This window comes from Pinus tabuliformis, chromosome 5_2, assembly GCF_031772625.1.
Source record: "Pinus tabuliformis cultivar Carrire ecotype Pingquan chromosome 5_2, CPIR1, whole genome shotgun sequence".
Classification (NCBI taxonomy): Eukaryota; Viridiplantae; Streptophyta; class Pinopsida; order Pinales; family Pinaceae; genus Pinus; species Pinus tabuliformis.
In genome coordinates this window covers 771660733-771804911 of record NC_142306.1, presented here as the reverse complement: position 1 = coordinate 771804911, position 144179 = coordinate 771660733, and positions in this window count along the sequence as shown.

Sequence of the window (144179 nt, the reverse complement as noted above, 5' to 3'; positions counted from 1 at the left end):
ATAGAGATGACTTGCAGCAGGTGGTTTTCACCCACATTGGGTTTCCACCTTATATCATGGTGCTCATGTGTGCTTCTTGTGTGTGAGGATTTGTTATGTTTTACTGCACCTGCTTACTGTTCATATGGTTAATGAACTTCTGATGCACTATCTAAAGATCAACATTTAATGGATTAACTGAATCATAAGTATTCTACATATACGCTAGTTGCATTAGACACAGTTGCGTATACACGCGGGTTCCATTAACTGAGGTAGCGTATATGTATCTAAGTATGGAAATGAAAAAGTTTTATTGATTTGATAATACTGATTCACCCCCCCTCTCAGTATTATTTCCAACAATCCTATCTATGTGTTAGATTGTTGAATGTATCATTGAATAGGTTATTCAGGTTTCTTTCTATCTAGTGCCAGAGATTTGTCATCTTGTCTGTGAATTAGTAGAATAGATTTACAGGCTTCTTTACTAGTTGCAGTCGGCCATCACATGGTTTTATGCATCTGCTGGTGTGGTCAGTATTCTCCATATTGACCTTCTCTCTAAATTGTGAGTAGTTGGTGGTCTAAAGCCTTGTAGTCTGGAGGTGTTCATGCATGTCTATTGTGAAACAAAGTAGAAGTGTTTATCCAGCCTGGACAAACATCACTCCCTCCATTCATCCATTGCAACAATAAGTTGAATTTATATGTTACTAGGCATCTCTGAGCTACAACCTAGGAGAGTTTCTTGGAATCCTAACAGGTATGACTCGGCTATTTTTGAAGTTCATAAATAGTACAACTTAAGAAGCAAGAAGAACACTGATGCTCCTGATCAGAATAAAAAAGCAGTACCTAACCAGCCCAAGAAAGTAAAATCTACAAATCAGAATCCTCAAGTTACGAAAACCTTACAAATTATTTCTAGACCACATCAAAATCCTCCCAATCCCACCATTGAATATGTAATAGATAACTAGCCTTCTAATGTGCAACCATCCACTTTAGTCCCCCTCGAGGGAACAATGGAACAACCCCAAGAAATCATATTAGAAACTCCGGATAAAAGCACTCCTAATAGTGAAAAAGACAAACATACTACTCTGAACTTTGGCTCTAAAATTCTAAATATTCAAACAGATAAATCCCCTCTGCCTTTCAATTTGGGGGCAAAAGTGGCCAAACTCAAAATTCCAGTGCCTTTGTAGTTCGTTAAACATGAAACTTACAGATCTCAAATTAGTAAATCTCTAAAATTTGTCGAAAATGAAGACTTTGTGAATCTATTTGATGACCAACCTGAGTTAATTTTCAGACCAGATGTTAATGGAAAGCCAGTTGAAGGAGGGATGCCACCCTTCTACATAAGCCTTAACATCCATGATAAAATCCTACATAATCCCATGCTTGACTCTGGAGCCTCACATAATGTTATGCCTAAGTCTATAATGGAAAAGCTCAACTTGGATATCACCAGGCCTTATAAGGATCTGTTTTCCTTTCATTCAAGCCAAGTTAAATGTTTAGGTCTCATAAAAGAATTGTGCGTCTCCCTAGTTCAGTACCCTGCCAAGACAATACTTATGGACATAGTTGTTGCTGAGATACCACCCAAGTACGGTATGTTGTTGTCTAGATCTTGGAGTGCCAAACTCCAGGGATCTCTGCAACTGGACATGTCCTATGATACCATATCAGTTTTTGGACATGCCAAGAAACTATATAAAGAGACTCTAATGAAGTATGTAGTGAGTACTTCAGAAAGACCTCAGAACTTTCCTATATACTCAGTACATTCTGATATTGATTCTTTCATACTTTACAATGCTAAAACTAATCAAGAAGACTATTCAAACAGCATAATAGCAGAACCAAAAGAAATTGTAACATTAAAAGAGAATTAGAATGTCCAAATTCATGAAATGTCAAATAAAAGAGATGACCTAGATACCTTAGTCAAGAAATATTCCACTACCCCAGATGAAAATTACGAGCATGAAATCCTATGGCATCTTGAGTTTGATGGGTCCGTCAAAAAACTAGGTGCAGGAGTAGGTGTTTGTATTTATTACTTACAAAACGATCATTTAGAGGGTCATGCCTACAGGTTGAAATTTAAATGCACAAACAATGTGGATGAATATGAAGCACTTTTGTTAGGTATAAAACTGGTCAAAAGGTTAGCAGCCACTAAAGTCTTTGTCATGGGAGATTCTGAGTTAGTGATTAAACAAATTAATGTTGTTTATATAACTAGGGATCCTAGATTAGGATTTTGTAGACGAACAATCATAGAGATACTAAACACCTTTTTAGAAACCAAACTTGTTGTCATTCCAAGAAAACATAACATGCAAGCTCACAGCTTAACCATGTTTGCTAGTACTTGTAAGTTGCCCTTTCAGCCTAACCATAAGTACACTACTGAGGTTAGGCACAAACCTTCCATTCCTAACAATTTAAAGAACTGGAAAGTATTTGAGAATGATCAGCAAAATAACAATTTTTTAACTTTAGATAATGAATTTCTAAATACCAACATAGACACAAACATAGCAGTAGATTTGGATTGCTCTGATGAAGTAGAAATTATCGAACTAGAAGATGATCAGATAGATAGATTTCACCCTACAAATTTTGAAAAAACCAATATTATAAACCTAAAACAAATGGAAATTGATGAAGCCATTGATGAAGAAACTAAAGTCATAAACCTTAAAGACAATTTTTTACCCAAAGGATTAACTCCTTTGGAGGACTTATTTGACTCAAATGACATTCCTAAAAAGCCTAAAATGGAACCCTTGAAATCATTCATTAAGGAATGTAATATAGGATCTAAAGAGAATCCTAAACTAATAAAACTGTCGAACTCATTACCTCCCAATGAAAAACTAAAATATATGCAACTAATGAAAGAATTCTAGGATGCTTTTACCTAGAGTTATGAGGACCTGAAATTTTATGATACTAGCATAATACAACACACTATTCCATTAAAATAAAGTCAAAATCCCTTTAGAAAAAAGCTTAGAAGATTCAACCCTATTCTTCTACATTCTATTGAAAAGGAGATCAAAAGAATGCATGAAGTTGGGGTTATTGTGCCTATTAGGTTCTGAGACTGGGTTTCCAATTTGGTACACACTAGAAAGAAAATTGGTGAAATTAGGTTGTGTATTGACCTTAGAAATTTAAATAAAGTTTCACTTAAGGATAACCATCCTCTTCTAGAAATGGATCGCATAATATAGAGGGTAGTAGGTTCCTCCAAAATCTCACTATTAGATGGGTTCTCTTGTTATAACCAAATCTTAGTCCACCCAGATGATCAGGAAAAGATTGCATTCACAACTCCATGGGGCACTTTCATGTATGTGAAAATGCCATTTGGGTTGAGAAATGCAGGGGCCACCATCATAGCATTTTCCAAAGAAATCGATGACTTCCTGGTGATATACCTCGATGATCTCACAGTATTTCTCTAAATTAGATCACTAGCGCCTGGATCATCTTAGGTAGGTCTTCACTAAATGCAGGAAATATGGAATTTCTCTGAATCCAAAAAAATATTTGGTTGGGTTGGAAGAAGGGAAATTACTAAGTCACATTATCTCCAAACATGGTATCAGGATTGACCCAACAAGAATTGAAGCTATTTTTCAGATACCACAACCCACGAATATCAAATAACTTCACTCATTTTTAGGTAAAATAAAACTTCTTGAGGAGATTTATCTCTAACTTAGCTGAGTTAATTAGATTACTAAACAACATGGTAAAGAAAGATTTGACTATCAAATGGACTGTAGAGGCTAAAAAGTCATTTGAAGATATAAAATTGGCCTTGATAGAAACACCAGTCCTCATCAGTCTAATGTTTGATAGGGAATTCATCATATTTTCTTTTGCTTCAGAACACACCATTGCTGCAGTCCTCTTACAGAAAAATAATCAGGGTTTTGAACAACCAATAGCCTTCTTCAGTAAAGCCCTGAGAGATGCACCTTTAAAGTATAACATAACTGAGAAACAAGATTTCGCTCTAGTTAGAGCCATTAAAGATTTCAGAGTTTATATCGTGTACTCTCATATAGTAGCTTAGGTTCCCAATGTTGTAGTCAAGGACATTCTAACATAGGATGGCCTTGATGGAAAAAGGGGAAATGGATAGCTACAATATTAGAGTATGATTTAGAAATTAAACCTAAAAAATTGATCAATGGCTAAGGTTTGGCTAAGCTCATGGCTGAATCAAACTATCAAGCCCTAGACATAAACTTCATTGCAGAACCGGATAACGAAGAGGTGATGGCAACTCCACAAATCAACCAAGCGTTTACAGATTCACCATGGTATGCTAACATAGTATATATTCTCTAGAGCTATCCAGGACTAAAGGTAGGTTCTCAAAGATGAAATCTCTGAAGTTTTGCATAATTGATAATGCTTTATTTTGGAAAAATCATAAAAGCATATTTCTAAATTGTTTGTTAAAGGAGGAATCTAATCAAATTTTGCAAGAGTTTCATGCATGTGACTATGGGGGACATCTCTATTGGAAGACAAGAACTAATAAAATTTTAAGGGCCAGCTTTTACCAGCCCACTCTGTTTTCTGATGTAAAAAATTTCGTAACCTCATGTCACAAATGCCAGATTTTTGAAGGGAAAAGAAAGCTACTGCCATTACCTTTGAAACCCATATCAACTGAAACACCATTTCAAGAATGGAGTCTTGAATTCATTGGTGAAATTCATCCCCCTTCCTCTGCCCAACATAGATGGATCTTAACTACTACAGATTATTTCACAAAGTGGATAGAAGCCATACCCTCAAGACAAGCCACTGATACAGTCATAATAGGTTTTATTGAGGTCAACATTCTGTCCAGATTAGGTTGTCCCACCAAAATCATCAAAGACAATGCTACAGCCTTTAAATAAAAAAAGATGATTGATTTTTGCAATAAGTACCACATAACCCTCGGCCATTCCACAACCTACTATCCCCAGAGAAATGGACTAGCAGAACCTCCAATAAGAGCTTAATTTATATTATCAAAAAACTATTGAAAGACAATAAGAAGAGTTGGAATAAGAAACTAGTGAATGCTTTGTGGGTAGATAGACTGACCACAAAGAAATATATTGGCATGAGTCCCTATCAGTTAATCTATGGTATGGAGGTTGTCTTCCCATATTCTTTAGGAACTCCAGTGATGAAATTACTCCAAGAAGCACAGGTTGAGCCCAATGATATTCAGAGAAGGATCAACCAGACTATTCATTTGTAGAAAACAGCGAACAAGTTTACATCAGGTCCCAAGTTGTGCAGGAGAAAATCTAGAAAGCATTTGACAAAAGAACCTAGGTAGAAGATTTCTATCTGAGAGATAAAGTTTTGAAATGGGACTCAAGAAGGGAAGATAAAGGGAAACATGGGAAGTTTGACTTCCTATGGAAAGGGCCTTACATTATTTATGCTTTCAGAGGAAATAATGCCTATTTCCTTAAAGAAGTGAATGGCGCAGAAGTAGAAGGACGACGAGTCAATGGTCGAATGCTTAAGCACTATGTAGATCCCAGTCATTGATTTTACTAATCACTTGTACATACTATATCATTCAAAAAGTTTAGTTCGGATTGGATGGTAAATTTTGGAGTTGAAGCCCTAAGAGAAGGCCCTAAGATTTAAAAGTTTTACTGTCAGTAAATATCAATAAAGCAGCAAGATAAAGGAAAGTTGTAGAATAAAACCACAGAAATCCAGAAGGCCATTGATCTACTAGTTCTTGACATTTCACCAGGAAATTCCATTCCCAAGTGGAGCCACTGCTATGTTCCTATACCAATAGGTGTCATAATTTTTGAATGGCTGGGGTCAAATCTGTAATATGTACATACCTTTTCTTTATGCAAATGTGTTTCATGTTTGTAAAGAATCAAAAAAATAAAAAAATGTAAAGAGGGTATGTCCTAAAAGAAAAATGAAAGGACAGAAAGAATGAAAAAAGGTCAAAAGACATGAAAAAAGAACCCCAAGAAAAAGAAAAAGACCAAAAAAGTGTGGAGGTCCAAATGCCACTACAATTTTACCTTTTTGTACAATAATGATCCTGTACAAATTGTTGTTATGCCACAATCCATGGTAACCAAATAGTTTAATCTTGGTTATTCCATGTTTTGAATTTCATGCTTAGGGGTAGACAATAAAATCTGACCAAACTGTTTATTCTTGGCAGATAAGTAGATAGGTAGAGTAGATGAAAGGAGCTCAACAGTTCAATCTAAGCCCTTGGATGTAATAAGGATAGATTTATATAGATTTCTATTGCAAAAGAAAACGAAAAGTTCTGATAAGGGTTTGCCAGCTTAAGTGCACCCTAATAAAGAGTAGAAAAACTGGTAGGATGAGTCGGTGGGTAAGTAGTTGGTTGATTTCAAAATTATTGTGATTGATTGGATAAAGTCATATCATTTACTTTCATCATCAAGTTGCTAAGAGTGTGGATGATAATTTATCATTTACACAAAGTGAAGTGATTACTTTCCCCATTCATTTCACCCTTAATTTTACTAATTTCACACAAGAAAAGTAAAAAGTACCTAAAACCTTAAATTAAAGGGGCTCAGAGCATTTCTCTGACTTCTGGAGGGTTCGGACCCTCGGCCCAATAACTTATAACTTCTAAGTACTAAGAGCCCCTCATGAAAATTCACCCCCTTCAATTCATTCATTTTCCCATAAAAAACCCCTTTTCCTAAGGTGTGAAGTCATCATTTACGTAGGGAAAGTAATTAACCCTACACAAAACCCCTTTTGTTTACATAAAAACCCATAAAAAGCATTAAGTCTAAGTTATGATGTGTAAATATGGATGTATAAATAAATGTCAATACATGATACTTTGCACAATTTGCTTTTTTTCTTTTGTTTCATATTAACTTTAACTTTTATTATATTTAACTCCCGAAAAGTAAACCCCTTTCCCGTATATTTAATTAAAATCCCAAGTGTTAAATATCCCTCCCCGTGGTTTGAAATATAAACTATAATAGTAAATACTTAAATGGATTAATTAGTCAATTTGCGACTAATTAAGAGCCATAACCCTCTACCAAACCAAAAATGATTAATTAATCAAATAGTTATTAATTAATAACCTTCCTCCAATCATATCGCTCTTGACATCATTAAATCGCTCTAACCCGCAGTTAAAATCTTATCAGGCCCCTCCATTAACTCCCTGATCAAATCACATTTGTGATCGTTGTACAATCTGACCCCTTCAGATCTAACAGCTGTGGTTCATATCAGGTGGCCTCTGATGCTAACCATTACCTGCCTAATATGAACCATTTTACTATTCACCCCACCACTACGTGGCGCCCGATGAATGGCATCGGGCAGTCTCCCCCTAAGACCATTTTTTCCAAAAAGTGGTGCGATGGATCCCTTTTACCGCCTCCACTATTCGACAAACTGTCACATCCTACGATTGGTGCCAACTTTCATTTTCCCATTATACCCGCCAATATCATTGACTTTACACATAAAGCCAAAAACGTCATTGTTTTTTTTATCATGAAAAGGACATTTTAGCTTCCATGCAAAGCACAGAGCATGTTCAACTACAAACCTGTTATCAACCGTCAACTTTCCGTAGTCAAAGAAGTCCAAACCACATTGCAGACCCGTATGCTTCCTGCAAATAGTGCACAATCATCATTTCACCATTAAAACAACCAAAACCAGGTATTTACCCCATTTTCGACTAAGAAACCCTGATTTATTGCCAAACCTGAGCTAAATTTCTTTAAATGCTAAGTAATTTCGTCAATTAATCCACCTGGTAAACCTGAAATACTCTTAAACAGACCAATTGTTCCGAAATTCCTTGAAATCCTTCGCTTCATCCTTGAATCCACAAGAACCAAGGATATAACCCCCGATTTCCCAGAATGTCATGCCCATTATGACTCCCCACAGGGATTTCGACCACCTTCCACTTGTGGACAAATATTTCCAAATAAAAGACACCTTAGTCTCGAAATCCCCTCTGAAACTCTTTTGCAAGTATAGAGACTAGTACCTCAACCAAGCTGACTCCATTGGACTTTGGGAATCAGGTTTTCCCAAGTATCAGTTCCCTAGAGTGCATGTATTCCCAAAGGTATTACATTACTGTCATATGGAGTATGATCCCATCCAAAGGACAGTAAGAACTCTTGACCAGTCTGTTTTTTGCACTCTCACTGCTGAATGCATTAACTAGATGCTTCAATTGCAACCAAGGCAAAGCCTAACCCCTCTTTCCATTGGAGACATGCTAAATAGATACCCTACACTCACTTTAGTCAGACTAGCCCAGTTATTCCAGATTTTTATCAGAAGAACAGTATATCCCAAAGGACCCTCCTCGTTATCTATGGACCATATTCTCCAACCTTGGTCGAGATATTCTAGATATGGTATCTGGTATACTGGCCTACACAACCAGTGAATATGTCGATGAGATCATAATATCCATCATGTCAATCTACTCTCTTGACAAACCACCAACCATCATATTTGACTATGCAAAGTTTATTGCTGATAGAATGCATGATCAATTCAGGAGGTTGGAAAATGAAATAGTATTTAGATATTCCTCAGTTTTGTATCATTTGTTCTTTTACTACCAAGCTGATAGGTTTCCAATTGCCCTCCAAAAGCTTGATACTAAAGGAAACCCTAGGTCAATAATCTTCTGGTCTTCTTTAATTCATCAGTTTGATTCTCAATACTCCTACATAGACTTCATAGACCTCTTTGTTTATCCTATGACAACCATGCTGCTAGGAAGCCCTCCACCCAAAATTAGTGTAGACATTAAGAAAGTCCTACAGTTGTCAAAACAATACAAAGAAGGGGATTGGTACTTGTACCAAAACCATACTGAAATCAAAATTAGTGGATGTGAATTGCCACCTTACAAATTGCCAAAGTGTCTCCCAATGAGATTATTTTCTCTAGAGTACTGCAGATAAATGATCAATTCAAATGAGGTGCACTTTGTAAGAGTCAAGAAGAAAGCGCAACTCAGGATAAAGGATCAGATAGGCCCATTCATTTGTAATAGTAGAGAAGCAGGAAAGGAGGTAGATGAAATCCTCCAAAGATTGAAACTGAAACAGAGTTTCATGTGCACCTATAACCCCTACAATTTCATTTGTAATAGGAGACAAAAGAATAAACTATCTCCTTACATCCATCGCAGGATCCCTGAATTTGAATAATATGCTAATCAATCCAAATGGGTGCAGGGCACTGTGATAGATGGAGATCCTACAGAGGTCGTTGTTGATAATGTATTGATAGACTTAGATAGGAGACTTGATGAGTATTCCTTTGTACAAGTTCCAAGGGAGTCTCAGTCTCAGAGACAAGCGCAAGGCTACAATGCGCAAATAGAAGTAGGGCCATCAGCCGAGGCAGGACCATCAGGAAAACCAGAGTCTTTAGAGCAAGACAAACCATCGAAACAACCAAAGCTTTTATACCAACAAGAAGAATCTGAACAACCTGAAATTTCAAAGCAATTTTCTCAACCTGAACAAATCATGAGCAATCCTCGTATTTTACAAACTAATCTTAATGAGGAAAGAAACCTTAAGAGAAACTGAGAGGAGGCCACTCCTTCTAGCATGCCTATTTCTCAAACCTTTGCTATGAGGCAGAGGTTAAATCCATATGCAGAGCAAGAATATACTGAGGAAACTACAAGGACTTCAAGAGCAAAGAGGAGAGAAAACGAGCAAACCATTCCTTCAGGAGGGACACAAGAACCTTCCAATTCTAAAAATCAAATGTTGCAAAGGCAGCAGAGTGTGGAAGTATCCTCGTTCAGGGATCCCACAGGACAAAGTCAAGACATCAAAGAGAAATACAAAGAAATCAAGGCAAGGAATGCAAAGTTGGAGGTGCACAGTTATGCACATTACCTGAGAATGGCCCCAACAAATCAATTTAGTATAATGTCATCCTTTGATATAAAAGAAGGAAAGATGCGGATAAGATTTCCCAAGCCAACCATACAACAACCTAAAACAATGGCAAATTATCTTAAGATAGATTTTGAGGTCATGTCAAAGGATATCTATCCTATTGACGGAATTGAGTTGCATAAACAAATTGGAGGAATGGTCTATTCCACATTGACCAGGAAGGCCATAGTAGCTCACCAACTTCAGAATTCATTGAATAATATCTCAACCCAATTCCAGTTGAAAAAGGCCTCTTCTTAGGCCAAAGATATTAGAATAAAGTCCTTAGAGGACTTGTTCATGGAGTTGGGACATGATCCCAAGGATGTTAAAGTAGCAGGACATTTGATAAAGAAGAAAAATGATGACATAGCTGCACTTAAGAAGAAACTAAAGATTCCACCTCTTCATCATCCTCAAATAGCTGAAATTTTGGAGACATAGAGGGAGGAAGAACTAATGGACCTCATCCTTAAGTTAAATAACCAATTGAAGAAGATTGAGAAATAATTATACAAATTAGTACAATCTAAACAGACTGAGTTGGCCACCACTCCTCAGAATGTAATTCCTACAGTTTCCACAGCGGTGCCCTTCACCTTAGTAGCTGCATTGGCACCAATAATTCGACTAGAAACAACATTACCAGTAACAAGTACTACAGCAAGCACAGGTAGATCAACCAGCATAGAGACACCAACAGAGAAAACTGCATAGTTGATCAAGGCCATGGAAGAAATGAGTATCCAAGCCACTGAGCTTAAGAAGCTCAGAGAACAAGTGTCAAATTTAGAAACCAATTGTAAACTTGTACAAATATAGAACAAAGAAGAAACTCAGAGGAATTTAAGGATGGAAGAAAGGATCAAAGCCTTAGAAAAAGATTTAACACTTCATGAACCATTGGCAGACATGAGAGAAATCCTTTGGGCAAACATCATTGATTCCATCAATGATGTTTGGCCTTTTATTCAGATTATTTTTTAGCAAGAAAAATTGGTCAAGATGGCTACAGAGGAAATCCACAAGATAGTGGAATAATTGGGAAGTAAACCAGAAGAAGCCAATCGGTTGATCACCTTTTTGAATAGCAAAAATAGATATGAATTGGATGAATTGGAAATAGGGGATAGAACTACAACAATCATAGAAATCAAAAAGTTCCTCACTAAAAGGAACTTAATGCTAAACCTCGAGAAAAGATGTCAAAGAATTCAAACAGACATCAATAGCTTCATGATGAAGTTTGGCATCCTAAGAGAAAATGGACTTCCATGTGCTATGGTAATACATGATAAGTTGATGACCCAGGAACATTACACTGATAAAATAAACAAGCTGGCCACAAGCCAAGCTAGTACTTCAGGGGTGAAATCCTTTCCCACTGGAAGAGTGCTTTACGATTACCTTGAGAATCTTCTACATAGAACATGAGGTCAAGCACTTATTCACAAGCAAACCAAGTTTTGCTAAGTACACAGAAGATGATGAAGTTTACAGAAAAATGATAAGAATAAAGCTATCTGACAGTGAATGGTGGACAAGTTTGACTAATTAGCTATAAGTTACTATAGTAAATCTATCTCATAAAAGGTACTGCCAGGTAAAACAAGCAAGAAAGGATGAAACATCACAGGTAAAGAGTATCAGTAGGTCAAAGATAAAAGTGATTCCATCACATAACTACAAGGAAAACGACAAGAGCCAAATCCGAGCAACAATAGCTAGCACAGTCACAATTGAAGGGACAACAAACAAACAGTTCTCCATCTGTCTCTATCTTCGTGTTGAATATATTTTCTGTTTCCTAGAATAATTCTCATATAGTTATTGGATATTTTTTATCAAATTTTCTATAGAGACTTCACAAAACGAAGTAATCAAGGGTGGATTAAAATACATTTATGTAGACATATTATTTTTGAGCCAAGGAGCTTTTGTACTCAAGACTGGACTGTTTTTGCTGGAAATGAAATAAAGATGAGGACATTTCACTGGATTCTTGTGCATATTTGGAACAAATAAGTATCATCTTCTCATGTTTAAATATTGTATTCTCTTTATGTTATGAAATATTCATATGTTTTTCTTATAAAATCTTAAAAGCAAACAAGGAATCATATCATCAAAATTAGCTTAAGTGCTCTCCGTTTTAATCGTTTACTTTATTTATGTTTTCTTCTAAAATGCCTTGGTCTACAGATTCTTAATTTCCTCCTTACTTCCGTAGTTTACCCCCATTTCGCCCATAGTATAGGATTATTCATTGCCCTTTACTACTGGCCATCCTTCGCTTCCTCGTCTTAATCACTGTTAAGGATTCTTCATTGCCATTAGCCCTAGTTAGCACTCTCATCCATTTAAACCTACAAATTTGCTCTATTTGTGTTAGCCTGCCCTGTGGACTCTTACCTCAGTAATAAATCAAATCTAGTTAAGCCTTTCTTGATTGACTTCATATCCCAATGGCCTAAATATTGGCTCTACCCATCTGTTTTCTTAATTCCACCACCCAATCAGAAGAAAACAACCTTGAATATTAAGAACTAGCCTAAAATATTATTCAAACAAAGTTAAATCATAAATAGAGAGCCCTCTTTGGGCTTAGGTTGGCTAGAACCTAAGTCTGAAAGATTGGTTTGTGGTTACCTCGGGCCATTCCTTCTTTAATGACTTCTAAGGAAAAAGCCTGAGTGATAACACTAGTTAGTTACAATAATACTAGATTCATGCATCCTTCCTTAATCACTACATTATTCATGAATACTTGACACTAACACTTTTTTCTAATGAGGGATGCAGATAGCCCCATGGGGGCTATATAAGCTTACTAGAAGTGGAGCGATATTTATGGTACTCGGTTACCGTAGTGCATAATCATCTGATTAGTTGCTTCAAAATGGGGAATGCTAACATCTCCACCGGGGCTATAGATGGTCATTGGAAGTGAAGCAGGGACATTGGTATTAGGTCAAATCCTAGTGCATGATAGTCCCATAGCTAATTAATGAATTAAAACTAAATATTTTATAATTCATACTTATATATGAATGGAAAAGGGATGAAATTTCTTAATCAAGATAGTGTATGACTCACTCGGGGCTATGGATGCTCAGTGACAATGGAGCAATGTCCAATTTTGTAAACCCATGTGGTGGAAACAAAAGAGGGAAACAAGCTCAAATAAGTAGTATCCTTATGTCAGTTGTATTTTAACATGAAATGAAACTCATCCTTGTGATCTTAAACTAGTACCATAATTTCTACAGTCTTTCAATCAATAACTATAAGAATCTAATTATTTCTAAAAGTTAAAATAAAATTAAAAGTTTTTAACTAAAGAACCATAAATTAAATTAGCCAAATAAACATTAATAAAAAAATTATATTTCATAACAACCATATTAAAACCTAATTTCTCATCAAAATCAAGACATTACAATGGACATTAATGTTAAATCCAATTAAAATACAACTAATAATGAAATCTCCATTTTAATTAAATCCACTAAAAGTATAAACCTCATAATCTAACCCGAAATTTAAAATAACCCTAGCCGGCTAAATCATTTCATATTGATCATTTCCCTAGACTATACATACATAGAAAATTATCTCTATGATACATCATTAATATCCCCTTAAACATTTAGCATATCCCCTGAGGATGGACTCACTTGGAATTCCGAAACATTGAGTTAAATAAACTCGATAAACATATTATTCATTTACTATTAAAATTCTCCCCACCTATATGGATTCATTATTTAAAAATATTTTTATATGGTTTTGAAATGCTTCTATGCAGGTTAAAACATATATCAAAGGATGTTCATTATGCTCAGAGTCATTACCATAATTACAATAATAAAATGAAAATATGAAAAAATGTTTTATATGTGAATGGCCACTAAACTCGTTAGTCTTTACGTACAAGGACCTCATATGATTAATCTTTCTTGCATTCATGTTGTTGATTAGCTAACTTTAAGACGCAAAGGATTTTAATTTTATTTCCTAGGATAGATTAAGCTTTCTATTCTTGCAATGAAAATTTCATTTCCTCCTCCAATAAACAAATGAAGGGTCTATCCTTAATGTAAATTGACTCCATGCCCAATGTATAAGGCAACAGGTCTGCAATTCTTGTTTCCTCACAGAGAAGCATCATCCCCAAAAGAAGCCAAATGTTAGAACTGAATTTGACCCCCTTTAGATCTAGGTTATTGATGCGTGTTTTTTCTTACATAATTCCCTATTGATTATTATGCTCAGAGTCATTACCATAATTACAATAATAAAATGAAAATATGAACAATTTTTTTATATATGAATGGCCACAAAACTCATTAGTCTTTACATACAAGGACCTCATATGATTAATCGTTCTTTCATTCATGATGTTGATTAGTTAAATTTTTTTGTTGCTAAAGCAAGAAATGTGCCTTCTTGTCATTAAATCAAATAAAAAATTACAATATGAACATACTCCTTCACTCTATAGGTCACAGGCCAAAGAAAAGTGCATATCTAAAGCCTATCCCTCCGTTTCCCAAAAATTACCCTCCCAACCCTTTTTGAAACCAACCACGTTAACTCATTGGGCATCTCAGGTGCTAAGAGCCCTCCCCGTGTGTAACTACATATACAAAACACTGCCTAACTTTCAATCGCTGTCGTTCGATCTTTTCTTTGATCTAATGGCCGAGATATCTCTCGCACCAAGAAGAGGTAAGCAGAATAACCCTCGGGCCCCACCAAACTGCTCATTTGATCCAGAGCATTGATCTGCCCTACTCCATCAGACGGCTGAGCCGAAAATCGCATGCCTGAAGATGTCAACCTTTAGTGAGTGATGAGTGTGGTTTTTGGACCGGGCCCTCCTCCACGTGTCCTACTCTGAATGGCATCGCTGCCAAAAATCTGAAACCACCTTTATCATGAAAGCGGTGCGATCACTTCTAAACCACTCCAGTGGCAGTTTTGACTTCTGCCCCTTGAAAAATGGGTGATGCGGAAGCTTTAGCTGCTGCTATCTTTGGTCTGAGAAACTCTGTCACCCATCACTGAGAAACTCTGTCACCCGTCGGCTTTACTGCTAACCTTGGCTTACCTTCCATCGTATACCTTTTTGTCCAACCTTGTGAAGCCCTTTGACCTCTGTCCATTACTAGTTGGATTCTATTGTTTTGCTCCTATATCCTTATTTTTCCTCCTCCATCTGGTTATGACAGAGTGTTTTCAGGTTGTTCTGCGCCATTGTGTTCAACCCGCTTAAAATTGGGCTGTCCTTGCAGGTGATACCCTGGTTGGCTAGAATGTTTGCCAATTTTTTGGCTTTTCTCCTCACATCAATGAATCTCAGAGTACGAAGTTCCTATAGATGTACTTGAACTTTATGGAGAACCCGAGTTAACCTCTAGTGTTTTGTGACCCTTTCCGGCCCTATTCCGTTACTGATTCGCTTGGCTACGTTTATGACTAACTCTGAATCCGCTTCTATTATGACATTTTGGAAATTGTTCTGTATCAAAAATTTTAAGCATTTTTCCAATGCCATTAGTTCTACCATGTTGTTAGTGGCTTTTCCTAAGTGTCCATGGAAGAGGGAGATTATGCTACCTGTGTGATCCCTAAGAAATCCCCCAAAGCCAGCTTACCCCGGGTTGCCTTTAGAAGCTCCATCAATGTTGTACTTTAAAAAACCTTTAGGGGGAGGAAACCAGAACTCCTCCACCTTATCTCTCATTCTCGTTTTCCTACATAGACCTTGAGGAATAAGTCTCTGCATGTCTAACTATTGGAGGATTCTTAACTCTTCAACTAAGGGAGGATTTTTGGGGATATTCCTAACTATGGTACCAACTGTCTCCTTAAGTTGTTTTAAGATTAACTCCACTAGGCTAACCGAGGTAGATTTTGCCTCTTTGAATATTCTTTTGTTCCTTTCTTTCAACACATTCCATATAATGGAACTTGGTAAGAGTTCCCAGGAAGAATTGCGAACTTCATTATCCAAAAATTATTCCTCCAATTGTTTAGAGTGTTAGTAATAATTTCTTTGTCTCTATCAGTCTGATTGAAGATGTTGGTAAAAAAATCCCATATCGTGGCGGTGAAAGTACAACTGCTGAGAAGATGCTCGATAGTCTCCTCTTCGGTCTCACAGAGATGACATCTGGAGGGTCCCAGCATACCCATTTTTAAAGTTTGTCCCAGGTTAAATTTTCCTGTGGTGAACTAACCACATGCAGAGTTTGATTTTCATCCAGCCTTTGTGCCTCCAAAGCTTCTACCAAGTTTTATTTGGAGCTTGGGGTTCCAGATCAAGGAGAAAACCTTTAGCTTCCTTGATATTAAAGTTGCCCTCTTTCTTGTTACCCCATCTCAGTTGGTATTTCCCTTCAGTTACTAAAATTATTCTCTGATCCAACATTCTCTTAAGGGACTCTGCTTTACTGTGGTGGGTCCTGTCCTCTCTGCCCTCTATTTTTTTCCAAGTTCTCCAGTTTCCTATATTATGTGGATTCTCCCAAAAGTCTCTCACCTTTACTAATCCTTGTTTTTATATCTCATGCTTGGCCTAAAAATTCTTCATTTAGTAGATTAGGTTCTTGTGGCCATTTGTCCTCCCAGAAAAGTCCTAGATCTACCTCTCTGATTTCCCAGAAACCGTTTTTTTGAACCACTTCTCCGTTCTCCCAAGCCTTGTTCCATATGGGGGAGCCTTTCACTATTCCTGTCATACGTATGATATCAGAAGCCGGCCAAGCCTTGGCATATTTTTCCTTCCATATGCTTTCCCACTGAGCTTTAGGATCTTTAATCCACCTCCACCGAAGTTTGGCTCCTAGAGCCTTGCTGAGAATCTCTAGATTGTCCAAACCTAGGCCTCCTTGGTTCTTGGGTTTAAAAATATTTTCCCATGAGACTAAAGCCCATTTTTTCCTAGTTTACCCTTTTCCCCAAAGAAAGTCTCGTTGAATATTCTGAAATTGCTGCAAGACTCCTATTGGAGCTGGGAGGGCTGATAGAATAAAGATTGGGATGGCCTGGAGTACTGCTTTAGTAAGAACCAGTCTACCAGCTAAATTTAAAGATTGGTTTGTCCATTTCCTGACCTTGTCTTTCATTTTAGTTGCTAATGGATCCCATATACTTTTATGTCAGGGTTTAGCTGTAAGAGGAACTCCGAAATACTTAGATGGAAGGGATTCTCTTTGAAAGCCTAAAATTCTAGAGACATTTCTCTAGATGGCAATATGAGTGTTAAAGAAAAAGATTTTTGATTTGGAAAGGTTTACTTCCATAACTTTTGCCTTAGCGAAGTCATTCAAAATTTGTTTGTAATCAAGTGCTTCTTTAATTGTGGGAATTCTCTGTAACATGGTATCATCTACAAACTATTGATGTGTCAGAATTTACCCATTCTTCGAAAGTTGGAGTCCTTGAATTGTTCCCATTACTCCTGCATGCTTTATGGATCACCCTAGCCCTTCCATCATGAGGATGAAGAGAAAAGGAGAGAGTGGATCTCCCTATCTAAGTCCCCTGGAAGGGAGAAAAAGTTCAGAAGGAAAGCCATTCACTAGAATTGAAAAGCTGGATGAAGTCACTAGGGCCATGACCCATCTGACCCAATTATGATCAAAACCAAACACTGTGAGCACTTTTTTTATGTATATCCAATTCACTTTGTCATATGCTTTGACTATGTCCAGTTGCATGATCATACCCGCTCTCTTGTTGCTTGTTATTGTGTGAACCACCTCGTGAGCTTGAATTATGTTGTCTAGGATTTTTCTTCCTTCTATGTACCCGGTTTGTTCTGTGGAGACTAGCATGGTTAGTAGGGGTTTGAGTCTGTTAGTCACAACCTTGGAAATTATCTTGTAGACAACATTGCATAAAGCGATGGTCCCGTATCTCTCTAGCGTTTGAGGGTTATCTTGTTTTGGAAGAAGGGAAATAAAGGAGGTATTGAGAGCTTTCAGAATGGTCTTGTTCCGCTTGGAGTCTTCTACTATCTCTACAATACCCCTTTTAACAATATTCCAACAGGCATTGAAGAAATCCACATTGGAACCGTCCGGACCTGGTGCTTTACCATTTTTCATTTCCTTGAGGACCTCGCTAACCTCCCTTTCAGTTACAGGTTTGTTGAGATTACAATTATCCTCTCTCGATACTAGTTTAGGAATATGGTTAATTACGTCGTTAATGAAAGGTTCTCTTCCTGAAAATTTTTCCTTGGCAATGTCCCGAAAGTGCTTTACTAACACTGCATCTATCTCCTCATGGGATTGATGAATTTGGCCATTCTCATCCTTTATCGAAGAGATTCTGCTGTGAGTTTTGTTTGTGATGGTAGATCTGTGGAAAAATTTAGTATTACGTTCTCCTTATTTTAGCCATAGAACTCTATATTTTTGTTTCCAAAAAATTTCTTCTTGTTTACACAACATTTCCCATTCTTGGTGATATTTCTCTACTTGATCCTTTTTGTCTTTATCAAAGCCATCCTTGATCAAAGATTGATTGAGCTCTAGTATTTTGCTTTCCAAAATTTTCTTGCTTGTGAAAATATTGCCAAATTCCTTCTCGTTCCATTCCTTTAGCTTCAGCTTGATGTTTTTTAATCTTTTATGTAGCAGGAACATAGATGATCCTTGAATCTACAGGTCTTTAACCCACCATTTTCCAATGTTGCTGATGAATTTTGGGTGTGAAAGCCATATATTTTCAAAACCGAACGATTTGTTTCTTGGTTTGCTAATGCCATTGATCTCCATTTGAATCGACCAATGATCTGAGCCTCCAAAAGGAAGAATACCTGCTATTATTTCCTTGTCTAGAAGCATGAGCTCTTCAGAGATCATGAATATGTCTAGCTTGGAAGCTACCTGGGAATCCCCTTCTCTTTTGTTGTTCCATGTGCATAGACCATTGTTTGTCTCAATGTCCACCAGCTTCATGTTTTCTGAAAAACTTTGGAAAGATGAGGAATCTTTGTTTAGTGCTCTTGTACCCCCTTTTTCTTTGAGACAGATCTAATCATGTTGAAATCTCCTCCTATAACCCACGGTAGCCCTGCAAATATGTTCCGAAGGTCCACTAAGGAATCAATAAGCCTGATTTTGTCATCTAACCTTTGAGGGCCATAAAAATTTGTTACTAGATAAGTGTCCCTGTCTCCTATAGGTTGTATAACAACAGATAAATAATTCCTTGATGCCTTCGCATCAATAATACCTATTTTTTGGGAATTCCAGAGGGTGAGATACCCCCTGCTGTATTTTCTGCTTTGAGTTCTATAAACTCATATTTGCTGAGCCACTTACTATGGATTTGTCTTAAATTTTGAACGAAACATTTCTTTTATTGGACAAAAATTATATCTGGAGCTGTCTGTTTCATTCTATTATTCGACATTCTCTGTTTTCTCTTGCTGCCTAGAACTCTGATGTTCCAAGTTGTAAACTTCATAATTATAGATTGGTAAAGGATTAACTCGTTAGATCTTTCATCTTACCTGAGTCTATCATGAGCTTTCCACATTCTATTAATAGCTCGTTCTACCTTTTTCTACCCCTTTTTTTCCCTGGGTTTCTCGGAGCTAATTCCGGAGTAGTTTTTACTGTTTTCATTCCATGGTTTCCCTATCTTTCAATGTTTTTTTCCTCTGCCAAGCCCTTTTCATGTGGTTTCCATAAGAATAACTAATTTATTCGATTGCATTCTTCTTGTGGTAAAGGTTCTACCCCACCAGTTGTTCCCTTACTAAAGAACCCTTCTATATCTAGGTTTTCTCTGTCAAGAATCTCTTGTAGCTCATTGTCTTCCATTTCCATCTCGCTCTGGGTCATTTCCTGATCCATATCCATCTCTGATTCACTCATCATGATCGCTTTCTATTTTTAGTTTACTTGTTCCTGATCATGTTCTTCTTCCTTCTCCCGCTTATCATATCCATCCTTCATTACTTGATTTTGAACTATTGTATCTTCCTCCTCTTCAAGAACATGGAACTAATTTGACCTCACCTTTTGGTCTCCCCTTTGGTGTTTTTTTGGCCCTTTTTTGTCGTTTTTACCTTTGTGAGCTACTTTGTGAAAGCCATCTGTTTCTTTCATTGTGTTAGGTTTGCTTTTGTTCTTTGCCTTACTGAGAGGGCAGTCTCTTAGAAGGTGCCCGTGTTCATGAAATTTTCAACATCTAAATGGAATATGCTTGTAGTCAACCATCTGCACCCATTCCTCATCATAATCCTCCAATATGACCTCATCCAGAAGTGCTCCAGATAGATCCATCTCTACACAAATCCTAGCAAAGGAGGTATATTTTCCCCTTCTTGTGGCTTCAAACGTTTTGACGTACCTCCTTAATTTATTGCCTATGGCTGTTAGTGATTTTATTTGCCAATAATCTAGAGGTAGCGAATAGAGTCTTACCCAAACTGGGACTGAGGTAAAGGTTTCCCACTCCGGCACAAAGTTCATCATCCACAGCGGCATATAGAGCCCTGTTGTTGCACAGAAGTAGGGTCCACCTTCAAACACTTTCTCTTTGTCCCCAATATTTGCAAACACCACAATGAAAAATCCCTTGGATCCTAGATGAAGATCAATTCTCCCTTTAGGCTTCCAGTGGTATCTGATCCATGTTTGTAAAGCCTTTTCAGTGGCCCATAGACCCATGAATTTTCATATGATTGCATAAGTCTGCATGTGCTTCCTGTGGGCCTGCAGCTTTGGGTTATTTAACATTACTCTAGGAGTGATTTCAGCTTTGGGCTTGCACGATCCCTTTTGTTTCTTGTCTTTTTTTCCCTGTTTTTTGTCATTTTCCTCCTTATCTTTTGTGCCATCATTCTCCTTCTCCTTGTAACTTTCTTTATCCTCTTCCGTATTTTTTCCTACTTCCTTAGCGAGACCTCTGCCTGATTTTGGAGGTTTGTTGCCCTTGTTGGCCACTGCCTCCTTGTAGGAGGGAGTGGAGCTCCCTCCTCTACATCCATCCATGGAGAAAATCCCACATAGAATCCCTCAATCCTGGTCTTCCACTCTTCCATTCTCACTCCTTCCACCCACTCTTCATTGATTAGTTAAAATTTAAGATGCAAAGGATTTTAATTTTATTTCCTAAAATAAATTAAGCTTTATGTTCTTTCTTTGAAAGTTTCATTTCCTCCTCCAATTAACAAATTAAGTATTTATCCTTAATTTTAATTGACTCCATGCCTAATGTATAAGGCTACAGGTTTGCAGTTCTTGCTTCCTCACAGGGAAGCACCATCCCCAATTGGAGCCAAATGTCAGCACTGAATTTGATAGCCTTTAGAACTAGGTTATCAATGTGGGTTTTTTCTTCCATAATTCCCTATTCATTATACTAACATTTCCCTCATCATGAGACTTATTTTCACATTCCTGTGATTAAAATTGCATACTCAAATCTTCAGAGAAAAATATTTAAGTTCGACCAAAATTGATATTATAATAGTCATTATAATTTATAATAACTATTATATAAAATAAGAAACTATTTTTTTTTAATCATAAATAAATAATTACAAAATCCTTATAAATATAAATTATCTAAGAATAATTCTTGAAGCCATGGGAGATAAAAATGAAGGACCAACAATTATAAAACGTGACAAGCAAAGCTCCATCAAATTCGAAAAGAAACTTGTCTATAATGTAAGATTAAAAGAATATTAAAACACAAAGTCATTTTGTACAAGAAGAAATGTAAACAAAGAAAATTGATTGGATATTTTGTAATACAAATGATAATGTGGGAGACATATTTACTAAGTCTCTAGGAAAAAATATGTTTACTTTATTTAGAGAGAAATTAGGTTTAGTAAATAATTAATTTCATCATCGAGCTGGGCTCTTAGAGATATTATGGAAATAAAAGTTTTATATTGTGTGAGATTTGAGGTCATGTTCCAGAAATCATTATTTTCCAATGTGAGTGAGTTGTAGATGAATATGAGTCGTTATCCTCCAGGTTGTTTTGATTATGCATTATATCCATCTCATTACTATATAATGAGACTATGTCATGTATTTGGTGCATCGCATGATATTGTTTTAATAAGAGTATCTTATTATAGGTTTTTTTCATTTCTCCATTGTTTATATTTTTAATAAACTCTAAATAGAAACCGCGCCTATGGCTCTCATCCCAAAATAAAAAAATAAAGACAATAGAGAAATGCCATGACTCTCTAATTGGGTATTTTTATTAAATTAGGCTCACGCCACACACCATATACATGATAGGGTCCCATTATGTAGCAATGAGATCGACACACTAGATAAGCACAAAAACTTAGAGGATAAAAACTCCTACACAACTGTCATTCACTCATATTGAAAAGAAATAAGTTCTAGAACAAAATCTTGAAACTCCCACAATAGAGACCATTCATTTCTCTATTATCTCTAACAATATTCATCCAAACCCTTGGAAATTTCAACTCATATGCATAACTTATATCTAGAAATAAACAAACATCAAATATGAAGTTATAATAACATTAAACTTGATAACATAAGGCATGATCTAACTAGTACATGAAATGGATTTATTGGTCGGAATCTAAGGATACAATCTTCAACAATGAGTGTGTTTTATTATTGTTTAAGATGTTATTTTCAATGCATAAATAGATTCACCACCCTAAAAATTAATTGATGAACCTGAACTTTTTAGATTAAACAACTTAAATTTATGATTGTTAAAAATCTCCACTAAACTTTGACAATTAACTTTAAAACCCAAAATTCTCTACCAAGGTGATTTCATCTCCTTATTAAACTATGTGATAACATAATGATAGATATATACATACAATATATATATATATATATCTATATATATATATATATATGTATGTATGTATGTATGTATGTATGTATGCATGCATGTATGCATGCATGCATGCATGTATGTATGTATGTATGCATGGATGCATAGATGTATGCATGCATGTATGTATGTATGTATGGAAAACTCAAACCCAATAGTGAATAAATGACACATTAAAACATAGTGAGGGAATGAGGTAGTTTCAAAGAGGAAATTAATATTTTAACAAATTAAAGTGGTAACATTATGAATATCTAATATCCTAGAAGTGTAAAATATAAAATATATTAATGTATTTAAAATTTTAATTAAAATAAATAAATAAATAAATTTACAACTCATTTTTTTTTAAATTATGTTGTTTCTTAAATTTTTATTTTTGAATAATTCCACACATCAAAATATATATATATATATATATATATATATATATATATATATATATATATATAGTTAATATTTCATTATTTTTTCAAGTAATTAAGAATGTTTAAAGATTTATGTTTTAATATGCTTATTATTGATTGTTTAATGTGGGAATTTTGTTTATGATAATTATTTCAATAAAATTATTTATAATACTTTTATATATGACAATAACAATTTTGACGAAGTTTCTTGATATAAATTTCTCATAATCAATAATCATAACAAGATTATTAGGTCATCACCAAAATGATAAATTGAGGGGAGAAAGTTTATTATGGGCTTGAAAATAATTGTAGGTCAGTAGATCTTTGGACATGGAATGAGAACAAACTCATCTTTTATAATCATATTATTTGTCCTAGTTTATATGGATGACAATCTTAGGGATGTATTATATCTAGAGCGTCTTAGAGAAAAATAAAGTAGTTTGAAAAGAATTTTATAATTTATAATCTCCAAATTAAAGGGAATACATTGTATCCTACCATCCTTATGGAAGCAAGTATTTCCCCCATTTATAGGACAATTATGACTAGGTGCCTAATGTACAACATCAAGTAAAACAACATGGAAGACAAGAGGCAAGTCTTAAAATTTCTTCAATCTCTAGCCAAAACCACCTTCATTTCTAATGGATAAGGCACAAGGATGTGTAATAATAACCTCAAGCATTAAGGAATTCAGGCTTATTTTGATAAATTAAGATAATACTAAAAGTATTATTGTATCAAAATGTAAGGGAAATAGGGAAGTGATCTACCTTATTTAGAAAATAAAAATTATCTCTTAGTTTTGATGAATGTAAAAACAAAATGAGAATTATTGAAAAAAATATTTAGTTGTGTTTGTACTTTCTTTTTTAAAGATAAATTATGTACATATTTTTGAAATCTCTATATAATTTATCTCCCAAAACAAAAGCACAATTATAGCAATCAATTTTCATGGTTTCCATAATGAAACTTGATGTTGGTAAATTTGAAAAATACTTTCAAATAAAAAAAAATAAAAATGTCACCTATTAAAATGACCAACACATATTAAAATTACATCTCAATTTCAAACATTAAAAAAAATATTATTTAAAACAAAAATAATACATTTTTTAAAGTATAACAAACTAATTCATTCATTTAATCTCTTTAGTAATTAGTAATGATACTCATTATCAATACTTATAATTAACTTAATATTTACTTTATTTAAAATATTATATTTAGAATACTACATTAAAACTAGATACCATGAACAAATATTTTTAGTATTTTCTTATTTAATAATAAAAAATAATATTAATTATATATATATATGTTTTATTTATATAATTAAAATAAATTCCAAAATCATATTATTGGTCATATTTTAAATATAAAATTTATAATTTTCTATACACATTTAAATTCTTGTGGGTGTAGCCATCAATTACTTTAACATTATATTTATTGCCACTATTTTATTATACCTACATCACGAAGTGTATAATGCATTAGGTATTGCATTAGCTAACTAGACCATTTTTTAAATATATACTATAGTTCAAATTTGTAAATTAAATTTTATTATTATATAGTAATATTTAAAATTATTTTTCTACTCTTTAATTGGTTATTTTCTGTCATATCCCTCACGTAATTAACTCAACGTAAATCAAATTGTTCTGAAATAAGTTACGAATTAGTTACAAACTAATTCTTGATAACTGATTTGGGTGGTTGTCGTAAATTTCGCCAACGGAATGGCAGTCCGACTGATAGAGCCTTTAACGGTGGTTAAAGAGAGGGATTCGGAAAGACAGGAGCATGCATTTTCGTGGGATGGCACCGGGGCGAATTCTTTCTTACGGATCCTCAACGGGAATCGATCGCGAACCAGTCTTGGTTTCCAATGGAGTTCGAGAGACGCCTTCTTGGGGCTTGATAGCGAAGCCCAGTTCGCAGACAGGCCGGCAACGGTCTTTGTCGTCGGGTAGTTGCGATGAGACTTACGGTTTCATGCCTTGCAGTATCACTGTAGTGGGAAATTTGGTTTTGATGGCGGCTTATGGACACATGATGTTCAAGTCTGCCATGTTTATTGCGGATGGCCGTGAGCTTTTGTTAACTCAGATGGGCCCTGGAATAATTGGCGGGTTGCTTCTACCTATCCTCGGAGTCTTCTCCGACGTCGTGCTGATCGCTGGTGAACAATGGCCACGAGCTTCTGCCTTCGGCTATTGTGTGCCCTCTGGTGGAGGCTGGAGACGAAGTTCCGGTGCGCATCTGGGGATTCGAACCCTGGTCAGCACCGTGGGAGGAATGTTGCAGGCCTTATTGCAGGTTTGAGGGTGCTGCGTATATGCTAGCCTTGCCTGCTATCGTTGGGGACAACTAGTTGGAGGTTGGAGATCGGGTACAAGTATGTGTCCATTAAAGTGGAGCCTCCTGCAACTAAATTCTGCAGTATAACCATCGACATTGACGTCCGGAAATGGTTGTTGCCCAATCGATAGGAACGACCTACAGAGAAACAAGGATTCCACCTGCAATTCCAATCATCAGTGTTAGGGCTGCTGGTCATCCACAACATGCCTTGAGAGAATTGGCACTGAAACATTTGCTCGTTAATCAAATTTCTTAGAGGTTGGTTCTTGGGCGGAGGCTGGAGCTTTTTCATGCGGTCCAGTTCCCCTGTGAGCGCTTGTTTCAAGCTGCATTGCTGCAGTTGTTGTGCGCTCCATGTCTACAGCAACTTCAGCTTGATGGTGATACAACTGAAGAGATAAGTATTTATGACAATCTTGGAAAACATAAGAGTTTATGCTAGTATTGTAAAATGAGTATGTGTTATTTGTTTATAGACATAGCTATTTTGGGTAAGGAAATGAATATGTGTTATTTGTTTAATAGCTATTGCATTTTCGGAAAAGGAAAATGCATACTAAAGGAATAGAAGTTAATATTGCATCTTTGGAAAAGAGAATGCATATTAAAGGAATAGAAGTTAATGATTATGATAAGCTAATGGATGCTCAAAGAACAGTCGTTGTGTTCTTTGTATGTTAGCAAAACTATGTTAATTTCTTGAAAATAACTATGTGAAAGGAACGCATGTGCAAGGGCGTAGAATAATAGTTATTACCTGATATGTAAACATAACGATTGTGTTATATGTTTTAAAAAAGAAACATGGACTTGTAAACTAATGGTTAGATCTCTTAGAGAGAGATATGCACCAGTGTGAATAAGCGTTGTGAAAAGTAGAACAAAAAATTACTTGAATAGATGTGCTAGTTAGTTAGTATGTTATGCTTGCTCATGTAGATGAGTAGACAATAAAAGATCATTTTTAGAGGTTGTTTAATGAATTATTGATATTGTAACTAATCTTGCTGCCAAGATTTTTGTCAACAGCATTGACAGGAAAAGATGGTGGTTGGTGCCAAAGGAAAGTAATGTTTAACATTGGCAGGAAAAGGATTATTCGTCCATGCAGATGGGTTCAAGCTGCAATATTGTCCATTGCTAGAACAACTAGGCCACTAGGAATGTTGCATGTGGCGGTATGTAAATAAAAGATTACATGAAAATTGTATTAGCTTTTAGCTAGTTATATGACAGCTTAATGATAATTCATTGTAAAGATTTTAATACAACGGTTAAGGGATGGAATCCCTTATAAGCCATTGAGTGAGGGGTGAAAACCCTCACGAGCGTTTAATAATAAGATTAAACGTTTGCTGGTTTTCACCCTACGTGGTTTCCAGGGTATATCAGTGTTCGATGGTGTGATTGATGTGATTGCCTTTTGTGTCAGTTGGATGATGCTGAATCCTTGATGTTGATAGTTCTTTATTTGATGGCATGATCATAATGTCCAAATTAATATGGTTATGGAAATCGTGAAATGGATGCGAGGAATTATGAGATAATTTATGTTATTACACTACCATGGTCGGGGTTAATGGTTATGCAACTTACTGACTGTCATTGCAATTTACTTGATGTATTAATGAACACTATAACTAATGGTTAATGATGATTGTGGAGTTATGAATTTGATAAATTACTAGTGGGTAATTTGTATAAAAATTCTAACTTCCTACCTTTTACATGCGAGGTTACCGGGGTATGTGACAAGTGGTATCAGAGCTAAAGGTTGCAGTACTGGCGCCTTTGGGAATTGGTAAGTGGAAAAGCAATTGAGGTACGCCGTTAGTGGGCATTAACTCAGGTATGAGTTTAATCATTCACATATTGATTTACATAGTACACTATTTTGGCATGATATGTGTGATTCATATTTATAACTGCTTTGTGTAGTAAGTAATAAAGTTGTTGCATAACTACATTCATAACATTGGATTCCTGATGAGGGAAAAAGACAATGAAACTTTTGTCGCACTTACGAACAATATTAAACACTCATTACACGTAAGAACAATATTGAACATTCATTGAGGAAAGTGACAACGAACTACCAGCTTTTGATTTGCAAATATGGTAATAACAATGATACATTCATTAAACAAAATTGAAGTTACAATGAACGAAACTTAATGAGTCAATGCATGAATATAAATTATGGGGAACATCCTTGAATAGGATGACAAATTGTTTTAAAAGGACATTAGAAGAACCCCTTAGATAATGAAAACATGCATTGAGTCAAGCAGCGAGACTTGGTTGTCATAACTAACTTTTGATTCAGTCTTGTCATGAATGCATGAAGACGATTGGTAGTTGAGATTGGTTAGTGTTGTATGACTAACCCATAGAACTTATATGCATTAATTCAATTGGACTTAAGATTATTACAATTCGAAAATAAGTGAAGGTTGATTGATGTCACATGCATGGAATGTGTGTATGAAGATTTTTACTCTCTCTGTGCTATAGTCCAGTTGTTCATGAGAAGAGTTCTTAATTTTATTCACCATGAGAATGCATGATGAATAGTATATGCTTATGATTTAATGATGATTACCCTCTAATTAAGTGAAATCCATTAGCATGGTATGTGTTTATGTTAATCATTACTTGTTGAGAGATAAAAACCATTGGAGCCTCGATTTAACGATGGTTGAATTTATCTCTACTATGGGAATGATGGATTTCTTATGCATGTTGCATTCCAGGGTGAAGTTAATTGTAGAGGCATGTTCAGTGGGTAACATTTCTAGGACCCATTCATGGTATGATTACATGTGATAATTATTCATAAATAGACTACCTCTGTTAATACAGTTGTCAGTAAACTCTAATTACCTTCCCCAAATATAAATGATTTCAAAGGAAAAACGAAGCAAGGAGAAGGGAAAAGAATCACTAAGTCTGGGGATGACCAGATAGCACTCGATGTGCATGTGAGTATTCCTTTGACCATGCTTAAGGAGTTGGAAAATGATAACTATAGTGTGTTGATAATAATGATTTTCGTAATGTCTCCTTTAAGTCATTATTCTGGAATGGTCACATAGTAGTGTTATGATAGTTGTTGCATACAGCACCAAGTGGTAGCTCTCGTGCATGTGTGACACTCAGGAGATTATGCTTTTAATTGCATAAGTAGACTAATTGCTTCCGGTAAGGGTGGTTTAATTTGTTAGTTATGCATGTTGATCCAAGGATAAGATAAGTATCTTGCTCACTTTCTTGAAGAACACGTATGTATGTTTTATATGATTTCTTAGTGGAGAAAGTATTTGAATGCATGCAATAAAAGAATGGTTCTTTTATAGATTTTCTTGGTAAAGGAAATGTGTTAAGGCATGCAGTTAAAGATTGATTATTTTGTATGTTTTCTTGGTAAAGGAAATAGGTAGTTCCTCCTAGAAAGACTACATGTGAGTCTTGTGTGAGAAATGTTTGTCTCTTTTCATTTTTCTTGGAATAAAATCCTTGCTAAATATAGCCAAAGTATCTTCTTGAGAAAAGAAGATGAGGCAAATAAATGTCCTGAGGACATAGCATGGAAGGTGGCCAAGTTTTCTTGAATTAAAGTATGTATTTTTATTTGAAAAAAAGTTTCTTGGAAAATATATATATGCTAATTGCATTATGATTCTAGTTAGTTTCTAAGTTTTAGTGAAATGATTATGCATTACATGCATGATAAAAGATAGCTAAGGATGTGCTTCTAGGCACATAGATATTCATTTCTAACTTCTTGAAGAAAGAGTATATTACATATATACATAAATATAGTCTCATCCTAAGAGTATGCATACTTCATGTATGAAGATGAAGGATTTTATGAGAATTTTTCTTGAAAATAAAAATAGAGGTTCTTTCCTTTAAAGACACATTAGAATAGTGTTCATACAAGAAACAAAATCCTTACTTGTTTCATGAAAAGAACTATGTGCATTGAAGTAAAGTAATTGTGTTAGGAGAACACATGTTGCATATTTGTAGCAATTGTGACTTTGGAATTATGACTCTGTGTGTACATAGAGAAAGTGATCATGTTAACTTTCTTGAAGACAATAATCTTTTGAAGAGATTGTCTTGCTAGATAAGTTATGTTGATTTCTTGATTTTGGATGGATGAGTAAATCTTGTTCTGTATCTTGATTTTTATGCATAAAGATGGATATCTTTAATAATTCCCTGAAAGGGAAGATAGAAGAATAAGGTTAAAATGACTTCCTTTAAGAAAGAGGTATGTGGTTTGTTGTATGAAATGATGGTAGCCTTCTAGTGAAGGGAATGGGTGTTGCATACATTAAAGAAGGGCTTATACGATAAGCAATGGTATGCACAAAGAGTAGTCATTGTGATATGGAGTTATGTTCTTTGTATTATGCATGACCAAAGCTATCCATAGTAAACGTAAGATAATACTCCATTAATGACGAATTGAATTAGGACAACAGACTATGGCAAAATTGGAAATGTTTAGATTATTAACTCAATTGTTGTTGACATTTATACATTGATGAATATTTGCATATGCTTTTATACATGACAATATTGTATGCATGAACATTCTTGGAAATGGAATACGTGTTAACTGATGCATATTTATAACTAACGTTGCTAATGGGATTAAGTAGTGGTAGCTTAATGGCAACAAGAAAACTCATCACGTAAATTGCTGCAATGTGAAATGCAATCATAAATGAGAAAGAATGATGTTATATGATATGCATGAATTATGTTATTTGGGAAATTTGCATGCATACAACGTGTATGATAGATATGGTTCCCATCAATCTAGATGTTGTGGACCCATGTTGAGGGTTAAGTGTAAATGCATGGTGTACATGCATGTTTGTTGTGCTAATAATAATGTTCATATGGTTCATTGTGTAAATTACTTTGAGAAAGAGTAATAAAAGAGAAATTTAACATGCCAGACAGTTGCGGATAGTTGGGTTGATGACAGTTACCTGCCTGGAGGGGTTGATGGTACCTGTCTGCCCAGATTGAGAAAGGCCTAAATGCCTTGGGTTGATAAGAGTTACCTGCCTGGAGGGGTTGATGGTACTTGTCTGCCCGGATTGTGAAGGCTTGTATGCCTTGGGTTGATGGAAAATACCTGCCCGGAGGGGTTGATGGTACTTGTCTGCCCGGAGTTGGGTTGATGGCAGCTACCTGCCCGGAGGGGTTGATGGTACTTGTCTGCCCAGATTTACTCTCCCTGGAATTCTTGAGCTGGTTGGCCAGTGGAATTCCATGTTAGACCTGGTAAGGTCTCTATCAAAGAAACTGTCTGGATGTGAAAATGACTCGATTTGGTTGTGGAAACCAGTTCCCATGGGTTGGGAATTCTTAGCCTGTTATGGTTCTCATAGCTAAAGAAATGAACGAATCAGCTATATGATATGTTGAAGATGAATTTTACATATAGTTGTGTAAAATATGTTATGCACATTTAACAAGAAATGAGCTTAGTGTTCAATAAGGAGTTATTGGAAAATTTAATTCCTTTATTGTATTATTAATTTTGTGAACATCTTAGTGGGAGCTAAGACAGTTTTTGCTTGATGCAGTGATTGACTGTTTTGATGATTAGAGAGCTAGGTGCTCTTTTGGTACTTTTAGTAGTACTCAGTGGATTCCTTTAGTGAGAATTCGTTCAGTGTGCACGTGAGCAGTGATTTATAATTTGATGATTAGTGTTAGTGCTCTTTAAGTACTTGTAAAAGTACCGTGATTTAGAAATCATCTAGCATTGCACAATTGATTGTTAGTCAAACGTATTTCATTTGACTCAAAATATAGTGACTAATGCGATTGAATCTGTTAGTCATATATTCCAGGAATTACTTACCATGGAGGGTTGAAGAGTTGTCCAACCACTATTAAAATGCTTACGTGAAGGCATTCATGATTTTCAAGAATAGATGGTAAGTAATGGTAAGTTGACACAGGGAATTGTTTATTATGAATGAATAAGGGCCAAGTGGTGGCGATTAGAAGTTGCATATTTTTGCAATTACGAATGCTTATGACTATTGATGCTTATAACTAATGATATTTCTTATGACTATATCATTACTATTTTGTTTGTTGTCATTTCTTAGAATGAAAACTTTGATTTTAAAGAGGAAGGATCACATTTTGTGTGGTTTAGATGGTATATCACGAGTAAAATATCAAGTTCCGATGAAAGATGAACACTGAGGATGGTGTTCTTGTTAAGAGGGGGAGTATGTCATATCCCTCACGTAATTAACTCAACGTAAATCAAATTGTTCTAGAATAAGTTACGAATTAGTTACAAGCTAATTCTTGATAACTGATTTGGGTGGTTGTCGTAAATTTCGCCAACGGAATGGCAGTCCGACTGATACAGCCTTTAACGGTGGTTAAAGAGAGGGATTCGGAAAGACAGGAGCATGCATTTTCGTGGGATGGCACCGGGGCGAATTCTTTCTTACGAATTCTCAACGGGAATCGATCGGGAACCAGTCTTGGTTTCCAATGGAGTTCGATAGACGCCTTCTTGGGGCTTGATAGCGAAGCCCAGTTCGCAGACAGGCCGGCAACGGTCTTTTTCGTCGGGTAGTTGCGATGAGACTTACGATTTCATGCCTTGCAGTATCACTGTAGTGGGAAATTTGGTTTTGATGGCGGCTTATGGACACATGATGTTCAAGTCTGCCATGTTTATTGCGGATGGCCGTGAGCTTTTGTTAACTCAGATGGGCCCTGGAATAATTGGCGGGTTGCTTCTACCTATCCTCGGAGTCTTCTCCGACGTCGTGCTGATCGCTGGTGAACAATGGCCACGAGCTTCTGCCTTCGGCTATTGTGTGCCCTCTGGTGGCGGCTGGAGACGAAGTTCTGGTGCGCATCCGGGGATTCGAACCCTTGTCAGCACCGTGGGAGGAATGTTTCAGGTCTTATTGCAGGTTTGAGGGTGCTGCGTATATGCTAGCCTTGCCTGCTATCGTTGGGGACAACTAGTTGGAGGTTGGAGATCGGGTACAAGTATGTGTCCATTAAAGTGGAGCCTCCTGCAACTAAATTCTGCAGTATAACCATTGACATCGACGTCCGGAAATGGTTGTTGCCCAATCGATAGGAACGACCTACAGAGAAACAAGGATTCCACCTGCAATTCCAATCATCAGTGTCAGGGCTGCTGGTCATCCACAACATGCCTCGAGAGAATTGGCACTGAAACATTTGCTGGTTAATCAAATTTCTTAGAGGTTGGTTCTTGGGCGGAGGCTGGAGCTTTTTCATGCGGTCCAGTTCCCCTGTCAGCGCTTGTTTCAAGCTGCATTGCTGCAGCTGTTGTGCGCTCCATGTCTACAGCAGCTTCAGCTTGATGGTGATACAACTGAAGAGATAAGTATTTATGACAATCTTGGAAAACATAAGAGTTTATGCTAGTATTGTAAAATGAGTATGTGTTATTTGTTTATAGACATAGCTATTTTGGGTAAGGAAATGAATATGTGTTATTTTGTTTAATAGCTATTGCATTTTTGGAAAAGGAAAATGCATACTAAAGGAATATAAGTTAATATTGCATCTTTGGAAAAGAGAATGCATATTAAAGGAATAGAAGTTAATGATTAGGATAAGCTAATGGATGCTCGAAGAATAGTCGTTGTGTTCTTTGTATGTTAGCAAAACTATGTTAATTTCTTGAAAGTAACTATGTGAAAGGAACGCATGTGCAAGGGCGTAGAATAATAGTTATTACCTGGTATGTAAACATAACCATTGTGTTATATGTTTTAAAAAAGAAACATGGACTTGTAAACTAATGGTTAGATCTCTTAGAGAGAGATGTCCACCAGTGTGAATAAGCGTTGTGAAAAGTAGAACAAAAATTTACTTGAATAGATGTACTAGTTAGTTAGTATGTTATGCTTGCTCATGCAGATGAGTAGACGATAAAAGATCATTTTTAGAGGTTGTTTAATGAATTATTGATATTGTAACCAAGGAAAATTTTAAGGATAGAATTTTTTTTTGAAGTTTAGAAACATTGGCGAATCTCACTAATCCCTAATATGCAAACTATAAAATGTTTATTGATATAAATGTAAAATTATTCAAATTTATAATGATTTTATATATAACCTCTATATAATGTTGGCGATTTTTAAGGTAAAATAATTTTATATTCTAAAATTTGGGCGAATCATCTTTTATAAAATTGGAAATTAGCGAATCTTTTTTGTGGAAAAATCATGGAAAATTAGCCCACTGGGCGAACATTAGCCCCTAAAATTTTCCATGATTGTAACTAATCTTGTTGCCAAGATTGTTGTCAACAACATTGACAGGAAAAGATGGCGGTTGGTGCCAAAGGAAAGTAATGTTTAACATTGGCAGGAAAAGGATTATTCGTCCATGCAGATGGGTTCAAGCTGCAGTATTGTCCATTGCTAGAACAACTAGGCCACTAGGAATGTTGCATGTGGCGGTATGTAAATAAAAGATTACATGAAAATTGTATTAGCTTTTAGCTAGTTATGTGACAGCTTAATGATAATTCATTGTAAAGATTTTAATACAATGGTTAAGGGATGGAATCCCTTATAACCCATTGAGTGAGGGGTGAAAACCCTCACAAGCATTTAATAATAAGATTAAAAGTTTGCTGGTTTTCACCCTACGGGGTTTCCAGGGTATATAAGTGTTCGATGGTGTGATTGATGTGATTGCCTTTTGTGTCAGTTGGATGATGCTGAATCCTTGATGTTGATAGTTCTTTATTTGATGGCATGATCATAATGTCCAAATTAATATGGTTATGGAAATCGTGAAATGGATGCGAGGAATTATGAGATAATTTATGTTATTACACTACCATGGTCGGGGTTAATGGTTATGCAACTTACTGACTGTCATTGCAATTTACTTGATGTATTAATGAACACTATAACTAATGGTTAATGATGATTGTGGAGTTATGAATTTGATAAATTACTAGTGGGTAATTTGTATAAAAATTCTAACTTCCTACCTTTTACATGCGAGGTTGCCGGGGTATGTGACATTTTCATTCCAATTTTATTATTATTTAATAGAATATAAATTTTATTTTTCTATCATTTGATTTGATGGGTTACTTTTATTCAAAATGGCGATTCCTAGCTTCTACATATGTATGGTATTGTTATTATTTAATTTATAATTAATATGTTTATTTTTTATGATTTATCTTTGACTAATTATTTTTAAATACATACTATAATTTAAATTTATAAATTAAATATTCGTATTATATAATAGTATTTAAATATATTTTTCTGTCATGGTTACCTTCGTTCACATCTTATTTCCTCAGGCTGGCTTCGCCTGGCTGATGCATACGTCGGATGGTACTGTCGTTATTTGTTATTTAATTTCTGACTAATATATTTATTTTTTATGGTCGTGTGCAGCCATCTGCATACGACAAAGTCGCCTCCGTAACTTCACGTCGACCATTGCACCGGACAAGTCTAGTTTTGTGTAATCCTCATTCCGCGGAACCCTCCTCATATTGTGTAACCTTTGTTTCACTACCCTAACCCTAGGGTTGGAATTTCAAAAAAAAATTACCAGTTAAATTCGATATTTTTCACAGTTCTGATTTATTTTCATAAATTCAAGACAGAATTTGGACGATTTTATAAATTTTTTATTTATTTTCATAATTTCAAACCCGAACTTTCACGATTTAGTAAATTTTTAAATTATATTTGAGTGATTAATTACCCAATTACTAACAATTTGCCTGCCTTGTGTAACTCTAATCTCGTGGATGTTACAAGGATCGTAGCTCATCATGTGCCATGCAACCTAATGATGCATATGCCATGTAACGTGTAACCAATCTGTTCTTCTTCTTCTCTATATCACACTATCACAAATAAAAGATAAGAGTTTTCGAGGTAGAGTCATTGCCAAGGTGGGAATTTGGGCCAAAAAAATTCAAAAAATCTTGTACAGGCTGTGTTTGAATCTTGTTTTTGATGGTGGAAATGGATTCAACACCATGAAAGACCTCTAAAACACCTAAATTTTTGAACTTTAACAACTATAACTTGGATTTACAAAAGTCTTTTGTGAATTTTCTCTAAATATAACCAGAATTTCCATAACTTTACTAGTAATTCCTCTTACTACTAAAAACTATATAAAAACTAATACGAAAGCCATTACTCCCCAACCTCTGCGCAAAACTGGATAAAGATTTTACTAAATTCATCGCACCTTACCTTTCATAATAGTCTTGTAAATTCAAACCGTACTACATTTTCGTCTTATAAATTCAATACCCAGCCCATTTATTTTCACCAAACTCTCACAACTTGCTTCCGAATCAAAAAAATTTCGACTTTTTTTTTGAGGAGGCCGTAAGGTAATATTTTTAAATGATTAAATACGATAATCACTTAAAATATGGGGTTGAAGTTTATGTTTTTAAATATGATGTTATGAAATAAAATGCAAATTCAAATAACATGGAACAAAATCTAAATTTATAGGTTGAAATAAACACTAAAATTATATTAGGACAGCGTTGTAAGCACCCATTATTATTTTTATAATGGAAGAGAATATCATGATGCACCCGCTTCTAAGTATAGCAAAACCCATGTGTACTTTGAAAGCCATTTCGCATTCAGTCACATTGAGGGTTCATGAATACAAATTTTCAAACTATATTATAATTATAATGGAAGAGAATATCATGATGCACCCGCTTCTAAGTATAGCAAAACCCATGTGTACTTTGAAAGCCATTTCGGATTCAGTCACATTGAGGGTTCATGAATACAAATTTTCAAACTAGATTTATCAATAATAATTGATTATTTAATTATTCATAATCGTTTATAATATTCTAATTATTTTGTATTAATAATAAATAAATAAAAATAGGTTTAAATTTTAAATAACTTTAATAGAAATATTTTAATATTATTATTTTTAATTAAATTATTAATGAGTTGTATAATATAAAAGGTGTTTTTATTTATCAAATATTTAAAATACTTATATGCTGAAGTGTGATAAAATAATTTTTCCTTATATAAATTTTTAAAAATAGAATATATTTTTTAAATTACATTTCATATGTTAAAAATAGAATATATTTTTTTAATTACATTTTATATGTTTTTGGGGAAGGGTCTTTCATGAATACAAATTATGAAAATGTCAACATACATAATAGGGAGGGAAAGTTTATTGATGTTAGAGGATTAAGTCATGATGTTTGGTACTTCAAATTAAAAATATATTAAATTAAAGATATATACTACATACAAGGATAAGGGAAAAAGTCATATGTCAAATGGTGAGGTGCTAGGTTTACATCTAAAAATAAACAAATGAGATTCTCATATGATGAAGTTTTACTTAGTTCTAAGGTGTTGAGTTCCATGTATTTAATTTAGATTAAATAATACATATGAGGAGAAGGAATTCTCATATCCCAACTCGAATTTAGCTAAATAATTATTTAATCATATAAATATGTGACTCCCTCTAGAGAAGACTAGATATTAAGTAGTTTAATAATAAATAAAAAAATTTCCAAATTTTTTTTCATAATTTAATAATATTTTGTCACACATTTATTATTTTACTTGATTAATAAGAATTTTAATTCAATGAGATTTTGTGGAAAATTATTGTTTATTTTATTTATTTAGTTTCATTCTTAGAAAAATTCAATCATAAGTTTTTTAATCTAATAAGTTCTAACTTATTGCAAAATTATTCAAATCATTAAATTAAAAATAAAATAAAATTGACATTTCAACTAAATGATAAAGAAAATAAGATTCATTTCAAACAACTTAACTAATAAAAAATATTAAGAAAGAGTATATCATTTGATCAACTCTAATTTAATTAAACAATCCCTAATCATGTAAAAGAGTCACTACCTATAAGGCATAACTACATAGTTTAATCATAAATAATATTTTTGTTCATCAATTTAATAAAAAAATGTTAGACAACTACAATTAACAAAATACTTCAATTTACCAATCAATAAAACCTAAATTGATTAGATTCTAAACCTTAATACTAAAATGAATTTAGTATTTTTAATTTAATTTATCTATATTTAAACTAAGTTTCACAACTACTCTGTAGGACTTTTTAATTTCGCTTTGGTTACATTTCCTAGGATGACTTTGTTAAATTTAAATTGTCAATATTAATCGTCATTCACAAATTCAATATTTAAAATCACAATGATTTTCAAACATTTATACATTCAGTAAATTAAATATGTAAAATCATTTTAGACTGTTTTTTTTTTTTTATATATTTATTGTTTTATTTTTTAATATAATTATATATTTATAGTGACAATTTAAATTTTAAAATTATAGTTAACTTGTATGTGAAACTTATAATATACCCCATAAATTTAATAATTACAAATTAAAAAAAAAAATATTTTATATAATTTAATAATTAAAATAATATTTTAAAGTTAAACATCATAATAATATTATTATATAAATAAATTGTTTTAAAGTTAAACATGTAGACCTTTTAAATAACTAATGTGTAATTTTCTAAAATTATTTATTTTTAATTTAATAAATAAAATTTTAATATGTACTTAAAAAGTTAAATTGTTTTAAATAAATAAATATTTATAAATTAATTTATAATATAAATTATTTTTAAAATGTGAATAGTGATGTAAAATTAATAATGTATTTAATTATATTAAAATAAAAATAATTTATGATTTTGATAATAAATCTTGGTATTGAAGAAAATTGATTTAAATTCAAAAAGGTTAATAATCTATTGTGGTGAGTCTACTTATTTAAATTTACCATATGTTGTTTACTATGTAACTTGACTTTTCTAAAGAAGTAATAATCATCATACATTGTTTATTAAGAGGATAACTATAATACCATGTGTGGGAGAGGGTAGAAGCAGATAAACTACAATTATTAGTTAACTTAAGCTTTCACAACAAATTTTATCGAAGGTCAAAAATAATGATTTTATTTTGTGTCCTTAAATCAAGAGTACATTTAACTCTATTTAAAGGTAAGTAGTTTTATTATTTTATTGAATGTTATTTAAAGGTAATTAGTCTTATTTTTTTTTTTTTATTGAATGTAGTTATTAGGCATATTTATTTCATAAAATGTGATCAATGATTTGAAGTTATCTCATGTTTGTGAATTGTTAATATTGTTGCAACTTTTACCTATTTTTGTAAATAAGTAAACATCAAGACATATGCATTTTATGGAGTTCATCTAAAATTATATATTGACATATACTACATTTGAGAGTTATTAAGGTTGTAGAATTATATATTATATTTACAGGGTGTTGAGGTCACTTTGTAACACAAGGTTTGTAGGCTATTAAGGTTGTTGATATTTATTTAACATAGATTTTGAGGTAATGTATTAAATTTGTGGGTTATCAAGGTTATTGAATTGCATCACATTCATGGGTTGTGAAGGTTATGATACTTTCATCTAGGTTAAAGGCAAGGAATCACATTTTTGGGTGATAAAGTCAATGAGGATCATATTTAGTTCTCAGTGGTCTACAATAAAGCATTGAGGAGTATATATCAAAATAGTACTTAATGCCATGGAGGGTTATCCACTAAATCTTCAAAGTGAGGTTAATGCTAAGAAGTGTCTCTTCATTTAAATTTACATGGATGATCATCCACCATGTATAATGGGTTTAGGTTGAAGGATTGAATAGTATTTAATTTGTCAAATTCATCCAATAGTAACTATGTTTGTCCACTTGATTACTTAAACCATAGTGGAGACCTTATTCAAAAGTTTATTCTACAATATTTACATCTAAGGTTATCCACCCAATGTCATCTATCTAAATTGAAGGATTGAGGATTATTTACTCCATCCAAATTCTATAAAATTCATCCAATATAATCCATGATTTTCCACTTTACTGTTTGAACAATATGAAAAAACCATGTTAAAGGATTAAGTGTATATATCTTATTAAATTTGTATATATAGTCCAAAATTATTCATTCAAATATAGCATGCCATATTTACCAAATATTTTTCATTTATATATAAAATATAATTTGTTGAGAAAAGATGCACTCACTATAATTCACCTAATATTTTTCATTGGGATGCAACAAATCATTTATACTTGTAGAAAATCATCAATTCAAATGAAACCCACAACATTCATCAAATTTGTCTATTGAAATAAATTGCATTCAATAAAATCCCTTAAACATTATATATTTATATGTGCAATATTACATAATCTACTTAAACATAAACCCTCCATATCCTCTAATAATTATCTACACTTACTATGAATTAAACTTACTACATTTATTAAAATTATCCATATTATGTAAGTTTCTCCTCATATATTTTTATTCCAACACACTACACAACATGGCCATTTAATAACACCATATCCATGGCCACAGCATTCTCCATCTTCATAATCTTCACCATAAACTCTTAGATTGCTATATTTTTACAAATGAGCACCACCTGTAATCATCATTAATTCAAGGCAAGAGCACTATGCTAACCCTGGGTTGTAGTTGGACATTATTTGAGGTAGTTAAGGAGTTTACTTAAAACAATAGTGTAACAAATTCATCTTTCTATTGATATGAAATGGAATTTATTATGTAGCATGGAGAAGTTAGACATTAGTGATGATGATTTTGGTGGGGTGTATTTAGAGGTAATTCTTTTTAAACATTTTAATTGTGTATAAAAGTTTTTTGGATTTTTTTACACATTGGGATATTGATAAAACCAGGCACAATCATTACTCTTTGTTATCTACAAATGTAGACTGACTCATAACAATTATTCGAAAATAAAACACCACCCAAAATTACCCACTATGATCATCAGATAAGATGGGGACTTTTACTCTACTATGCTCCATAACCACACTACAATAGTTCTAAATTTATGTTCAATATCATTTTATGTTCAATATCATCATCCATATGTATGGCCAGCACCCTTAGAGATACTATTTAGCACTCTTCGATCTTCCCTACAAATTACAATGTGCTCTTGTCCCTCCTCAATCATCCCTAGGCACCACCAACCGACAATAGTAATTCATATATGAGCACAATGATCATCGTCGTAGAAATGTTCATCTTTCTCTTCTCTGTCATTTTATGTCCGAGACAATACCAGCAATCGTATTTGTCTTAACCGACCAATTCCTCTCGACGCTGTAGATTTTCATTTGCACCTGAGAATCCTTTCAACCTCCACAATATGCATTTAGGCACGTGTCATAAAGGCGTTGCCCGTCTTCGAGTATAAAACACAGAGCCTCAAAGAGGAGTGTAGTTTGTTTGATATCTGCCACGAAAATAATAATGGTACTCACATATATCTAAGAGATGATAGATTTAAAAAAATCAATGGTTATGGAAATGTGTGAGTAACTTTACCAATTTTTCTTGTGAGACAAATTCAAAATGTGATGTATGTTTCTTAAAATCAATAAAATTTTAATCTGATTATCCACCATTATGGGTCAAAATATCGAAGATAAATTTTTTAAATCACATTGCATTGTGAAGGATACACAAGATAACTGGGACATCATAGAAAGCAAGAGAATTATGAGTTTGAGCACTATACAAGTTTGAGGTTAATTGGAAAGATCATCCAGTAATGAAATCTACAAATATAATGCCAAATGAGACATGGAATGAAATATATTGTTGTCATAGTTAAATTGATATTGTATTATTTTTAGAAAAATAATAGTGTAGGGTATTCTAAATTTTAAGAATGAATATGTTGAATGTGAAGGGTTTGAATTAAGAAATCAAGATAGAGAAGAGTTCCCTACAAGAATAAATAAAGTGGGAAATTCTTGAGCTAATACATATTGATGTGTATAGTCCCATCCAAACTAAGTCATTGCTGGGAGCTTCATATTTCCTTATTGTCATTGATGATAAAACTAGATACACATGGACCTACTTATCAAAAAAATATGATGTATTTAAATACTATAAGGAATTTAAAAATATGGTTGAGAATAAAATAGAAAATCAAGAGGGATACATAAGGGTAATTCATTAAGTACTCCAAAAGTTATGGAATTCAACAATAATTTACAATGCCACATACTCAATATAATGGTGTATAGGAAAGGAAAAAATAAAACATTAGTTGAATGTGCTTGAAGCATGATAAAAGGTAAAATTTTTGCTAATGGCTTTTGGGTTGAAGCAATTAGCGTTTTTGTATATTTGAAAAATAGAAGTCCTACAAAAATTATAGGAAGAAAAAATCTTATAAAGCATATTATGGCTATCTTCCAAGAGTGATTCCTTTGATAATATTTGCAAGTACATCATTTTCTTATGTTCCTAAATCAAATAGGATAAATATTGGTGCCAATGAAATCAAATTCATCTTTATTTGTTTTTTTTTATGATTATAAGACTTTAAAATGTATTATCTGATGACTCACAAAGTATTGTTCAAACATGATGCCAAAAGTGGGAGATCATAGTGTATAGAAATTACAGAATGCAACAAAGTAGAAGAAGGTGAAGGTCAATATATTGATATCAAAGAACAAGGTAGAATTGAAGCTACAAGGAAACCAAAAGGAAGTGAAGCAAGTCCCAAAAGACATGAGCCATTCAGAGGATCAACAAGGAAAATTCAGACACCAATCTAGATATTATGCATTAATGGCTCAAGTTATGAACACAGTTGAACCTTCAAATTATGAATAAATCAAAGATAATAAAATATGAATGGATGCCTTCAAGGAAGAATATGATTATATTATGAAAAATGATGCATGAGAATTAACATAATTCCCTAATTATAAAGTTTCCATTTTCTTAAAATCGTTACTTGAAACTAAATTTAATGGTGATGGAAGTATTCATAAATATAAATCTAGACTAATAGTAGAGGGCTACTCACAAAAAGAAAGGGAAAGATTGTGAAGAAAATTCTGCACCTTTAGCTAAAACGAACACCATTAAAATGATAATTACATTTTCTATTAAGCATACTTGGAAGCTAAATCAGCTAGATGTCAAGTCAGCATTTCTAAATGGAAAATTAAAGGAAGAAGACAATCTTGTTCAACTAGAAGATTTTGTAAAGTAAGGAGAAGAACATCTTGTTTGAATGACAAACAAAACATTACATAGACTCATATAGGAACCAATGTCTTGGTATGTGAAGATTGATAAATTCTTCTCTCAACAAGGTTTTACTAAAAGTAAATGAGATCCAAATATCTAAATCAAGGGGGATGAAAAGATATATATATATATATATATATATATATATATATATATATATATATATATATAGATATATAGATATATATATATATATATATATATATATTGATGAACATATCATAAAAAGAAATGATGCCAGGTGAAGTCTAAATATCTTCTTTTGCTGAAGCAAGAGTCGTACCTTCTATTTCATTAAATCTAAAAACAACTTACATAAAATACAACAGTCCCAAAGGAACTATGGGCCAAAGAAAAACATCCGCTTACTACCGAGGGCACCGAGCTAAAGGCTTAAACAGTGAGCCACAGTCCCTCAAAAAAAAAAAAAACTACAATATCCATAAAATACAGACAACGTGAAGACCATTTGATCTCCCCTTAGAGATCAAACGGATGAGGCTCAAATCAGGCTGGAAAAATTCACACAATTAAAATTTAGAATCGGACCTGGTGAGGAATTAGGGACCAAACTAAAAGGATTTTGGGTTCGAATCGCGGGATAACCCTTGAGCATGTAGAGCATGCGAAAGACACTGATTTCCACTATGACTTGAAACAAGCCTAGAAAGATTCTTCCTTGGATCAGCCCCATTTTCCTTAACCGTCGATCCTCCTCGCCAGATCCAATGGTGGAGGATAATATCACCATACCTAGTAACTCGGTGATTAACCACACAATAACCATCTTGGACCCACCAACCTACTCGCTTGTTCCTGACCGTAGATCCATCTTGCATGATCTGATGGTCGAGGAGCATATCACACTAGCTTAACGCACTGATAATTACCATGCGATGAGGGTGGTATTCATTCCCCTTCCTATGCCACATGTTGCTTAGTGAGCGGAATCACTCCCAATTCCACGAAACTACTTCCCGCATGAAGGGAATGCGATGGACAATAAACCACCTCGTGAGCGGTATTTCTACCATAGAAAGGAAAATTGGGGTTTTAAGGCTACCGAGAAAGCCTGTTATAGACATTTTTGGGCACTACAACCCCAAGCATAAATGTCCATAAACTAAGGGATCCTAAGTACCTAAAGGTGTTGTTCCAACCCCTAAAAGAACAAGGTCAACTAACTACAGCTTCTCCCAGAAATTCTCCATGAAAATCTACTCAGAACTGGTCAAAACTGGATCATTTCACTTGCTCCATGGCCAGGGTGTGATGCATCGCACCTTGTACACACGGGAAGTGCATTGCATTTCAAAAAGCCCTTCTATGGGGTGAGATGGATGGGAAAAGACAAGTGGGAGAGACAGTTTGCGAGGTGGATGATCATGGAATCTTCGAGAAACTTCTCCTGGGACACTTGCCTCTAAGAATCGCCCAAGGATGAGTAAGAGATCAATGAGATCTCCAAGTGGCATCAAGAAATATCAGAGAGAAGACACTAATAAAAAACCCAGAGCTCACTCACACCTCTACAAATATCTATATATAGATCTCTCATCCCAGAGATCCGGAGGTTGGAGGCTGGAATTTTGCATATTGCAAGGAATTGTTGTTGGTTTCTTGAGACAAACATCAGATTGTTGGGTGATCTAAGCTTTGTATGAGGTGAAGAGGGGCTTCCTTGCTGAGAGGTTGATACTGGGTCAGAACAACTGGTTGTAACTCCTCTTGGCTTTTTCTTGTTTATCAACAAAAGCTATTCAAGTTTTCCTCCATACTCTTGTGTCATTTATGTTTGCTGCATTTGTATGGTCAATTTACATCTGATCCTAGATTGTTTATGATTATAGATCCATGTCTTTATATAGTGCTATGCTACTGTGATCTTACAGGTACTCTGTGAAGCTAGGTGTGCAAGGGAACAAGTAGTGAAAGACTATCAAGGAAGAGAGGAATCAAACCAGCAGATTAGCGCAAGGTAGAGGTTGGTCTTCTTTGTTCCTCTCTATCTATACTTTATAAAGGAAAAACAAAAGTAGCTTTACTTTGTTTGTTTCTAAGGTAGCTATCACACCTTAGTGGGATAAGCGGTTTTGAGTAGACACTTTTCCCTGTAACAAAATGGTGACTCCGCTGGGGACGAATTAGTTTGTTTGTTTATCTTCCTTGTTGTCTATTTCATAAACTTACAGACGGAGTCTAAAGTTGTGCCAAGTAGCATTCGAACTTCATTTTCCATAGCAAATGCAAAGTAGATAAATGCCACTTCAGTCCATCTCCGGGATCTGTTTATGATTTAAACAACTGATTCACAAACTCTCTGATTTCCCTTGTGATAGCTCTTAGATCCTCCTTAGATCTACCCCTGATTGTTGAATTACTGATTACCTTTTGCTCAACCAAAACCCATGAACTGAACTGCAAACTGTGACCCGGAACCCAAGCAAAGTCTCGTTTATGGCCCAGCATAGGTACTGTTCTGAGAATCTGAAATTCAACGCAGTTCTCGATTGTAGAAGGTGCGCTGCATTTCAAATTCCCTGTGTTACAGGTGTGCTGATCATGCTAGGCTTTGTGCAGTTTTGGTTTCTGTGATTCATTCTTTCAAGTTCTATTCATGAATTTTACTGCGTGTGATCAGTATATCTCTGTTTGAAACCGCTTTTCCTTGCTGTTATTCCACCTCCTTTGTACAAAAGAACTATAAATGTTTTTGTGTGTTTGTTGAGTCATTTTTAGTTCTCCTTTGCAAAAGTAGCGTAATCGTATTGTCTTCCTTTGATTTGAAACTGTTGCAAGTGTCGATTTCAATCATAGGAAAGAGTTTGATTGCTGTTGATTGTCGGTTATCCTGTTACTATTGTTTTTGGTCTGAATTTGTAATTTTTCTAGTGTCAAAAAACAAGTATTCATTTCAAAATCTTAAGGTGTTGTGATCGTCTCCATTTTTGATTTCGAAAATAAACTTGTTGATATTTGTCGCTTGAAAAGAAATTCAGATTTGTGCATCAACTTTCTTCTTATCATTCATATACTAAGAAAATCAAAAACAAATACATGCATGTGCATTTGCATTTAGGCAGTCTGATTGGTTTGATTTAGGAAACTGCATTTAGAGTGTGCTCTTTGCTCTTTGTGAAAGAATTATGTCTTTCTTTCCTTAGTAGCTAGGATTTTCACTGCACAAAGAAGATAAAAAGATTGTTTATCATCTTAGATTGCATTTTAGGAATTACATCTACATCTCGCGGTGAACTTGAAAGGCAAACTTCATAAACAAGATCAACTATAAAATAAATTCAATGAATCTAACAACGCTTTGGAACCTAACACACAACATTTAGAAGTCTAGGCTAGAGACGTATTCTGGCGTCGTAAAGCCTGGTAACTGTTGTTCTCATTGATGGTTGGGTGATTCCTCTACTTTGAGATGATAAGTGCCAGTACGGACTTGTGCTCCCATGTACCGTTGAGTATATTTTGGGAGACCACAATAGGATTAATCCTTTATCCATAGGAAGCCGTGTCTGCCACCCTATCAATTGCAATGCACTGAACACAGCATTCAGGAAGATTGACTGTCGTACCATAAAAAGTATTCTGCAGTTTTGCGATTGGTTTGGTAATCCCTCTACCTAGATTTCCAGAGCAGTCCCTTTCGTTCCTTTTCAGACTCCTTAACGAAAAAGGTCCATCTGAGCACTTGTCACTTCAGGCTTATTAAAAATCGAAGGCGACTAGGGTCATGTTTTGTTTTTTCTCGACTCTTTAAAATTGAAAAAACAAGTTGTGTCAAACCGTCTAAAATTTATTTTAAACAGAATAATCATCACCTTTCCCTCGTTGGTCTTCGAAGTTAGTCTCCCTTCGTCGCAAGTTCTTGTAGAATCGCTAGGTAATCTTTTGGATAGACTACAAATGTCTGAACAACCGTCAACATCTAGGACTGTGTCATCTGACGCAGCAACGGTAGAGCCTCCTGCTGCTACTCCAACGATGTTCGATGGTATACCATCTGTCTTGGCATGTTATCAACAACAAGCCGGAGTCCAATCAGGGACTGTTTCGACGACATGGTCCGTTCCTATTTCTTCATCCGGATTATCATCTGTTATTTCTTATGTTGAAACTCAACAAATTGATCCAATGTGTCTTCAAAGGCAAATATACCCTTTAAGTACTGGATTTCCACCATATGGAGGGCAGTATGCCTTTTCATTGTTCCCTCCCAGAGAACAACCATATGGGAGTTTACAACAAAGTTCAAGTCAAACTGGAATTACATCCAGCGATTGAGTACCAATACTGCCTCAGTAACCAAGGGTTGCATATTCAATGCAACCAGTCCACCCTGTGTCGAATATTCCCACTATACCTGCTATGGTGACTGCGTCGCAAGTGCAAGCGCTACATGTTGTATGTCAACCCCAAGTTTCTCAGGTTGCAATACAATAACCTCTTGTCTCAACGACTCAATCACAACCTCGGTTAGTACCTCCTTATCTGGAGCAACGCAGGCTCAAACAAGTACTATGACTCCTCATCTTGGTCAATCATCTAGTATTGGACAACAGCAAATGGTCCAACAACCAGGGCTGATTCAATCTCAACAACCGCAATTCCAACAATCATATCAAGGACCTGAGCAACAAGACTTTGTAAGTAATGGGCAACTGCATTTCCAAAGCAGTTATCAACAACCATATTATAATGGTTATGCCCATCAACCCTATCAAAGTTGCTAGCATCAAATACATTATGCTGGTACTATGACTCCTCATCTTGGTCAATCATCTAGTATTGGACAACAGCAAATGGTCCAACAACCAGGGCTGGTTCAATCTCAACAACCGCAATTCCAACAATCATATCAAGGACCTGAGCAACAAGTCTTTGTAAGTAATGGGCAACTGCATTTCCAAAGCAGTTATCAACAACCATATTATAATGGTTATGCCCATCAACCCTATCAAAGTTGCCAGCATCAAATACATTATGCTGGTATGCAAAGACCCACTGCTCAGGCGATTCCATCTTATCCTGGGTATGCTTTGCCTAACCTGAATCAACAGTTTCTCTTTGTAGCAACTCTAGAATTACTAGATCTAAACCGGCTGACGAATGATCCAATTGCTTATGCCCCTTGGTGGCCACCAATTTCGCATAAACTTCCATCAGATATTCCTAAATTTAATGGAAATCCGAGTGAAGACCCGTCGAATCATGTGATGACCTTTCATCTGTGGTGTTCATCTAACACTCTAAACGATGATTCGATTAGGCTTCGCCTTTTTCAGAGGACTTTAACTGGTCCGGTAGCAAAATGGTATATCGAATTACCTAGACCTTCGTTTGATAACTTCAGTACCCTAGCCACAACCGTTTTAACCCATTTTCAGTTACCAATAAGATACAAAACAGTAACAGAGCTTCTTACCAATTTCAAACAGACAACGACCACTCACATATCTGATCATATTCATGAGTGGCGATGTCGTCGTAGAATGGTGAAAACATATGTTCCTGATCAGGTGTTAGCTGAATGGTTTATTAAGTCATTGTTACCTTCTATTACAGAAGATGTGCCAAAAGGGGGAGTCGTCACCGAAGAGCAAGTTATCGCTCGTGCACAATATTTGGACTTGATTTACACTCAGTTCGGCATGCTCTACGATAAAATACCTGACGCTTCTAGACCGGAATTCTCAGTCCCTCCTCCTCCTAAATCAAACAATGACTCTCATGCCGGCGATGGTGTGATTGGCGCAACAGACACAAGATCGACAAAGGCTAAATCTAAAAAGGCTCGTAAGATTTCTAGTCAAAATGAAAATGAGGAACTTCTTTCCTTAGAAGTAAATGTCGTGTCGACCGACAACAGAAAAAAACTAAAGCAACCACGGGGCAAGAAGAAAAAGAAAAGGAGAAAAAAGAAGCAGGATGAGTCATCTCCTGAAAATCCTCTTGCAAACCCTTCTGGGAAAAGGAAACCCCCTGTGGGGTGTCACATATACGATGAGGATCATCGGACGAGAGATTCTCCACATAAAGTTGAAGTTAAGAAACTCTTTAAGAGTTCGAAAACCTCAGCAGTATTGACTGATTCGTTTCCAAACCCAGGAACCAAACTGGTTGCTAATCAAAATGATTCCCGATCCCAAGTGCTTATGTTGTCTATCTCAAAGCAGCAAAATGATGCTTTGACAAGGAATAAAGATTACGGGAATCCACAGCTGTCGAATAACAAGGCTAATGAACAACCTAGTAGTTCCACAACAACTTTGACCGAAGTTGTGCCACCCATCATTCCTGAACCAATGATAAAGTCGCCAAAGGGAGTAGTACACAAATCCACATTTAATCCTCGTGCAAAAGTAGCACAGAATTATAATATAATAGAGGACCTGGCCCAATCACCGTCCGCTATGTCGACACTTGAGGTACCGCAAAATTGCCCCTCCCAAAAGCAAGCTTTATTATCAACAATAGGTGGGATTGACCCAATGGATTCCAATCTTGTGGCCTTTGATCACAAAGGATATGACCCTCAGTTACCAGCTCAACTAGCTTTCCTTATTCAAGTGAAATCCCTCAACAAAACTGTTCATTGAACAATTATTGATGAGGGGGGATCTACATGTATTATGTCAATGAGTTGCTGGAAAAATTTAGGCTCACCACACTTTTCCAGATCGTCAACGACGTTAAAATCATTTGATGGACGATCATACACTCCATACGGGATTTTAAGTAACTTGGAAGTTGAACTGGGGGGAAAAACAGTAGAAATTGATGTTGAAGTAATCGATGGAAACCTCGATTACAACATCCTACTGAGAAGGCCCTGGATATATGCCATGGCTGCAGTTGTGTCGACCTACTTCAGGAAAATTGCATTTCCCTTTCAAGAAGGAATTACAATCATCGACCAACAAACATTTCTCCCCAATAGTTCACAAGTTACGGGAAGCATTCCAATGCTCCATGGAAGTAATCATTCGCTTCAAAATATCGGAGTAGGTCTCCTAAAAGACCTTGCCTTAATGGGTACTTTTTCCCCACTGCCTCCGAGGAATCTGGCGGAAGTGGCCACAGTGGAAACCCACAATATGAAAGCTTCTATATCTAATGGATTCAGAAGATTCCTAAACATTTTGTCAGCATGGATCATCGCCATTTTAGAAATATTGTAGTAATCAATTTTCTTGGCCTGGGGGGCAAACCCCAAATCAACGCTCATCGAGTGTTCGGATAGATAGGTCTAAGGAATATGGCACCTCTTCAGATCCTTGGTCGCATGTACATTCTACAGACGAAGGAATCATTCAAACAATGATGATAGGAGAGGCACCATGGGAAGATTACCACCATCGTTCCCATCTCCCTGATTACAACAAAGATTATTCCAATGACCTTAATCATCCTTTAGTTTTTGATTTTCTATAAAATATTGTAAATACGGTGGATATCGAGGATGGTTCTTATCTCGTGTCGACCTCGTTAAAAAATGAAACAAGGAGTCATGAGGATAGTTCTTTTACTGTGCCAACCTCATTAAAAAATGAAACAACTCCCTTTCCAAATCGAGTCTTTGATTACGATCTCGTAAAATCAAATTCGAGTCTTTCGAAGATATCGAAGGTAAACCTTCATTCCAACCACCAAGATGAATGCAATGAAGCTTGGGGGGCATGCACCTCGATTTGCGTTATTATGCTGGGGGCATGCAAACTTATCACGAGTAGTGTTACTGCAGGGTTCAAGCTTGTTAAAAACTAAACCCGCCACGAGCAGTGTTACTGCAGGGTTCAAGCTCGTTAAAAAATAAACCCGCCACGAGCAATGTTACTGCAGGGTTCAAGCTCGTTAAAAAATAAACCCGCATCGAGCAGTTTTAGCGCATAGTTCAAGCTCATTAAAAAATAAACATAAGCCATGAGCAAATGTTCCCCCCCACATTTAAGCTCATTAAAAAATGAACTATTTCCCGGTAAATAACCATCGTGAATGTAACACTTCAGCCTTTTAAGCCTTCGTCGTGTTTGCACCGTCACCTCCACTTTTACATTGGCCGATCATTCACCTCCATTTGATTGTTTACCCGTTTTGAGGAACAGCTGTGAAGAGTGATCTCACTAGCCATCCTTGTAACACTCCCATGATTGGAAAATTCCAAACCTTACTTGGAATCAGTTGCTACCCAATTTTATCACTCGTTCCTCAAAAGACAAGTCTCCTTTAAGCTCTTTTCAACTCACTCGTAAAATATGAAAAGATTGCCGAGCCATTGGCGTCTCCAGCTCGTTAATGGGACCGGAAGTGCTATCCCTCCTCTAAATTTTAATCTTTTTTGACCTGAGGGATTATTACACAAAAAGATCGAGCGCTTGTTTTGTTCAGCTCGTTAAAAGTATCGAAAATTCATCCCTTCTGTATTGTTTTATACTTTTTCAGACTTAAGGGATTAGAAGACGAAAAAGGAATTTTGGAGTTTCCTTTACGTTCCTTTTCAAACTCTCTAAAATTGAAAAGGACCGAGTTATCTTTGTCGTTAAACTCATTAAAATTTTAATAGCGACAAACTTGTCTATAGACGAGAACGAGTTTCACTATCGCTAGGCTCATTAAAACATAGTGATGGGTTTGCCCGAAGGGCAAATTACAGAACAAGCATATGTTATCCTCCTCAAGCTTGACAAAAATAAAGAGGTACTGGTCAGCAATGACTGGGGAAAAATTGGGAAGAAAACTTGAAGAAACTTTGTTGGTAGCAAGTCGCTCTTTAACATGACACTTTCACTCCACATCCAATTCGGTTGGGTTGTTTCATTCACCGGTCACATCACCATGGTCCCATCATACCATCCACATTTGGGGTTAATGCTACCAATCCATCACGTTAGTGTCGCCGATATGTTCAAGAGAAGTCATTCAGAGAATTCACCTATGTCTCACCCACTACAATACATTTATACTCCATTCTTTCATGACTGCCACCCTGAACCTTATATCACTAGATCGTTTTCACCTCCATTAAAATCATTTGCTCCATTCTGTGTCATTGATGTGGGATTCATTAAGGCCCTCCAGTGATGGATCGCTTCTTGTTGACATCAGCTCATTATCCAAGAAGTCGATCTAGGAACACCCCATTCAGTACTTTGAAGCTTGCATGCCTCAATGGCAAGCTTCTCACTTCCGGCGATAGGTTTACATCAATGGCCTTCGAGCGAAAGACTTTGTGTGGTGTTCAATGCCAAGTCCTTTATTCACACCACGTGAATTGTACTGCAGTACCTTGAGGGTCATTATCATTATCGGTGATTCCTCTCGCGCCTGTTAACAGCTTACGTCATTGGCTAGTAATCAGGCGATGTCTTTCCATGTTCAACTCCAGAAGATCTCTCACATGGATCGACTTGTACTTCGAGTGAAGATCGAACGAGATTGAAGACCCTGGATCTAGTTTCATCCATCCGGGCTATGATATACATTCAGGGAAATAAAGACATTAAATGTACATCATTGCTGCACAGATAATCATCCAATCAAAGGGATGATGGCTCCTCCAGAATCATCAGTCTACACTGAGACGATTGTCTATCCTATGTACATGAAAATGAATTTATAAAGCTGAGCATGGGAATTCCCGCCTCAGCTAGATCATGAAAATATTATGAAGATAGTGTATTGTATTGTATCTTATTATAGGTCTCCTTCCAGCTTGAAAGAACTTCGGATCCTCATGATAAAGCATTTCACCCGACATCAAAAAGATTAACGACCTCATGCTTTAGGGGGCAACTGTTATAGACATTTTTGGGCACAGAAATCCCAAGCATAAATGTCCATAAACTAAGGGCTCCTGAGTACCTAAAGGTGTTGTTCCAACCGCTAAAGGAATAAGGTCAACTAACTACAGCTTCTCCCAGAAGTTCTCCATGAAAAACTACTCAGAACTGGTCAAAACTGGATCATTTCACTTTCTCCATGGCCAGGGTGCGATGCATCGCACCTTGAACACATGGGAAGTGCGTTGAATTTCAGAAAGGCCTTCTATGGGGTGTGATGGACGGGAAAAGACAAGTGGCAGAGACAGTTTGCGAGGTGGATGATCATGGAATCTTCCAGAAACTTCTCCTGGGACACTTGCCTCTCAGAATGGCCCAAGGATGAGTAAGAGATCAATGAGATCTCCAAGTGGCATCAAGAAATATCAGAGAGAAGACACTAATCAAAAGCCCAGAGCTGACTCACACCTCTGCAAATATCTATATATAGATCTCTCATCCTAGAAATCCGGAGGTTGGAGGCTGGAATTTTGCATATTGTAAGGAATTACTATTGTTTTCTTGAGACAAACATCAGATTGTTGGGTGATCTAAGCTTTGTATGAGAGGTTGATGCTGCATCAGAACAACTGGTTGTAACTCCTCTTGGATTTTTCTTATTTATCAATAAAATCTATTCAAGTTTTCCTCCATACTCTTGTGTCATTTATGTTTGCTGCATTTGCATGGTCAATTTACATCTGATCCTAGATTGTTTATGATTATAGGTCCGTGTCTTTGTATAGTGCTATGCTACTGTGATCTTACAGGTACTCTGTGAAGCTGGGCGTACAAGGGAACAAGTAGCAAAAGACTATCAAGGAAGAGAGTAATCAAACCAGGAGATTAGTGCAAGATAGAGGTTGGCCTTCTTTGTTCCTCTCTATCTATACTTTATAAAGGAAAAATGAAAGTAGCTTTACTTTGTTTTTTTCTAAGGTAGCTATCACACCTTAGTGGGATAAGCAGTTCTGAGTAGACACTTTTCCCTATAACAAAGCCGGACTTCCAGCCCCATGCATCATCCCATCTCTGCGGGTGCATGAACTAGTGTAATATGAAAATCCAACTGTTCGGTCGACCATCCGTAGAAAAGTGTCTTCTCAGCAAATTTCATCTGAAACGTCAAGGGATGGGGAGGCCGATAGTGACCTGCATCCCCACAATGTTCTTACTTAAAAGAATCATTGCATAAAGAATCCAAATCAACTAGACCCCGCCTCCGTGTCTTTGTTTCGAAACACCATTATGTCCTCATCTGCTTGTTCTTGACATTGTGCCTGTAATCTATTCAGAGGCACCTCAGGCCAACTTAGCGCGACCCTTCTTTTGGTACAGAGCACTCCTTAATTGGCCAAGACGTCGACCAATTTATTTGCTATCCTTCGCACATGGTTAAAACTCACTGTACATAAGCCTCGGAGATGAAGCTGAATCCTTCGAAAGACTTGGAGCAGCCTCCATTGCTTTTTGTTTTTTTTGGCTCTGTGCCATAGCTGATTCTCTTGATTGAGTTTACGATTAACTCTGAATCAATGTCGACAATAACATTCTAGAGAATATCTTTCTTTAGGAATTCTAAACATTGCTCAGCAACCATTAATTCCGACATATTGTTAGTGGCTCTTCCCAAATGGAAATGTAAAATGAAAAGGAGACTGTCATTTTCATCTCTTAACACCCCTCCAAAGCTAGCAATACCCACGTTATCTTTGGAAACCCCATCAATGTTATATTTCAGAAAACCCCGAGGGGGAGGATGCCAATAATCCTGCTTAGTATTCAATTGCGAAACCTTCCTATCCAGGGATTGTGGAATAAGCCCCTGCATACCCAACTTAAGAAGTATCTGTGTTTCAGCTTCTGAAGGTGGATTCTTAAGGGAAGTTCACACAATGGTACTTACCGTCTCCTTAAGTTTTCTTAATATTTTCTAAAAAAGGAACTAGGAGGAACTTTTTTCATTCTTAAAGATTTTGCTGTTCCTTTCATTCCAGACAGTCCATGTTATGAAGCTTGGAGTTAAAGCCCAGGGTGAGCCTAGAAGTTCGTAATTATAGAAGTTACATATCCAATTGTTTAAGGTATTGATAATGCTTCCTTTGTCTCCATCTGTCTGTTGGAAATAGTGGCAAAAGTATCCCACAATCAAGAGGTGAACATGCAATTATTGAGAAGGTACTCCATTGTTTCCTCTTGGGCTTCACAGAGCTAGCAACTGGATGGACCCAGAACACCCCTCTTTCAAATGTTATCCCAAGTCCAAATTTTCTTATGATGAACCGACCACATGAAGAGTTTAATCTTCATCCATCCTTGATGTCTCCATATGTTCTACTAAACCATCTTTGGTACATTGGAATCTAGCTCAAGGAGAATGTGTTTTGCCTCCTTAAGATTGAAGGTTCCTGCATTATTGTTTCCCCATATAAGTTGTTCATGCCCCCCTCTCACTAATATTTTCCTTTGTTCCAACACTGTGAGAAGTGCTTCTGCTTTGGCTTTCAATGGGTTGTCTTCTCTGTGATCCATATTCTTCCAAGTTCTCCATTTTTCTTCACTATTGGTTTGATCCCAAAAATCTTTTACCTCAAATAACCCTTTGGTATCTGTTTCTTTCTTGAGGTTGAAAAGGTCCTCTCTTAATAGTGTACGTTCTTGTTGCCATCTGTCCTCCCAAAACAATTCAAGATCACCATTTCTGGTCTCCCAAAAGTTGTTTTTCTGTACTAATCCTATATTCTCCCAGGCCTTATTCAAGATGTGTAAGCACTTTATGATGCCAGACACCCTTATGTGATCATTTTCTTTCCAAGTGCTGGCATATTCTTCTTTCTAGATACTAGCCCACTGTGCCTTTGGGTCCTTTACCCAACACCACCATAATTTCGCCCCTAAAACTTTACTTAGTGCTTTTGGATCATCAAGTCCAAGACCCCCATGTTTTTTAGGTTTGTAAATCTTATCTGAGGCTACTAAGGCCCATTTCTTTCTTTCCTCCCCCTTACCACAAAGAAAGTCTCTTTGAATGGTTCTAAAAAGTTGCAAAACTCCTTTTGGAGCTGGAAGGGCTGATAACATGAAGACGAAGATCAACTGGAGAACAACTTTTGTTAGCACTAATCGACCAACCAAGTTTAAATATCTAAAGGTCCATCTCCTGATTTTATCATGCATCTCATTAATCACTCGCTCCCAAATGCTCTTGTGCAAAGGTTTATCCGCAAGAGGAACTCCCAAATATTTTGAGGGAAGGACATCCCTTTGAAAGCCTAGAATTCTGGAGATATTTTTCTAAATAGCAGTATTGGTATTAAAGAAAAAAATCTTAGATTTGGAGAGATTAACTTCCAAACCTGTAGCCATGGCAAAGTCAGGCAGGATATGTTTGTATGATAGAGCTTCTTTGACCGTGGGGATTCCCTGTAGCATAGTATCATCAACAAATTGTTGACGGGGTCAAAGCATGAACAATCTCCAAAAGTTGGAGGCCTTCGATATTACCAACTTCTTTCACATGCTTGATAGACCGAACAAGTCCTTCCATCATGCGGATGAAGCAAAAGGGAGAGAGAAGATCACCCTGCTTGAGGCCTCTGGAAGGAGTAAAAATCTTTGAATGAGAACCATTAACTAGAGTTGAAAAGCTGGAAGAAGTTACCAGGGCCATGACCCATCTTACCTAGTTATGATCAAACTCAAAAGCAATAAGGACCCTCCTTATATAGGTCCAATTCAACTTATCATAAGCTTTGTATATGTCCAACTGCATAATCATACTTGCCTTCCGATTACTTGTCAATGAGTGCACCACCTCATGTGCTTGAATGATGTTATTGAGAATTTGTCTACCCTCCACATAACCAGATTGCTCCATAGAAACTAGAGTAGGAAGAAGTGGTTTGAATCTGTTAGCAACAACCTTAGATATTGTGTTATGTATCACATTGCACAAGGCTATGGGTCTAAACCTGTCTCGAGTCTGAGCATTGTCCTGTTTGGGGATCAGGGAGATGAAGGAAGTATTGAGCACCTTCAAAATAGTTCTATTCAAACTCGAACCTTCCACTATGTTCATAACATCCTGTTTAACAATATTCCAGCAAGATTTAAAGAAATCCACATTGAAACAATTAGGGCCTGGCACTTTACCATTATGCATTTCTTTGATGACCTCACTAACCTCCTCCTCTATCACTAGCCTATTGAGATTGAAATTATCCTCTCCAGTAACCAGTCTAGGAATATGCCCTATTAAATCCCTTATAAAATGCTCTCTGTTTGTAATGGTTTCCTGTGCTATCCCATGAAACTGCTGAACTAACACATCTTCTATATATTCATGGGAATTAAGAAGATGACCTCCCTCGTCCTTGATTGAAGAGATCCTATTATGAGATCCGTTTGCTATGGATGATCTGTGGAAAGATCTAGTGTTAAACTCCCCTTCTTTTAGCCATTGAACTTTGGATTTTTGTCTCAAAAATATTTCGTCTTGTTTACATAAATTCTCCAAGTCCTGATGGTGTTTGGTGACTTGATCATTTCTAACTTTATCAAATCCATCTGTGATAAGGGTTTGATTGAGTTCTCACATTTTGTCTTCAACGACTTTTTTCACTGCAAAAATATTGCCAAATTCATTCTTGTTCCAATCTTTAAGTCTGATCTTGATGTGCTTTAGTATTTTGTGTATCTGGAACATTCCTATACCCTGAATAAGGAGATCTTCTATCCACCATTTTGTAATGTTTCTGATGAAGTCTGGGTGGGCAAGCGAGATATTCTCAAATCTGAAAGGTCTATTCTTGGGGGTACTAATGCCTTGAACCTCAAGTTGAATAGGGCAATGGTCCAAGCCTCCAACGGGGAGAATTCTGGCTATTATCTCCTTGTTGTTAAGCATAAGGTCCTCTGAGATTATGAATCTATCTAAATTTGAGGCTACTTGAGACTCTCCTCCTCTTTTATTATTCCAAGTAAAGAGACCATTACTCATGTCAGTATCAACAAGCTTCATATTATCTATAAAAGTTTGAAATGCTGAAGAGTCTCTGCTTAAAGTTCTGGTTCCCCCTTTTTTCTCTGAAAGTGATTTGATCATGTTGAAGTCCCCACACAAGATCCATGGTACATCTACATGTCTATCTCTAAGCTCCATAAGGGAATCTAGAAACCTGAGTTTATCATCCATTCTTTGAGGGCCATAAACATTCGTGACCAGATAGGTCTCCCTATTTACCACTGGCTGAATAACCACTGATCAATAATTTCTAGATGCCTCAGCATCTATTATGCCAATCTTTTGGGGGTTCCAAAGAGTGAGTATGCCCCTTGTTGTGCTATCTACTTTGACTTCTATAAGCTCAAATATATTGAGCCATTTGCTTTGGATTTCTTTTATTTTTTGAATGGAACATTTAGTTTCCTGGATAAAGATCATATTTGGAGCTTCTTGTTTCATTCTATTACTAAGTATTCCTTGTTTTCGTTTACTACCTAGACCTCTGATATTCTAAGATGTAAACTTCATTATTAAAGATTCGTAAAGGAGTAGCTGGTTAGATATTTCATCTTATTTGAATCTATCATTAGCTTTCCACATTCCATCAATAACTCATTCTACTTTTTCCTACCTCTTTTTTTTTCTAGGTTTCTATGTGCTAATCTAGGTGTGATTTTCATAGTTTTCACACCTTCGTTGCCCTACCTTTCATTTTTTCTTTCCCTTTCGAGCCCTTTAGCCTGAGTTTTCCATAGGAACAACTGTTGTAATCTATTGAACTCTTCTTATGGTAAAAACTCTACCCCACTCATGGTCCCCTGTTTCAATAAACATTCCAGATATAGGTGTTCCCTATCAAGAATCTCCTACAGTTCATGATCCTCCATTTCCATCTCACTTTGGGTCATTTCTTGGTCCATCTCCAATTCTTCATGGCTCAGCATAGTCTCTTTCTATTTGTTAATATCCTATGTTTGTACTCTATCTTCTTCTTTCTCCTTCTCCACTGGGCTTCCTTCCATTACCTGATCTACTTTTGTTATCTCTTCTTCTTCTTCAAGTACTTGGAACCTATTCATATTAGCCTGATTCCCTTCTGTTTGATGTTGCTTTGGCCCCTTCTTTCCCCCTTTTCCTCTATGTACCACTTTGTGAAAGCCTTCAGTATCTTTCATTGTGGTCGCTTTACTTCTGTTCTCTATTTTACTGAGAGGGCAGTCTCTAAATAGGTGCCCATGCTCATGGCACCTCTGACATTTGAAAGGAATATGTTCATAGTCTACTGTTTGCACCCATTCTTCACCAAATACTTCCAAGATGACCTCATCTGGTAGAGCTCCAGAGAGATCTATCTCCACACATATTTGTGTAAAGGAATTGTACTTTCCCCTTTTGGTCACCTCAAAAGCTTTGACAAGACGCCCTAATTTGTTTCCTATGGCAGATAACAATTATGTTTGCCAGTGATCAAGAGGTAGAGAGTAGAGTCTTACCCAGATCGGGACCGAATTGAAAGATTCTCTCTCTGGGACAAAATTCATCATCCGCATTCGCATGTAGAGGCCCATTGCTGCATAGAAGTAGGGCCCTCCTTCAAACACCCTGTCTTTATCCTCAATATTTGTAAAGACCACAGTGAAGAAACCCTTTGATCCTAGATGTAGGTCAATGCTTCCTTTTGGTTTCTAGTTGTATTTAATCCATGTATGTAAAGCCTTTTTAGTGTGCCATAATCCCATGAATTTGCAAATGATTGCATATGTCTGCATGTGGTCCCTATGCGCCTACAGAGCGAGATCATTTAAAACTACCCTGGGTGTCACCTCAGCTTTGGTTTTACATGGCCCATTTTGTGCTTTGTTTTTTGATCCATGTTCCTTATCTTCTTCCTCATTTTCTTTATTGCTATTATTCTCCCTTGACTTGTTTAATTCTTGCTCCTCTTCTGTATTCCTTATCCCTTCACCTAAAGGACCTCTGACACTCTCTACTAGCTGCTTACTTTTACTAGCCACTACCTGCCTATAGGAGGAAGTGGAGCTCCCTTGTTTGTGCCCTCCCATGGAGTTCAACAACTGCACATGCCTGAAAACCCTAGCTCTTTGACCTTAAGGTTTCTTGACCGAACCTGCTACTATGATAATTCTTCATAATCAATGTACCAGGTTAAGTGTAAATATCAAAAGTTGTCTATCACAAGAATTTGACATGAAGGATCTTGGAGAGTTGCATTATTATTTAGTTCTTGAGTTTGGAACGATAATGGTAGAACCTTGGTCACAAAACATAACTATACATAAAAATTAGTTAGAAGATTGAATCTGGATGGGTGTAAAGCAATACCTAAACCACTATAATATAATGTTAAACGCAATATCGACAATGAGAAAAAAAGGTGAATGGAACATTTTATCGATAGTTGGTGGGAAGTATGAATTACCTAACAACAACCAAGATAGATATTACATAATTAGTCCACATACTTATCCAATTCATTGCTAAGCCACATGAAAGACACTGGAAAGAAGCCAAGAGAGTCCTTCAATATTTCAAGGATATAGAGAATTTTGGTAATGAATATACTAATGATTTCAATGTTTAGATTGGGTAGGAGATAAAAATGATAGGATGTCCACCTATAATTATGCATGTAGTATTCTATCAAGTATCATTTCATGGACTAGAAAGAAATACTATTTTTTTATTTTCTTCCATTAAAGTTGAGTACAAAGCCTTATGCAGTTGAACTTGTGAAGCAATTTCACTAAGAAGAATTCTTGAAATCATGGGAAATAAAAAGGAAGCACCAATAATTATCAAATGTGACAACCAATATCGATCAAATATGTGAACAACCTAGTCTATCATGCAAGATAAAAACTTATTGAAATATAAAATCATTTTGTACACAAAGAAATGCACTCAAAGGAAATCAATTTGATTTACTGTAATGAAAATAATAATGTGGCACACAAATTTACTAAGACTCTAGGAAAATATAAGTTTACATTTGAGATAGAAGTTAAGTGTTGTAAGTAATTCATTTTTCCATTAAGGAGGGGTATTAGAGATAATGGAGAAATGAAAGTTCTAGATTGTGTGAGTTTTGAGGTCATGTTCTAGAACTCATTGTTTCCCAATGTGAGTGAGTTTTAAATGACTAGGTGTCTTTGTCCTATAGGTCATTTTTATTACCTAACTTATCAATTCCATTACTATATAATAGGACTATGTCATGTCTTCATTGTATGACATGATCCTGGTTTAATAATAGTCTCTCATTAGAAATTTCTTCCATTTCTCTGTTGTCTCTATTTTTTGCCAACTATCCATAGCAACCACACCCACAACTCTCATACCAAAATAAATAAATAAAGACAATAGAGAAATGGCGTAACTCTCTCATGTGATACTTTTATTAAATTACACTCACACCACACGCTAGATACATGATAAAGTCTTATTATGTATCAATGTGATTGATAGAGTAGATAAACAAAACAACCTGGAGGATAAAGGCTCATACTTAGATATCAAATGCATACATCGGAAAACAAGTAATTCTAGAACATGACTATGAAACTCACATAATCCTAAACTTTCATTTCTTTATTATCTCTAACATTGTACATCCAAACCATTAGACATTTCAACTCATACACACTTTATATCCAAAAGTAAAGAAACATAAAATATAAAATTATAATTTAGCATAAATGATATAATTAAACTTACATAAAATTTAAAATTGATGAAATAATAATTTAGAAGCACAATTGATAACATAAGACATAGTCTAATTGATAGATGAAATGAATTTTTTCGCTCAAATCTGAGAACATTTTTTTTAGCAATATTGTCATTTCTTATTATTTAGAGTGCACTTTTGAATGAATAAAAAGATAATTCACCCTAAGAACCACTTGATGTGCTTGAACATTGTAGATTAAACAACTTAAACTTGTGATTCTTAAAAATCTCTACCAAGTTTTGAATAAATTTTACCACAAAAGAAGTATAGAAAAAACACCAATTCATCAATTACTTAAACTATGCAATAACATAAAGATAAATATACACACAAACAAAAATAAAAAATTCTAAAAAATAATGAAAACTCAAACGTAGCTCTGAATAAATGATGAGATTATAATAGAGTTAGGGAATGAGGTATGTTCAAAGGGGAAATCAATATTTAAGCAACTTTAATTGATAACATTATTAATATATAATCTCTATTCATACTCTCTTAGAGGTATAAAATATATTAATTTATTTAAAATTTTAATAAAAATTATAAAATAAAAATTATTTTTCTTTCCTTAAACTTATATTTTTTTATAATTTCATAAATTGTAAATTATTTTTAATTAACATAAGTATCCATAGACAAAAGTGAAGATATCACTAAAAAAATTGGAAGGAATTTTATTTCTTTTTATGCAACGAATCAAGAATTAAAAAATTAAATAAACGTAAGTAAAATTGCAAAAAGTTACAGAGCGAAGAGGATAAAAACAGAACATAAACAAGACACAACTTGATAACAGAGTTCACCCATTTTGGGCTACATCTCCAAGACTAGCTTACAATAGTGACCACTGTATTAAAATGTTAAAGTGTTTAATACACGAGTTTAAAAGCTTCATACTAAAAAACTAACATTTCCATGTTTTTTATGACTCTCAAAAACCCTTGTCTAAGGTGTTTTTGCACTCAAAATGACCTTAAAATGGCCAAGAAACACGTTTTTTGCATTATTCCCTGTTAATTACTCTACAAAACCACTAGCCCTCGAAATCATTCAACAAACCAACTTTGTGTTTCAATGGCTAGGCACGTTGGTTAATTCTCAAGTGATCGACGGTTCGAATTGGTCATTAGCCCCGTTCTTTTAGCCCCCACCATGCTCACATGGGATTCCATCTAACCATAGACCATTGACTCTCCTCCCTTCGCCCTTCTTCCATGGTCATTTGACATTCAATGAGACCATGGGTTGCTGGCCCATCCTATGCACCCACCTCTAATATTTTCACCTTGATCATGTGGTGACTTGTAACCAAGCTTCATGCTAGACAGGCTAACCCACTTGCCCAACGTTTTTAGTGCTAACCAATCGTCGGTTGTACCATAAATAAACTATCACTACATTGGTTAACAAGAAACTCATGTGGTGTATTGGTACAACGCCTGTTTCATTGGATGAAGGTTCTAGGTTTGATCCTATCGAGGCTAGTTTAACCAAATATTATTTTGGCACAAAATTCAAGGGTTTGTTTCTTGATTCTTGATGAACATTCTTGCCTCTTGATTCTAAATGAGTAGCATAAAAACATACTTCGTCTAGATTTGTGGGGTTAAACACAAGTACAATATGTCTCAAATAACTATGCAATCCTCCTATATATTTAAGAAGAGCCTCATATGAGGTCAAATCAACACCCAAGATTAAAGCTTTCTTTCTAAATTCTTATATTTAACTTTGGACACCTTGACCTTTACCTTGTCTAAAATTATTCCAATCCATTATTTATGTTTGCATGTAAGCTAATGGACAAAAATCATTCCTTAAGGACACTATAAAATAATTCGAAGAAGAAATAATTTTACCACTTTTCTTCTAATATTATTAAGTCTTGGCCTCCCACTAGATAAGAATTACACCTCCCAAATGAAGAGAAGAAAGTTAGATATTTGTGACATCATCATCAATCTTTTGGATCTTGTAATAAACTTCAATTTGACGAACCTAATTATCCAGCTTTGTAGTACTTATTCTCCATCATACATTGGAAATTCAAACTTGACATCAAGATCAAGTAAAGGAGACTTAGCATGTCCTTTTGGAGATGATGGAGGAGTTGGCCTATGCAAAAAAGAAGGTGAAGAAGGTGGTGAGGAAGGAGGTGAAGGAGAAGGAGGAGGTGGATGATTTCTCTCATCACCATCATAAAATTTCATTTCATTAGAATTCTCTCCTTGCAACCATGTTTTTCTTTCATTATACAAGACTTTCACCACTTTAGTCATATTATAAAAAGTTTTTATGAAAGCTCTTTTATCCTCATACATGAATTCTTGTTCACCTTCACGTTCCATGACTGGTTGAGTGTGAGGTCTTCTTGTGCCAATTTGATGATTAGGTTCTTCAAGTACTCCTTCTCCTTTCTTTAGCCTAGATCTTGTAGGCATTCCAAAGCCTTACAGATCCTATCAAACCTTCACAAAGGAATTTTGTGGTACCAAACATGATAAAAAAACCCAAGTGAACCTATTACTGAACAATTTGCAAACATTTTTATGTTGTTTTATGCAATTTATTGAGAATTGTGAAAACACGTGAAATTAAGTAAAATTGCATAAATTTAGAGAGAAAAGAGGATAAAAACACACCACAGACAAGACAAATTGATAATGAAGCTCACCCATCTTGGGCTACCTCTCTGGCTCTAACTTCCTATAGTGACCACTTTATTAAAATTCTCAAGTGTTTAATACATTAGTTTCCAAGCTTCAGACTGAAAAACCAACACTTCCATGTTATTCAAAACATTTAAAAAACCCCCTTCTAGGCTCATGTTGCACATAAAAAGTTCTTCAAATGACCAAGAAAATCCTATTTTTTCATTCTAGCTTGTTAATTTCTCTACAAAACCATTGTCCATGTAAATCATTTAACAAACTGACTCTATGGTTTAGTGATTAATCATGCTGGTCGTTGAATTTGCATAGTCAGCAGTGTTGGTGAATATTAAATAAAATTTTAAATGGGGTCATTGGCCCCACCAGCTTAGCCCCCTCCACGATCGAATGGGATTCCATTAGACCGTGGATCATTGGCTCTTCTCCCTTCCTCCTTCTACCACTATAGCTTGGAATTTAATCAAACAAATGACCATTCGCCCATCCTACATTTATGCCTTCAATGTTTGCTCCCTGGTCACATGGTAACTGATATAACCTCACGACCATACATTTTTAATGCTAACCAATCATCTGTTGCACGATAAATTAAATGTCACCCATTTGGTTAACAAGCGCCTCATATGGCGTATTGGTAGAGTGCATGTATTGTTGGATAGAGGTTAGAGGTTCGATCCATGGGAATGTGAGTTCGACCCAAAGAAAAATTGCTACAAAAAAAGAGGACACATGGTAGGCTCTCATAGGTCCATGTGGCGCCCTCTGATTATCCCATGTGGTGGCTTATGATTGGCCCACCTCATTACCATATTGTTGATGTCAGCACCATGTGCCCACCTGTCATTAACGTGCTGCCTATTCATTCTGATTATCCCATGTGGTGGCTTATGATTGGCCCACCTCATTACCATATTGTTGATGTCAGCACCATGTGCCCACCTGTCATTAACGTGCTGCCTATTCATACAACAATCAATGCCTGCAATGTGTCATTCCATGTCAGTGTCTGTACTATGTCACATGGCATTCCGTACTCCCCAGTCAACCTTCTATGCTGACTTTTTTACTGTTTGGTAAAAAATTCACAACATCAAACTTTTCTCATGTGATTCTAGATTGATGTGATTCACGCATCGTTGGAATCGACCCAATAAGCTCTACAACTTCCCACTAGATTTGGGAGAATTTGAGCAGTTTTGTTTTTGAGCATTTTCCAGATCCGCTGATCACACAAACACACATATATTTTTATGATGATAATTTTTTATAATTTTTACAAGTAATTAAAAATGTTTATGGATTTATGTTTCAACATTGGTATGAATGTTTAGAGTATAAAGAAAAAGGTCATGATAGTTAAATTCAATAAAATTATTTACGATACTTTCATATATAACAATAAAAACTTGGACAAAGTTACTTAATATGAATTTCTCATAATCAATAATTGTAACAAGATCATTAGAACATCAACAAAAACATAAATTGAGGGTGGAAAGTTTAATTGTAACTCATTATACCTTTGGATATGGGATAAGAAAAAACTCCTCTTTGATAGAAATTTTACTCTTAATAGCTTGTATAGATGCAAAAATTATGGATGTAGTATCTTTAGAGAATCATGGAGAAACATAAAGTAGATTGAGAAGAATTTTACAACTTATAATTTCAAAAATAAAGGAAGTACATAGTATCATATCCTCCTCATAGAAGCAATTCTTTCACCCATTAAGATCACAACTATGACTAGGTACCTAATGTACAACATCAAGTTAAACAACATGGGATACGAGAGGTGAGTCCTAAAATTGCTTCAAAATCCATCCAAAATGACCTTCATCTCAAATTGAGATGGCATAAGGATATTTAGTCTTACCTAAAACATTGGGGAATCAAGGATCATTTTGCAAAATAAGGATAATACAAAAAATATTTTATATCGAAATTTCAAAGAAAAAAAAAAACAATAAAAAAATAAAAGAAAAATGTGGTGGGATAAAGAGTTATAGTGAAAAAATTAAGATATTATAAGGAAGTGATCACCCTTATTTAAAAAATCAAAAGTATCTTTGTGTTTTGATGAATGTAAAGAACAAAATAAACATTGTTAAAAAAAATAGTTGTGTTTGTCCTTTCTTTTCTAGAGATAAACTATGTAGAGATTTTTGAAATCTCCACATTTTGTATCTCCAAAAATAAAAGCACAATTATAAGAATTGTTTTCAGGAGTTCCATAATAAAATTTGATTTTGGTTACATTGGTATCAAAAGGTTTGTCACCTTTGTCACACTAAGAGAGTTGTAAATAGAAAAACATTTCCTATTTCAATGACTTGCATATATTAAAATTTTATCTCAATTTCAAAATATTTGTTTCACAGCCAACCTTACTAACATTTTAACTAATCAAAATTATGGTGATATTAAAATATGTTTCTTCATATTTTTTTAGAGAGAAATACAACCTTAAAGAATTATGGTACCTTTTTTTTTTATCTCTGGACTATCGTAGGCATGCTACTGAGGTCAAGATATAGTCTTATGTAGCCCTTAACAAATATTTCATGCCACTTAAGCTCCATTATTTCACTTTACTTACGTCCCTCGCCATCACTACTTTGTTGGCCCTTACTTTACATATTGATTCATTTAATCTCATCAATACCATTATCAGTACATATAATTAACAAAAATATTTATTTTATTCAAAATATTATATCTATAACACAATATTAAGTATAATCTTAGATTGAATTTCCTTTTGTCTTACCATGCACACTCGATACAATATTATTAATATAAATTAATTATATATATATATATATATATATATATAAAGCAGGATTAAGAACATGTATTTCCTCATAAGAGTTAACAGTTTCAAAACCATAGGGATAGAGTATGTATGCCTTGATAGACTTAGCAATCAAATCACTACTTAAAAGTAGGTCCTTGTTGCACAAACAAAAAATCTTATTCACCAATTTGATGATGATGATGGTTAACATCCGTTAAGACCAAACATTGGTCTATCGGACCTAAAGAAACAAATTATTTATTTTGATTTAAGAGTTTACTCCTATGCTCAAAAAGGTTGGAGAGAAGCCTCCCCAGCTCCTATAATTTTGACATTGTAAAGGGCTAAGAAGGTTAGTATTGTAACAAATATGTGGTTGTACTCGGGGCACTCTAAGAGGAAGTGGTTTTCATCCTGGATGTTCCTATTCTCACATATATGGGAGATCCTTTCCATCCATGGCGTTTTAGGAACTTCCCAATGACTTGTTTGACTATGGAGCTCATGAAAATTGGTTCTAATCTTTGCTATATTAATTTTTTTCTTTGAGGTAGTTAAAATAGAGAGATACTTTTGATCTTCTACGATGGGGTTGATGACATTCTTATAATAACTTAATTTTCTTTTACCCCTAAATCTTTGTCACGCCACATTTTTCTTAGGAATGACCTTAAAGAAATAAAAAAAACATTAATATAATTAAAAAATATTTCAAATTTATCTATTCTTTTTATATATCCATTTTAAATCTAAAATACAAATTGTGCTACGATATTTTAAATATAAAATTTGTGGTTAATCATTAATTACTTCTAACATTGTAACTCTTTCCACGATCTTATTAAATTGAAGTTGCCTTACCTTCTTCCCAAGACTCTGCTATTGGCAAGATAATCGAGATTCGCAAAGTCAATATTTAACATTGTATATCTCTCCACGACTCTATTAAATTTAACTTGCGTTACAGTTCTTCCCACGACTCTTAAATTTAGTTTGTCAACATTGCTCAAGATTCACAAATTCAAAATTTAAAATCGTAATTATTTTCTAACGTTTATACATTCAATCGATTACATATAAGAAGCATTTTGATTATAAGTTTGTCTATTTTTTTAATGTAATTATACGTTTATAACAATAATTTAATTTTTAAAATTATAGTCAAATTAGATATCAAATGTGTACGAAATTTGTGAAATAAAAGATTCATAATTTTTGTAAATAAAAACTATAAAAATATTGATAGATTATATAATTTGATAATTAAAACAATATTATTATATAGATAACTTAAATTAAAATTTTAAATTAATCTAAAATTTTTAAATAATTGAGATTCAATTAATTTATATATATATATATATATATATATTATAAATATATTGTTTAATGATAATATAGTTTTTAATTTACTTCAAAATTATAAAAAGTATTTAGTAAGTAATTTTTCTTCATTAAGGAAGTGTTCATTATCATAACATTGTTTCTTAAGAGGATAATCTATTAACTTTCTACTTTTACAACAAACTTTATTGGAGGTTAAAATTAATGGTTTTCTTTTGTCTCCTTAAACCAAGAAGTACATTGGTAATTTTTTATTTTAAAGTGATTATTCAGGGTACTTATTTCATAAAATGCTATCAAGAATTTGAATTTATCACATATTTGTAATTGTGAAGTTTTTTTTTGTGAGTTTTACCTAATTTTGTAAATAAACAATTGTGAAGTATTTATTCTATGAATTTCATCTAGAGTTATATATTCAAATATACTAGATTTGAGACTTGTCAAGGTTGTTGGTTCACACGTGTTGAGGTCATTTTGTTACACCAAATTTGTGTGTTGTCAATATTATTGATATCTCTTTAACATATTTTTCAAGTTAATACGTTAATATGTGGGTGACCACGATTATTCGATCATATCAAATTCATGGCTTGTGAAGGTTATGATAGTCTCACTTAGGCTTAATAGTAAGACAACACATTTTATGGTGATAAGGTCATCAGGGATCATATTTAGTTCTTAGAGGTCTAAGTTGAAGCATTTATGGGTATCTATCTAACCAAGTACTTAGGGTAATTTAGAGTTATCCACTAAATCTTAAAATTCATGTCAACATTAAGAAGTGCTTGTTTTGTTAATTTTACATGCATGATCATCCACCAAGTGTAGTAGGTCTAGGTTGAAGGATTGAGTATTATTCAATTTGTCAAATTCATCAAATATCAACCAAGCTTTTCCACTTGATTATTTAAACCATCTTTGAGGGTTGTTGGAAATGTTCTTCCAAATTTACATCTATAATTATCCACCCATTGTCATAGGTCTAAGTTGAATGGTTGAGGAATATTTACTCCATCAAAATTCTATAGAATTCATCAAATATCATCCATGATTATCCACTTGGATGTTTAAAAAATCTTGAATATCTTATTAAATTTATATACATAGTAAAAAATTATCCATTCAAATATCACATTCCATATTCACGAGATAATTTCCATTTCGATTTGAAAAAATAATTTCTTGAGATGAGATGCACTCACTACATTCAACCAATATTATTCTTTGGATACACCACATAACTAAGACTTGTAGAAATCATCAATTAAAATGCAACCCACAATAGTCATTGAGTTTATCTATTAAAATGCATTGCATTCTTTAGAAATACCTAAATATTATATATGTCTTTATACAATATTACATACTCTATTTAATATAAACTTCCATATTCTCTAACAATTATCTACAACTAGCATAGATCAATCTTAATTTCGGGTCTACCAAGGGCTTAGAGGGATCAAATCCTTTGATAGGCCAACTACTTTTAGAGTGAAAACGAGAGTTAAGATGGATATAGGCTTATTTAATTTCCTCCTTTAAAGAGGTTACATTCCACATGAATACCATGGGTCAATATCATGGTTCTTTTTTATTATTATTACTATTTTATTTTAATAGGGTTATTTTTATTTTTGTTTTTGTATTTCATTTTGATCAAGTTAAAATGTTTAAATTGCATGACATTAATCTTTTTATTTAATTTATTTTTATTTTTATGTAATTTGACTTAGTCAAATTGTTAAACACTACATTACAACATCTCTACCATACTGAGTTAAAGAGTGCCTCTAGACCTAATTCATATGCATTAAACTTAGCACATTTATTAAAATTATCCTTATTACATAAGTTTTTTTTCCATATGTTTTTTCTCCATATGTTTTTATTCCAAAATACTATTATTATTCATTATCATGTAAGTTGCTTTTCATATGTTTTTATTTCAAAAAACTATTCATCATAAACATGTAATAACACCATCTCTATGCCCACAACATCCTCCACTATCATACCATCAACCATAAACTCTTAGATTACTATTCTTTTACATAGGAGCACCACCTATCATCATCATATATCCAAGGCAAAAACACTAAGCTAACCCTAGGTTGTAGTTGGACATTAAGTAGGGTGTTTAATGAGTTTACTTTAAAATAAAGATCCATCTTAAATAGGGATATAACATGAGCTAAGAGGGACTAAGTTAATCCTAGGTTAGTTGGGCATTAATTAAGGTGGTTAAGGAGTTTACTTTAAAAACAAATTCTTAAATACTGATTTAATATGAGCTGAAAGGGATTGAGTGTCTTCAAGGGAAAATATTTTTACTAGCCACATTATTTAAATTTTTTCTATAGTTATTTAATTTAGTCTTTTATAGATTTTAAAAATATTTAATTTTGAGTAACATGAGCAGAATTTCAACTTTGATGAAAGAAAAACACCTTTACACATCTTAATGAACCTTCATATCCACAACATCATCCACCATCATAATATTCACAGTAAATCTTATATTACTATCCTTTTACAAATATGTCCCACCTATCATCATATATTCAATCAAAAACACTATGCTAACCCTAGGTTTTAGTTGAACATTGATTATGGTAGTTAAGGAGTTCACTTTAAAAATATTAAAACAAATTCATCCTTCCATTGTGATGAACTGGATATTATAGCCTCGCATGGAGAAATTAGACATCATCAATGATGCGTCTGATGTGGTGGAGTTAGAAGTAATATTTTTGAAAGAGTTTGGTTTGATTGAATTTACTTGTCAAAACTGGTAATGGGATAGTTATTTTAACTCAAAATTTATTATAATTTATTTGTCAAAATTAATAATGAAATAGTTGTAAGTAATTATAATTTAAAATTTATTATAATTTATTTGTCAAATTAATAATAAAAATAATTATTATTAAAAAATACAGAAAAATTCCTCACATTTATTAAGAAAAAACTGGACCACTTAAAATTACTCTACATCACAACTTTTACTCTTAACCTATTTACTTAAATACATAAAAAAAAAATAGTTCTTAAAAAATAGGAAATAATTTTATTCCATACTCTTCTTTTTTTTTGTAAGCTACTGCCCATACTCTTTTTTTTTTGTAAGCTACTGTAGGATCTTATCTATTATATACGACCAAACGAGAATATGTACATTCAATGATGACCTCAACCCGCCCCGAGGGGAAACAGGGTTTGGAGGTCACCATAAGTCTGAGAGTGTCAACTTATACCATATGCAAATACTTAACCAGGTTTAAACCTTAACCTTAACCCTACGAACATACTATTGCTATATTCCTATCATCTATTACAGTTCCATAACATGTCCAGAAAACTGCTTCTCATAGACCTAACAGAAAGTTTTTTTGAAAGCAAAGCAGAATACATCAATCTACCATGAAATCTCGCTTTATCTCCTCCTTGTGCTGCATGGTAGTTGTATTTTTCAGCAGAATTTGAATTTCCTCTAGCCTGTTGTCCTGCATCAGGAGCGTGAGTTGGAGGTTCTTCAACCCACTTTTTAAGTTCGGGATTCCTTGAGCTATTTCCTTCATCTCCTCGGTGACCTGTTCCATGGCATTTGCTAAAAGACGCTTCACAACCCAATATATATGTAGAGCCTGTTTATACAGAGATAGATACCCCCTTGTCTTCCCTGGGTCCGGAAGAAGAATGCCCCATTCCTCCATTTCTGGATCTGATGCCTTCTACAGAACATTATTCTCCATCTCTTCGATAATTCTTCTTATCTCCGCATTGGTCCCTTCATTGTACACTCTTTCTGCTTCCTGAGCTATCTGCTCCATAGTGCGTCGACCTCTGTTTTGACGATTTGGGGTTGGCGTCTCAGCTTCATAGCATTATGCTTGCCAAATTCTCCCATGACCCTCGTACCTTCTGCCCTTACCTCTTCTGGAGGGTCTTCCCCTAATGTTACCCTGACTATCTTGACCAGCCTCGAAAGACCCCTTCACCATGCACTCTTCCTTGCCGTTCTCCATTTCTTCTTCCCCGCGAGTTCCTTCTTCTTCCATCTGCTCCTTCTCCATCCTGTTATACCTTACCTCTCTTTCTTTGGATAGCTGGTGTTTTTTGGTCTCCTGCAGACTTTCTTTCTCCTCTGCCCTCTACTTAGCATTCTTCCTTATGTTCCGGGCTTCGTGCTGATCTTTTCCTAGCCCATCCATCTACCTTCCTCTTCATTGTTTTCTCCTACCTTCTTTCTTCTCTCTACCATTGCCCATTGCCCTCTTCGGAGACAGTTACTAGGGTTTCTTTGCCAGATAGCCTCTACCTTCACCACCTTTCTAATCCTCGATTTATCTACTGTAATACCTTCCCCTACTCCTAGCAATTTATTGCCACCTATCTTGCACTCCACTCACTAAACACCGCCATCCTTATCCCCTGCCTTCTCCATTATTATTTCACTTCCATGTCTTGCATTTTAGCCACACCTGCATACCATCTCTGCATTCCTTGATATGATTGTCTTAAGATGTGTCTTGTACGGCCACGCCCTGACCCCCATCATTTCTTCATACATGTCCCTTTTCTCCACCGGGGTCTAAATGTAGCCTTGATCATAACTGTGTCGTGTCATTAATATCCTGCTTGGTGATTAGATTTAAGTTCTCCCATCTTGGTCCAGCCAGCTGAGTTTGCCATATGCTGTCCACTTTCTCGTCCAATTCGCTACAACCCCAGTTAGCTAAGTAATTTGAAGCTCTATTACCTTCCCTCCTAACATGGTGGACAATCTTAGACTCTATATGGTCCATACTCTCTACCAGGTTCTAGATTAGACCTACCGTTCTCCAGCTCTTTGCCACCTGTTCCTATTTCTTCCCATTATTCAATTTTCTGGTTGTCTCAATTACTAAATTTGAATCACCTTCTATTTATAATTTCATGTATCTGTTTCTTATTGCAATTATAATTCCTTGATAGGAAGCCATAAATTTTTCTTCATTGTTACTCATTATCCCTCCTATATCTACTTAAATCCACCTGGTTTGACCTTGGTTGTCTCTGAAAATCCCTCCATACCCAGCTGGCCCTGGGTTCCCTTTTGATACTCTGTCAAAATTAAGTTTGATGAAGCATTCCTGGGGACGAATGAACACAGCTGGCCTTTGGGTCTGTAAAATCTGAGTTTTTTGCTATTGTGGATGCACCATTCCTTGTTCCAGATTTAACCTCCCTAAAATTCAATTTTCTTCCGCATTAGTTTTCCAATCCTCCTGGTCCCAAGGTTCTGATAGGATTGTTTCTCTTATGAGACTTTGAGTTCTTTTCCATAACGCCTCCGGGGAATTGATCTTGCCTTGAAAATCCCTTCTGTTTCTCTCTTTCTAGATAATCCATATGTTGAATCCCGCTACGAGGCTCCATGCTCTCCTCACTATCGAGCTTAGAAATTGGCCTTTCCCCCATTAGAGGATGGTTTGAACTATGTCCTGAGGGTTCCGGTTTGTCTTTCTGAATAGGCTTCTGGTCTCTTCCCACTATTGCTGAGCTACCAGGCAAGAATTTAAGATATGGTCCTAAGTTTCTATGTCTTGTTTACATAAACTGCATCTGGGTGGTCCTTGGAACCCTCATTTCTGAATTTTATCCCATGTCAGAATGCATATTCTTCCCACTAACCAAGCGAACATGGTGACCTTTGGCCACCATCTGTTCTTCCATAATTTTTTCCATTCTTGTGACTATTCTTCCTGCGATTGTTCAGACTTTATGAGGTATGCTTCCTTAACCGTAAAGGTACCTTTCGTAGATCCCCCCCATCTAAGAATGTCCGACCCAGTCCTGTTTTTAATCCTTCTTGAATCCATCTCTTTTACTATCTTTTCTTTTAGATCTTCATTGATATTATTATCCCATTCTTCTGGTTCTTTCCATTTCCTCCAAATGTCATTATCTCTTCCTTGCTTCCAGTAATCACTGACATAATTTAAGCCTTTGGCTTTGGCTTCCCTGTAAGTGTTTTGCATCTCCTGAATTTCCACCATTCTTCCCCTCTTCTGTCAGGCTTCCTCCCAAAATTTTGCTGTCCTTCCATCTCCTATCTCCCAATAAGCATGCATATTTATGATATCTCTATTCTGACATGTCAGATCCCATATTGTAGAGCCTTTTGGCATCAATTGCTTTCTCAAAATTTCTTCAGCTGTAGTAGGCATGTTATATTCTTGAGTCCATATTTCTTTCCATAAATCTTTGCCCCCATTCATCCAGCGTCGCCATAGTTTCGCCACTAAGACTTGGTTCAAGGTAAGCGGGTCTCTTAGCCCTAGTCCCCCTAGCTCATTTGCTTTTGTTAGGCTATTCCATGATATTAAGGCCCATTTCTTATGTTGTTTTGGCCCTTCCCATAAGAATTTCCAGAAAATTTCAATCATTATGGTGCATACCCCTTTCAAAACAGCCATTACCGATAGAGGGTACATGGGAATTGATTGGAGAGTTGATTTCAGTAGCACTACTATTGCTGCTATATTAAGAGACCTGAAGGACTAGTTGGCTAATCTGTTCTTAAGTTTCTCTAAGGTAGGCTGCCAATTAGCTATCATCAACGGGTTTACAACAAGCAAGGTGCCCAAGTATTTTGTAGGTAATTCTCCCTTTCTGAACCCCAGCGTTCTTGTCAAATGGTTTTTAACCATTTCAAGTGTATTGAAGATAAAGGTGCTAGATTTTTCCTTGTTAATTTCAGTACCTGAAGCTTCCATGAATAACTCAAGGACCCCTTTTACCCTTTTGACTTCTCTCAGTGAGACGTTCCAGAATAGCATAATATCGTCTATGAACTATTGGTGGGTAACTGGGAGGTTGTTTCCCCATGGTCTCAGCCCTCTTATTTTCCTCTCTCTAAGCTCTTTTTTGAGGTATCTTCCCAATCCTTCAGCCACTATTATAAACAAGAATGGAGATAAGGGGTCTCCTTGGCGCAATCTTCTTGTAGCATTAAAGGTCGCGGTTAGAGTACCGTTCAAAAGGATGGAGAAATTAGACGTAGAGATCATGCTAAGAATCCATTTCACCCATCTGTTACAAAACCCATAAGCCTGTAGAATTCACTCTAAATAGTTCCAATTTAGGTGATCATAGGCTTTTGAAAGATCAAGTTTAATCATCATTCCTGGTTCCTTTTTTTGTTTCAATATATGGATTACTTCCTAAGAAACTACTAGACCATCTAAGATTTGTCTCCCTTCCACAAATCCTGTTTGTTCTGGGGAGATTATACTGGAAAGGATTGGCTTTAGTTTTTTGACCATTAAGGTGGAAATGATCTTATAGATTACATTACAGAGAGCAATCGAGCGAAATCCTTCAGCTATTTCCGAATGAGCAGTTTTATGAATAAGAGTTAAAAGAGTAGAGTTTAGACCTGGCCATAACTTTTGTTGTCAGCGGACTTCCTCCACAACTTCTAAGATTTCTTTTCCTATGAATTGCTAGCTTGCTTGGTAGAATTCTGATGTATATCCGTCTGGTCCTGGGTCTTTATTTCTTTTTAGGATCTTCACTATTTCCTCCACTTCCTCCAGGGTTGCTTCCCTCATCAAAGCTAGATTTTGGTCCCTGGTTACCATCTTTGGGATTTCATTGCTTATCGTGCTTATAGCCTCTGATATGTTCCTTTGAGGTTCGGTGAGAATATCTTTAAAATGTCCTACTAGCTCCTGTTCCATTTCTTCGTGCTGGGTTATACAGTTCCCTCCCTTATCTTTAATTGAGAAAATCCTATTTCTCTGACGATGTTGGATCAAGGCTTTATAAAAGAACTTTGTATTCCTTTCTCCTTCTCTAAGCCACTGCACTTGGGACATTTGTTTCCAAAAGATCTCCTCCTATTTTCTTCGCTCCTCCAGTTGCCCTATTACAATGCCCTCTTCTCTACTTCTCTCCTAATTTCTGCCTTCTGATATAATCACCTGTTGCAGCTCACTCATTTTTTTCTCTAAGCGATGTTGTTCTTTGAATATATCCCAAATTCTTCTTTATTCCACTTTTTTATTTCCCCCCTGAGTTCTTTCAATTTTAATTGGAATGTGTGCATCTTACTTCACCCACTTTGTCTGCTCGTAGTCCACCATTCTTCTACTTTCGGTAAAAACTGTTGGTTCCTGAGCCAAAATGATTCAAACCTGAACGGTCTTCTTTTAGGACCCTGCTTAAGGTCAATTTCTAACTTTATTGGCCAGTGGTCTGAGCCTACTACTGGAAGGATCATAGCCTCTATGTATACATCTCTCATCATGATTTGTCCTGAAACTAGAAATCTATCCAATCTCCAAGCTATTTGATATATTCCGCCTCTATGATTATTCCATGTGTGGGTACCATTTATTGTTTGAACATCCACCGTTCATTGCTCCAATATCATGTCTCTAAATGTTTCCATATCTGGATCTATCCTTCTCAATCCTCCTCTCTTTTCTGCTAAGGTCATGATCATATTGAAATCCCCACCTATAATCCACGGCATCTCTAAGAAGAGTCTTCAAATTGGTTTCAAATTTTGTAGAAATCCTTTGCGTTCGTTTGTTGAGTGCAGTCCATAAACTCCTAAGAGGACTGCCCATTCAGATGACCCTTTCACTCTAAAAGTTCCTGAGAGGATCCGAGGAGAGCTTATCCAGTTTCCAAATTGTATTTCCTCCGGGTTCCATAAGATTACCAATCCTCCTGCACTACCTATCGCATCCTGCCCCATTATCTCATACCGAGTATTACCCCTGCTCATTATTTCTTCCATTTTTTGCATGCTAATATTTGTTTCTTGGACTATCATTATACTTGGTTTGTCTCTTTTCAATCTGTCTTTCGATTATCTCTGTTTACCTATGCTATTACGACCTCTGAGATTCCAACTTGTAATTATCATTTTAATAGTTTTGGGAGTTGTTGGAATACCTCTGATAGAGGTATGATTCTTCTTGAATTCACCAGTGTCTCTCCCACCTCTTGGATTGTTTCGCTCATCGACCACCTGCCCCTCTTTTTTCCTCCTTTGCCAGAGCTACCCATTCCCGAGTTCTGAGTCCCTTGCATTTCTATCTATTCCAGTTTGCTTGCTGTTGTTGCCCCTGCCTTTTCCTTATATTTTTGAAATGCTTCTTTATATATTTGCTTATGTTCCTCAGGGATGAATATTTCATCTAAAAACCTCCATTCCTGTAGCAATTTCCTCATTATTCGCTCCTCTTCTCCTCCTTTTTCTTTATGTGGGTCTATCTCCATTTGAGTTTGTTCATTTGTCTATTTCCCTTTCTCTTCTACCTCCCCTTGTTCTGTATCTCCTTGTCCTAATTCCTGTTTTCCTATCTCTTTTAAAATTTCCATTGGCTCCTCGTCGTTGCCTTCCTTTTCCATCCCTACTTCCTCCTCCTGAAGGACTTTGAATTTATTTTACGTTTCCAAGGGTATATTTTCCTTGGGTATTTGTCTCTGGGGTGTACTTTCCCTGATTTCCTTTTGTTCTGTACTTCTTTAAATCCCTCCTCCTCTCGCTCTTGGTCCTCTGCTGGTGCCCTCTCTTCTTCGCTTTTATCCGCTGCTTCCTCTGCTCTATTTAAGGGGCATTGTTTGTAAAAAAAGGCCATATTCATGACATCGTCTACACTAGAACAATATATTTTCGTAATCCATTGTTTGTTGTCAGACCTCATCATGATATTCTAATTCAATGAATTCTTGGAGGGGTTCAGTTATATTCATATACACGCAAATCCTGGCGTATGACATATATCTTCCTATTTTGGTGGATTCAGCTACTTTCACGAATGATCCTATTGTATGCCCTATCCCTTCCAAAATCTCTGGATCCCAAAACTCCATTGGAAGCCCAAAAAGTCGTATCGAGACAGGGGCTGCTAGCATTTTCTCCTTGTCTGGATTGTAGCAATCTTCCCAGTGTCGGATAAATAGGCCAGCATTGTTTATAAAGTAGGGGCCTCCCTCGAAAATCATTTCCTTATCTTCTATGTTGGACAATATTACTGTGAAAAAACCCTTGGTTCCCAGTTTTAATTCAACATGACCCTTAGGTTTCCATCTTTGTTGTATCCATTTGGACAGATCTTTCTTAGATGGCCAAAACCCTACAAATTTACATATTAAGGCATAATCCTGAAGGTTAGAACTAAGTTACTAAGGATTTCTTTTCTATGTTTACGTTTTAATTTCTTTGTTTATATAGGTCATTTGGCTACATAGTGGCCACTATCACCCAACTGAAGAAAGCTTGTTCAAGTTTCGTTCTTTTGGCAGGAAGTATGGCGTTGGCATTGCCAATGTTGAGGTATATGCCATATAAATCATTTATAGTCTATTTTAGTTTATATTCCAAGTTTCATAATCCTTTATGTCTTATACTCTGCATTGTATCTTCTTTCGTTTTTAGAATATGATCTTAGTATTGATGGTAAGAAGCAAGAATTGAAGAAAGAGGAGAACAATAACACTGGAGCGATGAATGCAGAAATAGAGAGAAGAGAATCATTCTAGTGACACCCTTGAAGCCAATATCCCATATGAGACATAGACATAGATACTGATGGTTAAGTCTTTAGAGTTAGTGTATTCACCTGTATTTTTTTGGCAATAGAATGATAATTTTTTGAATTGATGAAACAATATTTCATGTGTAAATTATAGTCCAACCAATATTAAGTTGGAAACTCATATTGTAATACTTTACATTTCATATAATATAATTTAAGTGGTTGACATTACCTATAGTTGTACTTGATATTATTTAGTATCGTAATTAACATATGCAAATTTGCGTTTTCATATTAGATGAACATTGTATGAAATTTTTTTAATTTATTCACAAAATCATACTAATTAATTTATGTTGATTAATAATGAACACATAAAATAAATCGAAAAATACTAAACTAGTAGTTTATATTGATTAATGATGAACACAAATAAAATGATTATACAACTAAATTAGTCATTTATAATGATTATTAATGAAAGTAAATGACATGAATATAAATTACTAAATGAGTCATTTATATAATGAATATGAAGCTACTAAAAAAATATATATGATTACTGTACATGATAAATTTTTTATTACAAATAACGACTAAATTTTTCATATCTACAGCTATTAGTAACTAATTTACAATATCTTATAACATGACTAGAATTTAGTCATCTTTCTTTATTCATTAATTAGTTTCAAATGATGACTAAAATTTACATATATATGACTATTGGTAGCTATTTTACAGTGTCTTATAGCGTGACCAACATTTATGTTATATTTCTTTGGTCATTAATTGTGACAATTAATCACTAAATTAGTTACCATATTTATGACTAAATGTACTACTAGATGACAAAATTGAGATAACCAATTAATGACTAAGATAAAAAAAATTAAAACTTGGTCATGTTATAAGATATTGTAAATTAGCTAGTATTGGTCACTAACTGAAAAATGGTCATTTATATGCAAAATTTTAGCCTTTTTTCAGTAACTAATTAGCCATTTTGTACCATTTTTATGATTCAACCTTAGGGAAATAAGAAGCTTGTGGCCACATCTACAACCTCTAGTCATGTATCCTCTACATGGAAGCAGAAGATGGTCAAGGTCATGGAAGAGTACACAAACATATTTACCTCACCCATAGGAATATTCCCACACTGTCAGGTTAAGAACTCCATCCATATGATCTCGGGGGCACCACTACCCAACAGACCTATTTACCGATAGTCTGTTATGTAGAACGATGAAATTAAGAGACAGATTGAAGATTTGTGGCATAAAAGGCACATTTGTGGGAGTTTGATTGTGTTGGTACATAAGAAAGAAGGCACTTGGAGACTCTGTATTGACTATCAATTGTTGAATAAGATAATTGTCCAGAATAGTTATCTAATCCCACAAATTGATGACCTTATGGACCAACTCAGTGGGAGCAAAATATTTCAGCAAGATTGATTGGAAGTCCGGGTATCACTGGGTACCAATTGAAACCTCATATGTGTGGCAGACTACCTTCAAATGCAAGGAGGGACTTTTGAATGGCTATTCATGCCTTTTGGGTTAAATAATTCCCACAGAACATGGAACTAATGAATGACGTCTTGTGGCCCTTGACCAAATTGTTCATGGTAGCCTACCTAGATGACATCCTACTTTTCAACCGAAATTTGGAAGCGCACATACACCATATCCAACAGGTCCTCCAAACCCTACGACAACACAGATTTTGTGCCAATTTGGAGAAACACACTTTTTGTATGACCTAGGTTCAATATCTAGGGTACATCATTAATGAGTGGGGTGTGCATGTGGACCCAGCCAAGATACAAGTTATTCGAGATTGACTATCCCCAAACACTCTAATAGAGCTTTGCATATTTCTTGATCGTTCCAATTTCTATCGTAGGTTCGTGTTGAAATTTTATCATACCACTTTGCCTTTAAGTCAAGTCACTAAGGGCAGAGCAAAATAAAATTTATTTTGTTGTAAATCCAACAAAAGGAATTTTTTTATTTCAAGCATTTCCTCTACTTTGCATAAATTTCCACATTACGAGACCTGCAACAACCATTTGAAATTGAGACAGATGCCTCCGACTATCCTGTTGGTGTAGTTCTTACCCAACAGGGGAATTCGCTGGCATATCACAATGAAACACTTTCAAGTACAATATTAAAGTATCCTACTTATGACTAAGAGATGTATTGTATTGTGCAAGCCTACTGATAATGAAAGCATTACATTCTGGGGAAGGAAATGGTCATCCACACAAGTCATTAACCGTTGCAGTTCATACAAACATAAGGGAAGTTGCAGAATGATCACCATCAGAAATGGCCCACATATCCACAGCAGTGCCACTTAAACATCAAGTACAAGAAGCGAAACACCAATAATGTTGCAGACTATCTCAGTCGACCATCAGTTATGGCAATGGCCAATATGATAGACTCTTGTGGACACTAAACTTCGAGGTGACTGCATATTTACAAGAGAAATCTAGAATTTGGTAACACATACTAGATTTTCTTGCAAGGCAAGAAATTTCAAGATTTTCACCTCTAGAGCACATTGTTATTGCCACGTAAGATACCTGTGTGCTCCTACAAATGAGCATTCCAAGATGATTTAGGAGATTCACTGTAGTGGGGTCGTTGGACATTCCAAAGTAGAGAAAATAGCGGCAGCATTATACAAGTATTTTTATTGGCTGAAACTTCCACAGGATGTTGGGAAGTACATTAGATCCTGCATTTCCTATGTCATTGTCAAAAAAACAATCAATAAGCAAGGAATATATACTCCTCCTACTCCTAGTAATCCTTGGTAATCCATCCTCATGGATTACATGGTGGACCTTCCTTATACTAAGCATCGCAATGACTGCATGTTTGTGGTCTTTGACAGATTCTCTAGGATGGCGATTCTAGTGTCCTACAAGACAAATGTCATAACATAAGCCACCACTAGGCTCTTCCTTGAATGAGCAAGTACATTTTGGGATCCCACAGTACATTATCTCAAATCGGGACAATAGGTTTCTGAGGAGATTTTGATGAAGCATCTGGTTGGTGTTGTATACCAAGTTCACTAACTCCATGACTTTCCACCACCAAACTGATGTCTAAACAGAGGTCATCAACATGATGGTCATGCACATTTTGCACATGTACAACTCAAAGAATCCATGCACATGCGATCAAAACCTCCCCTATGTCCAACATAACTACAAAAAAGCTCTCCATAGATCAACTAGCCATATCCCCTTTCAGATTGGGTTAGGATTCTAGCCACTATGTCCCATTGATTTGGCCATACCTTTTCCAGCTACTCAAGAAGATTCCGCTCATGTCCACTTTGAAGTTGACTGCGCTAACAACTTCATCGAGCACATTCAACACATCAGTTCCATGACATATTGGATAGAGCCAATGCTAAATACAAGCATTGTCATGGTCAACATGGAGTGCGACATAAGTTCTAGGTGGGAGACAAGGTTTGGTTACATTTGTTGAAGGAACGCCTTGTTGGGCCCCATCGTAAGCTTTTCCCACTTCGATATGGGTCGTACACCATCACCATGGTTGTAGGGAATAATTCCTTTGAGCTCAACATTCCATTGTTCCTTGGTTTGCACCCAATATTCAATGTGAATAGGTTGCAACTATACTTTCCTCCATTGTTGGACACATCCGATGTCATTGAGTAGATTACACCAATAGAGCTCAACATAAGCTGCATTGAGTAGACCACAACTGAAAGCATCATGGGAACATATATTAAGGACACTCACTAGAAAAGGATCCAAATACATCGATTTGTCAAAGAAGGCCAAATCCTTCACTAGGGCAAGTGATTCAATAGGGACCAAGTTCAACAAAAACTTCCTCACCTCAATGATGATTTGCACGCAATGGGGACCATTACTTCCTAAGGGAGGAGGACTGGTCCAAGTGGATATTTGTTGCCACCTGCCTATTCCACATAGACCTCTAGTTGGTTTCGTCTATTTCCTTGATTATAGCAACATTTACTATTTTTAGCATTTTTTTGGATCTTGAACTTTCAGAGTTGTTTTGACCCGTTAAACGATGTTTTTTTGAGTTTTGTAGCAAGCCCATAGCCTTAGGAATGTGCTTGTATAAAATTCTATAGTAATCGGATATATATTTCCAACTTGGTATCGTACACACCAACTGAAGATCATTGGAGCAACTTACGGCCCTAAGAATTTGGCTGCCTAACTACCGCCAATGCGGATTACAAACTCTTGACCTTTCATCTGCTCAGGTTAGGGTTTTGATTGTTTATGATTTTCCTTTATTGTTCAATAATAAAAATGAACTTGAGTCTCATTTTAACATAGTTGAGAGGCATATATCCACCACATCTCTTCTTAGAGATAAGCTATCGTCGCCCAAGATAGTTTATTTTCATTCTATATGTAAGAATATTTCAGCTCTTTGATTTTAATGGAATTAAGTTTTATTTCTACTACATCTTTGTGTTTACATTTATGTTTGTGTTTTCTTCGTTCAATCTAGATCAATCAATCATTAATTAATAATGGAGTTTGGGAGATCATACCTAGGACTAAGGACAAATCTGTGGTAACTTCCATGTGGCTCTACAAGATTAACCATGTAGCAGATGGAAGTTTAGATAAATATAAGGAAAGATTTGTGGCTAAGGGATTCTCCGAACATGAAGGCATTGATTATGTAGAGACATTTGAACCTATAGTAGGGTATACAGCTATACATTCATTGGTTTCTCTGACAACATTGATGAGATGGAACATCCATAACATGTATGTGAAAGAACCATTCTTGAATGACACTATCAATGAATAAGTCCATATAGAACAACCCTTTGGATTTTAATTAAAATATAGAGAGACTTATATCTACATACTGAAGAAGGCACTTCATGGTCTTAAGCAAGAGTCAAGGGCATGGTATGCAAGGATGGCTACATACCTTAAAACATTGGGCTTATCGAAGAGTTTTTCTTATCTGAATCTCTATCTCAAGGTGTTGAAGGGTGAGCCCGTAATAATTCTTCTATATGTGGATTATCTTTTCATGATAGGTGTATAAGGTTGTATTCAAGAGTGCAAGAAGCATCTGGAATTAGAACTTGATACGAATAATCTAGGGTTTAAGAACTATTATTTGGGATTCTAATTTTGGCAAGGACCTAATGAGATCTATCTAGGTCAAGGAACGTATGTGATAGAGATGTTGAAAAGGTTTGACAAGATGGATTTCAAACATATGACAACCCTTATGATAAAAAACTTGAAGAGGCTAAGAAGTTTTAAATCAATCCATGTGGATCCAACAAGGTGTAGAAAATTGATTGGATCAATAATGTATTTGGTAAATACTTTAGCAGAATTCTTTTTTTGCATTGAATGATCTCAATCAATTTTAGGTAGAGCGTAAGCATTATCGTTGGATAACATACAACCATATACTGAGATATATGCAAGGATAAATCCACTACTTCCTGAATTGTTATAAGAGGAATGATGTCCAATGGATTAGATATATCGATTCTAACTCAGGTGGTAGTGAGAAGGATGGGGGAAGAACTAAATGAGGATGTTTTAGTTTGGGATCCTTAATAATATCCTGAATGAGTAGAAAGAAAGAATCAATTACTTTAAGTAGTGTTGAGGTTTAATATATTAGAGCCTATGAAGTGAGCAGAGAATATCACTGGTTTTGGAAGTGGTTTTCCGACCTATTTGAAGGACCATTGGACCTTACAGTGATACATTGTGCCAACACCAGCTGTATAAGGTTGTTTTAAGACCTAGTGTTCATGGAAAGAAAAAGAACATAAACACCAAGTATCACTACATATGAATGTTGGTGAAAGATGGAGTGTTGTAGCTACAATATATCTCCAATGATGAGCGGTCGCTGCATCTTGACAAAATATCTTCCTAATAAGAAGCTTTTGTATTGACAAACATGCTTGGATTGGTTGACATGTCCTCCCTAGTTAAGAGGGAGAGATATAATCATCATTCTGATGTTCACTTTGTGAAGAAATAATAGAGGATTGGGTAAGCATCTAGTTTCTAATACTCTTTGAGGATGAGGTAGGGCATCCAAGATAAGAGTAGTCAAAGAGGAAATTCCTAAAAGGACATACCCTATGAAAACTTGGGTGGGGTATTGTTAAAATTCGAAACTAGGTCCAAAGTGCATGTGGGTCACCTTATTCATGGCTAACAATATTTTTCCTAGATTCCTCTCGTTGAGAGGTGTAGGATTGATCTAAAGATCATCTGATTCCAATAAGTATTTATGGAGATATGAATTTATTTTAATTATTGACAAATTATCAAAGTCGGCTAGCAAATTATGTAGGCTCAGACGCCCAACAGACATATCTATTCACCTTCAACATTTGGATATAAATACAGAATGACTTCTCCTCATTTGGACACTCACTTCTCATCATATCTCTCTCTCTCTCTCTCTCTCTTGCATAGAAAAAGAGTCTCTTCTCTCTCCTTTGTAGAAAGACTTTCTCTCTCACACTGAGCCAAAATAGGTCATTCAAAGTCTTGGAATAGTGCACAGTGAAGTCTTGGACTGATGCATGGTCAAGTCTTGAACTGGTGCACGACAAAGTCTTGGACTAGTGCACGATGAAGTCTTGGACTGATGCACGGTGAAGTCTTTAACTGGTGGATAGCGAAGTCTTGGACTAGTGCACGATGATGTCTTGCACTGATGCGTACCAAAGTTTTGGATTGGTGCATGGTGAGCGACTCACTAGTTGAGACTTGGTGAGTTGGGAATTCTGTGGGAGCACCTGACGAGTTTTATCTAGGGTTTGTTGCTGCTACTATAAATCAAATCTTTGTACCCTTTCTCTTTGCTGAATTATTGAATATAAAAAAAGATTTGATCAAAATATTCCCCATATTGGGGTTTGTCCCTTGCTAGCCACCACATCTTGTGTCTCTTGTCTTGGATTTTTTTTGTTGATCATTTAAATGTTCTATTTTCACTTTACTTAATGTACATGTGATTTCTAATCTGTGGATAATAATAAGAAAGATAAGTAAACTACTCTAAGCATAGAACATACCATAACTTAACATGGTATCAGAGCTGAGGTGAAGACAAAGCCCAAGAAAGAGCAAGAGAAATCACTGAAGAGAAGGTTGGCAAGTCTATCTGAAATAAATCATGGGGTCCTCAACACACTTCTCTGCTGAAGACAAACTCCATGAGAAGTATGACTATCACGTATGGAAGATGTCTCTTGATCTAACATTAGAAGAACAAGAAGTGTTGAACCATGTGAGAGGTGGAATTGTTGAGCCTCCATCAAATGCATTCACTGCTGCTAGGAAATAATGGACGAAGGGAGAAGTCAAAGCAAAGGAGATCATCTGGAACTCTATTGACAAACGCTTGGTGGCCTATGCTTCTGAGTTGAACATCTCCAAGGAAATCTACGATAGATTGGTGAGTTTATTTAATGTTAATCATGTAAATGAAGTCGTGTTTCTTAGAAATAAGCTGAAGGAAAATAAAAACGGAAAAGATGTGTTATGAAACCAGCTCAAGAAAAGATAGAAAAGATAGATCAACGCCTTAGAATTCAGCCTCTTCGAGGCCTGGGCAACCTCCTTTACATTACATAAATGAACAATTCTTGGATGATTCAAATGACAAAACCTCCTTTCTATATATAGGAGTCTAAGGAGTCACAATATAATCCAGCTCACCTAGCAAAAATAATATAAAGCCACAAAAATAACAATAGAGGGATTCTATGGGGCACAGTAATAACAATATGGGGGCAATAGGAGCACAACAATATTAATAAGGGGTATAACTACAATAGTAATGGGGTAGTCACTAGTATTATAGGGACCCAACATGCCCCTCTCCTTCAAAAAAGTGTTGTCCTCAACGCTTGAGTAGTTCTCAATACTTATGCATAAAATTCTCATCCTCCCATGTGGAATCTTCAGCGGATAAGTTCTTCCACTTGATAAGATACTCTGAAATTGATCGATTTCATAGCTATTGAGTTCTTGTTTCTGTGATTGCTTCCGGTTCCAATATAATTTTTCCTTCCTCGTCAAGTTCTGGAAATATTGTTTGAACTGGGAGCTTGTCGCCTATAACCTTCTTTCAACATGAAACATGGAGAACTGGGTGCAATCGAGAAGCTGCAGGAAGCTCCAATTTGTATGCCATAGTACCAATCTTTTGCAACACCTTGTACGGACCATAATACTTTGGTGATAATTTATTATCCTTCTTAGCTTGCTTGAGGGACATTTGCTTATATAGTTGTAGCTGTAGGAATACGCAATCACCTACATCAAAACTTCTTTCACTACGATGTTGATCTGCCTGTTGTTTCATTCTATTCTGTGCCAACACGAGGTTATCCTTTAAGAGTTGGAGGACTTGTTGTTGATGTTCAATGTGATGTTCCACTGCCTGAACCTTAAAATTTTCTCTTAAATATGATGTGATGGATGGTGGTTAATACCTATAAAGTGCCATAAATGGGGTCATTTTTGTTGTTGTATGGAAGGAAGTGTTATACCACCATTCAGCCAGAGGCAACCATTTGACCCATTGTGTCTATTTATCAGATACAAAGAAACGAAGATATCCTTCCAAACATTTGTTTACTATCTCAGTTTGCCCATCAGATTGAGGATGATAAGATGAGCTATGAGCTAACTGAGTACCAAGACAAGAAAATAATTCTGTCTAAAAATTTCCAGTGAAAATTCGATCTCTGTCACTTACAATAATCTTTCGGTTTCCATGTAGCTTTTGAATTGTTTCCATAAATGTAGTAGAAACTCTACTGGATTTAAATGGCTGTGATAATGCACAAAAGTGTGCATACTTGGTAAGTCTGTCAACTACCAACATGATGACACTCTTTCCCTGAGACTTGGGTAAACCTATGATAAAATCCATTGAAACATCCTCCCAAAGTTGGCTTGGAATGGATAAAGGTTGTAATAGACCCGGTGTCTTAATTGTTTCAACTTTATTTTGTTGGCAAACCAAACATTCCGCCACAAACTTTTGAATATCTGATTTAAGGCCATCCCAAAAAAATTCCTTCTTAACCCTGTGGTTAGTTCTTAAAAATTCTCAGTGCCCTCCTAAGGTAGAAGTGTGCAATTCGATAAGAATATTTTGTTTTAGCTGGGAATTCTTACAGAGGTATAAGCGATCTTTGTACCATAATGAATCATTTTTCCAGCTAAATGCATCAGACGTACTGGAATCTTGTTGTAACTTTCGAATAAGTGCCCACACTTCTTCGTCATTCTTCCATTCCTCCCTTGCTTCGTTTATCCAATCTGGTTGGATAATAGAAATGGCGCACAACAATGCTTCCACATCCTCATCCTTTCTTGAGGGTGCATCTGCCACGACATTTTGCTTCCCTTTTTTGTAGATGATTTCAAAGTCATAACCCAACATCTTTGTGACCCAATTTTGTTGCTCTTCAGAGGATAATCTTTGTTATAAAAAGTGTTTAAGACTATCATGATCCATTTTTACCTTGAAGTGTCTTCCCATTAGGTAGGGTCTCCATTTCTTAAGTGCATGGAGTATTGCCAACATTTCCTTCTCATAAATAGCTTTGCTTAAAAACTTTCCCTTGATTGGACGACTTTCAAAAGTAATGGGTCTTTCATCTTGCTTTAGAACAACACCAATTCCATTTCCTGAAGCATCACATTCCACAATAAAGGTTTTTGTGAAGTTCGGTGTAGCTAAGACCGGTGCTTGGCACATTTCCTATTTAAGATGTTCAAAGGGCTTGGTTGCTTCCGGAGTCCATGAAAATGCATCTTTCTTCAATAATGTTGTTAGAGGTGCTCCTATTCTCCCATAATCCTTAACAAACTTGCGATAATACCCTGTCAACCTGAGAAATCCTCGCGGATGCTTTATGGATGTGGCGATTTTCCATTCCTTAATGGCTTTAATTTTGCTAGGGTCTACCTTAACTCCTTCATGAGATACAATATGACCCAGATATTCCACCTCCTGGACTCCAAAGAAACATTTGGATCTTTTTGCATATAATTGTTTCTCCTCCAATAGTTGTAGCACCCTGTCAACATGCTCAACATGATCCTTCCAAGACTTGTTGTAGATTAGTATATCATCAAAAAATACTAACACAAATTTTCTAAGGAATGGTTTGAAAATTGAATTCATCAAACCTTGAAATGTTGAAGGTGCATTGGTAAGGCCAAAAGGCATGACCAAAAATTCATAATGACCCTCATGAGTTCCAAATGTTTTTTTCAGAATTTCTTTAGTCTTCATTCCGATTTGATGATATCCTGAATGAAGATCCAACTTGGTGAAGTAAATTGATCCATGCAATTCATCCAGTAATTCATCAATGACAGGAATGGGGAACTTATATTTAATAGTGAGCTTGTTGAGCTCCCTATAATCCGGACACATGTGCCATGATCCATCCTTCTTGTGCACCAATACTACTGGAGGAGAGAAAGAACTTTGACTCGGTTGAATTATACTAGCCTCTACCATTTCTGCAACCATACGTTCAATTTCACTCTTTTGGAGATAGGGATATCTGTACGGTCTGATGTTTGGAGGAACACTTCCTGGAATCAGATGAATATCATGATCATGGTCACGCATAGTTGGGAGACCTTTGGGAGTCTCAAATACCTTGGAATGATTGTCTAGGACTTTTTGGAGATCTGGAGAAATAGATGATTCCGATGTGGAAACATCTAGCGAACATAATTGTGCGATTACACCTCTTTGCTCCTTTTTTAGAAGCTTTTTCGTACCATTAGAGCTGATTATATTTCCTAGTTTCACTATAATACCCCTTAATTCAACTTCCTTTCCTTCCGTAGAAAATTTGATGAAAAGTTCTTGAAAATTAAAAGCTATTGTACCCAAGGATTGTAGCCGTTGGACTCCTAGTACAACATCAGCACCTCCCATTGGAATGGAAAGCATTGGGCTAGTTAATACATATTCTCCCATGGATAGCTTGATATTATGGCACTTTCCAGAGCAATTTATTGTTCCTCCATTTGCAATCGTCACTTGACACTCTGGTGCTGGATATAGGAAGCAATTCAATTCTTTTGCTACCTTATAATGAATAAAATTGTGGGTGCTTCCTGAATCAATCAACACTCTTACCTTTCTCTTCTTGATTTGTCCTTCTATCTTGATGGTTTAGGAGTGGTAATTCTCGCCAATGCATTAAAAGATATGGTCGGATTTATTTGTTCTTCATCTAGGCTTTGTTCCTGGAGTATATCCTCTTCTTTTGACCTCTCTTGCTTCTTTTCTTCTTCCTCTTCGCAATCTATGTAGAATAATTGCTTCTCAGCACACTTATGACCTTTAGTGTATTTTCTATCACAACTGTAACAAAGCCCTTTTTCTCTTTTTTCTTCCAATTGTTGTGGTGTCAACCTTATAGGTTGTGGAAGACTAGGAGCAACAACACTTCCATCTTTATAGTTGTGAGTGGTATGCTTCCTGGTTTCCATAATTTTGCTTTCTATTTTTCTTGCTAACCTGAATGCCTTCTCTAATGAATCAGGTTCCCAAAGGCGAACATCATGTTGGATATTATCCTTTAAAGACCCTATGAACACATCAATCCTATGCTCCTCTAGAATATATTTTACCCTTATGTTCAATTTTTGGAATTCCTCAATGTGCTCCATTATTTAACCCTTTTGTTTGAGACTTATCAATTGGCTAAAAAAAGTGTTTCCTTTTGTATCCTCATAATGTGCTATCAATTCTTCCGTAAAAATTTCCCAAGTGATAAATTGTTTACGAGAGAAATGTCATTGATACCATACAAACTGATTTTGTTCCAAATATAAAGTTGCCATACATACCTTTTGTATGTTTTGCACATTATTGAGATCGAAGAATTGCTCCATCTGTAATATCCATGTGGCGGGATCCTTGCCATCAAACTTCCTCATATCGATTTTTGGAATATGGTGGGTCTTCGATCGAACATTAGAGTCTATGGAATCATGATTAACATTTCTTTTGTTCACATCATGAGTTTCCTTTACAACCTTTTCACCATTAGTAAGTATTTCTTGTAGAAAATTTGTCAAATCTGTCTTCAAATCTGCCATGTCTATCTTCAAATCTGTCTTCAAATCTGCCATGTCTCTCTTCAAATCTGTCTTCGAATCATCCATCTTAGGTTCCATGCCCTTTATCTTAGATTCCACGCCATTTATATTAGATTCCACGCCATTTATCTTAGATTCCACGCCATTTATCTTAGCTTCTGTTAGCTTTTGTGAGCATGACATTTGTTGCACTTGTTCGTGTAATTTTGATATATCATGTAGCATTTCTTCCTCTTCTTCATGAGTCATGCTAGAGCTTTCAGGTTCCTTACTAGGTGTTTGCATTTTCTTTCCTCAGGGAATCAGTTACCGATAATAATGCTTTACTATGCCCTTTGAATTCCTTCAAACCAATCTTACGCAAAAATTTAAAAAAAAACTACATAGATTTTTTCACTTTGTAGAAGCCTAATATTGAATCTGATGTATCTCTGTAAATTCATATCCTCCAGTTCTAAAATTTCCACCTGTAGTAGCCTTCTGTGTCCTCTTTCCAATGCCACAAGTCTGACCCAAATTGGATTCTCCAAGGAAGAGTTATGCGAAATCTCCCACAGTGACTTGATTATAGACCAGTTCAGTAGAGCGAACTTGTACGACGTGCCACGAGTCACTGTTTCAAACTTTGGATCTAAAAAATGCATACAAGAAACTACAGTCCATCCTATTTCTGTACCTTCTTACAATATTTCAATCTGATCCCCAGAGAGAAAGTTATGATGATTTCCCCAGGTCACCTGTTTGGAATGTAATTCAGGAGTCTACAAAAAGACCAACTTGCTCAGATCATATCTCCGCAAATATAGTGCGAAAAGCTATGAAATTCGGACCCAAGGTTCAGTGCGATTGCTTCTCAAATGGGTGTTTTTTGCAACTTCTGAGACATCGTAGAAAAAAATTTATATCGAAAATTCCACGATGACCTGTTTGGAGCAGTGAAACCCTAGAATCCAAAGCTCTGATACCAAATGTTATGAAACCAGCTCAAGAAAAGATAGAAAAGATAGATCAACGCCTTAGAATTCAGCCTCTTCTAGGGGGCAACCTCCTTTACATTACATAAATGAACAATTCTTGGATGATTCAAATGACAAAACCTCCTTTCTATATATAGGAGTCTAAGGAGTCACAATATAATCTAGCCGACCTAACAATAATAATATAAAGCCACAGAAATAACAATAGAGGGATTCTATGGGGTACAGTAATAACAATATGGGGGCAATAGGGGCACAAAAATATTAATAAGGGGTATAACTACAATAGTAATGGGGTAATCACTAGTATTATAGGGACCCAACAAGATGAGAGTATGCAAGCATATGTCTTAAGAATCATCGAGATCAAGAACGATCTCCTATCTATTGGGGAAGTAATTCCTGAGAGGGAAATGACACTCACCACTCTTGTAGGACTACCATCTGAATGGTATATATTCAGGACTACTCTTCTGAAGAATAATGTAATTCCTAGATTTGAGGAATTAATGGCCAGATGCATTCAAGAAGAAATAAGCATGGAAGAGCAAGAAATACCCATACTTAAAGGTCATCCCTCTGCCTTTTCTTCTCATACTAAAAGAAGAAACAATTCCTGGGCTAAATTCAAAGGAAAGGCTGGACCAAAAGGTGGACGAAGAGCATGACGTTACAATTGCAATAAAATGGGTCACTGTGCAAGGGAGTGCCCTGATAAAAGGGACTCACACCAGAATGATGATCAAAATCCCTATCAAAGAAATCAAAGGAATGGAAGAGGTAAAAGAAGTGCCAGAAATCAAGGAAGAGGAAAACCATTCAAGAAGGCAAGAAATTCCAGGTATGAATCTAACAATGTTGACAATAAGCAAGATGAATATTATCTACCAACTACTCTATCCTCTACTACTCCACCAGACTCACTGGGAAATTGGCTTATTGATAGTGGTGGCTCAAGGCACTTCACTAGTTACAAAGAAGCTCTCTATCATCTGGTAGAGAAAGAAACCAACCTGGAAATTGTTCTTGGAGACAATTTAAAATATCCCTTGAAAGGCATAGGAAATGTCACACTTCAACTAAATTAGGGTAATACGATCCACTTACAAGATGTATTATATGTACCTGATCTCAAAAAGAACTTGGTTTCCATTTCGAAAATGGAAGACAAAGGCTACAAGGTGGCTTTGAGCGATGGCAAGGTACGTGTATGGAAAAAGAACTTTAAAGATGCTTTTACTCTTGGGTTTCGAGTTCATTCATTATATCAGGTTGGAGGAAGTCCGTTGGGTGTCATGACTTGTGACACATCTCTTCAGTCCGAGTTATGGCATTGAAGATTTTCTCACCTTCATTATAAAGCTCTACCTGATGTAAGAAAAATATTAACTATGATGCCCAAGTTCAGATTAGAGAAAGAAGGTGTAGGTCCAGGATGTGATGAAGGGAAGCTCAAAAGGGGACCATTCCACCCAAGCCAAAGCAAGACCTTCGATATATTACAGTTAGTTCACTCAGACATATCCGGTATGATGCCTGTGAACTCTTTGGGAGGATATTTATATTACCTCACTTTTACAGATGATTATTCTCCCAAAAATTGGATATATTTCTTGAAAAAGAAGGATGAAGTGTTCTCCTGGTTTCGACACTTCAAAGCCTTGATTGAGAATGAAACCAAAAAGAAGATCAAGATCGTAAGGACTGATAATGGGACTGAATACGAATCCAATGAGTTTCATGACTTTTGCAAAGAGGCTGGCATTAAGAGGGTGGCCACTACACCCTATACTCCTGAGTAGAATGGTGTGGTAGAAAGGAAGAATTGTACAATTATGGAAACTATCCATGCTATGCTCCATGATAAAAGACCTCCGAAGTTTGTATGGGCCAAAGCTCCAAACACTACTATATAAAATTGATGCCCTCATCAAGCATTGGGTTCCAAAACTCTTGAGGAAATGTTTGCCGGTAAGAAACCTGACATATCTCATTTTATAATTTTTGGAAGCCCGGTATCTTTTCATGTTCCAAAAGAGAAAAGGAATAAATTGGGTGCATCTGGAAAGAAAGGAAACTTTGTGGGTTGTAGTGAAAATACTAAGGGCTCTAGAATCTATGTCGTTGGTCAAAGGGAAGTTGATATTATTCATGATGTCACCTTTGACAAAGATATGGCCCTTAGCAAGGTGGACAATCTTACTACTTTGAGGAGCACTCAAGATGTTGACACCGGGGAACCGAAAGAAAAATAAGAGACAATGCCTGATTTGGAAGAACCCCTAGATCCTATTAATCCTCCTCTGCTGGAGCCCTCCTCTTCAAGGAGGAGGCCTTCATGGCTTAGGGGGACACTTGATGATGCTAAAGGACACACAGCACCCCAAGGAACCTTCTATGAAAGTAGGAAACCAAACAGGTATCAAGGATACCTAACCATCATGAGCACGATCATCCAAAATGATCCTTCATCATTCATAGATGCCTTCAAGCATCAAGCATGGAATGATGCTATTACTGAAGAGTATGAGTCTATTATGAAGAATGACGTCTAGGATGTAGTCGCCAAACCCCAAGACAAGGTACTTGTCACTTCAAAATGGCTTTAAAAGATAAAGCATGCAGTTAATGGAAGTGCAGAAAAGTATAAGGCTCATTTTTTCACTCGTGGCTTCTCCCAAAAGGAAGGTATAAACTATGATGAGATATTTTCACGTGTTGCCTGATATACCACCATCCGCTCGATCATAGCTCTTGTTGTTTCGCAAGGATGGAACTTACATCAGACGGATGTCAAGACTGCATTCTTACATGGTTCGATCAAAGAAGAGGTTTATGGGGAGCAACCTGAAGGATTTGAGATTCATGATTGAGAATCTCATGTGGGCAGGTTGAAGAAGGCCCTCTATGGGCTAAAGAGCATGGTATGAGAGGATTGATAGCTACTTGATGAAGCTGGGATTCACTAGGAGTGAAGCTGACCCCAACCTTTACTTTAAGGTTATAGATGACAAGCCTCTCATATTGGTGCTATATGTTGATGACCTCTCTCTAATAGCTGCCAACCCTGTCATTCATGAATGTACGAGGGAGTTGGATTCTGAGTTTGAGATGAAAGATCTAGGACTTATGCACCATTTCGTAGGATTGGAAGTCTGACAGAAACCAGGGGAGATTTTCCTATCTCAAGGAAAATATGTGATGAAGATATTGGAGAGATTTGGCATGGTGGACTGCAAGCTCGTAACCACCCGGATGGAGCTTGACTTCAAGAATTTAAGCGGTAGTGTTGTTGGACCTATTTTATGAAATACCACCAAGTATTGTCAACTCGTCAGAGCATTGATGTTCCTAGTGAACTCCCATCGCGATATATGCTTTGCAGTCAACACATTGAGTCTACAGATCGTTGAACCTCAGAAAATACATTAGGTTGGTGCCAAGAATCTACTGAGATATCTTCATGGCACAATTACTTATGGGTTAAGATACACTACTAGAAATGTGAAACTACTTGGATATACTGATGCTGATTGGGCAGGCAATGTGGTGGACCGTTAGAGCACTTTCAGGTATTGTTTCTCCTTTGGATATGCTTTGATATCCTGGATGAGTAGGAAGCATAAGTGTGTGACTTTGAGCACCCCCGAGGCAGAGGACATTGCTACTAGCATGTCCTCCTGTGAGGCAGCTTGGTTACAAAAGCTCTTCAGTGAGTTGTTTGCATTTATATTGGATACCACCATGATCCTATGTGACAACTAGAGCAGGATTCATTTATTAGATAATCCTCTATTCCATGATCACTCTAAGCATATCAATATCAGGTACCACTATATTCGTGGCATGGTGCAACGGGGAGCTATAAGGCTCTGACATATCAGTACACATGAATAGGTTGCAAACATTTTGATAAAGCCCCTAAGAAAGGTCAAATTTCTAACTTTCTAAGAACGACTTGGAGTCATTTAGAGACCTTCTTTTGAGGGTCAAGTATGATGTACTGAGCTCTTGGAGCTCCATGGGGGCACGAGGTACTTCTTGGAGCAACATATGAGCACAAGGTAACTCACCATCCCTTGTTGGTGCACTTTCTATAGGGTAAAAGGTTCAACCTTCCCCTGACACCCCGTGGGCACTATAGAACAGGATGATTAGTTCTCCTGTGGGCTAGGATGATTCGTTCTCCATGGAAATTGTTGAATAGGATGATTTTTTCTCTTGTAGGCTAGGATGATTAGTTCTTCGTGGCATCCATTGGATAGGATGATTCGTTCTCATCTAGACAGGATGATTAGTTCTCCTGTCGAGGCATCCTACCCATGCTGTCTGGGATTCATGGGAAGTACCTATCATCTGATCAATGAGTAGGGAAATGAGGATAGGGACCATAGTAGTTCTATCGATGTATGTATCATTGTATCTACCGTACTCCCTATGCTAAGATGACCTCCATTGATCTGGGATCAATGGTACTGGTCTGGGACCAGTTAGAGTGGTACACACTCTGAAACTGACTTCGAGTCAGTAGAGGACTAGTCTGGAACAAGTGAAACTGGTACACACTCTAGACTGACTTCAGGTTAGTGGACAATGGTATGAGACATCCTCGATCACTTCTTCTTCTTCATAGTTTGAGTAGAGCAAAATAGAACAAAGCAGAGTAGAGTAGAGAAAGGGCCAAGCTATACAAGGAAATGCATTTGATGCCTGAATGGTAGTGAGAGTTAGAAGAATTGAAAATGGAGTTCTCCCTAGTTGAGAGGGAGTGTTAAAAATGGAAACTAGGGCGAAGGTCCATGTGGGTCACCTTATTCATGGCTGATAATATTTTTCCTAGATTCCTCTCATCGAGAGGTGTAGGATTGATCCAAAGATCATCCCATTCTGATAAGTATTTATGAAGATATGAATTTATTTTGATTATTGACAAATTACCAAAGTCGGACAACAACTTATGTAGGCTCAGATGACCAACAGAAACATCTATTCACCTGCAACATTTGGATATAAATACAGGATGACTCCTCCTCATTTAGACACTCACTTGTAATCATATCTCTCTCTCGACTGCTATAGACATTTTTTGGCACTACAAACCCAATCAAACATGTCCATAAACCAAGGGATCCTAAGTCCCTAAAAGTTTTGTTCCATCCCCTAAAAGAACAAGGTCAGATGATTAGATCATCTCCCAGAAGTTCTCCATGAAAAACAACTCAGAACTGGTCAAAACTGGACCATCTCAGCTGCTCCATGGTCATAGTGCGATGCATCCCACCTAAATGCACACGAGAGCTGTGATGCATACTAAAAAGCCTTTATATGGGGTGCGATGGGCGAGAGTGGAAAAACGGCAGAGACAGTTTGCGAGGTGGATGATCATGGAATCTTCCAGAAACTTCTCCTGTGACACTTGTCTCTCTAAATTCACCCAGGGATGAGTAAGAGATCATCAATCTCCAAGTGGAATCAATAAATATCAAAGAGAGGACACTAATCAAATCCCAGAAGCTGACTCACCCCCCTGCAATCATCTATATATGGATCCCTCATCCCAGAGATCCAGAGGTGGGAATTTTGTATCTTGTAAGGAAGTGTTGTTGGTTTCTTGTTGGAATATCATAGTGTTGGGTGATCTAAGATTTTCATGAGGTGAAAGAAGGGCTTTCATGCTGGAGGATGATGTTGGGTCAGAACAATTGGTTTTAATCCTCTTTTCTATTCTTGATTATAATAAATCTATTCATGTTTTCCTCCACGTTCTTGTATGTTTGATGATATGTGCATTTGATGGACAAACATACACCCCATATGGGATTTTAAGTAACTTGCAAATCGAACTGAGCGGAAAAACGATAGAAATAGATGTTGAAGTAATTGATGGAAACCTCGATTACAATATCCTATTGGGAAGGCCCTAGATATATGCTATGGCAGCCGTTGTGTGGACCTATTTTAGGAAGATTGCATTTCCCTTTCAAGGAGGAATTACAATCGTTGACCAACAAACATTTCTCCCCAACAGTTCACAAGTTACGGGAAGCATTCCGATGATCCATGGAAGCCCTCATTTGCTTCAAAATATTAGAATAGGCCTACTAAAAGACTCTATATTAATGGGGACTTTTGCCCTACCGCCTCCAATAAATCTGGCGGAAGTGACAACGTTGGGAACCTGTAATATGATATCTTATATTCAAAAGAGCTCTGAAAACGATATTAACATGGGTCATCTGCAGGTATTTCCTCCTAGCCCAATAGAAATCTTGTAGCAATCAATGTTTCTGGCATGGGAGGTAAACCAAAATCAACGCTCATCAAGCGTTTGGATAGATAGGTCTAAGGAATATGGTACCCCTTCAGATCCTTGGTCATAAGTACATTATACAGATGAAGGAATTGTTCAGTAAATGATGATTGACGGGGCACCATCGGAAGATTACCACCATCTCTCCCATCTTCCAGATTACCACAAAGATTATTCCAGCAACCTTAATCATCCTTCAGTTTTTGATTGTCTATCAAATACTGTAAATACGATGGATTCTGAGGATAGTTCTTTTCCTGTGTCAACCTCAATAAAAAATGAAACAACTCCCTTTCCAAATTGAGTCTTTGATTACAATCTTGTAAAATCCAAATCGAGTCTTTCAAAGATCTCGAAGGTAAACCTTCATTCCAACCACCATGTTGAATGCAATGAAGGTTGGGGGGCATGCACCTCGATTTGCATGATTATGTTGAGGGCATGCAAACTTATCACGAGCAGTGTTACTGCGGGGTTCAAGCTCGTTAAAAAATAAACTCGCCACAAGCAGTTTTTATGTGGAGTTCAAGCTCGTTAAAAATTAAACATAAGCAATGATCAAACGTTCCCCTAGAGTTTAAGCTCATTAAAAAATGAACCAATTTCCAGTAAATAACCATTGTGAATGCAATATCATCAGCTTTTGAGCCTTGGTCATGTTCTCATCATCATCTCCACTCTTTTTTAGCCGATCATTCACCTCCATTTGATTGTTTACGCCTTTTGAGGAACAGCTGCGAAGAGTGATCCTATTAGCCATCCTTGTGACACTGCCGTGATTGGAAAATTGCAAACCTTACCTGGAATCAGCTACTACTCGAAAATTATCACTCGTTCCTCAAAAACGAGTCTCCTTTAAGCTCTTTTCAATTTAGTTGTAAAATATGAAAAGATTTCCGAGCAATTGGCCTCTCCAGCTCATTAAAACGACCGGAAGTGTTATCCCTCCTCTAGATTTTAATCTTTTTGGACCTGAGGCATTATTACACAAAAAGATCGATCGCTTGTCTTGTTCGGCTCATTAAAATTACCGAAAATTCATCCCTTTTGTATTATTTTATACTTTTTCGGGCTTAAGGGATTATCTGACGAAAAAGGATCATTGGAGTTTCCTTTACGTCCCTTTCCAGACTCTCTAAAATTGAAAAGGACGAGTTATCTTTGTCGTTAAACTCGTTAAAACCTAATAGCGACAAACTTGTCCGTACAGACAAGAACGAGTTTCACTGTCACTAGGCTCGTTAAAATATAGCGACGGGTTTGCCTGAAGGTAAAATTATAGAACAAGCATATGTTATCCTCCTCAAGCTTGAAAAAATAAAGAGGTACTGGTCAACAATGACTGGGGAAGAAAACTTGAAGAAACTTTATTGGTAGCAAGTCGCTCTTGAACATGGCACTTTCACTCTACATCCGAGTCGGGTTGGGTTGTTCTGTTCGTTGGTCATATCACCATTGGTCCATCGCACCATCCACATTTGGGTTAATGCTACCAATCCATCATGTCAGTGTCACCCGTATGTGTAAGAGAAGTCGCTCAAACAATTCACCTATGTATCATCCGCTACAATACATTCACACTCCATTCTTTCATGAGTACCACCTTGAACCCTATATCACCGGATCATTTTCACCTCCAAAATCATTTACTCTTTTATGTGTCGTAGATGTGGGATTCATTAAGGCCCTCCTATGGCGAGTCACTTCTTGTCGACATCGGCTCATTATCCAAGAAGTCGACTTAGGAACAACCCTTTCATTACTTTGAAGCTTGCATGGCTCAATGGAATGTTTCTCACCTCCGGCAACAGGTTTACATCAATGGCCTTTGATCGAAAGATTTTGCGTGGTGTTCGACGCCAAGTCCCTTATTCACACCCCGCGAATTGTATTGTAGTACCTTGAGGGTCATCATCATTATCGGTGATTCCTCTCGTGCCTGTTAACAACTTACATCATTGGCTGGTAATCACGCGATGTCTTTCCATTTTCGACTCCAGAACATCTTTCACATGGATCGAATTGTACTCCGAGTGAAGATTGAACGAGTTTGAAGACCCCGGATCTAGTTTCATCCATCCGGGCTGCAATATATTCAAGAAAATAAACCCATCAAATGTACATTGCTGCTCCACAGATGATCATACAAATCAAAGGACGATGACTCTATTAGAATCATCAGTCTCTCGCATAAACAGTTGTCTGTCTTATGTACATGAAAATGGATTTATAAAGCTGAGCATGGGAACGCCCGCCTCACCTAGATCATGAAAAACATTATGAAGATAATTTATTGTATTGTATCTTATTAAAGGTCGCCTTGCAACTCGGAAAAACTTCAGATCCTCATCATAAATAATTTCACCCGACATCTAAGATTAATGACCTCATGCTTTAGGGGGCAACTATTATAGACATTTTTGAGCACTACAACCCCATTCAAACATGTCCATAAACCAAGGGCTCCTAAGTCCCTAAAAGTGTTGTTCCATCTTCTAAAAGAACAAGGTCAGCTGATTACATCATCTCCCAGAAGTTCTCCATGAAAAACTACTCAGAACTGGTCAAACTGGACCATCTCACCTGCTACATGGTCATAGTGCAATGCATCCCACCTAAATGCACACGGGAGGTGTGATGCATACTAAAAAGCCCTTCTATGGGGTGTGATGGGTGGGAGTCGACAAATGGTAGAGAGAGTTTGCAAGGTGGATGATCATGGAATCTTCCAAAAACTTCTCCTGTGACACTTGCCTCTCTAAATTCGCCCATGGATGAGTAAGAGATCATCAATCTCCAAGTGGAATCAAGAACTATTAGAGAGAGGACACTAATCAAATCCCAGAAGCTGACTCACCCCCATGCAATCATCTATATATGGATCCCTCATCCCAGAGATTTAGAGGCAGGAATTTTGTATCTTGTAAGGAAGTGTTGTTGGTTTCTTGTTGGAATATCATAGTGTTGGGTGATCTAGGCTTTTCATGAGGTGAAAGAAGGGCTTTCATGCTGGAGGATGACGCTGGGTCAGAACAATTGGTTGTAATCCTCTTTGCTATTCTTGATTATTAATAAAGCTATTCAAGTTTTCCTCCACATTCTTGTGTGTTTGATGATATATGCATTTGTGTGGTCAATATCCATCTAGTCCTATATTGTTTATGATTGTAGATCTCTGTTCTTCAATAGTATTATGTTGCTTTGATTCCACAGGTGATCTTTGAAGCTGGGTAGACGAAGGAGAAGCAACAAGGATTTGTCCGAAAGGAGAGGAATCAAGTAAGGAATCAAGCGCAAGACTGAGGTTGGTGTCCTTCATTCCACTCTTATCTACTTCTCATAAAGGAAAACAAAAGTGGTTTTAGTTTTTTTGTTTCTAAGATAGCTACCAGTCTTAGTGGGACTAGCAGATCTGAGTGGACACTAGATTTCCCGATAACACCTACGCAGAAAAAGAGTATCTTCTCTCCTTTGCGTAGAAAGACACTCTCTCTCACACGTGAGCCGAAACAAATCGTTCTAAGTCTTGGACTGGTGCACCATGAAGTCTTGGACTAATGCACTGTGAAGTCTTGAATTGGTCCATGGCGAAGTCTTGGACTAGTGCATGGTGAAGTATTCGACTGATGCATGGTGAAGTCTTGAACTAGTGCACGATGAAGTCTTGGACTGATGCGTGGCAAATTCTTGGACTAATGTATGACGAATTCTTGGACTGGTGCATGGTGAACAACTCGCTGGTGGATACTTGGTGAGTTGGGCATTCGGTGGGAGCGCCCAACGAGTTTGATCTAGGGTTTGCTGCTGCAAATATAGATAATATCTTTGTACTATTTCTCTCTATTTAATTATTGAAGATAAAGGATTATTTGATCAAATGGTTTCCCCATATTGGGGTTTGTCCCTAGCTGGCCACCACATCTTGTGTCTCTTGTCTTGGCTTTTTTTCTGTTGATCATTTAAATGTTCAATCTCCACTTTACTTAATGTACATGTAATTGCTAATCTGTGGATAATAATAAGAAAGATAAGTAAATTGCTCTAAGCATAGAACATACCATAACTTAACATGTATGTTCCTTGTGAGATGATGATGATGGTGTATATAAATCATGTGTCTTTCCAACTGATAGGAGGATAAATCCCTCTTGCTGAAAAGAACAATCTCCCTAGATCATAAAGAAAACTAGAAACTAATAGACAAAAGAATTACTCTTTCCCTAAGTGCTATAGACATATCTGGGCACTGCAACCCCAATATTATATGTCAATAAACCAAGCGCTCTTTAACCCATAAAAGTTTTGTTTCATACCCTAAAGGATCATGGTCAACTGATTACATCATTCCCCAAACGTTCCACCTGAAAAGCCACTCAAACTGGCCAAAACTGGACCATACTAATTGCTCCACTGTTAGGGTACGATGCACACTGACTTCTACACTAGCCAAGTGCAATGCATACCGAAGAGGCCTTCTATGGGGTGTCATGAGTGAGGATGGACAAATGTCCGAGACAATTTTCTAAGTGGATGCTCATGGAATCTTCCAAAAACTTCTCCTATGACACTTGCCTCTCTGAATTCACCCAAGGATGAGTAAGAGATCCAAGAAATCTCCAAGTGGAACCAAGAACAACAAGTGCAATGACACTAATAAAAAACCTAGAGGTGATTCACACCCTTGCAAACATCTATAAATGGATCCCTTATCTCAGAGATCTAGAGGCTGGAATTTTGTAATTTCTAAGGAAGTGATGATAGTTTTGCTTTGAGAAAGATCATGTATTGTTCGGTCATTTTGCTTTTCATGAGGTGAAGAGGGCTTTGATGCTGGGAGGATGATTTTGGATCAGATAGGTGGGTTGTAATTCTCCCTTCTATTTTAATAAAGTTCTTTTATTTTTTCTCCATACAATCATGTATTTGTGAATCTTGTTATTTGTGAATGATTTTGTATGTTCAATGTATTTCTGATTCTACATTGTTTATGATATAATAGGTCAAGATGCTTTGATGGTGTTTTGTTACTTTGGTGCTACAGATATTCTCTAAGTGGGACATGTAGGAAAGGATTTGCAAGCTCTAAAAAGGGGGAGAGAAATCGAACAAGGAGTCAAATGGAAGATCTAGGTTGGTCCCTTTGCCTCTCTCTTATCTATGATACATAGAGGAAATCACAAATTACTTTGATTGTTTGTTTCTAGGACAACTACCAATCCTAGTGGGGCTAGCAGATTGAAAAGACACTAGTTTTCCCGGAAACAAAACGGTGACTCCACTGGGGAGTGAATAGTTTGTTTGTTTGTTGTTGATTGTTTGTTTTATAAACTATAGACGGAGCTTGAAGTTAGCCAGATAGCCTTCGAACTACTCTTGCTCTGCAATTACAGAGTAGATGAATGTTGCTTCAGTCAATCTCTGGTTTATTTTATGAACTAAACATCTAACTTACAAGAATTCTAGATGCCCTTTTGGTAGCTCAATAACCTCCCCAGATCATACCCCTATAATTTGTTCTTTACTGTCCATAATGGCTCAACTTAACTCACTGAAATCAGCTGCAAATTTGAGTCAAAAACCATCTTACTTGCACTCCTTGGCTGATCTCACTATCTACCATTGGCAGCTAGTATAAATCGCACTTCTTGAGTGTAGCAGGTGAGTTGCATCCCTATTTCTGTGAAGCACAAGTGCGATGACTGAGTAATCCTATTTCTTTCCTTGAAATTTGGGTTTTTTTGTCCTTGTTTTCAGCTCTCTTTAGTTGTTTTGTTGATTATGAACAATATCTCATTACTGGAACCTCATTGCATTACATAGACCAACCTCCATTGATTAGGATTAGTAAATTTTTTATGTATTTTTCCATCATTTTCAATCCTTTGTCGAAAAGTTGTTTAAATCGATCTGTCGTCTTGGTGCAAAATGTGTCGTAAAGTCTTCCTTATCGAGATAGTCATTTAAAATTTTTAGCATGTATTTGATTTGATTTGTTGATATTTGAAGTGTCAAAAGAATCTTCTATTTGAAATTGAAAAGTGTTGTTTAAGTCTTCCTTTCATTTTGAAAAAGAAATTGTCGAAATGTCATTTTGAAGAAAATATTTCAAATCTATACTTAGTTTTCCTTTTTTCCATTTCTCACATTAAGGGAACGAAACACAAATACATGCATTTACATTTGCATTTAGACTATGTGCGAAAAATGATTTAGGAAAAGTGAATTTAGTGTGTTCTCTTTGCTCTTTGTTTGAAAGAATCATAATCTTCTTTCCTTAGTAGCTAGGATTTTCATTGCTAAAAATAAACAACAGTTGTTTATCATTCTAGATTGCATTTTTAGGAATTTTACATATACATCATGCAGTGAACCATTGAAAGAAAAACTTCTAAGAAAGATCAACTCTAAAATAAATTTGAATGAACTTAACAACACTTTGGAACCTAACGGAACACATTTAGAGGTCTAGGCTAGAAATGTGCTACGGCATCATAAAATCTAGTAACTATCATTTTCATCGAAGGTTGGGTGATTCCTCCTCTTTGATATGACAAGTGCTAGCACGGACTTGTGCTCCCCATACTGTCGAGTATATATTGGGAGACCACAATAGGCTTATATCCTTTATCCATAGGAAGCCATGTCTGCCACCCTATCAATCGCAATCCACTGGACACAGCGTTCAGGAAGATTGATTGCCATACATAAGTCCTTGGTAATTTCTCTTTAATTTATCACCAAGGTGTATTTTTCAGTTTTGTGATTAGTTTAGTAATCCCTCTATCTAGATTTATAGAGTAGTCACGTTCGTTCCTTTTTGACTCCTTAAAACAAAAGGTCCATTTGAGCACTTGTCACTTCGGGCTCATTAAAAATCAAAGGCGACTAGAGTCATCTTTAGCTTTTTCTCGACTCTTAGAAATTGAAAAGCAAGGTTGTGTCAAAGCATCATTAAAATTTATTTAATTTAGAATAACATCTGTGTTCCTTCGTTGATTTTAGGTTGAGATAATGGAGTCCACTAATCATGGAATCCCTTTTGAGGGGAATCCTAGTCCATTTTCTTCTTGGGGAAATATCGGTGCTTAGTATATGGCCACATTGTCCCTTCCAGGAATCACAATTGGTATGTCGCTACGGCTGTTCTCAACTTTTGTCACTCAAAATAACGTGATTCCTCTGCAATCAAATCAAGATCTAGTTGATCCTAAAGTTTACCCTTTGCCTTCTTCCTCATTTGTTTCTCCCTCCCCCTCTTCCTCTTCGCTTGGTGAAAGTATTCGTACTAGTAACCAGGTGGCTAAGAAGAAGAAGAAAGGGAAGAAGAAGAAGAAGAAGCCAACTCAGCAAGGGGACAACCAAGCAACCATTGCTTCGAATGCAACATCTAATGAAAATCCATTCGTTAAGAAACACAAAAGTCAAATATCCATGCATAATATATGCGGAAGACCATTTTCATCGAAATTGTCCTTATTTTCCTCGAATCTTGAAAGAAGGGTCTTCCCGTTCACACCATCTGGTGTCATCAACCTCTGGTGATCATGTTGGTAACACTCTATCAACTAGTAATAGTGAAGTTCATGGACAGAAAAGAAAGGTCAAAGTTCCATGTAGGTTATTTGAAGGTATACACCCCTTTCACCTTTGTCCCTATCTGGATGAAGCCAACAGAGGGTTGGATAACCATCCTGCTTCACCACAATGACTTCCATCTAAACTATCTCTAAATCCTTCACTAATTGATGAGCTAATTGTCCAAAATCAATCGTCGGTCGAAACCACTCTCTCTAAAAGTGAGTCCTATCAGTCTATACCCGACCAAAATCAATATGTTGAGGTAATAGTTGACCCCATTTCACCTTCAGCTGATCGGACCTTTCCCGAAGAGAGTAAAAATGATGCCACTCAAGTTCTTTTTGTTACCTTAGATTCAAATGAGCTTAGGGACAGTCCACCTGTTCCAGCAGGACAGGAGGAAAATTCTCCAGTTCCCGTAACTCAAGTGGTTAATTCTCTCGTTTCTATGGTGCCCCCTCCAAGTAGTCTAGTTACTTCCTTCAATTAGAATCAACTGGTAGAATCATGCCTTCTTTCTTATGTGCCTTTCCAGATCATAGTACATGTTTGTAATATGATTGTATCTGGCACTATTATAGATGAAGGTGCATCAGTGAGTATCCTTTCCTCAACTGCATGGTAAGAGCTCGGTTCGCCACCACTTGTGCCTATTACATAGAACCTGTTGGGCTTTAACAAAGGAACCAATTGATCGTTAGGGTTCCTTCCTCAGTTTCCTATCACTTTGGGAGTAAAAACGGTTTATTTGAACGTGATGGTAGTCCTAGGACATTTAGATTAAAATTTACTTCTTGGGCGTGACTATGTTTATCACATGGGAGCTATTGTTTCAACACTCTTTCGAGTGATTTGTTTCATGCATGAAGGAAGAATTGTCACTATTGACCAGCTTCCATTTCCCAGTCCAAATATAACTCCTAGTCAACCATCATTCCTAAATGGTCCATTTATACCAATGGTATCATCCCTGCCAGGGGTTAATTATGCGGCAACCTCTTCTGTACCTACATCAACTGACAATCAATTCAGTGATGTTGTACATTATGTACTGGGGGCATTAGAACCAGATCTTTCCTTCATGACCCCTTATGAGTTGTGATCAAAGGTTGCCGAAGGATAGTTCGTTGAATTGTGTCAACCTCATTAAAAAATGAAACCAAGGATCTGAGCAGAGTTCCTTGTCTTGTGTTAAGCTCGCTAAAAAATGAAACAAGGCTAAGCAAAGTTCCAAGTCGAATATTTCACTTGATCTCGTAAAGGAACCTTCATTCCATCCACCTAATTACTGCAAGTAGTCTGGTGAATATAATGAAGCTTTGGGGGCATGCACCCTTGTCTACCTTAACAAACGAATCCACCTAAAAAGATAGGTTTTCCTGTAGGTTATGTGATTGGAAGTTTTATCTCACACCATTCACCTTTGTCTATTTGATGGACAAAGCCAAGGAAGTGTTTTGATTGCCAACTGAAACCATCCTGCTTAACCACAGTGATTTCCATATGGTTATTGGAAACTCTCCTTTTCTTGATGCCCGAGGGCATGCAAACCTTTTTCTGCAAGCTAAAAATGACCAATTTCATTTTTTTAGCTTTTTAGCTTTTTATCTTTTTAGTTTTTCTAGCCTTTTAGCTTTTTAGTTTCAACTTCTTAGGTTAGGTGATTGGTTTGATCCACCACTCATCTTTGTCTGCGTCACAGATGAAGCAAAGGAAGTGTTTGAATCATTCCATGGATGAAACCATTCTACCTAACCTTAGTAGTTCCTTAGCTTTATAGTTTTTCTAGCTTTTTAGTTTGGGCATTCCTAACTTACATAAAAAGGAAACTAAGCATATGTTCCCCCAGAGTTCAAGCTCATTAAAAAATGAACCCACCTTCGGTAAATAACCCTTGTGATCATAATTATATCATCATTTTGAACCTTCATTGTGTTCCTTCCATCACCTCCATCCATTTGGCTGATCATACACTTCCACTTAATTGTTTACCATTTTGAGGAACAGCTACGATGAGTGGTCCTATTAGCCACTCTCTTCACATCATCATGTTTTGAGAAGTTCCACGCTTACTTGGAACCACTTGCTACCCTAAAATGCCACTCGTTCCTAAAAAACAAGTCTCCTTTAAACTCTTTTAAGACTCGCTAAATATGAAAAGATTGTCGAGCAATTGGCCTCTCCAACTCGCTAAAGTGATTGGAAGCACCATCCCTCCTATATATTTTAATCTTTTTCGGACCTGAGGGATTATCTCAGAAAAAAGATCCAGTGCTTGTCATTTTTGCCTCACCAAAGTGATCGAAAAAGTCATCCCTTTTGTATTATTTTAATCTTTTTCAGACTTAAGGGATTACGCTATGAAAAAGAACTGTTGGAGTTTCCTTTTCGCCCCTTTTCAAACTCTCTAAACGTGAAAAGGGCTTATTTAACGTTATTGTTAAATTTGCTAGAACAATAGCAACAAACTTGTCCACGCAGACAAGAATGAGTTTCACTGTCGCTAGGCTCGCTAAAACATAGCGATAGGTTTTCCTAAAGGGAAAATTATAGAAAAAGCATATGTTATCCTCATCAAGCTTGATAAAAATAAAGAGGTACTGGTCAGCAATGATTGGGGAAAAAAGGGAGAAAACTTGAAGAATGTTATTGGTAGCTAGTTTCTCTTGAACATGACACTTTCACTCCATCACCATGATTGAGTTGGGTTGGGTTATTCCATTCACTGGTCATATCACCATCAGTACTCTAGACCATCCATCTTTTGGGGTTAACACTACCAATCCATCTCAGTGTCCCCAATATGTTCAAGAGAAGTCATTCAGAGAATTCGCCATCTAGTCAGTGCCTAATCCACTGCAATACCTTCACCCTCCATTTTTCATCACTGCCATTCCTGAACCTTACATCATCAGATAATTTTCACCTCCAGAAAATCATTTACTTTGTTTCGTGTTATAGATGTGGGATACATTAAGGCCCTCCTATGACGGGTCACTTCTTGTTCACATCAGCTCATTATCCAAGAAGTTGACTTAGAAACAACCCTTTTAGTACTTTGAAGCTTGCATGCCTCAATGGCAAGTTTCTCACTCACGGCGATAGGTTTGCATCAATGGCCTTTGACCGAAATATTCTGCATGGTGTTCGACATCGGATCACTGTAATAGCTCCAACCTCACTCTTGATGTTTGTGATGCTGCACTCATGGCATAGGGCAACCCCTCCTTCCAAACTTGAACCAAAAATTAAAAAAACAATGTTTTATTCCCTATACGCGACATTTCTATGAGCTAAACACGTGTGTACATGGGTCTGTGTATACCCAAACTGCGTATATGTCTTAAAGCACTTAAAAAAATTAAATCTCCTTAATTTCGGGCGGAGATCGCAGGTTTTACCTCTTGATTACCTGTTAGTGCCCGTTGTCCAATTGTTCCCAACGAATTCCAAACTAAAAAACTACTTTGGGAGAAGTATAAAAAGGATCCAATGGGAAGGCCTAAGGGAGGAGAGAAGAGAGAGAAAGATTACTATGCTGAGATTTCCCTGACCAGGTATGAAGATCCTAGTGCCTCCTGCACTTCCCCCATTTACAGGAAACCCTTGTTTCCCTATGTGGTGATGTCTATCTACTACTTGAGATGTCATGGAGTAATTCATGGAAGGAGTTTGTTAAAGGCTTGAGACTGGACGAATCTAGAGGATGGTTTCACTTGGAGCCTGCGAAAGGACGAATCAGGTGAAATTATTCCTTTCTGTACTTTATTTGTCTATAATGAAAGAAACACTTGTCTTTGTTCCTGATATAAATCTTCTTCATGTTTATGATATCCATGTTATGATTCATATATGAATTGTTGTTTAATTGCATAATAACTACTTTTCAATATACTATGAAGATGATTTCTTTATGATGTTTAGTCCATATACTATTGTAATTTCTTGAATTGACTATTTTGCAGGTTGAAGGAGCAAAAGGAAATCCAAGAGCGTTTGGACCCTGGCAGGATCTTCTCAAACGAAGGACCCCCAAGTACACCCCCTATCATATAATTTGCTTATATTAGCATTATGGCTATATGGAATGTGTGTTTCTCTATATAGACAACCTTTGATCTGCTAGGGTATCAACCCAAGACCCTAGAGGAATTTATCCCTTAACAAAATTGGTGACTCTGTTGGGGACAACAGTATTGTTGTTCCTAGTTTGGGTTTATTCAAGCCAATCGGGGCTCAGTTGTCTGTTTCCTTGCTATTACTATGTGGTTTGTTCCTATAGGAACTTGAATTGTAAGTTTGGTGAGTTTCTTCAGACTGTTTTTGTTTTTTCTTGAAATCTTTTATATATGTTGTTTTTCTTGTTTACAAAAGTGTATATACGCATGTTTACTTATGTTAACCTGTGTATACGTAGGTTTCCTTAGGCCCAGTCGCGTATACACACAGTTGTACATCAATACAGTCGCGTATATCTTGTAATTTTCAAGATTTTTCAATTCTTTTTGTTTCTGAAGGTCTGTCTGCTAGTTTGATTCAGTCTTGAACAGTTAATTTTCTATGTCAGTATTTAGTTTTATAGCAAGTATCTGATTTCAAATTCTCTCTGATTGTGAGAAGTATTCGTCTTGTCCTTGTTCTTTTGCAAGTGTCATCATTTTTGTTTAAACACGCAAGATTTCTTGCTAGGGATCTTGGCTACTCTGATCCTTAACGACAAAAAGATTGATCTCAATCTTTGTGTCAAATCTTGTTTTGGTGACCTTTTGTGTTTGCTTCTCAAAACTACATTTTTGTTACCATCTACTTTTCTTGCTTTCCAAAGTTGTTGATTGACACTTTTTTGAAAATTGTTTTTTTGATCTTTTGGTCTTTGTTGCCAAGGCTCTCATTGTTGCTTCTGATTGTTAAGAGCATCTCGAAACACATTTTTGTTGTTGAGATTTCATCCATTTCGTGTTGTCATCTTGCAAAGTGTTTGTTGTCGATTTTTTAATCATAAAATTTTAGTCTTGTTGAGAGCACTTTTGAAAAGACGTTTTTTCTTTTTCTTTTGAAGAAAACTTTTTGAAAAACTTGGTTTTTCTTTCTTGAACTTTGTTTTGATTTAGTTTCCTTTTAGTGAATGAAAGTGCATATTTGTTTGTCTTGAAACTTGCTTTTAGTGTAGAGACGAAAATGAGCATTAGCAACTCATATTCCATCTAAACATTTGAAGCGGCAAATGATATTGATAAACAAGTTACTTTCATTTCTTGATTAGAGTAGTATTAAGTCTTGTATCAGCATGTACTCACTGCATTAGCATAAATTTCCACATCTTTTTAGGCATCCATAGTTTTGTTAACTTTTGTGAGTGTGAAGCGTGAGTAAAAGAAAAGAAAAGAAAAATTTGTTGCTTTCCTTGAAGTTCCTCTGAACCTAATAGAAATTTCTTTCATCGAAAAATGAAAACAAGTGCATTTGCATGTAGTTTGTTTTTTATTAACTTATTTTGCGTCAAAACACCACTAGTTTCACTTCCACTTATCCCTTGACATAAAGAACAACCCATTTAAAAACAAGCACTAATTAAAATATACTAGAACTTTTTATAATTGTCAAGTTAGACATACCAACAAGTTTTAGGATATTTTAGGGCCTTGGATTAGGCGAGTGGAGAGATAACTCTCTAAGGCCATTTAAACTGTCAAACATAGGAGTCTAAATAGTTTGTGAAAATTCAATAGCGTTAGGGAGACCAGGAAAGCTCCATATCTGGGAGTTAAGCACGAGGGTTTTTGAAGACAGGGAAGAGAGATACCCCCTCTCCTACTTGTCGGATCTTACCTCAAGACTATTCTGCCTGGCTTCTAATACGAGTTGGTAACCTTAGTTGCTACTCCTAGGGATCTACATAAGTGGTTGCAGAGGGGAATCTTGTGGCACTTGAGGTCGATGTTGTATCACTCTCAGCAGTACTACTAGAGGGCACCTTTGCGAAGCTTGGGGGCTTGCACCGGCGCAGGTTGTTGTTAGGAGGTCAGCGTAACTTCCTCTGTTACCTTCACTGATAGGACTGGGCCGTCATCATCCCAGACTATCTTCGGAAGGCCCCTTACTTCACTTTCTTGTATTTTGGTGTCTGTTCCTCATCACCTAAAGTGGAAATACTCGAAAGTTGTTTGACTGGCTCATATCTTTTAGGGAGTTTTTAGTGTGTGCTCTGTGCTCGTAGTTGGCCTAGCTTCCAAGTTTTTGAGTCTTTATTTAGATCTTAATAAAAAATTCAAAGTGGTTGACCGATCACCTAGACAGTCTCGAAGAATTCGTGGTCTTTCACCACCAAGTTTAGAGCCTTCTCCTAGAAGGCACAGAGGTAATATTGCTGGTGGGTTTCATCCCATGGCAGTTGACACATCGAGGATTGATCCTCCTGTTGGGGGCATTAGTTTCCACAATAGGCCTGGTACTTCCACAGAACAAGAGAGGAACACTCTAGTTCTTTCTCGAGTTCTCTTTCAGACGAAAGATAACATAGAGGTAGAAGAACTACCAGAGTCATTAGCGGCTCTGAATTCTCCCGTACCTTCTAGTTATCTAGAAGTATTAAAATACGTTGGGACTCTGATGCATAGACCATCAAGTCCAAGTCACATTACGCACTTACCATCAATGACAACTACTGGAAGCATGGCTTCTACTACAAGTGCTACAACTATGCGGACTCTAACATCACTAAAAGGGGGAGGAACTATTTCCATCCCCTCTACATCTTTATTTGGGTCTTTTGCTAGCATATCTTTTGTTGGGTCTACTTCCATTCCTTCTACGAGTGGAAATTCCCAAGCCAATGCTTTTAGTACTGGATTTTTCCCATTTGGCACCCATTCACAGGGCATTCCGTTAGTTCCATTTAGTGCCTCCACATCCATGATGGGTGGGTCATCTTCATTCTAGGGTTTTCTTTTCAGAAGTGGTCATATACCACATTCCAACCAAACAGTAGGACCTATGCCTTTTTCTTCTACAGGACAAAGCAACAACCCTTTCCAAGGTTGGACTAACCCTGCAGTTAGTGGCATGGGAACTGGGAATCCATTTTTTGGCCAACAAGCGAATGGGTCGTACTCCACAGTTAGCTTGTTTCGAAGTATTCCTCCCTTGGCTTATACTTGGAATCCTTATCAGGGGTTATCCACTCCTTATAATCCTTTAGGAGGAAGCTTCACTGGTTATGGAGGTTTTGCGGCCGGAGTTGGTCAAACTCTGAGTTTCGCTGGATCACAAGGCTTGCCTTTTGTTTTAGTTGGTTCTGCTCGATACTTCAAGCAGCCTGGTGCCTTTCAAAATCCAGGCCAATCTTTTCAGAACTTTGGGAACTCTGCCCAGTCAGGGTGGAACACCCAAGGTCCTCCTAGGGTTCCTTTTCTAGCAACTTTGAACTTGCCAGATCTCATGAAAGTAACAAATGATCCAATCAAATACAACCCAGCCTGGCCTTCGGTCCCAACCAAATTCCCTTCGTACATTCCAAAATTCGAAGAGAAGGGCGGTGAAAACCCAGGAAACCATGTAACCACATTCCATTTGTGGTGCTCATCAAACTCCCTTATTGATGACTCAATTAGGTTGAGACTTTTTCAACGCACCTTGACTAGTAACGTGGCCAAGTGGTATATAGAGTTTCCAGGGGGTGGCTTTACATCTTTCACTTACTTAGCTAATATTTTCTTAAATCATTTCCAGTTGCCTGTCCATTATGATCCTAGAACTAAACTTCTGGCCACTTTTTGTCAGGACACTGCAACTCACATTTCTGACCATATTTAGGAATGGAGACGGAGAAAGAGGCTCATTAAAGCCAAAATCCCTCTAGAATACTGTCTTGAATGGTTTTTGAAATCTTTACAACCTAAAATCTCTAAGGATGTCTCCATATCCGGAGTCTATTCTGAGGAGCAAGCTATTTTTAGGGTCCAACAATTAGAATTGATTTACTCTCAGTCTGGGATCCTACGAAAAATCTTGCCAGATGCTCCTAGGTCTGAGGTTGATATAGCCAAGTCGAAGCTAGGTCCCCATGCAGATGGTATCGTTAGATCGGTAGACACAAATGCAGTGAACTTGTTGAGTCAATTGCAACAGTTGTCTTTGCAAACTGCTCCTAACAACCAAGTCACATCATCTAACCCTTCGTGTTCCCAACCCTCTTCAGTCAATGCCGTCCAATCTACCAACCCCAACAGAAATCAGAATTCCAATGGGAAGAAGAAAGGACGAGGTAAGAAAAAAAGTCAAGATGGGAAGGATGATGCAAATAATCCTGGCAATAATGTTGGTGGTGGTAGAAATGAGTCTAAAAAGAAAGTCAAGTTTCCATGCAAGTTATGCAGTGGTGACCATTTAACTCATCTATGCCCCAAGATTGAAGATTCTCAGTGCTTCTTAAGGCATCAAGGGACTTCTAGTTTTCAAGTTGTGTTAACCAACCCTTTTCCCCAAGGGTAGAAACTTCTTGCTGGCACGAGTTCAAACCCTGGTACCTCCATAAGGGGCAACCAGGAAGGGGAGAAATCATCAAATATTTTCATGATGGGTTCTAATCTACATGTGGCCACTCAGTCGTGTGATTACGGTGAAGTTGACACTTCCAAGGACAAAACTTCTCCTGGAAATACCAACCTTCATATTGAGCGACCCCCTGTCAAGACTATACCATGTATACCGAAAGGTTTCGCTAAACACGCAACTATTAATCCTAATGCTAGGGCTGCCTAGAATTACTCCATTGTTGAGGATTTGGCCTAGATTCCATGCACTATGTCCGCTTTAGAGGTTCTCTAGTCATGTCCAGCTCAACGAAGTGCTTTACTTTCAACGATTGGGGCAGTTGATCCAACTAACTCTTTAGTGCTCACTTTCGACATGTTAAATGTCAAAAAGTGACTCCCTCATCATATGGCTTTCCAAATGAAGTCTACATATCAAAAAATTAACATTTTTTGTACCATTATTGATGAAGGAGCTTCCACGTGTGTCATGTCGATGTCATGCTGGAAGGCTATTGGATCACCTTCGGTTGTTCCTTCACCTACCCTCCTGACTGCATTTGATGGACATTCTCATAAGCCGTATGGTATTATCCCAGCCTTTCCCATATGTGTTGGGGGGAAGGTTGTAAATATTGAAGTAGAAGTCATTGATGCTAAGCTGGACTACAATCTCCTCTTTGGAAGGAACTGGGTATACAAAATGGACATCGTTTTTTCGACTCTGTTTCGTGTCATTTGCTTTCCTCATGAAGGGAAAATCGTTAATGTTGATCAATTGGATTATTGTCCAGTCGATCCTCAAGCAATATTTGACTCTACTGTGCCTTTAGTGGATAACCCTTGTCCAGCTACTGAGAATCTAGGAGTTGGGATGTATTCCTCATTGATAGGTACCTTTGATTTCCCCTCTCCTATCGCTAGAATCAATGAGGTTTCATAATCTAAGGAGTCTCCTCCAAAAAAGTTCTTTCGCACTTCTTTTTTTTTGGACCCTTGGACCTTGCCTTCACCTACGACCACATTAGCTGAAGGACAAGTTAATGGAATGGCATTCCCTATGTCTGCAGCTAAGCTTAGATACCAATCTATCGTTAACTCTGTAGATGACCACTCTACTCCTTTTTATGAGGAGTAGCTAGATGGTGATGTGGCCCCGGCCTGGACCCTTATTCTACCTCTGCCCTGGACTACTTAGATATGGTTTTACCTTCTGAAGAAGAAATCCTAGAAGTAATGATGGGTACAGATCGACCTTGGGAAGACTTACACCATCATTCATATTTTCCTCTTCCATTGCAGGAAGTAGAATCTAGGTTCTTCGAGCTCTTTACTAGTGATGTTTGTATGGTATCAAATCCTTTGGCTCCAGCACACTTTCGTGCCAAAGGTAATATGTTGGTTATTTCAAAAACGATATCCATAAACATCTCTAGGACCCTAATGTGATCGATAATATATTCATCGGAATCGAATGTTACCCTGAAGAAATTCAAGTTTACAACGACCTTTTCAAGGAATTTCGAGAAGTATTCGCTTGGTCTTATGAAGAAATGCCTGACATTGATCCATATATAGTTCAACATGAGATCAAGACGTATGAAAATGCCAAACCGGTTCATCAAAGGCTTCAACCGGTTAATACTAGGAAAGTAGCAGCCATTAAAGCTGAAATAGAGAAGCTGCTCAAGGCGGGTTTCATATACCCTATTCCTTTTACCGATTGGGTTTCTAATCCAGTCCCTATGGATAAAAAATAAGGAACAATTCGAGTATGCATCGACTTTAGAGACCTAAATAAGGCCTGTCAAAAAGATAATTACCCCACACAATTTATTGATCACATTATTGACGAGTGTGGAGGTAATGATATTTTTTCCTTCATGGATGGTTTTTCTGGGTATAATCAAATCTCTATCCGTCCTCAAAATCAACAGAAGACAGCTTTTATATGTCACTGGGGTACCTTTGCATACAGAAAGATGCCTTTTGGTCATAAAAATGCTGGAGCTACTTTCCAGTGGGCCATGTCATATGCTTTCCATGACATTAAACATATCATCAAATCATACTTGGACGATCTTGCTGCTCGTTCTCGAAAAAGAATTGATCACCCTAGTCATCTTCTGTTGGTTTTTGAGCGATTTCATTTTTATAAAATCCTGTTGAATCCCAACAATTGTGTTTTCGCAGCTCCATCCGATTGGTTATTATGGTTCATCATGTCAAATGAAGGGATTCAAGTTGATCCCTTCAAGGTTGAGGCAATAATTCAGTTGCCTCCCCCGTCCTCAATTCGGCAACTTCAAAGTCTTCAAGGGAAGGCTAATTTCCTAAGACGGTTTATAGCGAATTATGCCGAGATCACTAAAGGGTTTACGTGTTTTCTATGCAAAGGAGTTCCATTCTTGTGGGACGACTTTGCACGGCGGTCATTCGATGCTTTAAAAAAGGCATTAGTCTCTACCCTGCTTTTGAGTCCACCGGATTATGGTAGGAACTTCCTTTTATATTTCGTTGTAGCAGAATCAACCATTGGTATGGTTCTCATTCAGGAAGATGATACTCTCACGGAGCATGTGATTTATTATTTGAGCTGAGGCTTGATAGGTCCTGAACTTCGCTATTCTTTGGTTGAGAAGTTGGCTTTGGCAACTGTCCATGCTGTCCAGTGGCTCCATCATTATTTCTTGCTACGCAAAACTTTTGTCTTAGCGGTGGTCAATCCATTTCAATTTTTCCTCAGTAGGTGAGTGATTGGGGGCAAATATAATCGATGGATAGTCATTTTACAGGAATTTTATCCCAAGTTCTTGTCCACCAAGTCTAAGAAATCCATGGCTTTCGCCGAGCTAATTTCCGAGCTACCTTGTGGAGAGGATACTATTTATGAGGAAATTTTTCCCAACGAACATTCATTCCTCATCTCTTCACTCGACCCTTGGTATGGAGACATCATTTTCTATCTCTAGACTTCGAAGTTCCCATCTACTTTCACTAAGGATGAACGCCGGAAATTACGTCACCTAGCCAAGAAATATGTTATCATAGGTGATACATTATATCTTCAAGGGGTTGATTCAATCCTTCGGCGCTGTTTAACGTTAGAGGAAGCAGAGTCAGTGCTCAGTGACTGCCACAGTGGAGCTTGTGGTGGTCATCTATCAGGGCTTGCTACAGCCCAGTGTAGCTTGCGTGCCAGCTATTTTTGGCCTTTGCTCTTCAAAGACTATGTTGAAGCGGTCAAACGTTGTCAGCCCTGTCAAATCTATAGTCGGAAGATGCGCGCACATCCATCTCCTCTTTTTCCCGTTGTCACTGTCGGTCCTTTTACTAAGTGGGGTATCTATTTTACAACTTGTAATCCGCCTTCAGTGGTGAATCACAAGTACATTATCATGGCTGTAGACTACTTTACGAAGTGGGCCGAGGCCATGCCCACTTATAAAAATGATAGAGAAATGGCAACATTGTTCCTTTTTAGTCAGATTATCCCAAAATTCGGTATCCCAAGAGAGATTGTCACTGACCATGGCAATCATTTCCAGAATCAACTAATGTCTGAATTGGCTCTCAAATTGGGTTTCTAGCAGGAACATTCATCTCCTTATTATCCTCAGGCCAATGGACAGGTCGAGGCAGTCAACAAAACTATTAAGATGATCCTGCAATGGACAATCAACAAAAATCGGTCCAATTGGCATCTTATGTTGTATCCAGCTCTTTGGGCATACCGAACCTCCGTGAAGACTGCTATTTGTTTTACACCTTTTCAGTTAGTTTATGGGATGGAATATATCTTTCCTATTGAATGTGAAATTCCATCTCTTAAGTTAGTTGTTGAGCTCTTTCCAGAGACTTCTAGTCTCGAAGAGCGCCTCCTTCATTTCGAACATCTCGATGAGCAGCATTGAGATGCTCCCACGATGAATGAGGATCATAAGAAAAGGGTTAAAACGCAGTATGATAAAGCTATCCGTCCTCGAGTCCCTTCTGAAGGTGACCTTGTCTTGGTCTATGACCAAGATAAGGACACCTTGTTGGTAGGCAAGTTTAAGCCTATGTGCTACAGTCCCTTCATTATTAAACAAATTTTAGAAAAAGGGGCGCAAGACTGAGGTTGGTGTCCTTCATTCCACTCTTATCTACTTCTCATAAAGGAAAACAAAAGTGGTTTTAGTTTTCTTGTTTCTAAGATAGCTACCAGTCTTAGTGGGACTAGCAGATCCGAGTGGACACTAGATTTCCCGATAACACCTACGCAGAAAAAGAGTCTCTTCTCTCCTTTGCGTAGAAAGACACTCTCTCTCACACGTGAGCCGAAACAAATCGTTCTAAGTCTTGGACTGGTGCACCATGAAATCTTGGACTAATGCACTGTGAAGTCTTGAATTGGTCCATGGCGAAGTCTTGGACTAGTGCATGGTGAAGTATTCGACTGATGCATGGTGAAGTCTTGAACTAGTGCACGATGAAGTCTTGGACTGATGTGTGGCAAATTCTTGGACTAATGTACGACGAATTCTTGGACTGGTGCATGGTGAACAACTCGCTGGTGGATACTTGGTGAGTTGGGCATTCGGTGGGAGCGCCCAACGAGTTTGATCTAGGGTTTGCTGCTGCAAATATAGATAATATCTTTGTACTATTTCTCTCTATTTAATTATTGAAGATAAAAGATTATTTGATCAAATGGTTTCCCCATATTGGGGTTTGTCCCTAGCTGGCCACCACATCTTGTGTCTCTTGTCTTGGATTTTTTTCTGTTGATCATTTAAATGTTCAATCTCCACTTTACTTAATGTACATGTAATTTCTAATCTGTGGATAATAATAAGAAAGATAAGTAAATTGCTATAAGCATAGAACATACCATAACTTAACATGTATGTTCCTTGTGAGATGATGATGATGGTGTATATAAATCATGTGTCTTTCCAACTGATAGGAGGATAAATCCCTCTTGCTGAAAAGAACAATCTCCCTAGATCATAAAGAAAACTAGAAACTAATAGACAAAAGAATTACTCTTTCCCTAAGTGCTATAGACATATCTGGGCACTGCAACCCCAATATTATATGTCAATAAACCAAGCGCTCTTTAACCCATAAAAGTTTTGTTTCATACCCTAAAGGATCATGGTCAACTGATTACATCATTCCCCAAACGTTCCACCTGAAAAGCCACTCAAACTGGCCAAAACTGGACCATACTAATTGCTCCACTGTTAGGGTACGATGCACACTGACTTCTACACTAGCCAAGTGCAATGCATACCGAAGAGGCCTTCTATGGGGTGTCATGAGTGAGGATGGACAAATGTCCGAGACAATTTTCTAAGTGGATGCTCATGGAATCTTCCAAAAACTTCTCCTATGACACTTGCCTCTCTGAATTCACCCAAGGATGAGTAAGAGATCCAAGAAATCTCCAAGTGGAACCAAGAACAACAAGTGCAATGACACTAATAAAAAACCTAGAGGTGATTCACACCCTTGCAAACATCTATAAATGGATCCCTTATCTCAGAGATCTAGAGGCTGGAATTTTGTAATTTCTAACGAAGTGCTGATAGTTTTGCTTTGAGAAAGATCATGTATTGTTCGGTCATTTTGCTTTTCATGAGGTGAAGAGGGCTTTGATGCTGGGAGGATGATTTTGGATCAGATAGGTAGGTTGTAATTCTCCCTTCTATTTTAATAAAGTTCTTTTATTTTTTCTCCATACAATCATGTATTTGTGAATCTTGTTATTTGTGAATGATTTCGTATGTTCAATGTATTTCTGATTCTACATTGTTTATGATATAATAGATCGAGATGCTTTGATGCTGTTTTGTTACTTTGGTTCTACAGATATTCTCTAAGTGGGACATGTAGGAAAGGATTTGCAAGCTCTAAAAAGGGGGAGAGAAATCGAACAAGGAGTCAAATGGAAGATCTAGGTTGGTCCCTTTGCCTCTCTCTTATCTATGATACATAGAGGAAATCACAAATTACTTTGATTGTTTGTTTCTAGGATAGCTACCAATCGTAGTGGGGCTAGCAGATTGAAAAGACACTAGTTTTCCCGGAAACAAAACGGTGACTCCACTGGGGAGTGAATAGTTTGTTTGTTTTTTGTTGATTGTTTGTTTTATAAACTATAGACGGAGCTTGAAGTTAGCTAGATAGCCTTCGAACTACTCTTGCTCTGCAATTACAGAGTAGATGAATGTTGCTTCAGTCAATCTCTGGTTTATTTTATGAACTAAACATCTAACTTACAAGAATTCTAGATTAACTTTTGGTAGCTCAATAACCTCCCCAGATCATACCCCTATAATTTGTTCTTTACTGTCCATAATGGCTCAACTTAACTCACTGAAATCAGCTGCAAATTTGAGTCAAAAACCATCTTAGTTGCGCTCCTTCGCTGATCTCACTATCTGCCATTGGAAGCTAGTATAAATCGCACTTCCTGAGTGTAGCAGGTGAGTTGCATCCCTATTTCTGTGAAGCACAGGTGCGATGACTGAGTAATCCTATTTCTTTCCTTGAAATTTGGGTTTTTTTGTCCTTGTTTTCAGCTCTCTTTAGTTGTTTTGTTGATTATGAACAATATCTCATTACTAGAACCTCATTGCATTACATAGACCAACCTCCATTGATTAGGATTAGTAAATGTTTTATGTATTTTTCCATCATTTTCAATCCTTTGTTGAAAAGTTGTTTAAATCGATCTGTCGTCTTGGTGCAAAAGGTGTCGTAAAGTCTTCCTTATCGAGATAGTCATTTGAAATTTTTTGCATGTATTTGATTTGATTTGTTGATATTTGAAGTGTCGAAAGAATCTTCTATTTGAAATTGAAAAGTGTCGTTTAAGTCTTCCTTTCATTTTGAAAAAGAAATTGTCGAAATGTCATTTTGAAGAAAATATTTCAAATCTATACTTAGTTTTCCTTTTTTGCATTTCTCACATTAAGGGAATGAAAAACAAATACATGCATTTACAATTGCATTTAGACTATGTGCGAAAAATGATTTAGGAAAAGTGAATTTAGTGTGTTCTCTTTGCTCTTTGTTTGAAAGAATCATAATCTTCTTTCCTTAGTAGCTAGGATTTTCATTGCTAAAAATAAACAACAGTTGTTTATCATTCTAGATTGCATTTTTAGGAATTTTACATATACATCATGCAGTGAACCATTGAAAGAAAAACTTCTAAGAAAGATCAACTCTGAAATAAATTTGAATGAACTTAACAACACTTTGGAACCTAACGGAACACATTTAGAGGTCTAGGCTAGAAATGTGCTACGGCATCATAAAATCTAGTAACTATCATTTTCATCGAAGGTTGGGTGATTCCTCCTCTTTGATACGACAAGTGCTAGCACGGACTTGTGCTCCCCATACTGTCGAGTATATATTGGGAGACCACAATAGGCTTATATCCTTTATCCATAGGAAGCCATGTCTGCCACCCTATCAATCGTAATCCACTGGACACAGCGTTCAGGAAGATTGATTGCCATACATAAGTCCTTGGTAATTTCTCTTTAATTTATCACCAAGGTGTATTTTTCAGTTTTGTGATTAGTTTAGTAATCCCTCTATCTAGATTTATAGAGTAGTCACTTTCGTTCCTTTTTGACTCCTTAAAACAAAAGGTCCATTTGAGCACTTGTCACTTCGGGCTCATTAAAAATCAAAGGCGACTAGAGTCATCTTTAGCTTTTTCTCGACTCTTAGAAATTGAAAAGCAAGGTTGTGTCAAAGCATCATTAAAATTTATTTAATTTAGAATAACATCCGTGTTCCTTCGTTGATTTTAGGTTGAGATAATGGAGTCCACTAATCATGGAATCCCTTTTGAGGGGAATCCTAGTCCATTTTCTTCTTGGGGAAATATCGGTGCTCAGTATATGGCCACATTGTCCCTTCCAGGAATCACAATTGGTATGTCGCTACGGCTGTTCTCAACTTTTGTCACTCAAAATACCGTGATTCCTCTGCAATCAAATCAAGATCTAGTTGATCCTAAAGTTTACCCTTTGCCTTCTTCCTCATTTGTTTCTCCCTCCCCCTCTTCCTCTTCGCTTGGTGAAAGTATTCGTACTAGTAACCAGGTGGCTAAGAAGAAGAAGAAAGGGAAGAAGAAGAAGAAGAAGCCAACTCAGCAAGGGGACAACCAAGCAACCATTGCTTCGAATGCAACATCTAATGAAAATCCATTCGTTAAGAAACACAAAGTCAAATATCCATGCATAATATATGCGGAAGACCATTTTCATCGAAATTGTCCTTATTTTCCTCGAATCTTGAAAGAAGGGTCTTCCCGTTCACACCATCTGGTGTCATCAACCTCTGGTGATCATGTTGGTAACACTCCATCAACTAGTAATAGTGAAGTTCATGGACAGAAAAGAAAGGTCAAAGTTCCATGTAGGTTATCTGAAGGTATACACCCCTTTCACCTTTGTCCCTATCTGGATGAAGCCAACAGAGGGTTGGATAACCATCCTGCTTCACCACAATGACTTCCATCTAAACTATCTCTAAATCCTTCACTAATTGATGAGCTAACTGTCCAAAATCAATCGTCGGTCGAAACCACTCTCTCTAAAAGTGAATCCTATCAGTCTATTCTCGACCAAAATCAATATGTTGAGGTAATAGTTGACCCCATTTCACCTTCAGCTGATCGGACCTTTCCCGAAGAGAGTAAAAATGATGCCACTCAAGTTCTTTTTGTTACCTTAGATTCAAATGAGCTTAGGGACAGTCCACCTGTTCCAGCAGGACAGGAGGAAAATTCTCCAGTTCCCGTAACTCAAGTGGTTAATTCTCTCGTTTCTATGGTGCCCCCTCCAAGTAGTCTAGTTACTTCCTTCAATTAGAATCAACTGGTAGAATCATGCCTTCTTTCTTATGTGCCTTTCCAGATCATAGTACATGTTTGTAATATGATTGTATCTGGCACTATTATAGATGAAGGTGCATCAGTGAGTATCCTTTCCTCAACTGCATGGTAAGAGCTCGGTTCGCCACCACTTGTGCCTATTACATAGAACCTGTTGGGCTTTAACAAAGGAACCGATTGATCGTTAGGGTTCCTTCCTCAGTTTCCTATCACTTTGGGAGTAAAAACGGTTTATTTGAACATGATGGTAGTCCTAGGACATTTAGATTAAAATTTACTTCTTGGGCGTGACTATGTTTATCGGGAGCTATTGTTTCAACACTCTTTCGAGTGATTTGTTTCATGCATGAAGGAAGAATTGTCACTATTGACCAGCTTCCATTTCCCAGTCCAAATATAACTCCTAGTCAACCATCATTCCTAAATGGTCCATTTATACCAATGGTATCATCCCTGCCAGGGGTTAATTATGCGGCAACCTCTTCTGTACCTACATCAACTGACGATCAATTCAGTGATGTTGTACATTATGTACTGGGGGCATTAGAACCAGATCTTTCCTTCATGACCCCTTATGAGTTGTGATCAAAGGTCGCCGAAGGATAGTTCGTTGAATTGTGTCAACCTCATTAAAAAATGAAACCAAGGATCTGAGCAGAGTTCCTTGTCTTGTGTTAAGCTCGCTAAAAAATGAAACAAGGCTAAGCAAAGTTCCAAGTCGAATATTTCACTTGATCTCGTAAAGGAACCTTCATTCCATCCACCTAATTACTGCAAGTAGTCTGGTGAATATAATGAAGCTTTGGGTGCATGCACCCTTGTCTACCTTAACAAACGAATCCACCTAAAAAGATAGGTTTTCCTGTAGGTTATGTGATTGGAAGTTTTATCTCACACAATTCACCTTTGTCTATTTGATGGACAAAGCCAAGGAAGTGTTTTGATTGCCAACTGAAACCATCCTGCTTAACCATAGTGATTTCCATATGGTTATTGGAAACTCTCCTTTTCTTGATGCCCGAGGGCATGCAAACCTTTTTCTGCAAGCTAAAAACGACCAATTTCATTTTTTTAGCTTTTTAGCTTTTTATCTTTTTAGTTTTTCTAGCCTTTTAGCTTTTTAGTTTCAACTTCTTAGGTTAGGTGATTGGTTTGATCCACCACTCATCTTTGTCTGCGTCACAGATGAAGCAAAGGAAGTGTTTGAATCATTCCATGGATGAAACCATTCTACCTAACCTTAGTAGTTCCTTAGCTTTATAGTTTTTCTAGCTTTTTAGTTTGGGCATTCCTAACTTACATAAAAAGGAAACTAAGCATATGTTCCCCCAGAGTTCAAGCTCATTAAAAAATGAACCCACCTTCGGTAAATAACCCTTGTGATCACAATTATATCATCCTTTTGAACCTTCATTGTGTTCCTTCCATCACCTCCATCCATTTGGCCGATCATACACTTCCACTTAATTGTTTACCAATTTGAGGAACAGCTACGATGAGTGGTCCTATTAGCCACTCTCTTCACATCATCATGTTTTGAGAAGTTCCACGCTTACTTGGAACCACTTGCTACCCTAGAATGCCACTCGTTCCTAAAAAACAAGTCTCCTTTAAACTCTTTTAAGACTCGCTAAATATGAAAAGATTGTCGAGCAATTGGCCTCTCCAACTCGCTAAAGTGATTGGAAGCACCATCCCTCCTATATATTTTAATCTTTTTCGGACCTGAGGGATTATCTCAGAAAAAAGATCCAGTGCTTGTCATTTTTGCCTCACCAAAGTGATCGAAAAAGTCATCCCTTTTGTATTATTTTAATCTTTTTCAGACTTAAGGGATTACGCTATGAAAAAGAACTGTTGGAGTTTCCTTTTCGCCCCTTTTCAAACTCTCTAAACATGAAAAGGGCTTATTTAACGTTATTGTTAAACTTGCTAGAACAATAGCGACAAACTTGTCCACGCAGACAAGAATGAGTTTCACTGTGGCTAGGCTCGCTAAAACATAGCGATAGGTTTTCCTGAAGGGAAAATTATAGAAAAAGCATATGTTATCCTCATCAAGCTTGATAAAAATAAAGAGGTACTGGTCAGCAATGATTGGGGAAAAAAGGGAGAAAACTTGAAGAATGTTATTGGTAGCTAGTTTCTCTTGAACATGACACTTTCACTCCATCACCATGATTGAGTTGGGTTGGGTTATTCCATTCACAGGTCATATCACCATCAGTACTCTAGACCATCCATCTTTTGGGGTTAACACTACCAATCCATCTCAGTGTCCCCAATATGTTCAAGAGAAGTCATTCAGAGAATTCGCCATCTAGTCAATGCCTAATCCACTGCAATACCTTCACCCTCCATTTTTCATCACTGCCATTCCTGAACCTTACATCATCAGATAATTTTCACCTCCAGAAAATCATTTACTTTGTTTCGTGTTATAGATGTGGGATACATTAAGGCCCTCCTATGACGGGTCACTTCTTGTTCACATCAACTCATTATCCAAGAAGTTGACTTAGAAACAACCCTTTTAGTACTTTGAAGCTTGCATGCCTCAATGGCAAGTTTCTCACTCACGGCGATAGGTTTGCATCAATGGCCTTTGACCGAAATATTCTGCATGGTGTTTGACATCGGATCACTGTAATAGCTCCAACCTCACTCTTGATGTTTGTGATGCTGCACTCATGGCATAGGGCAACCCCTCCTTCCAAACTTGGTCCAAAAATTAAAAAAACAATGTTTTATTCCCTATACGCGACATTTCTATGAGCTAAACACGTGTGTACATGGGTCTGTGTATACCCAAACTGCGTATATGTCTTAAAGCACTTAAAAAAATTAAATCTCCTTAATTTCGGGTGGAGATCGCAGGTTTTACCTCCCGATTACCTGTTAGTGCCCGTTGTCCAATTGTTCCCAACGAATTCCAAACTAAAAAACTACTTTGGGAGAAGTATAAAAAGGTTCCAATGGGAAGGCCTAAGGGAGGAGAGAAGAGAGAGAAAGGTTACTATGCTGAGATTTCCCTGACCAGGTATGAAGATCCTAGTGCCTCCTACACTTCCCCCATTTACAGGAAACCCTTGCTTCCCTATGTGGTGATGTCTATCTACTACTTGAGATATCATGGAGTAATTCATGGAAGGAGTTTGTTAAAGGCTTGAGACTGGACGAATCTAGAGGATGGTTTCACTTGGAGCCTACGAAAGGACGAATCAGGTGAAATTATTCCTTTCTGTACTTTATTTGTCTATAATGAAAGAAACACTTGTCTTTGTTCCTGATATAAATCTTCTTCATGTTTATGATATCCATGTTATGATTCATATATGAATTGTTGTTTAATTGCATAATAACTACTTTTCAATATACTATGAAGATGATTTCTTTATGATGTTTAGTCCATATACTATTGTAATTTCTTGAATTGACTATTTTGCAGGTTGAAGGAGCAAAAGGAAATCCAAGAGCATTTGGACCCTGGCAGGATCTTCTCAAACGAAGGACCCCCAAGTACACCCCCTATCATATAATTTGCTTATATTAGCATTATGGCTATATGGAATGTGTGTTTCTCTATATAGACAACCTTTGATCTGCTAGGGTATCAACCCAAGACCCTAGAGGAATTTATCCCTTAACAGAATTGGTGACTCTGTTGGGGACAACAGTATTGTTGTTCCTAGTTTGGGTTTATTCAAGCCAATCGGGGCTCAGTTGTCTGTTTCCTTGCTATTACTATGTGGTTTGTTCCTATAAGAACTTGAATTGTAAGTTTGGTGAGTTTCTTCAGACTGTTTTTGTTTTTTCTTGAAATCTTTTATATATGTTGTTTTTCTTGTTTACAAAAGTGTATATACGCATGTTTCCTTATGTTAACCCATGTATACGTAGGTTTCCTTAGGCCCAGTCGCGTATACGCACAGTTGTACATCAATACAGTCGCGTATATCTTGTAATTTTCAAGATTTTTCAATTCTTTTTGTTTCTGAAGGTCTGTCTGCTAGTTTGATTCAGTCTTGAATAGTTAATTTTCTATGTCAGTATTTAGTTTTATAGCAAGTATCTGATTTCAAATTCTCTCTGATTGTGAGAAGTATTCGTCTTGTCCTTGTTCTTTTGCAAGTGTCATCATTTTTGTTTAAACACGCAAGATTTCTTGCTAGGGATCTTGGCTACTCTGATCCTTAAGGACAAAAAGATTGATCTCAATCTTTGTGTGTGTCAAATCTTGTTTTGGTGACCTTTTGTGTTTGCTTCTCAAAACTACATTTTTGTTACCATCTACTTTTCTTGCTTTCCAAAGTTGTTGATTGACACTTTTTTGAAAATTGTTTTTTTGATCTTTTGGTCTTTGTTGCCAAGGCTCTCATTGTTGCTTCTGATTGTTAAGAGCATCTCGAAACACATTTTTGTTGTTGAGATTTCATCCATTTCGTGTTGTCATCTTGCAAAGTGTTTGTTGTCGATTTTTTAATCATAAAATTTTAGTCTTGTTGAGAGCACTTTTGAAAAGACGTTTTTTATTTTTCTTTTGAAGAAAACTTTTTGAAAAACTTGGTTTTTCTTTCTTGAACTTTGTTTTGATTTAGTTTCGTTTTAGTGAATGAAAGTGCATATTTGTTTGTCTTGAAACTTGCTTTTAGTGTAGAGACGAAAATGAGCATTAGCAACTCATATTCCATCTAAACATTTTAAGCAGCAAATCATATTGATAAACAAGTTACTTTCATTTCTTGATTAGAGTAGTATTAAGTCTTGTATCAGCATGTACTCACTGCATTAGCATAAATTTCCACATCTTTTTAGGCATCCATAGTTTTGTTAACTTTTGTGAGTGTGAAGAGTGAGTAAAAGAAAAGAAAAGAAAAATTTGTTGCTTTCCTTGAAGTTCCTCTGAACCCAATAGAAATTTCTTTCATCGAAAAATGAAAACAAGTGCATTTGCATGCAGTTTGTTTTTTATTAACTTATTTTGCGTCAAAACACCACTAGTTTCACTTCCGCTTATCCCTTGACATAAAGAACAACCCATTTAAAAACAAGCACTAATTAAAATATACTAGAACTTTTTAATATTGTTAAGTTAGACATACCAACAAGTTTTAGGATATTTTAGGGCCTTGGATTAGGCGAGTGGAGAGATAACTCTCTAAGCCCATTTAAACTGTCAAACATAGGAGTCTAAATAGTTTGTGAAAATTCAATAGCGTTAGGGAGACCAGGAAAGCTCCATATCTGGGAGTTAAGCACGAGGGTTTTTGAAGACAGGGAAGAGAGATACCCCCTCTCCTACTTGTCGGATCTTACCTCAAGACTATTCTGCCTGGCTTCTAATACGAGTTGGTAACCTTAGTTGCTACTCCTAGGGATCTACATAAGTGGTTGCAGAGGGGAATCTTGTGGCACCTGAGGTCGATGTTGTATCACTCTCAGGAGTACTACTAAAGGGCACCTTTGCGAAGCTTGGGGGCTTGCACCGGCGCAGGTTGTTGTTAGGAGGTCAGCGTAACTTCCTCTGTTACCTTCACTGATAGGACTGGGCCTTCATCATCCCAGACTATCTTCAGAAGGCCCCTTACTTCACTTTCTTGTATTTTGGTGTCCGTTCCTCATCACCTAGAGTGGAAATACTCGAAAGTTGTTTGACTGGCTCATATCTTTTAGGGAGTTTTTATTGTGTGCTCTGTGCTCCTAGTTGGCCTAGCTTCCAAGTTTTTGAGTCTTTATTTAGATCTTAATAAAAAATTCAAAGTGGTTGACCGATCACCTAGACAGTCTCGAAGAATTCGTGGTCTTTCACCACCAAGTTTAGAGCCTTCTCCTAGAAGGCACAGAGGTAATATTGCTGGTGGGTTTCATCCCATGGCAGTTGACACATCGGGGATTGATCCCCCTCTCGGGGGCATTAGTGTCCACAATAGGCCTGGTACTTCCACAGAACAAGAGAGGAACACTCTAGTTCTTTCTCGAGTTCTCTTTCAGACGGAAGATAACATAGAGGTAGAAGAACTACCAGAGTCATTAGCGGCTCTGAATTCTCCCGTACCTTCTAGTTATCTAGAAGTATTACAATACGTTGGGACTCTGATGCATAGACCATCAAGTCCAAGTCACATTACGCACTTACCATCAATGACCACTACTGGAAGCATGGCTTCTACTACAAGTGCTACAACTATGCGGACTCTAACATCACTAAAAGGGGGAGGAACTATTTCCATCCCCTCTACATCTTTATTTGGGTCTTTTGCTAGCACATCTTTTGTTGGGTCTACTTCCATTCCTTCTACGAGTGGAAATTCCCAAGCCAATGCTTTTAGTACTGGATTTTTCCCATTTGGCACCCATTCACAGGGCATTCCGTTAGTTCCATTTAGTGCCTCCACATCCATGATGGGTGGATCATCTTCATTCTAGGGTTTTCTTTTCAGAAGTGGTCATATACCACATTCCAACCAAACAGTAGGACCTATGCCTTTTTCTTCTACAGGACAAAGCAACAACCCTTTCCAAGGTTGGACTAACCCTGCAGTTAGTGGCATGGGAACTGGGAATCCATTTTTTGGCCAACAAGCGAATGGGTCGTACTCCACAGTTAGCTTTTTTCGAAGTATTCCTCCCTTGGCTTCTACTTGGAATCCTTATCAGGGGTTATCCACTCCCTATAATCCTTTAGGAGGAAGCTTCACTAGTTATGGAGGTTTTGCGGCCGGAGTTGGTCAAACTCTAAGTTTCGCTGGATCACAAGGCTTGCCTTTTGTTTTAGTTTGTTCTGCTGGATACTTCAAGCAGCCTGGTGCCTTTCAAAATCCAGGCCAATCTTTTCAGAACTTTGGGAACTCTGCCCAGTCAGGGTGGAACACCCAAGGTCCTCCTAGGGTTCCTTTTCTAGCAACTTTGAACTTGCCAGATCTCATGAAAGTAACAAATGATCCAATCAAATACAACCCAGCCTGGCCTTCGGTCCCAACCAAATTCCCTTCGTACATTCCAAAATTCGAAGAGAACGGCGGTGAAGACCCAGGAAACCATGTAACCACATTCCATTTGTGGTTCTCATCAAACTCCCTTATTGATGACTCAATTAGGTTGAGACTTTTTCAACGCACCTTGACTAGTAACGTGGCCAAGTGGTATATAGAGTTTCCAGGGGGTAGCTTTACATCTTTCACTTACTTAGCTAATATTTTCTTAAATCATTTCCAGTTGCCTGTCCATTATGATCCTAGAACTAAACTTCTGGCCACTTTTTGTCAGGACACTGCAACTCACATTTCTGACCATATTTAGGAATGGAGACGGAGAAAGAGGCTCATTAAAGCCAAAATCCCTCTAGAATACTGTCTTGAATGGTTTTTGAAATCTTTACAACCTAAAATCTCTAAGGATGTCTCCATATCCGGATTCTATTCTGAGGAGCAAGCTATTTTTAGGGTCCAACAATTAGAATTGATTTACTCTCAGTCTGGGATCCTACAAAAAATCTTGCCAGATGCTCCTAGGTCTGAGGTTGATATAGCCAAGTCGAAGCTAGGTCCCCATGCAGATGGTATCGTTGGATCGGTAGACACAAATGCAGTGAACTTGTTGAGTCAATTGCAACAGTTGTCTTTGCAAACTGCTCCTAACAACCAAGTCACATCATCTAACCCTTTGTGTTCCCAACCCTCTTCAGTCAATGCCGTCCAATCTACCAACCCCAACAGAAATCAGAATTCCAATGGGAAGAAGAAAGGACGAGGTAAGAAAAAAAGTCAAGATGGGAAGGATGATGCAAATAATCCTGGCAATAATGTTGGTGGTGGTAGAAATGAGTCTAAAAAGAAAGTCAAGTTTCCATGCAAGTTATGCAGTGGTGACCATTTAACTCATCTATGCCCCAAGATTGAAGATTCTCAGTGCTTCTTAAGGCATCAAGGGACTTCTAGTTTTCAAGTTGTGTTAACCAACCCTTTTCCCCAAGGTTAGAAACTTCTTGCTGGCACGAGTTCAAACCCTGGTACCTCCATAGGGGGCAACCAGGAAGGGGAGAAATCATCAAATATTTTCATGATGGGTTCTAATGTACATGTGGCCACTCAGTTGTGTGATTACGGTGAAGTTGACACTTCCAAGGACAAAACTTCTCCTGGAAATACCAACCTTCATATTGAGCGACCCCCTGTCAAGACTATACCATGTATACCGAAAGGTTTCGCTAAACACGCAACTATTAATCCTAATGCTAGGGCTGCCTAGAATTACTCCATTGTTGAGGATTTGGCCTAGATTCCATGCACTATGTCCGCTTTAGAGGTTCTCCAGTCATGTCCAGCTCAACGAAGTGCTTTACTTTCAACGATTGGGGCAGTTGATCCGACTAACTCTTTAGTGCTCACTTTCGACATGTTAAATGTCAAAAAGTGACTCCCTCATCATATGGCTTTCCAAATGAAGTCTACATATCAAAAAATTAACATTTTTTGTACCATTATTGATGAAGGAGCTTCCACGTGTGTCATGTCGATGTCATGCTGGAAGGCTATTGGATCACCTTCGGTTGTTCCTTCACCTACCCTCCTGACTGCATTTGATGGACATTCTCATAATCCGTATGGTATTATCCCAGCCTTTCCCATATGTGTTGGGGGGAAGGTTGTAAATATTGAAGTAGAAGTCATTGATGCTAAGCTGGACTACAATCTCCTCTTTGGAAGGAACTGGGTATACAAAATGGACATCGTTTTTTCGACTCCGTTTCGTGTCATTTGCTTTCCTCATGAAGGGAAAATCGTTAATGTTGATCACTTGGATTATTGTCCAGTCGATCCTCAAGCAATCTCTGACTCTACTGTGCCTTTAGTGGATAACCCTTGTCCAGCTACTGAGAATCTAGGAGTTGGGATGTATTCCTCATTGATAGGTACCTTTGATTTCCCCTCTCCTATCGCTAGAATCAATGAGGTTTCATCATCTAAGGAGTCTCCTCCAAAAAAGTTCTTTCGAACTTTTTTTTTTTTGGACCCTTGGACCTTGCCTTCACCTACGACCACATTAGCTGAAGGACAAGTTAATGGAATGGCATTCCCTATGTCTGCAGCTAAGCTTAGATACCAATCTATCGTTAACTCTGCAGATGACCACTCTACTCCTTTTTATGAGGAGGAGCTAGATGGTGATGTGGCCCCGGCCTGGACCCTTATTCTACCTCTGCCCTGGACTGCTTAGATATGGTTTTACCTTCTGAAGAAGAAATCCTAGAAGTAATGATGGGTACAGATCGACCTAGGGAAGACTTACACCATCATTCATATTTTCTTCTTCCATTGCAGGAAGTAGAATCTAGGTTCTTCGAGCTCTTTACTAGTGATGTTTGTATGGTATCAAATCCTTTGGCTCCAGCACACTTTCGTGCCAAAGGTAATATGTTGGTGATTTCAAAAACGATATCCATAAACATCTCTAGGACCCTAACGTGAACGATAATATATTCATCGGAATCGAATGTTACCCTGAAGAAATTCAAGTTTACAACGACCTTTTCAAGGAATTTCGAGATGTATTCGCTTGGTCTTATGAAGAAATGCCTGACATTGATCCATATATAGTTCAACATGAGATCAAGACGTATGAAAATTCCAAACCATTTCATCAAAGGCTTCAACCGGTTAATACTAGGAAAGTAGCAGCCATTAAAGCTGAAATAGAGAAGCTGCTCAAGGCGGGTTTCATATACCCTATTCCTTTTACCAATTGGGTTTCTAATCGAGTCCCTATGGATAAAAAATAAGGAACAATTCGAGTATGCATCAACTTTAGAGACCTAAATAAGGCCTGTCAAAAAGATAATTACCCCACACAATTTATTGATCACATTATTGACGAGTGTGGAGGTAATGATATTTTTTCCTTCATGGATGGTTTTTCTGGGTATAATCAAATCTCTATCTGTCCTCAAGATCAACAGAAGACAGCTTTTATATGTCACTGGGGTACCTTTGCATACAAAAAGATGCCTTTTGGTCATAAAAATGATGGAGCTACTTTCCAGTGGGCCATGTCATATGCTTTCCATGACATTAAACATATCTTCAAATCATACTTGGACGATCTCGCTGCTCGTTCTCGAAAAAGAATTGATCACCCTAGTCATCTTCTGTTGGTTTTTGAGCGATTTCATTTTTATAAAATCCTGTTGAATCCCAACAATTGTGTTTTCGCAGCTCCATCCGATTGGTTATTATGGTTCATCATGTCAAATGAAGGGATTCAAGTTGATCCCTTCAAGGTTGCGGCAATAATTCAGTTGCCTCCCCCGTCCTCAATTCGGCAACTTCAAAGTCTTCAAGGGAAGGCTAATTTCCTAAGACGGTTTATAGCAAATTATGCCAAGATCACTAAAGGGTTTACGTGTTTTCTATGCAAAGGAGTTCCATTCTTGTGGGACGACTTTGCACGGAGGTCATTCGATGCTTTAAAAAAGGCATTAGTCTCTACCCTGCTTTTGAGTCCACCGGATTATGGTAGGGACTTCCTTTTATATTTCGTTGTAGCAGAATCAACCATTGGTATGGTTCTCGTTCAGGAAGATGATGCTCTCACGGAGCATGTGATTTATTATTTGAGCTGAGGCTTGATAGGTCCTGAACTTCGCTATTCTTTGGTTGAGAAGTTGGCTTTGGCAACTGTCCATGCTGTCCAGTGGCTCCATCATTATTTCTTGCTACGCAAAACTTTTGTCTTAGCGGTGGTCAATCCATTTCAATTTGTCCTCAGTAGGTGAGTGATTGGGGGCAAATATAATCGATGGATAGTCATTTTACAGGAATTTTATCTCAAGTTCTTGTCCACCAAGTCTAAGAAATCCATGGATTTCGCCGAGCTAATTTCCGAGCTACCTTGTGGAGAGGATACTATTTATGAGGAAATTTTTCCCAACAAACATTCATTCCTCATATCTTCACTCGACCCTTGGTATGGAGACATCATTTTCTATCTCTAGACTTCGAAGTTCCCGTCTACTTTCACTAAGGATGAACGCCGGAAATTATGTCACCTAGCCAAGAAATATGTTATCATAGGTGATACATTATATCTTCAAGGGGTTGATTCAATCCTTCGGCGCTGTTTAATCTTAGAGGAAGCAGAGTCAGTGCTCAATGACTGCCACAGTGGAGCTTGTGGTGGTCATCTATCAGGGCTTGCTACAGCCCAGTGTAGCTTGCGTGCCAGCTATTTTTGGCCTTTGCTCTTCAAAGACTATGTTGAAGCGGTCAAACGTTGTCAGCCCTGTCAAATCTATAGTCGGAAGATGCGCGCACATCCATCTCCTCTTTTTCTCGTTGTCACCGTCAGTCCTTTTACTAAGTGGGGTATCTATTTTACAACTTGTAATCCGCCTTCAGTGGTGAATCACAAGTACATTATCATGGCTGTAGACTACTTTACGAAGTGGGCCGAGGCCATGCCCACTCATAAAAATGATAGAGAAATGGCAACATTGTTCCTTTTTAGTCAGATTATCCCAAAATTCGGTATCCCAAGAGAGATTGTCACTGACCATGGCAATCATTTCCAGAATCAACTAATGTCTGAATTGGCTCTCAAATTGGGTTTCTAGCAGGAACATTCATCTCCTTATTATCCTCAGGCCAATGGACAGGTCGAGGCAGTCAACAAAACTATTAAGATGATCCTGCAATGGACAATCAACAAAAATTGGTCCAATTGGCATCTTATGTTGTATCCAGCTCTTTGGGCATACCGAACCTCCGTGAAGACTGTTATTTGTTTTACACCTTTTCATTTAGTTTATGGGATGGAATATATCTTTCCTATTGAATGTGAAATTCCATCTCTTAAGTTAGTTGTTGAGCTCTTTCCAGAGACTTCTAGTCTCAAAGAGCGCCTCCTTCATTTCGAACATCTCGATGAGCAGCATTGAGATGCTCCCACGATGAATGAGGATCATAAGAAAAGGGTTAAAACGCAGTATGATAAAGCTATCCGTCCTCGAGTCCCTTCTGAAGGTGACCTTGTCTTGGTCTATGACCAAGATAAGGACACCTTGGTGGTAGGCAAGTTTAAGCCTATGTGGTACAGTCCCTTCATTATTAAACAAATTTTAGAAAAAGGGGCATATGAGTTAATCGATTTTGAAGGAAACAAGTTGGCGGAGCCCCGAAATGAGCTCTACCTCAAGAAGTACTTTGCTTATGTAGTAACTAGGTAATGGCTTCTTTGTACATTATGTATATTTGTACATATCTCATCGAGAGTTTTTGATATTTGGTCTACTGTGGCAGGTGTTGATAGATGACTTGGTCTATTTTCGATTCACCGATGGTGCTAGTCGGCACACTCGGAAACTCGCTTCCATAGCTTGGGTACTCTACTATCTGACTGGTCAATTGATGGTATACAGGGGAGTATGCATTGGTCCCACTTCAAATAATATGGCTGAGTATACTGCCATCATTAATTTGCTATTCAAGGCAATTTCTCACGAAATCGACTCATTGGTAGTTTATCTTGACTCAAAATTAATAGTGTCAGAATTGAATAACATTTATCGGGTAAGGGATCCATGTTTATATCGCCAGTATTCAAGGGTGAGGTTGTTGCAAAGATCATTTACTTATATTAATTATTTGCACATTCCAATATCTCATAATTGGTTAGCAGATTCTATCGCTAATCAAGCATTAGACTGGCACATCAATCATTCATCACAATAAAATCAAGCATCAAAAAGTCGAATTGTATATATATATCATAAAACATCTCGAGTGTACATAAATCTGTCCAAAAATAATATACAAAATTGGGACTCAAATGTCCATAATCGTGTCTAGTACATCTAATGCCCCGGCTAAGGATGAGCAGCTAAGTAGGTAACTATCACATTGGCCACACGCCTAAGAGTGTGAACCTAGTCACGTGGCATGCTAACCACATGACACTGCATATCTACAGGAAGATCGTCTACGGCTGCCATCGGTACTCCATGAGTCACTCTCACCAAGTGTCGCTGAACTGTGTGAAGTAGTCGCTCTGTGTCTACAGCTGCCTCTTCGGCCCCTCGGTCATGATGTCTATGCCGTGGGAGTTCATCTGGTCATACCATCCCAATATATGGAACATGATCATCAAATTAAGCATTTGAATCCTGTCAAAAACATTTTTCAAAGTTCATTATTATATTTGAAAAATCACAAAAGATCATAAAATCAAAAAACACTTACCAATGTCGCCCCATGTTGCAGTCGGTGGTAATACTAGATCGGGATCTCCTCGGAAATCCAACCCAATATAAGGGTATTCATCTATGGCGATGATCTGCTGATCCCACCAGGAGAAAAAGTCATCGTCAAATGTAGTCTGTGGGATGTCCCCACCTCCTAGAAGTTTCATCAAGTCAGCGCACCTACTCATGCGTGGATCTCGTGCGGTGTTGATTGAAACTGGCACTCTAGGACGAAGTGTTGTGACCCTCTCAAAAACAAAAGAACACAAAATAGTCCCATATCCGAAGTTTTTGGTTTTCCCTCTCTTGATAGAAGTGAGTTGGCTTTTCAAGTTGGCCAAAAGAGGAGTACACCGGTCAAATACGGTGGTCAAACAATCTACCACCAAGCTCATGGCTGGTCGTGATGCCTAGTGTAGAGAAGTTTATCCGTTCACTCTGGCTATAGTGAACAAGATTATCCTTAGTGATAGACTCTCCACATGTTTGATTGGAATTTGACTTCCAACCTTCTCTGGATGTCCCGAGCAATACATATGTAGTCCTTGATCGAGAGACTGCCTCATGTCCTGCCCCTGGAATGTACTACCTCTGCCCTTCGGGAAAGGCTTGTGATGAAATAAATGTCATCCACTTCTATCCTGAGTGGCATCTGGTCAATCATAAATGAATCATCATCGATTCTCTAGTAATCAATGAGCATCTCGAGCAGACGTGTGTTTGCTTTCATATTTTTCAATTTGAAGAATTTTAGAAAACCACATCCCCGTAAGGCATCCAAAGCATTAGGATCATTCATGACCTCATCATCCACTGAGGTATGCTCTCTTTCTCACCAAGTGATTGGCATCCGGAAGAAAAAATGATTTCAGACCGTTACTTTTTTTGTTTGAAATGTTCGCGGCATATAAGCGGGTCCATTTACACACAGTCACGTGTAGGGCCTGTATGTACGCGGGTTTCATATTTCCAACTTGCGTATACACCACGGTGAAATTTTTACAAAAAATTCAACCGGTAAAACATAAATTAAAAATTCTAAAACTAGTCACAATTGATTGCAAGACAAGTATAAGAGTTACCTAGGGATTTTGGAAGAATCTAAATGGTTGAATTTGGCATATGGAAAATTTTGCTCCTTTTGATCCACCTCTCTACTCTCAAACTCAAATGGTGAAAATGGCGAGTCCAGAAACACTTTTATAGGCTTTGAAAATGCAAAAAAATTTTCAATACTTAATTTTGTCTGGTCTCATGTAAATTTTAACTTGGGAGCTCGAAATGTCGAGAATGGTTGAATTTTAGGACATTTTGGATGTTTTTTCAACGGTTTCAAGACGGTTCCATGACTACTGACCCGTCATGGTAGGTATCGTTTTCTCACTGGCATATAGGTTAGGGAAACCATTTTTCCATTGCCTTATGCATACTATCTTCCATTTGTTGATACATTTGCCATAGGGTCGATCCTATCGTGTTATAGTTCGTAAAACATCTTCACTCGATGATTCTTTAAAACATGACACGATGGTAGAAGCCATCCTTTACATGGGCATCATAGTTAGCACCTCACTGACATTTGTTGCCCATGCTGCTTCGATTTGAGTGGGCTCGAGAGTCCTCTGTATTCCCACCATGACTTATGGGATGAAGACTCATTCCTCTTTGCTTCTTGGCTTCCCTTCTGGCCTTATACCTTAGAGGCTCCTTTGTGTTGAGTTGTACTACTACATTGCATTTTGACCATTTGCACCTTTTGGCCTTTAGCCGGCTTCACTTGGACTCGTGTTTAAGCCAACTTTTGACCATGACGACTGCAAAATCAAACTTGCATACCTTTAAATTCTGCAACTTGAAACACCTTGACCATGGAAGGAACACACCTTTCAGTGTCATTGACCAATTTTCACCTCCCTGCATTGAGCATAGGAATGTTCCCATCCCAGGAACTAGATCATCTGTTTCACCGACACTTTTTCTTTCAACTATACTATAGAATTCTTTTATTCTTTTTCCAGCTTAAAAGAAAAAGACAAAAAAAATTATATATTCCAAAAAAGAGCGGGAACAGGACAATATTTCCACTTATTGTTGGCAGCTAGATTCAGTCGTGTCACCCTTGAACAAAGCGCTCAAAGCAAAGTCTCCTCCATTTGGGCAGGATTTAGTTTGACCTAGGCACGCCTTAACTTTTTTGTAGAGTCAGTTCTACCCCGATTGGTTATCTCTTCCAATCATATAGAGGGTTCGTTCGTGCCTCCTGCACAATGATCTTATACAGAGTCATCATATGCTGCCACATAGTCACATTGAGTCGTGCTTTGGTTCAAGGGAAGTTAGCCTGAGTCGGCCTGTCTACGGTGTCTCTTGACTCATTTTTCAGTAGGCCATCCCTGGTTGTCAGTAGCATGTCTATCATCACATCAGCTATATTGGTCCTTACTTGTGCTGGTTTGAGAAGGTCCCCATTGACTTCTTGCTGGTGGGTCTTCTCCTTATCGACGACGACATCTTACTTTGAGGACAGGCCTAGAGTGGCACCCTGGCCCTATTTTCATTATCGATAGGTCACCTTGTGCTCAACATCGATTAGTATCATGGGTCTTTGACTAATTGGTTTCCCTTGTGTTCGACATCAGCTTACACTATCACACATTGGGATTCCTGTAGTACCTTGGTTTCCATTTGACCCTATTGGTGGATACCTCAGCTTTGTGTCAGCTTTCATTATAGGTTGGTTTAGAGGGTTTCTGTCATGCACTAGCTACATCTTGTGTATGCCGGAAATGTGCTTTGGTCGGGTTACTACATCTTTTTCGTCTGATTCCTTCCACATTATTGGCCTACGGGTTACACTCATTGTAGATGAAGGATGTCTTAATGCCTTCCTTCTAGTGGATCTTCCCCATCGACTATGACTCATTGCTCTGGGGCAAAGATCTAGAGTCCATTTGGCAGTACCTTAGCGTTTGTAGTCATTAGTGGCAGATCCTTCGCTATCGACAATGGGAAACCATCATTATCTCCTAATTGATAGATTCCTATAGGTGTTCAACTCTAGCTCATCCATTCACACTTGTTAGATTGCACTAGGTACCTTAACTCTCATAATCATTATCGGTGAGTAGTCTCGCATTTGTTAACAATATACATCAATGACCGGTAATCAAACGATTTCTCAAATGGTCGACTCCAGATCATTTATTCCCATGGTGTAGAAATGTACCATAGCAGTTGGTGAAGACCTCAGGTTGCATCAGCATTCATTTGTTCACTTGATTGTTGCTCCTGTTGCTGCTAGTTGACACCATTCCACCTTATATGTTGCAGTTAATCATGGCGACATTCTATATGCTGGCCCCTGAGTTTGCAGTGTAGTACCATTTTATTCCATCATGTTCATTTGGTACCTTTTGTTATCAGTGTTTGATATCAGTGATCCATTTCATTCTTCAGCATCATTGACATTCTTATATATGATATTCAGACATGTACTTGTTCGATCATGATCAGATGATCCATTATGTACTTTCCAGTTCTTTATACTTGTATACTTTGTGGATCCACTTGTACTTGATATGCGAACATGTTTTACTTTCTCTGAGCATGGCTATGCCCGCCTCAGACAATGTTTCTTTCTGATCACCTTTTGTGGCTTGGTAGGCTGAACTCTGGTGAAGTCCTTCTCAGTTTTTGACAAATTTCCTTTCCATGAAGTTGCTTAATACATTTCGGCCATCATGTACCCCTTCTGACCTCATATATTAGGGGGCATCTGTTATAGGTCCAAACCTCACTCTTGATGTTTGTGATGCTGCACTCATGGCCTAGGGTAAACCCTCCTTCCAGACCTGGTCCAAAATTTAAAAAACAGTGTTTTATTCCCTATACGCAACATCACCACGAGCTAAACGCATGTGTACGTGGGTCTGTGTATACCCAACCCGCGTATATGTCTTAAAACAGTTAAAAAGATTAAATCTCCTTAATTTCGGGCCTAGATCACGGGTTTTACCTACTGATTGCCTGTTAGTTCCCGTGGCCCAATTGTTCCCAACGAATTCCCAACTAAAAAACTACTTTGGGAGAAGTATAAAAAGGCTTCAATGGGAAGGCCTAAGGGAGGAGAGAAGAGAGAGAAAGGTTACTATGCTGAGATTTCCCTGACTAGGTCTGAAGATCCTATTGCCTCCTGCACTTCCCCCATTTACAAGAAACCCTTGTTTCCTTGTATGGTGATGTCTATATACTACTTGAGATATCATGGAGTAATTCATGGAAGGATTTTGTTAAAGGCTTGAGACTAGACAAATTTGGATGACAGTTCCGCTTGGAGCCTGCGAAAGGATGAATCTGGTGAAATTATTCCTTTTTGTACTTTATTTGTCTATAATAAAAGAAACACTTGTATTTGTTCTTGATATAAATCTTCTTCATGTTTATGATATCCATGTTATGATTCGTATATGAATGGTTGTTCAATTGCATAACTAACTACTTTTCAATATAGTATGAAGATGATTTCTTTATCATGTTTAGTCCATATACTGTTGTACTTTCCTGAATTTATTGTTTTGTAGGTTGAAGGAGTAAACGGAACTCCAAGAGGGTTTGGACCCTGGCAGGATCTTCTCAAACGAAGGATCCCCAGGTATGCCCCTTATTGTATAGTTTTCTTATATTAGCATTATGGTTGCATGGAATGTGTGTTTCTCTGTATAGACAACCTCTGATTTGCTAGGGTATCGACCCAAGACCCTAGGGGAATTTATCCCTTAACAATCATATATTCACACCATGTGAATTGTACTATAGTACCTTAAGGGTCATTATCATTATCGGTGATTCCTCTCGTGCCTGTTAACAACTTACATTATTGGCTGGTAATCAGGTGATGTCTTTCCATGTTCGACTTCAGGACATCTTTTTACATGGATCGACTTGTATAGCGGGCGAAGATTGAACAAGTTTGAAGACCTCGGATCTAGTTTCATCCATCCAGGTTGCGATATATTAAGGAATATAAAGACATGAAATGTACAAAGAAGCTGCACATATAGTCATCTAAGCCAGGTAAGATGATTCTTCATATGAAGAATCACCAATCTACAACTGCAGACGATTGTCTATCCTATGTACATGAAAATGAATTTATAAAGCTGAGCATGGGAATGCCCTCCTCAGCTAGATCATGAAAATAATATGATGATGATGTATTGTATTGTATCTTATACAAGTCACCTTCCTGTTCAAATACCTCAGATCCTCATGATAAAGCATTTCACCCGCATCAAAAGATTTACAACTTCATGCTTTAGGGGGTAACTGTTATAGACATGTTTGGGTACTACAACCCCAATCTTATATATCGATAAACCAAGGGCTCTTTAACCCCTAAAATTTTTGTTTCATACCCTAAAGGATCATGGTCAACTGATTACATCATTCCCAAAAAGTTCCACCTAAAAAACCACTCACAACTGGCCAAAACTAGACCATACTGACTACTCCACTATTAGGGTGCGATGTATACTGACTTCTACAATAGCTAGGTGTGATGCATACTAAAGAGGCCTTCTGTGGGGTGCAATGAGTGAGGATGGACAAATGTCCGAGACAGTTTTCTAAGTGGATGCTCATGGAATCTTCCAGAAACTTCTCCGATGACACTTTCCTCTCTGAATTCGCCTAGGGATGAGTAAGAGATCCAAGAAATCTCCAAGTGAAACCAAGAACAACAAGTGGAATGACACTAATCAAAAACCCTGAGATGACTCACACCCTTGCAGACATCTATAAATGGATCCCTCATTTGAGAGATCTAGAGGCTGGAATTTTTTAGTTTTTAAGGAAGTGATCATAGTTTGTCTTTGAGAAAGAGCATTGTATTGTTGGGTGATTGTTGGGTGATTTTGCTTTTCATGAGGTGAAGAGGGCTTTGATGATGGGAGGATGATGCTGGATCAGACAGCTGGGTTGTAATACTCCCTTCTATTTTAATAAAGTTCTTTGAGTTTTCCTCCATAGAATTGTGTATTTGTGAATCTTGATATTTGAGAATGCTTTTGTATGTTCAATGTATTTCTAATTCTGCTTTTCTTATGATATAATAGATCGAGATGCTTTGATGGTGTTTTGTTACTTTGGTTCTACATATATTCTCTAAGTGGGACAAGTAGGAGAGGAGTTGCAAGCTCTATCAAGGGGGAGATAAATCAAGAAAGGAGTCAAATAGAAGATCCAGGTTGGTCCCTTTGCTTCCCTCTTATCTATAATACATATAGGAAACCGCAAATTACTTTGATTGTTTGTTTCGAGGATAACTGCCAATCCTAGTGGGACTAGGAGATCGAAAAGACACTAGTTTTCCTGGAAACACTAAGATAATTCCATTGAAATTGTAAATACAATAGTAAGAGAATAAGCCTCTTACCTATTTCCAAAGCTTTTGATAAAGATCCCTATTATGCCTCGATGAAACTTCCAAATGGTAAAAGATACCTACAATCATAGACATTAAACAGATCAAAGGAATATGAACTCACAACAATTCAAACAAGATTATTATAATGATCAACGAGATTAGAAATTGAGATTACCTTATTGAATGCAAAAGAATCATAAACCATTCATTGTTTCAATAAGACAATACAATGGGAGAAAGGACTCATTTTCATTAATTCAAGGATAAAGAAGAGCCTTACAACCTTTTCCTTGATGTAATGCAGTTCCTCCCAAATGCCTCTAAAAACTCTCCTTCACTAATAAGCCTTTCAATCTAAATCAAACAACATAAATGTATATATTCTAAACCTCCTAATCCCTCTATCCTCTAGTCAATTTATAGGCCAAGGGAAAGAAGTTTCAGATCCAAAATAGAAGGATGAGATCCTCTAATTGGGGGATTAGAGTTCCTTGAGGAAAGGGAATTAGCTCCATCATGTGAGTAGTATGGCTTGAATAGATATGACCTAGAAGCTTTTAGTTGCGATATATTCGACAAACAATGCTTCCAAAATTTTCTTTTTATTTTTAATTTGCTTTGATTTACCTGCATGGGATATAGTGAAAGACATAGCACAATTATTAGGGATACAAACTACAAATGCACAAAAACTTACTAGGAAAAGCGCACAGGTGATGCTTAACAAGTCATAAAACCATTTTACCCAAAATTCACCTCTTTCTCAAGGGTTTTTTATTATTTTACTTCTAAGGGAGTGCAATGGAGAATTTTTATGGATCACGAAAGATCCATGTTAATGACCAAGTTTCATGGTGGAAAAATGATGTGTAAAAGATTGCCCCCTAAAGTGTGAAGTCTAAAAAATAAGTTTTTAAAGATTGAAGTGCTTTATCATGCCAAAGATTGGATCAGAGACAATGGTTGGAAACCTACAAAATGAAACATATAATTATCATTGAGGTAGGCATTCCCATACTCATATTAAAACTAACTTAATTAATAAGTACAAAAATACTCAAAAATCATATCCATAGTAGACATAGTATGGATGCAGCCATATATTATTAGATTATATACATAATCAAGAATATATATCTCCTCTCAACCTAGGTTGATGAA